Source organism: Coloeus monedula, assembly GCF_965178545.1.
Source record: "Coloeus monedula genome assembly, chromosome: 24".
NCBI classification, from domain to species: Eukaryota; Metazoa; Chordata; class Aves; order Passeriformes; family Corvidae; genus Coloeus; species Coloeus monedula.
Genome location: NC_138804.1, coordinates 3941155 through 4083084, shown reverse-complemented (window position 1 = coordinate 4083084; position 141930 = coordinate 3941155). Strand labels below are relative to the sequence as shown.

The window sequence follows — 141930 nt, the reverse complement described above, 5'->3', positions numbered from 1 at the left end:
AAAAAATACGCTGTCTCCCTTTTCTTGCCTTGAGTAGCAGCGGCGAAGGCTCTAGGGGAATTGGGTACCTTAAGAGTGTTGGGTGGCTAAGCAAGCCAACCTTACATCAACTGCGCTAAGTGACCTCCTCGAAGACAAAGAAATCACGAGGAAAGCCACTGTACAGAATCGTGCCACCATAGATTTCCTACTCTTAGCACATGGTCATGGGTGTCAAAAGTTTGAGGGGATGTGTTGCTTCAACTTATCTTTGCACAGTGAAAGCATCCAGGCCACCATCCAGGGAATCAAGAAGGTGGTGTCTGACATCAAGATGGAATCAGAGGACTGGCTAGATTACATTTTCAAAAACTGGGGGCTGTCAGGATGGATTTCCCCAATTTTAAAGACTGTCTTATGGGTTTTTGTCATTATTTTTCTCGTATTTTTACTCTTTGGGTGCATCAAAGGACTCTTGCTCACGGCCATAGAAAAGGCTTTTTTGTTAAAGCGTACTGATGAGTCCAACTCCACCCGTATAGCCACAGCTGTGGCTCCAGGAAAAACATCTTGGTGCGATGATACCCAAAGCACCCCAGTTTAGAGTTGATTGAGTTTAAGTTTCCTTTGCCTTTTTCTAAACAAAAATGGGGGAGATGTTGCAGTGTGCCTTTTCCCACCTGTACTTGGTATGTCCCAGTTCATTTCATTGTCAATCAGTTTGTAGTTTCCCCTCCCCTTGCTGCATTATATATGCCCTGCCTTAGCTGCCAATCCTTGATGTACACCACCCCTTTCTCCTCCCCGTCCTAGAAAGTTCTTCTCCCCTCGATACCCCATTGGTCCCTTTGAATTTCTCCCCTCCCCTTGTTTCCCCTTACTGGTTGATCATATGTCACCCACCTATGAATCCTCCCCCTTTTTCCTTCCTGATTGGCCCTGAGATTGTTACCGCCCCTTGTCCAACCCTCCTTTAAAAGGTTGTGTAACCCCTCCTGCGGGGTCTTTGGTCTCTGGTTCCCTTGGGGACAGTAAAGCCTTGGATACTACACCGGAGTCCCCTCCTTCCTTCTTGCCTCTGCCTGCGAGTGCAGACCATTCAGCACCCTGAGAGCTTTGCCTCTTGTGGCGAGACCAGCCTCATCTTGGTCTTTGGACCATCGTGGACCTGTCACTTTGGCAATGGGTTCCAGTGCTGTTTTCCTGTGGTCAGTGATGAGCTCTGCCTGTAAGAAGACTGTGCGTTGTAGTCATTTGCTGCTTTGTGCTCAGCTGAAGCCAGTCCCTGTCGTGTGATTTCACAGGCAGCTGGCAGTGCTACTGCAGGTAGCTTGGGACTTCAGACAGCTGAGGACACAACCCTCTGAGGAGCAAACAGTTTTTTTTACTTTTGTGTACCAACAGTGGCATGCACAGTGAAGATGAATACAAAAGAGAGTTCTCAGAGGAAGTCCTGGCACCTGGCATTTTGCAGGGTCATTGGTGGCTTTGTGATCTCTTTTTTAAATTTATAAATCATCAATTAAATGTCTGTTTGACAGGCTGCACCACCCTGGACATGTCTGGAGATGCCCCAAAAGAGGAGGTGGGAAAGGGGGAGAGTTGCCTGAAGCCTGGGATAGTTATCTGTTTGCTTTGAACAGAGCCACCAGTCTACCTCGGGGGTTTTGCTTTCACACAAGTTCATCCAGTTCACCTACTTAACACTGCTCATTATTAATAGAATTGTTAGCAGGTTCACTCCACAGCTGGTAGGGAAGGTGTGCACATGGGTGGCACCTGAAGACAGAAAGTATCTGATTATATCTAACACTATTTGGCTCATCTTCCCAGGTGTTCTGTTTTGCAGATAATAAACCAGACAACTTCACAGAGGGAGGTACAGGCACACCCTAGCTGTGGGCTCCAGCTGTATTCCAGCATCAGCTCACAAGTGGGGTACCTGTGCTGGTGAGGAGTTACGACTCTGCCTGCATATACAATGGAACACAAACATGGATGCTATGACCTGTGCAAATGCCACACTTGAACAGACTTGTCAGTGATCAGTAGGTTTTCAGAGACACCTGTGCTCTCAGCCAGTCACTGACACTGAGATGCTCCATTGTCTATGGACACATCCTTCCCCTTGTGCATCCTTTTCATCTCTGATTTGTGGACATTTATACATAAGCTCATCTTGGCATGATAAGCTTTCCACAGGTGTAATGCAGCAAGCTATGTTTGCAGCATGGGCTGTACCTGCTCAGGGTACAACAGCTGCATAGATGTGACCTGTGTGTTGGAGCAAAATATCATGTAACTGAACTCAGGTCTGATGTGTGCACAGGAGGAATGGATCATGCACACTGTTCCTGATGAGAGGTTGCTCTGTGTCTTGGTACAAACAAGGAGAAGGAGGTCTGCCATAAACCTGAGGCTGAGTACTCTGTCATACAATCTGCGTCATCTGTGGTCTTCCTCTGGCTATGAGGCTGTGTACTGATACTGAGAGGTCAGGTGCAAGATTTTCAGCTAGAGGAAGCTGACGATCAGGAAACAGAATAAAGAAAGTCTCCCCAAACAATCACAGTTCCCCACCTCTCCCAGTGTTATGTACAGTGGTACATACAACCTGCTACACTACATCTGAGCATGTAAGGGTGAGCAGTTCATTGGTATTGAATGCTCCATCCTGCCGTCACATGCAGATAGTGATCTTGATTTAGCTTTTCAGCCATGGATGCCTTTGAACTCAGACCTAGCAGAGAGGGATGAATCTTTTCCATCTGATTCATATCCAGAGCTTCTGCTATTTACCCAAGCCTCTTGGGTGGAGATATTGGGCTGGAGAGCTTGTGGGAACAACTCCCTTCAAGTTCTAGCTGCAATTTGAAAGCTGTGGTGTAGGAAGAAAAACAGGGTAACCAGTCTGTCTTCAAAAGTAAGCCTTTCTACTCCCCAGAGCAAATGTAGCTCTGACCCCATTTAACACCAGCTCTCTCACAGAGGTTGGTACATGCAGTGTTTCAGGCTCAGAGAAGAACTTCTCTGCCTGAGTGGACCAGGTTCATGTGTTGAGTAAGCTCTTCAGTACCATTACAGTAAGTGTGAAAGTAAAATTTTTTTTTCTTTTGCATCTGGACTGCAAAATTTTTATGGCCGTCAACATTTTTTGCAATGCTAGCTTTAGCAGGAAAACATGCTGTGCGCATTGAGTGACCCTTCAACAAGTTGATATTTTCACATCTACCTCAGAGTGAGCTAGAAACCTCTGGCCAGAGCAGCACTGCTTTAGCTTGTCAAGATGGGTTCATTAGAATTTTCATCACAAATTCAGTGCATGAAATAAGGTTGGCTTCCAGCCTGGTGACTTGTCTCAGTCACCTATGTTTGCAGTCTGTGTTCAGGATGCACAAGAATGTCTTACTCAGTGGTAATCATGTCATCTTGGATTTTTAAAGCTCACCTTTATTCCTCACAAACCAACACATAATTAGTTTGATAATATTAAATACACTGGATATTTATGTTATCAGTTATTAATGTACATTGCTGATACGTGATTCTACTTGACTTGAACAAAGCACCTTTTATGCTCTAGATGAAACAGGCACTACTTTGCATTGGGCAGATGGTAGCCTGATAGTTGTTCACCTGCCCCTAGAAAGTGTTGCACTAGTGGACCAGTTTCTTGGGCTGTGTCTCTGTGCCTGGTTGTCAAGAGCTGCGAGCTGTTGGAATATCATTCTTACACATCTTTGGACATAAGTTTAAAAGGTATCATGGAGCTTTTCAGACTAACTGTAAGGTGTAGTTTTGAGAGCTATGATTGGAATACCCATCGTCAGGAAAAAAGAGAATACACAGATTAACACACCTCTCGTGTGGTCCAAAAAAGCCACTCAGAGTAGATGCAGCACAATGGCTATTTTCTAAACATTCACAGGTAATTGACTCAGTGGAGCTTTGCCTCAGGGCTGCAGAACACTCCATAAACAGTGGTTCAGGCATTCTTCTTGCACAAAGAAAGTCCCTTTTCCAAAGAATTTTTAATGCACCTGAATACATAACAAATAGGAGCAACCTGCAAAGGGCAGGAGCTTGACCAGATAAACTTTACAATAACACAGATATTAAAACTTATTTATAATATCATGCTCTTCTTTCTATTTATGAAACCTCAGCATATTTATCTTTATTTAGAAATTATTAGTCCCAAATTGGGCTCAGATGCTTCATCTCCTGTTTGAATTATGAGCAAGAAAAAATAGTAGAGCAACAATACTCCAAGAGTGAGGGCTTTATGTATTTAATCTAATTAATTTATGAGCATTTCCAGGGACTCCCTACTACTGCACCTGAATGCCTGGAAATCCTGCATTTTAAGAGTTTTCTATTTCATATTTTTTTCTTCATGATAGTTTGGGCCTCAAATCTCCAACCCTGAAGTGTTCAATACATAAAAAAGCAGTATTAATGCCTTAGTGCTTATTATGTCAACTACAATTGAATTAATTTCTCCTGAATTTTTTGTTGGTTATGCCTGTCTTGTTCTAGTAAGATGCTCAATGATAGCAGGGTAAGAGGTCCTTGTGAGCAGCTTCTCCTGTTCTGTGTGAGGCCTCACTTTTGCTTTGTTCTCTGAAACAGCAGTAACCAAAACCTGATGTGCTTTCTTTAAAGCATGTATCACAGTCTCTTTTGAGCTAGTTTTCGTAGGCTTCCAGGAAGCAGTGGTAGATGTGGTATCATGTGACATGTCAGGGGTATCCAAATCCAGTGTCTTTCAAATCTGAATCATGCTCCTGCTTCCCTCTTTGGCAGGTGTGAAAGAAATGAAAAACTCCTGAATTAGCATTTGCCGTTTGTCAGTGCCACGCTCCCTGACAGAATGAGACTCGTATTGGCGCTTTCTCCCACCCTCTTAATTAATTTTGCTGTGCTGAGCAAGCGGGCTCCAGCAGGCTTGCTGCTGCGGACTGATCTCCTCATCTGCCTTTGATGTGTCTCCTGGGAGGGGGAGGGTGCACTGGAGAAACTCATAAGAGAGACCTGCTATTGCTTATTTTCATGCTGCCTTGGGCAGAGCTCTTCTCTGTCCTCTACTCTTACATGACTTCTTTTTTAACAGCAACTATATTGTCATAATACAGCAGAGGCTTCTAAGGCCTGGGAGCTGTGGGGGCCTGGGGCCCACATGCACTATGCACTGTCACTGCAGCAGGAGTTGGTGCACACAGACCCTGTCCACATGTGGCCAGGGAGTGTGTTGAAAACTGCAGGGCTGGGCCTGGCTCTCGGGGTGCCTGCCACTTTTGTCTCCAGAGACTTCACCTCTCCAAGTCCACAGCTGAGGGCTGGTGCCAGATGGCAGCTGCTCCAGTGCAAGCCAGCAGGCCCTCTGCCCACCCCTCAGCTCCCAGTGAGGACGTTTCCTTCACTCCCTTGGTGCAGATGGCTGCAGTGCTGCCCTTAGGCCGCTCTCCTTCCCATGCCTCCTCTCTAGCCCAGAAAGTCTGTGTCCAGCAGCGGCTGGGCAAGGGCCACTTTCCCCTGTGGGGTGCAGGAGCTGATTGTGGCTGACAGGACAGGGTGCAAGAGAGGTGGCACCTTGACCAGGAGAGCACAGGGCCACTCAGAGCAGGCAGGTTGCCTGCATTTGTGCTGGGATCGGTGAGGGCTGCTGAGTTGAAACCTGGTTTTCCATGCTGCTATCTGGGAATCTGCTGAGAACTGGCTGCTGATATATGGAACGAATGAGCTTTGGAAAATGCTGGTGCCTGCCCCTACGTGTATGGCTGCATGTGTGCAAAGCAGGCGCCAATTGGCAGTGGTGTGCGTCAGACTGGAGTCAGAGCCATGGGGCACTTGTTTTCACTGCACCAAAACAAGTAATCACAGCTGTTCATTTTTTTTTTTGCTCTATTTTCTCTCTGTCTCATTCTTTTCTTTCTTTCTTTTGTTTGGTTTTTTTTTTTTTTTTTTTTTTGTTTTGTTTTGGGGGTTTTTTGGTTTTGGTTTGGTTTGGTTTTTTGTTGTTGTGGTTGGTTTGGTTTAGTTTTTTGTTGTTGTTGGTTTGGTTGATTGGTTGGTTCTGGGGTTTTTTTTCTAAAATTGCCAAGTATTGCAATGGATTGAACCTGGTTGGATGCCAGGAACCCATCAAAGCCACTCCATCACTCCCCTCCTCAGCTGGATAGGAGAGAGAATATAATGAAGAGCTTGTGGGTCAAGATAAGGATGGGGAGAGACTGCTCGGCAATTACTGTCATAGGTAAAACAGACTCCACTTGGGACATTGAGTTTCATTTATTACCAATCAAATCAGAGAGGAATAATGAGAAACAAACTCAAATCTTAATGTCTCACCATGATCTTGGTCATGTATTGGTCAAGTATGTCTCTTCTGAAATGAATGCTTCTGTTCTTGCTAAAAGAATACTGTGTATTAATGGGATTTAGGTCTTTCCCTGCCTGTTTAGTTTGCCAGAAGCTGCAAAGCTGCTTAGATGGCCATGCAAAAAGCCTAGAAGTACAATCTTGGTCTGTTGGTTTTTTTTTTTTTTTTTATAAATTGCTTGAGAAAACAATTTATAAAAGTTAGTTTCTGGACTACATTGAGTTGAAATCTCTCAGTGAAAGATTTGACTACTCAATTACTGTTCCCATTTTCTGCCCTCAGACTAGTCCTTGTGTGAGTTTCTGATACTTGGGTTGCAAGCATGTCATACTTCGGTTCAGTTCAGGACTTCCAGATTAAGCTTAGACATTGTCCAGTTTTCATTTTAAAATGAAAGAGAACTCAGAATATTCTGTGATTCTGTGAGAATATTATTTGCACATCACATATAACATTCTGCACAGCTTGGGTAATAGGGAAGGGAAAGAAAGGGCAACAAGTCTGCCTGGTTCACATTGCTTTGTTGCAGTGGCTAAGTCCACTTTACACCTCCCAAGTTGCCTTAAAAGTGGTCTCTCCTTACAACACTGTGCTAGAAAGTTCTCCCTTTGTCTAGATTCTGCTGGTCACTGGCCCTCTGCCTCCTCCCATGCCTTTTCCCATTGGCCCCTGTTATGCCATTCAACCTTGCCTCTGCCCCCTAGCCCTCAGACTATTGGTTTTGGATGCTCTGCCCACCTTTGGGAGTTTTCGGGATAAAACAGGCATGGGCTTTTGGTTGTTGTTCTTTCTTGCCTCTGTTCCCTTCAGGGTGTTGCTATTAAACACCTCAGAATTGCATGCAGTGAACCCCTCTTGCCTCTTTGTCTCCGGTTCGTGCATAGACTGCGTTTGTGAGTGGCTGTTCGCGACCACATGCGAAGGTGAGATCGTGTGCATGTGTAGGTGCTAGGAGAGTGCTGCCTGAGCAATCCACGAGAGACCCAGTAGGGACAGATGCAGCATCGACCTGCCAAAGCCCTCACTTCTTTAACTGGCGCATCGAACAGGGACTTCGGCTGAAGTCTTTGGAAGAGTGTCCCCCGGGGAGCGAAAGCCCCGAGGAGCCACCATTCCAAGATGCCACGAACCCGACAGGAGATCTAAATTCTATTACACTGGCCTGGAAGGACAGCCAATAACTCTCTCAGCGTGAGAGAGCTGGCTGATGAACGGAGAACCATTCACAGAGATTTTTTCTTTTACGGGGGAGCTGGGAGCCAGAGGGCTTGGCGCGGCTCGGTGCTGGACGCACAGCACGAGCAGGGACGCCAGAGCAGGGCTCAGCAGAGCAGCTTTGGAGTCCGAGAAAGCCAGTGAAACTCGGGGTGAGTGAAGCTGAGGAAAGCTCGTTCGGGTCCCTTTTCACCTTGTTATAAACATATATTATAATATTGGCTTCTCGCAAAGAATTAAGATAGATATTATATAATGTTAGAAATGCTGTTTGCTGTGTGGATGTAGTTTTCTCTCTTTTTAGCAAGAATGTTAGCAAGTGTGAGCAAGTAAGATAACCTCCAAGCGAGCAGAGGATGAGGCCCGAGAAGCTGCTAATCAACACTTTGTCCAGAGAACAAAAGGGCCCAAAGGCTGCTCCGCCCGGAGAACGGGCGGCCAGGAGAGTCCAAGAGCCGTTATCACCACTCTGCCCTGGAAGCAAAGAGGCCCAAAGCTGCAATCAGCCCTGACTGTCTGGAGAATTAAGAGGTCCACCCTACCATCGACTCTTACCTAGTGGGCCCAACCCCAAGAATCAAAAGAAATAAAACCGCAAGGCAGAAGACTACGCATGCTCTAAAAAGGCGGAACCAAGGAGTGGCCATGCAGAACAGCTCCGGGAAAAGTTTTAATATGAATAGAGAACAGACAGTAAAAATGGTATAAAAAGGACTCACCTCTAGCATCAGGTGTGCTCTTGGCAGAGCGTCAAGGCACCCGGCCATTACCCCTTTGCTTTGTTTTATGTGTCTCTTATTGTCTTTATATTAAACCCTTTAAATTCTCACAGGAGAGTGAACCTCATTTTTCACAACCTTTTATTAGCTTTTTTTCTCTCTGTGCCTGGGTGAGGTTTTTGGGGAAAAATGGGTGCGAAATTCTCAATTCCCCAACAAGAGCCTTTTATCCAAGTCAAAAATACCCTGAAAGGAAGGAAAATCTGTTTTTCGAAGTGACGTTTAGAACGCTTTTTGTAGTGGGTTTTTTATCATTTCCCTAATGTTACAATAGAATGTTTTAAGAACCCCACGTTCTGGGACTGGGTGATCGAGAGGCTGGATTTCCTGAGGCAAGGTGGGGACGAGTTGGTTAAGAAGTTTTTCCCGTTAGCAGTTTTAGTTTATAAAGCGGTCTCGGAATCAGAACAGGAGGCTGCGATGCCTGAGAATGCCGATTCCCAGGCGGGAAGATGCTCCTTCCGGCAGCACAGGGTTCCTTGCCTGCGGATGGCGCGGCCGCTCGCGGCTGCTGCCGTGCCGGGGCGCGTCCCCCTACCAAGCCCACCGAGTAGTGGCGGCAGCCTAGCCTGCCCTGCCACAGCGCCTTCTCCACTTCCAAGTTCGTGTGCCGCAGACCCAGCCCTGGCCCCGTGCCACAAACATCGCTTGGGCCGGCTCCGGCGCCTCACCCTCCCCCCGCTACGGGGTGTCCCGCCCCTGCCCCGAACAATGGGGGCCACGTGTCAGCGGCAGCTCTTTAAAATGGCGCAGACCACGCGGCAGGCATTTCGCAGTCGCGCAGTCCCCATCCCCCGCCTGTTCCCGAATGCATCACGGCGCTGGGCCCCTCCCCTAGGTCGATGGGTGTTACTGCGCCGGGACCCTCCTACATCACAGGGAATCCCTTCCCTGAGGCAGACGCCAAGCCCACGGGGAATCCCTTTTTCGTCACGGGCTCCACCCACACCCCGCCCCCTCCTTTGGTGGCCCCTCCCCTAACTCCACCTCCCCCTTCGGTTCCCACGGTCCCGAAAACCCGGAAGTAACGTGAGACTGAGAGGTGATGGCTGCCCCTGTTACGTACAGTAGACAGGAACAGAATCCCTGGTGGGAACCATTCCCATTTGCCAGTTTAAAGGAACTGTGTAAGGCTGCAAATGATTTCGGGTGGGAATCCCCTTATTTCAAAAGCCTAGTTCAGGCTACTTTTGCTGCAAGCATTTTAGTGCCGCAGGATATTAAAAAGATCATGTCCTGCCTGCTCTCCCCGACTGAATGTCTATTGTGGGAGAGGACGTGGAAAAGGCAGCCCTGGGACCTCCACACGTGTTACCAGAGTGATCCCAACAGGTCAGATTTAACCCTAGAGCAGCTATGAGGCAAAGGCAACCTAGAAAAGCCTCTAGATCAGGCCCGGACACTCCCAGAGCTGGTCCTGGGTGACTTAAAGTGGGCTGCAGAGAGGGTGTTGTCCCTTACCCCCACCAGCTCTACCCCTCCTGCCAGCTACTCCAGTATAAAGCAGGAACAAGGGGAGAGCTTCATCAAATTTGTAGACTGGTTAAAAGGGGCAATAGAGATCCAGGTCGAAAGCATAGCAGCTCAGAGAGAGCCGCTTAGAACTTTGGCGAGAGATAATGCAATTGCAAGATGCCAAAGTGTCCTAAGAGCCCTCCCCCTGGATCCCGCCCCCACCCTCGTCCAAATGGTGGAAGTGTGCACCAAACTAGTGGGGGAAGAATCCACCGTTAACCGAAACTTCCAACAAGGGGTGGTGGGTGCATTAACAGCAGGAAAAGACAATAATGAAAGGCCCTGGTGTTACAATTGTGGAAGTTTTCAACGCTTCGTAGAACACTGCCCTAACCCCAAGATATCTAATGGGAATAGAAAGCCAGTTGTTACGGATTGTCCTACCTGCAACCACCAGTCGGGAAAAGGGCAATGAAGCGCGGCCTGGCCTCCTCACACTTCGAGACCAAATCAGCAGCTGTCTCTCCCTGCCCTGCCACCCATGCCATGGACAGTGACTCCTTGCCGCAGTGGGAAGCAGGTGAAAGACTTTTGCTTGTGAGTAGTGGTGCACACCTTTTCCACAACAAAACTCAGCAACCCATACACGAAGGTTTTGAAAAGCTTCTGGATAAAACACTAGACATTTTAGTAATTGGAGTCACCGTGTGGGGTTCACCCCAGCTCTCTGTTTCACCTGAGGTGCACACAGTAGACCCCAGTGGACAAATACAGATTGCTGTCTCCTGTGCTGACACCCCTTGGTTTCTACAAATGGGTCAAGTGGTAGCACAGGCGATCATCCTGCCCAAGGACTTCCCCAGGGTGCTACAGGATGCCGTCCATATGGTGGGCACAAGTAGTGGGATGGGACAAACCAACCCTTCATTGTAAACTATGCAATGGGAAAGCCACAGCCACACTGGGGGGAGATGGTCAATACAGGGGCTGATATCACCATCATATCTGAAGCAGAGTGGCCACAACAGTGGGGACTTAAGCCAGCTGCTGGGGTGGTTACGGGGATTGGGGGTTCTGCAGCATCTATGAGGAGTACAAATAACACCATTATCGAGGGCCCAGATGAGCACTATGCCTCCAACAGGCCATCTGTTATCCCATCAGGATTCACCTGATGGGGCAGGGACCTCCTTAGCCAATGGGGAACTCAGCTGGTAATCCCACCTCCATCTCAGGATTTTTTAGTTGGGGCCATGGTAAAGTGTGCCACTCCAGCTCTTACATGGAAGACAGGCAAAGCTATCTGGAGTGAGCAGTGGTCTCTATCGGCTGAAAAGCTGCGTGCGCTGGAGTCCCTTGTAGAGGAACAGCTGGCCAAAGGCTACCTTGTTCCCTCCAACAGCCCTTGGAACTCCCCTGTCTTTGTTCTAAAAAAGCCAGGCAAAGACAGATGGAGGCTTCTGCAGGACTTCCGGAGAATTAATGAGATAATTGAAGACATGGGTCCCCTGCAGCCCAGTCTGCCCTCACCCTCAATGCTCCCCCAACAGTGGAAGCTTGCTGTCATAGACATTAAAGATTGCTTCTTTGCCATCCGCTTACACCCATGCAATGCCCCTCAGTTTGCCTTCTCCATGCCATCCCTGAACCGACAGGCCCCCTTGCACAGATACCATTGGCAGGTTCTAGCCCAGGGTATGAAAAATTCCCCGACAATCTGCCAGTGGTACGTCGGACACGTCCTGTCCCCTATCAGGAAAGAGTTCCCCAGGGCTATCCTACTCCACTATATGAATGACATCTTGATCTGTGCACCTGACGACAATTACCTGGACTTGACCCTCAAAGAGACTCTCCGAGCCATCGAGAAAGCAGGGTTTGAGATTCAAACCGAGAAGATCCAGCGTACCTGCCCATGGACTTACCTTGGACTCTGCATTGGTGAACAGACCATTGTACCCCAGCAGCTCACCATCCAAGACGACCCAAAGACCCTTTGGGACTTGCATCAGCTTTGTGGGTCCATCAACTGGGTACGTCCTCTGCTGGGCATTACGACGGAAGACCTCTCGCCCCTGTTCGACCTTCTCAAGGGTTGTGAGGACCTGGACTCACCATATGCCATCGCTGCGGAGGCCCAAGAAGCCATCAGTAAGGTGCAGCTCGCCCTGTCTTTTCAACAGGCCCACCAGACCCTTCCACACCTGCCTTTCAGTTTTATTGCTCCAAGTAATGCACCCAGATTTCATGGCCTGATCTTTCAGTTGGACACAGCACAGAAAGACCCTCTAATCATTATAAAGTGGATCTTTCTGTCACATCAGTTACCCAAAAGCATCACACCACACAGGAACGGATGGCCCAATTAATCATGAGGGCCAGGGCTCACCTCCGAAATCTCGCTGGGTGTGATTTTGCATGCATACATTTGCCATTAACAGTTGGTAACTTGGAGCATTTGCTCTGGACAAACGAACATCTCCAGTATGCTCTGGACAGCTACACAGGCCAAATTTCAGTCCACAAACCCAAACATCAGCTGTTTAACACAGCATTCAATCTGGTGCCAAAATCACTGCTAAGTCAAACCCCTCTCAAGGCTCTGACGGTCTTTACAGATAGTTCAAGCTCACACAAATCTGTGATGACTTGGAGGGACCCCAGGACACAGATGTGGGAATCTGATGTCCAGGTGGTAGAGGGATCCCCACAAATTGCTGAATTGACTGCTGTGGTTAGACCATTTGAAAGATTTCAAGAAGCATTCAATTTAGTCAAAGATTCGGCCTATGTAGCATGACCACCAGAGCAGAACATGCCCTGTTAAAAGAAGTAGCAAATCCCCAATTACACCAACTGCTCTCAGAACTGGTCTACCTTCTCTCTCACCGAGAGCAGCCTTATGTGATGCATGTAAGGTCACACACAGATCTGCCAGGACCCATAGCAGAGGGAAACCGGAGAGCTGATGCCCTGGCCATGGCTGTGCACAGTCCCAACTTACCTGACACTTTTGCACAAGCCAAGTTAAGCCATCAGTTTTTCCACCAAAATGTTCCTGCCCTCATTAGAATGTTTAACATTTGCAGAGATGAATCAAGGGCAATTAGAGCCACGTGCCCTAGCTGTCAACAGTATCAGGTACCATCTTTTGGCACAGGGGTAAATCCCCGCAGCCTCAGCAGCTGCCAGTTGTGGCAGATGGATGTCACCCATGTCCCCCACTTTGAAAGACTGAAATATGTCCACATGTCAGTAGACACTTTCTCTGGAGCTGTCTTTGCATCTGCCCGTGCAGGAGAAAAGGCAACAGACATAATTAAACACTTTCTCTTTGCCTTTTCCACCCTGGGAGTGCCCAAGGAAGTAAAAATAGACAATGGTCCTGCCTATGTTTCTAATAAATGGCAAGATTTCTTTAGTCAGTGGGCCATCCAGCACTCCACCAGCATACTCCACTCCCCCACAGGACAGTCTATTGTTGAAAGGACACACCAAACTCTCAAGAGGGTCCTTGGCCAACAACGCGGAGGTGCAGAGGTTAATTCTCCTGTTGTGAGACTCTGCAAGGCTCTCTTTACCACCAATTTCTTAAACAACTCCTTCTCAGAACCCACCCCCCCTGTATTCCAACACTTTACCAATCCAGAGAGCTGTCAAATTCAGGGACCCTTTCCACTCATCACCTGGGGAAGGGGATATGCTTGTGTTTCCACTCCAGCAGGTTTGAAGTGGGTGCTGGGAAAGAATATCAAGCCCTACCTTGGACCACCGACAACAGCTCCTGAGAACATGAGAAAAAACACAGATAACCCTGACGCTGAATCAGCCAAAGATGAGACTAGTGCTGCTTGGAGGCGACGTCAACGCAAAGTGACAAGCCACGTGAACATCTAATTTGTGCCCCCTCCAGACTGTTTCAGTTTAAAATCCTCCTGAACCCCTCTGACCTTCCCTCATGGTTTCCCCACCTGAATAATCCCTTACCCTTCCTATACCCCATACCTACCCTCTTTTTTTTGAGAAGGGGGGATGGAAAAGGGAAATTGATAAAGGGAGAACGAACATTTCCAGTTTCAGGTATTCTTGAGTGATTTGACCTTTCAATAATCTTGCCATGATCCTTAACAACTTTGTTTGAGACCCTTACAGAGACACCAGCCCCAGCTCCCCCACGGAACCCGGCACCTGTCACCCTGCCGTCTCCCAGATGTCCCTAACCTGAGCAAGTACAAAGAGACAGTCCTGTGGCTATGGTTGCTGTGGCTGATAAAAGCATGGAAATAGCAGTCTCGGTAGCCCAGAAAGGTCCACCGCACCGAGCACCGTCAAAGGAACTCGGGACTTGTTGGGACATTGGGAACTCGGGGGAGGGGTTGCCTCCCTCCAGAGGCTTTGCGGCTGTTTCTGGTTGTTCTGCCATCCATTCATTGTTTGAAATACTGCCACAACCCTGGACCCTCACTGTTAAAATCAGAATACACTTTCCCCACTCATAGAAAGGGGAAGAACAATTTCCACCTTGGTTAGGCCCAAGTAAATGGAGGAGGCCTTCTTTTAAGGTAAATTAGGGGGAGATGTTGCAGTGGCTAAGTCCACTTTACAACCCTCAAGTTGCCTTAAAAATGGTCTCTCCTTACAACACTGTGCTAGAAAGTTCTCCCTTTGTCTAGATTCTGCTGGTCACTGGCCCTCTCCCCCTCCCATGCCTTTTCCCATTGGCCCCTGTTATGTCACTCAACCTTGCCTCTGCCCCCTAGCCCTCAGACTATTGGTTTTGGATGCTCTGCCCACCTTTGGGAGTTTTCGGGATAAAACAGGCATGGGCTTTTGGTTGTTGTTCTTTCTTGCCTCTGTTCCCTTCAGGGTGTTGCTATTAAACGCCTCAGAATTGCATGCAGTGAACCCCTCTTGCCTCTTTGTCTCCGGTTCGTGCATAGACTGCATTTGTGAATGGCTGTTCGCGACCACCTGCGAAGGTGAGATCGTGTGCACACTTAGGTGCTAGGAGAGTGGCACTTTAACGGTCCCCAAGGGACCCAGTAGGGACAAAAGCAGCATTGATCCACCGAAGCCCTCTTCCATGTTGCTTGAGTCATGAATATTCATAACCTAAATGAAAAGATCTGGAGTTTTCATAGGAACTCCCCCCACCAAACTGAAATAACTGTTCCAGCCTTTGCCAATAAAATGCCAAATGGATAAAACAATGAAGCAACATAGATTGTACGAAGCAACTGTTTTAAATCCTGAGTTTGGTGGTCAGGAACAAGAGGTCTCCAGCAACAAAACAGAGTTCCATGTCTTGTGATCAAATATCTTTTAGGAAACACTGAATGTGGGGAGTGTGCATGGTCTGGACTTTGATTGCCACTGCCTGCACACATCCGTGTCTTCATGAGCACCTTGTGGGCCCTTTAGCAAAGGCTCTTCCTGGGTTTTTGTGTTGTTTTATATGACTGTAGTAATCCACTGCTGCTAACTCTGCTTGCTTTCTATGTCAATTCTCTTGTATTAAAATATCTAAAAGTCCTTCACTGCTGGTTTTAATCACAAGTGTGTTAGCCGGTTCTCTACATGTAATTACTAGAATGAATGGAGGAAGCAGAACTGAGAGAGTGTAAATGCTCTTCACACAGAAACACAATTACATCTGCAGGCATCTTTCCAACTACTCCATATGTTATATAAAATTTGGTCTATGTACATATGAAATAATGAAAATATTTGTTTTCCCTTCTCACTTTCACTGTGGATTAATTTCAGACATATTTTATAAGGTATTTCTGATTGTTAGGTAGACAGATGAGTATCTCCTCCAGTACTGTCATATCCACCTCAAAAACCAAAGAGAATACATGATTATTCCAGTGCACGTGCACTATAAGTAAACACCTGATGTGTGCTCACTGCATTGCTGACCTTCTGAAGTCAGTCTAAGTTCAGGGAGCCTTTGAACAGCCTCCTGGAAGGGGTGACATAAGGGAAACACCTGCACCTGGGCATCATTTTGGTGAAGACTTGCCTTCACCATGAAATTAAGACAAGTCTGCACCTGAATTTCTTCTCCCCAGTTGGTCTCAATGAAATAAAAGCAACTGCATTTAGCAGCCTTATTTGTCCTGAGACTGGCTAAGGTGTGTTGTGAGGTGCTGTTAACTCCTTCTAGCTCTTTTGGGATGCGTGATAGGATTCAGAAGAAAACCTCAGACTAAAGCGGCAGGCAAGTCGGCCCAGCCTGTGTGTGGCAGAGTGGTTGCAACAATCTCTGGCAGACTGTGCTTAGTCAAGCTTTGTCCCATGTCCAAGCTGAAGAGGTTCTGCCTATGGGGAGCACTTAATAAGGAATGGGTTTGTGGCTTCGTTCATTTATATCAGTGTCATAGGATCTGCTGCTCCCTGCGCTCTCCCCAGTCCCTGAAGAGGGTCAGTGAGGTGGTTGCTGCCTCCCCTGTTTTCAAGAGGGTCTTGGCATCAGTCACTGCTCAGCACCTTGTGACAGACAGAAGCATGGGCTTGCTGTGAGGAGCTTCTGCCCTGGTTGTTCCTGCTGGGAAAGTCGGAAGAAATTAATCCTAGAATGCTCTCATACATTCCTCAAAGGTAGCAGCTGCAGCAGTGACCTGGTCTGAATACAAGAGTGAATGAATTGTAGAATTAACTAAACAAAAAAAAATTTTTTTTTGAGGTTTTTCACCAAAAAATGGAAAATTGAATAAATGCTGCTGGGGGAAAAAATCACGGATACCTGTTAACAAAACAAAACAAAAAAAAGGTTTTCTTTGATGTATTTGACTTACTAACATTTACAAAATTTTTGCAATCCTTTTGTGAGTATGAGTTTTTACATGAAAAAACTTTAGTCCATGTTTAGTCCATGTTCAATACTTGCAAAAGTGAAGCTAAAATGCCTTTTCCGGAAGGATTTGGACCTGGAGTCCTTTGATGTCTAGTAACTTACAGAGAACTGGGATCAGGAATGATGACATGTGAGATGTGAGGCAAATGGCTGCTTTACTTGAGGACCAGAGAGTAAATATAATCCACGGAGGGTGTTGTAACATCATTAAAAACATGGAACAACTTGTAGATAGTTGTGTCTCTCTGTCTAAATCCTACACAGATGAAGAAAAGTTTATTCATCAGATACATTATTGTTCCAAGTAATTTTGTTTTTAAAGAAACAATAACAGTCCTTTTACTGAGTTGTTTCAAATATCCTTACACAGGCAGTGCTGAAATAAATGCAAGATATAGTTAAACTTTGGGGACCATAAAATCACAGATCATTTGTATCACTCAAGATAGAATCCAAAATCTGACATCAGTGAAGCCGGTAGCAAATTTCTTTTGCTATGCCACTCTTAGAAGGAGGTTCTTAAATAGAAAAGATATTTGATTGTGCACATAGGGAACATTCTAGTGGTATTGTACTTACTAAAATATTCTAGACTGTTATGTAGTAACATTCTTTTTGAAGAGTGTAATATTTGAAGAATATTCCATTTGAGTGGAAATCACTCAAATTAAAACTGACTTAATTTTTTAAAAATACACTGTAAGATGCATGATAATATATAAAAAATGGGAAAAATATACTTCATAAAATACAAAAAATTGCTACCATAAAGCAAATAAGATTTTTTGGCCCAATGTGCTGTTTGTGCTGCCTCTGTTTTCCATGCTAAAAATCTTTATTTCTCATTTTCAACCAAATTTTTGGTTAATGTCATGACTCCTCAGGAGTATCTAGAGGAAGTTTTTATGCAAGACAGTGGTTTCTGAGATTTATATGACAAGCCTGGGTAAAATTCAAATTACTCTGATTTAATCCCTTTGGAGCTGCTGCACTAAATCACTGTAGCTGTTGCTGACATACCAGCCCACAGAAACCTGGAAGCCGATGATATAAGTTTATCTGCGTATCTACAGGTGAAAACTCAGGCAGCCTTGAGTTGCAGCAAGAGGTGTTTGCCTCTGTTCTGAATATATTTGGGGAATGAGCAGGGGCTGCTTCTTTGAGCACTCTGTGAGAAGTCTTACTGTGCTTTTCCTCTTGAAATAAATTGTCCTCAAGGTCATGCTTTCAGAATATACAGTAGGAACTTTCCCTTCCCCCTTTTTTTTCCCACTGACACAGGCCACAACGTTATTTATTCAAGAAATACACATCGGGGAGTCAAATATTCATAAATTACCTACTGCTGCTGTAAGCATCCACTTGACAAGCCTGCAGCTGGCCTCAGCCTCCTGACAGGAGGTTCCAGTTGGGAACCTGGAATTCCTGTGGTCACCCTATCTGTGCTCTCTCCTGTTTGAGGGAACCTCCAACTTTCTAGGCCAGGATTTGGCTTACAGGTAAAAGGAAATAGAAAATGAAGACGTCTTTAGGCAGCTGTATAAATCCTTTTGACATGGCTTTGAGCAAATGAGCAACAGCAGCATCCACCTCTTACCATTCTGATGCAAATTTAGCATCTGCTGATATTTATAAATAAACTTTGAGGTCTCAGCCATTCCACTTTAAGCTGATTGTGTTACAGAACAATTGCAAGATCAACACTGTCTAGAATTGCAATTAAGGGTGTGAATTTTGAGAAATAGTTCATAGAAGCTACTTGCCCTGTGGGCAAAGAGACAACTGTGGATCCTGAGTTGTCAGGCTGGCACCCGATGCACCTTTCAGCATCCATTACAGGGACTTAAAAATTTATATAAAGAAGCAAAGAAAAAAAGCTGTGCTTCATTCAGATCAACTGCCAAGTGATACTGTGAACAAGCAGGGTTTAGATCCCATTTCTCTCTGGGTTATCCTCTGAGGTTATGTTGTATGGATGTTGTGAATAGGAAATGAAAGTTTGTGGGGGCACTCTGTAAGTCACCAGATACAGACTCAGGAACTTGACTTGCAGCATTTACCTGCCAAGCAGGATTATGTACAGAAAGCTTTTGGTTGGAAGAAGTACGGTGAAATGTTAAGGTTTAGTTCTATTCTTGAGTATATCCTTTCTGGCAGCTGCACTGAAGTACAGCTATTGAGCCTCCCACAGTGTGCCAGAATCACAGCCCTTTCCTTCCAGTACAGAGAAGAGGGCTGCAGAGACAGACACATTAAACGTATTTTTCTCTTCAAAACCATTTTCATAATTTTGTTTTTGGATGAACCAATAAATAAAGAACTCTATTAGGATAAACAGACTACTTACAGCAGCTATAATGCACACATTAAAGTTGGAACAGGAGGTTTGAAATGTTTCCATATTTCACAATAGAGCTTTAGTCAGTTCTGTCATCACTGGGCTGAGCCAGATAATGTCTGGGAAGGAATACATAAGAGCTTCCCTGTCCTGTTTTGGGATAGAAGAGGCGAGGGTGCCAAGTTCGAGCAGGTGGAGGGAAGTTGTTGCTGTTAGAACATTCCTGAGCCTGAGTGCATGTGAGGTGAAGGCAGCCCAGGTGTAGTGCTCTGAGAGGCTCTGGACACAGTTACAGTGCATATGCAGTGGCCATTACATCATGGAGAGGGCAGCTGGGGAATGAAACTGGTGTTTGGACTGGGAGTGTTTCCAAAACAATACCAAGTTCTTTTTTTCTGTCCTCTCAGTTATACCACCTGTGTGCCTGGGAAAAGCAAAGCCTGTTGAACAACTCCAGTAAATTGTAGGTGTGGAGTGAAATGCCTGGAGAGTAGAGAATAGGTAGTGCCAACCCTAGCCACTACCTTATTAAATTTAAGATGAAAGGCCTCAACCCCTTCAGTCTCTCTTCAGACAGCCCAAGATTAAAACTTTTGGAATCCTGCTTTGCTTAGGAAAGTTAATAACAATTTCAGATACCTGCCTTGTGGTGGAGGAACCCCTGACAAAAGTAGGTGGTTGGAACAGATGCCAGATCAGGAGTAAATCAATTTCAGGATGGCATAACTTCTTCCAATTGTGAAGTGTCTTGATCTTGATCTCTCTTACATGCCCTGCAGGACTGGCAAGTAAAGGGAAAAGCCAACCTCCAACTTTTCTTTGTATCTCTGGATATCCTGCTCAAATTTGTGTAATTTTTTCTTTCTTTCCTGCATGGGGTTCATCAGCTGCAATTCAAAAACATCTCCTACTCAAGGATCTCCACTGTGTAACTCCCCTAAATATTGCCATATTATCACACTACTGTATGAGTCTGTTGTAATTCTCAACTTGGACAACCACTGCTGAAACAGGTCCAGAGTCAGAACAGAAAGATCTTTTTCCTTTTTTAAGGAGGACAACTTCTTAGTACCTTGGAGAAGTAAGGAAGAAGGTGAATTTTGTTTTGTTTTCCTCCCACCCCTTTTCAGCCATCCACCCCAAAGGAGAGCCCAGGGAAGAACAGCCTCCAGTGTATTGTATCCTCTAAAGGGTCTGTCCTGTCACCTCTCCCTGCTCTGGTCAGCATCAAAGCTAATGTGTGTTTGCAGTTCTGTGTGGTCAAGGCTGAGACTTTGGCTCAGAGAGTAATTGCTGATGCGGGGCAATTCCTGATGCTTGCTAATGAGCAAGCTGATCAGTCAACTTTTCAGAAACACTTCTTAAGCTAATTGTAGAGCTCAGAGGTAATGGTTAATTTTTGCCAGACAAAATAATCTTCTCTCTGGCACTGAGATGGGAGGGCCAGGAGATGTGAGATGTATTTCTACCCAAGAGTTGCTGTAAGGGGCCTGAGCAGTGCTTGTACCCTCTCAGCAGCATGGGCACTAGTTCTCTTCTAGAGTACCTTGTCCCGAGTTCAGGGCAGATGCTGCCCTCCAAAATGTTACCTCTCCTGGAACAACATTTGAAAGGGGGAAAAAACAATCTGTCACCCTTTACCAAGGGAGTATTAGAAGATCCTCTCCCATGTGTCAGTTGCGTAAGTTGTTAAAAAAGTGTTAGTCTTTTCTAGAAAAATATAAATGTCTGAGCTCTTAGATTGTGAAGACTGTGTCATGGCCATGCTCCCATTTCTGAGTTCTCCTACTCTGGCTTTATATGTGCAAGGGAAGTTCTTTCAGAAAATATCTAAATATCTCAGCTGCTCTTGTTGCAAGGTGATTCAATTTTGAAAATAATTTTAATCAAAAATTGAATAAACTAGATAGAAGAAACCTAGTGCCTCCCTTACCTGCTGTGCTTCCCAAACCTGAGATCATTTTCATCTGAGTGTCTGGTTGGGTATTTCTGCTCCCCATTGGCAAAGGGCATTTTCTCTTCTGCTCGGTCTGATGAGGTATTTGCATCTTGTGCTAAACAAGTGAAACAAAGCCCTCTTTGAAGTGCATAAAGACATTTATTTCAAAGGGGAACCATGGAGTGTGGCATGTTGGCAGTGCACTTGGCTTGAATATATCTTGAAATGTTGAGATGTCTTTTTTGTGTTTTTATAATGACATCATTAGCACCTCTAAAATCAAATTCACTATCTTCCAGGTAGAAATTCAGATGGAGAGGAGTATCTGAGAGAATGGAAGACAGTCAGGTACACTGCACAAGCTAATTTTCCTGACCCAGTAGACCAGCAGTAGCACCCAGCCCCTGGGAGGACAGAGCTGCCTACTAGTCTGCTTCACCCACAAGCACCACATGCTTTACCCACAGGCTATTTCTTATACATACGTAAGGGAAACTCCCTGAAAACAGTCACTTCCTTAACTTTCATTTAGGCCCTATGTAGACTCATCTTTGATGCTTGCAGATCCCTGCCAGCTGGCAATGCGTGGCTGTTGCTGAGCAGAGAGTTCTTCATGTGTAATGCTGCTTGCCTTTCCACTTCCTCCTCCTCCCTCCCCGCAAGTCAGTCTCCTCCACCTGCTGCATCTTGTTCTAATCTGGTTTGTGAGTACTTTGGGTCAGGGACTGTCTAATTTACAGCATGTCTGCATGCCCCCTAGCACCAGGTAAAAGCTATTAATTCACATCACCCTATACTTAGAGAAAGTTTTATGGGATCAATAGAGCTGTGCTATTAATAATACAGCTAAAGTGTAGTAACTTCATACTGTGCATCACCTCAGAATAGCCCCATAACCTATTACAGAAAGAGAGTAATTTCCTCAAAGCTGTGGCTGTAAGGAGACCTGGGGTTTAGTTCTCCACTGAAGTATTTGTTGAACCTGAGAACCCTTGTCACAAAGACAAACCAGGCTGGGCGTGGTGCTGGCAAAACTGATTTGAACTTGAAGAATTTCAGAAATGCTAGAAGTGTGAAGCAAACTTTCTCCTCAAATTACTGTAAGATTGCATCACAACTTAAAGTTTTCTTAATTTCTGCTTTGAAGTTGTGACTCATATTTAGCATTTCTGTAGCATCTTTCAGTTTAAAATTGATTAGCAATGTTTGCTCAAATGTTTCACTTGGGGTTTTTTTTGAAAATTCCTACATAGGTGTTGACTGGGGAGAAGCAGTAAGAGTGAGTAGAGTGGCAGCTGCTTATTGACAGTCTTGCTCTGCTGCTTTAGACCATAAGGTTGCATGTGGCTGGCAGTGTGACACTGTTCCTTGGTGTGCGCCAATATGAGTCCTGCTCTAGAGATGGGTGTGACCTATGAATGCTCCAGGCTACAGCAGGGCCTTTGGCTAGTGGTCACACTGGTGGTCAGAGCAGAGGGGTAGTCCCTGGGCATGAGCTGGGAGCTTTCACTGTCACTTGGCTACAAAGAGCAGAAGCAGCAGCCTTGAGATGGGGGAAGTTCTTACCATCCACCCACCAAGAGAACTACCATTGTACCTCTGTGGTTTCAGGCTACTTGTCATATTGACTGGTACTGTGCAGTTGTGGCTCATTATCATCTCATCTTGGGTTATTTTTTGCAGCCTGCCAAAGGCAGTGTCTTGTGACATTATATCAATGTTATTAAACATATGTACCCTGAGACGGTATCACAAAATGACATCTTGTCTTGGGGTGATTTGATGATGATTAGTCTATTCCCTGATCATCTACTTTATGCCCCAATAGGGTTGCTGTAGCTTTCAGGTGGGTCCGGGAGGAGGGGGGAGCCTTCGGGCTCTTCAGCAGGCTTTTTCAAAGCCTCACTCCCCAGGTGTCCAGCATGCCGTGTGGTCAGGGTTTTTTTTTACTTGGCTAGCTTGGCTTTTTGTTAATTTAAGCAAGAAGGGGTTTTTTTTTCCTTTCCCTGGCCTTGGAGAGGCTGCAGCAGCAATCCTTCGGCAGCTTTTTCAAAGTGAACTGGATGGCTTGGTTTTGGTCTGAGATCAGACACCAGCAGGAAAGGAAAGGGGCTGCTTCCTTTTGGCCCCACACCTCGGAAAAGCCGAGCCAGCGAGAGAAAAGCACACCAAACCCACCTGCTTCATCTGCTGTGAAGAGGGGACCAACACTAGAGATTCGCCAAGTTCCCATCTGTTTGCCCAAGCTGCTGCGTGAATCTTTTGGTTTGGGGGGGTTTTTTTCTCCCTGAGACAGGAGCCAGCACCATCTTTCTCCCCACAATCATGGCCAGCCGTTGTGGGTCTTTTTCTTTCCCTGGCATTTTGGGTTTTTCTTCCGGGGTGGGGGGAGGTAAGGCCTGACAGTTCAGTATCTAGCATTTATTTACCTTTTTTTTTCCTGTGCTGTGTGGGGCACTCTGTCAATAAACGGTTGGGTTTTTTTCACTTTCATCCACTAGTATTCATTTCTTACTGGTGGAAAGGGGTTGTTGGAACCCTTTTTTTTAAGAGGAAACACTCATTCCAGAGTGTTTTTGTCCTAAACTTGTCTCCAAACCGAGACACATCCTCTGAGCAGTGAATTCTAAGACAGCCCAGACAAATACGTGAAAACACAATGCTGTAGAGCTTTTTAAGGTCATGTTAGATCCCAGACCTTGGGCAATGCTCCCAGACTGTCACACTTAAAACCAGGAAGGGATGATGCATGCAATTATACCAATGCATTGCTGTAAATCCAGTGGGTGCTGATGAGCTATCTGTGCAAGAAGCTACCTTAAAGCACTCTAATAAGAAGGCATTTGTCCTTTGCTTTGCCTCCCTTAAGTAAGTCCCATAAAGCTTTAGCAACATCTGTCTGAGCTTTTCAGCTCTGCCAGCGGCCCTTAGGGAGTTTGTGGTTGCTGGAAGGATACCTGCTCCCCTGCAAGGCATTGTGCACACACAGGGGTCTGAGAAGTCCATGCATATTTGTGCACAACTGCCTTTCTGCCAGGTGATTTTCATGTCAGAAAATTCCATCTTGCTTAACTGTAACCTCATCACGATGGGGAAGTAGAAACACATGCTTGGTTTGATGTTCCTACAAATACAATATGATTTACTGTCTTGGAGAAACTAGCTAGGACTTATTTTCCTGCTGTGACTTCCTTCTTCCAGGGCTTCACAAGCTCTTGGCGCAGCTTTGAAATCAAACCTGGAGAGTCAGGGCGCCTTTGAGAAAGGCAAAAACAATGGCAGAGCCCTTGAGCTTGCTCTTCCTTCTGATGCTAGACAGCCAAATAAAAAGGAAAAGAAAGCTGGGAGGAGTTCCTTTATGTCCTGACTTCAGAGATCACGAGAATGGTTTTGCTTCGGCATTGTTTACAATAGAACTGGGAATATCTTGGCAGTTGACTATTGATTTTGAAGGTGTAGTATAAACAAATGAGCCTTTAAAAATCAAGGGGACATTTATCCTGTGACCATTGCTGCTACGTTTTCCTCAGGCATCATCATCTGAAACAAGTTCATTGTGTGAAACACTGTCTGCTGCCTGGGATATGTTACACATCAGCTGCAGCTGATGCCTGTAAGTAGCTATGCATAGCAGCTGCATGTGTAATTCATCTTTAATAGTATATTTATGATTCAAACTGGGTCTTTCTGTCTTTTTTTTTTTCTCAGGCTATTTTTAAATTGCTCAAATGTCAGGGCATTATTTCCACTAGATGACTACATTGTTTTGTTCCCTAGTAGATGTTTCAAAAAGGAGTGTAGTGGTTTACTGTCTACTGAAAGTGGCTAATTAAGAATTATATTTCTCAAATTAGTACTTGGAGCAGTTTCCCTGGACTGTCATGTGAAGAAAATTATTTTAGTAATTTTCCCAAAAGGTGAGAAAGCTGTAACATAATGCAAACTTTCCCTGTAGTTTCCTATAGGTGAAGGTTGTTGGTAGATAAGCCTTGACTTGTGATCTAATTAGTCTGTGCTTCAGGAGTGTCTTTTTGAAAGTCTGTGTGTCTCTGTGTGTGTGTATTATATGTAAAATATATAGTTTTATCTTTAAAGGTGAACACACTGTATGCCAGCTGAAGAACATACATTCCACTTAATGTTATGGAAATCTGTTGTGAACAAACTTGTTCAGAAGAAAAACATGGTGTGCTGGTGACTGAATAATGATTAATGTGTTGGCAAAATCACTGTTCTTGTATAAAATCACTCAGCAAAGAACTACCGTGTTTAAGAACAGTCTTTACAATGGAATAGATAGATCATACTTTGACTTGCATTATCAATATGCTAACAACTGCTTTTCTTCTCACATTTTGTGATAAGAAAGCCACTGTGACCTAACCTCTGAAGTGTCCGCACTGTCTTTTAAAATATGAACTAAGACCCATAATTACACAGAAATTCAGTAAGTTTTTACAGCAAGTTTTCATGTCATTCCACACTTTATTAGTTATCATGAAAAACCCCTTCTCTCTCATCTGTACGTTTTCAGACATTGAGTGACAGCCTTCACTTGAAAGCAAATTATTTCCTCTGTCAAATAAAGGGAGAGTCCTGTGGGGAACTTTCCAGGATAAGCAGGACTCATCCCCAGCTGTGCCCTTCTTTTTTTGAAAAACAAACTTTGTTTCTTCAAACAAAATGGTAACACTTATGCTCCCAATTCTGCTTACCTCCTGGCCCAGGCTTTGTAAATGTAAGTGTAGATTATGAATGCATGTGCAGTGTCTGATATTTCTAGGAAGAATACTTTATAACTGAAATCTTTCTTCTCCTGGGGTTGAAAGCAAAACAAATTTAAGGATTAAATCACACAGAGGCATAATCCTCAAGGGAAACTTACTTTAGTTATTATGATTATATTACAATGTACACTTCAGTACAGCAGAAGCTGTGTGAATACCATTTCAGTGGGGAATAATTTTTAGTCTTACAGCCTATAGTACATTATAATGCATTTCTGGAAGCTTGATGAATCATAACTGCAATTCTCAGACATCTTTGCTTTCTGATATTCCTAACCTTCTCTTCTAAAAGAGAAAGGAAAAGAGCATGAGATTCTGTTGTGGTTTGACACTGGGCAAACACCAGGCACCCAAGAAAGCTGTTTGCTCACCCTCTCTTGCTCTCAGCTGGGCAGAGGAGGAGGAAAAAATATTAATGAAGGGCTCATGAGTTGAGATGAGAACTGGAAGAAAACAATCCAAGAACAAAACAGGTTCAAATTAAAAAGTATAAAGTAAATTTATTATTAACAGAGTCAGAGGAGGATAATGAGAAGTAAAAGAAGCCTTTAAAACACCTTTTTTTTTCCCCCAGCCCCTCCTTCCTTCCCACCAACAGCACAGGGAGACAGGGTGTGGGGGTTTTGGTCAGTTTGTCACTTGAGATCTTCCGTTCGCTCAGGGAGAGGAGTCTTTCCTTTGCTATGCTGTGGGGTCTCTCCCACGGAAGACAGTTCTCCATGAACTTCTCCAGTGTGGCTCTAATCTCATGAGCAGCAGTCCTGCCAAAACTGCTGCAACATGAGTCCCTCCCACGGGCGAACAGTCTTCCCATAATTGTTGTGGTGTGGGTCACTTGTCCATGGGGTGCAGTCCTTTAAGGATCATGGCTCTCCCTGGTATCCACCTGCTCCGGTGTGAGCACTTCTTCCACAGGCTGCCGGTGGATCTCTGCGTCCCCCGTGGACTTCATGGGCTGCAGGGGGACAGCTTGCTTCACCATGGTACTTACCATGGCTTGCAGAGGAATCTCGGCTGTGGCGCTTGGAGCACCTCCTCCCCCTCTTTCTCCACTGACCTTGGTGCTGCCATGTTCTTCTTCACATGTTCTCACTTCCTCCTCTTCTCTGACTAGAAGAAAAACTGCTGCCTGTAGGTATCATTGCCAACAAGTTCCACCAATTCAAAGATTCTTGCAAGATCCCACAGCACTGAGAGGTTGATCTCGTCTAGGTGCTGCGAGGGAGTCGCTTGTTATGTTTCCACTGCTGGCCAGGCCACCCCAGCAGCACTGCGCAGGTGCTATTTAACACCTCTCTTTCATGGGTGTCATGGGTTAGCAAGGAGAGTCCCGGAAGGGATGTCCTTGCTAAGGGGTGCTTACAGTTTCCTCTGGGACCTGACAGAACCTATCAGCTGGCCAGTTTGAATATGGACAATTCTCTAAGCCACTTAAAGTTGTGACCGCCTCTGTGATCCACACTTAAGAATAGGCAAACTCCCCCCCAAGCTCTCTCTCGTTTCCGGCGCTGGGACAGGTGGCTGCAGGCCCCGTGTGGGGGCCAGCGGGCCCGGCCAGGCCCTGCTCGGGCCAGGCTGGGCCGGGCCATGGCTCCAGGATGACCCCCCCAGCAGGGCTGTGGGCAGCCAGAGCGGCTCGGAACCACCCCCCTCTCCACTGCGGCCAAGATTTCAGCGAAAGCCGCACCTCTGTCCGGCAGAGGTCAGGTGACCAACAGCGATAAGGGACATTCCAGCTGCAAGGCCGAGGTGAGATTAACCCTTTTATTGCTGTGAAGAGCTGAAAACCTGAGGGAAGAGAGAGAGGAGATGCTTAAAGCTGAAAGTCTGTTGTGAAGCTATGATATATCAGAGTATCCCGTTGTAATTTCATGAAGATATGGGGGGTGGAGTGTTCAACTCGTAAGCAAAAGCACCTGTGCCGAGATAGGCAGATGCTGACACAGCTGTAATTTCATGAGAATTTTGGACAGGGAGAGATGGAAACGATGAGGACTTTGGCTCCAAATGGAAAAGGAGAAAACCTCAGTCCCTAGAGATGCTCCCAGAGATAGTCCTAACGATGAAGATGATGAAGACCCTTTGCTCCCAGGGAAGGAGAAGGGCCTCTGGTTTTGTTTCTGAATGGCTTAACCTTAAAGTTGTACCCCAAAAAACTTCAAGAGTGGACCCTCGAAAGCAGTTGCGGGAAAAGCTGCAAGTCGGAGGAAGGGACTTACATGCAGGCAGAGAGACTCCTCTTCCTAAATGGACTGAACAATATTTGGAAGTGGGCGGCTGTCTCGTTGTGATAATGTTTTCATAGCACGAGCAAGAAGAGACTTCTCTTTCTAAATGGACTGAACAAGGTTATTATGGAAGTGGTAAACAGACTGAACATCTTAAGGGTTGTCTTTTTACATTGTCAGTGGGAGAAGGGAGGAAGGTGGGGGGAGGAGGAGAGCTCTGAAGGTGTTATAATTTTTTTTTTCCCTCTTTTAGGTCTGTTAATAAACTTCTTTATAGTCTTTCAAGTTTGGTGCCTGCTTTGCATTTCTCCTAATTCTTATCTCACAGAAGATAAACAGTAATGAGTATTTTGGACCAAACCACTACAATGGGGGACGCCGGGAAGGAGAAGCTGCTGCTGCCACCCCTGCCCTTCTGCCCGTGGCGCAGCTAGCTAGGGGCAGCCAGGCAGGCAAGGCTCGCCGCGGGCCGCACCGAGATGGCAGCGGCCATGGCGCATCGCCGTGCGCTGCTCCGAGATGGCCCTGGCGGCGGGGCCTCACCACCCCCGGAAAAAACCTGCCCCTGTGCTGTTTTGATTTTCTTCTTAAATATGTCATCCCAGAGGTGTTACCAACCTCTCTAACTAGGCCAGCAGCATGTCCACCCTCAGAGCTATCAGAGACTGGCTCTGTCGGACATGGTGGAAGCTTCTAGCAGCTTCTCACAGAAGCTACTTCTGTGGCCCTCCCCTGCTACCAAAAAACCAGGCTGTGCCAAATGAACACAGATTTGTAAAAGAAAAGCTTAAAACAATTTAGTTAGACAAGTTTTAATCATACATTAATTCATGATGCTTCACGGTATGCAGTGTTTATGCAGTTTATGGAAAAATACCAGGGTGAAGCATTTCAGAGAGTCTAGTGCTGCTATTTACTGGTGTAAGACCTGAGCGATCAATGCAGGTCAGCTTCTGTGCTTATGCTGGGGAAGTTGCTTGTGCAAGGTGTGAGACGTGGGAAATTAGGTCCTCCTGCACACAGTGGGTGAATGCTTTTGCATGCTATTGCGCATGTGGTGTGCCTTGAGGCAGCAGATCAACCCCCAGAGTCTACTCTAGACCCAGTACTGGGGTACAGGACTGTACTCATAGCTGTGTTAAGACTCTGTTTTGCATCCCACTGTGCCAAATAAAAGAAATATGCAACTAAACTGTTGGAGAACAGAAGTTCACAGATTTCAAATTACTTTATTTTTTTTGGAAGGTGCAATAGAAACTGGTCCTGATGTTTGAGTGAATATGCAATAAATGGGACTAGCTAAAAGTAAAACAAAATTATATGGTCACAATATAACAAATGCTACAAGTCCCATGTACAATAACTGGCAAGCCAGTGCTGTCTGGTGGTGTTTAACAGCACTGTAGCAAGGAACAGCTACATGTCCTTCCATATCAATAGTGAATGAACTACACTAGAAGACTGCTATTTGGTTAAGTATTAGGGTTTCCTGTCTACACAGCCAGATCCTTATTCTGCCACACATACCATCTAATTTCACTGTTTGTGTGTACCAAACAATACATTGTTTATAGATGCTTAACTAAGGAAGAGACTAAATTACTAGCCCAAGGTCACACAAAGAGTCCCTCAGAGTAAGAACATGAACCCAGGTCTTCAAAACCCTAGTCTGGTGCCCTTACCATAAGATCAACCTTCCTGTGAAGACTGAAAATCCATATTGGTTGCATTGTTGCACTGTATACAGCTGCCTCTAGAATACTGTGCTCTTTACAGAGCACTTCATTACCAAGAAGGTATTGATTGACACATTGAAGGGAGTTCAGAGAACAGCAAGAAAAATAATTAGAGAGTGAAGAGATTGACTGGAAAGATTGATTTAAGAGAGAAGATTAAGTGAGATAAATATGTATAGCTTGGCTTACCTGCAGCATGGTGCATAAGTCCACAAATATTTAAAGGATATAAACAATCAGGAGGAAGAACTACCAATAGTGGTCCAGTCTATTTGTAATTTGGTGATGCCACATGCTGTTGTTGTACAGAGCTTTCTCAGAGCATGACTGGATCACAAAGCCTGCCTCTCAACATCCTCAGGGGGAAAATGGCTATTGGAGCTATGGGACCAGTGTGACAATACAGTAGGATTCTCTTCTGGGCAATGGCAGGCACTGGGGAGGGGGCCGAGGTGTCACTTGACAGTCATGGACACTGTCGTGCCTAAGTTTGGAGGGTGTTTCTTGATCTAGAACAGCAGGACTCATACCAAATGTGTGATACACTGTAGAAGGAGACATTGTAGTTAATACCTTTGTATCCGTTAATGTCAGTTGCCTTAGTAACTATGATACTTGATTACTGTGGAATAGCACAGCAAGAAGCCAGGTAAAGATTGTGGAAGTTCTTAGTAAGTCTGGATTGGACCATCCCAGCTTTGATCAAATATAGAATGAGTTGGAAACAAGCTACTTCAAATAAATCCTAAAATAACATTTGGGATTCAAATTTTCTTCAAGGAGAAAGTGGATTTCCTAAGAATAATAAACCCTCCATGACCCTGTAGCTTTAATAGTTTCAGGTGGCATTCAGTGGCTGCCATTAAATAATCATGGTACAGAGTTTACTGGATGTCATTGCTTATCCAAGAAAGTTTCTACATCATTCTACAAATATAACGGGCATGTTGTCCTGTTGTCCTTGTAGCAGGACAGGGATGATGTTCCCATGTTCTGAGGCAACCCACACCCAGTTGTGCCCATTGGTGTTGGTGCACAATAAATAGATCAAGATGGGGATGGGGGAGGATGTTGTGTGAGATGCGGTTTTTTCAACAGCATATCGTTTTGCAAAGACAGAATGTGTTGATCTGTGAATTTATGCCTGGGAATTAAACATATCTACGACAGGATCACATTGATGTGTGCAGCTGTGAGAAGATGCTAATGCATAGTTGCATGTACAGAACTTTTCGGATGAGCTTCCCTGCCCTCCTTTTCTTCCTATGCAAGTAAAAGAAAAGACACAGTTTGTTCTCCCATTACAACCACTGGCTTGTACATTCCCTTTTTCTTTTCTTTGCAGGCTCTGTTTGTAGTTATACAGTCAGGTCTCCACAGAGTAATTTACTGGCTGAATCTCTCCCAGAATCCAGCTTGAAACCAAGCTGTAAAAACAGCTGAGAGTGTAAATAATTCATGCAGACAATATGACTTTTTTATGTAAATTCGGTGCATTAACCCTCTATTATAATGATGGACGACAGATATGGGCGACGTTGCCTTGGTAAGAGCTAATGGATGGCCGCCATAAATTCACTGCACATTTTATTGTGTTGCTGGAAATTGTGCCTTCAGGCAATGCTGTTTACTTTTATGTAAAACTCAGGGTTCCCTAAATATTACAAATATTTTACATCCGACTCCTCAGCATTTGGGTGCAGCACACAAATCAAGCCTTCTTCATCTGAGCTGTAATTAAAGGTTTGGGTTTTTTTCAGGAACAATTATCTAAAACTATAAAGAGAAATATGTTTTCCCCTTTAGATGTTCAGTCATTGATGTATTAACAAAACCTTTGAAGAAAGATACTAAATAGCTGCAACATAAAACTTTGCATTAGGCTATATGCTGTATGCATACATAACATATTTGGAAATAGTTTCTTGTTACTGGGTTTTATTTTTTACTATTTCTTGTGCTTAGTTATACATAAAAGATTCTTTTTTCCCCACACATATGCTTCTCTCTATAATTCATATCTGTTTTATCAGTGTAATTCTCTGAACAGTGTCCTTGAGGAATTCTCTCAGTAAACATGGCAACTTCAGTTCATTTCAGGGAATGTTAAATAAAGAATTCCTGGTTACTTTTTGTTTCTACATGTTACTGTTTTGTACAGACCTTAAGCAAATTGGCATGACACAGGTAATTCTTCTCACAAAAAATTATCTCAGCAAAACAGAAACTTACTGTATACACTTAAGTATAATGTTTTCTTTATAAGATTTTAATACATAATTATTAATATAAGTATACAACTAATGCAGCTTAATCAAATGTTCAATTTAGTCTCATAGTACACTGTGGCTTTGGAAGATGGAAACAAGCAAAAAAGCAGTCATATGTAGAAAAGGATCCTACTGCTTCTGAGAGTGTGAACAGGATCTCATTCACAAAGGTAATGCCAAGAACAATGGCATGCTTGTCCCTCGGCATGTTGGCTAAAAACCAGTTGGCCAGAGGACCCTGATGACTAGAGCAGTCTCTGGGAAAGGACCTTTGTGAGAGTTCATTGAAATCTCTTTTGGAATTTTTGAGGGAAATCATGTAGATTAGCAGTGATAAAAGCATGTTCACACAGTCTTCGTCTTTCAATGGAGTGTGCCAGTTTGGGCAGTTTTGTTTTGATATCTCTAGGAAAAAAATGCTGCACAAAGTTGACTGGGAGTGACCACAATTGAGCTAGCTCCAATAGAAATGCATTACACCTTCCAAAACACCCCAGTTCCCTGAGGACTAAATAGAAGGCACACTGTAAGAGAGGTAAAAACCACTGAATAGAAGGGGAATGCAACAACTGTGCAGGGGAAAAAGGGCTAACAAAATTAATCACATGTAGTATTAAGTAAAGTCTAGCAGTTTAATTGTACATAAACCTATTTAATAATTGGGTTTATTTTGTATCCTGGCTATGCATGCTCCATTCAACTATATTAGGAATGTCATAAGATAAAAGGACAAGACCTGTTACCAAGGGCATTTACATATTCTTGGTCTTCAGTATTGACTGAGACTCCTAAATTTGGACTTTCAGATTTTGCACTTTATTCTTCTGACAGGCTCTGACGTGCTCTACTGCCCTGAAGCCACTTTGCAAAATTCATAGCAGCTTTCACATGCTCTGATGCTTCTTGGGACCAATTCAATCTTGAACAATAGATGTGTGTGCAGTTGAGCCAGGAAATGTTACACAGGAGATCATAGGCTTATTCCCCAATAACATTTTGATTTGTAAAGTATTCCACTACACAAAACACACACAGGAGACAGCATTAAAAAGCATTAGAGACCATAGCCAGCAAGACAGAAAGGTGTCTTAAAATACAGATTGACAGCAAGGCCTGGGATATGAGCAGGACACACTAATGAATCAGTGGAAATGTTATATAAAGAGTTTTCAATATTTTTCATTATTCAGCCATTTAAAAAATCTCTCCTGGGACAGAATTTGGCCTTCAAAAAAAAAAAAAAAAAAAAAAAAACAAACCAAAAAAAAAAAAAAAAAAAAAAAAACAAAACACCCCCAAACAAACAAAACAACAAAACCCAAAAAAACCCACAAAAAAACCCAACAAAAAAAACCCCAACCAACCAACCAAACCCTGAAAACAAAAACAAAACCCCTGACTTTTGACTTTTTTTCCCTACTGTTTAAAATAAAGGTGTTTTTGTAATTCATATATCAAGAGAAGGCCAGTTTTCCAGTCTTGTTCCTTGTCCAGTGCATTTCCATGCAGAGCAGACACAGACATGGATTGCTGGGAGGAGTTATAGGGCAGGTTTGATCTGTTTGAAGGAAGTATTGTCTGTGACACAGGACATAACATTGTCCAGTGTGATCCCGCTTTCTCTTCCTTATGTACAGCAGAGTTAGTTAATGACATGTAGACCATAAGGCATCATACTGTCCAGGTATGCAGTTTAAATGTCAAATGTTCTGAACTCTTAAATAGTAATTTATGGCTGTCACCCTGTCTTGGATGGTTTGCTTCTATGGAAATTGTTGCAAGGATTATAGGACTTTGGTTGCACAAAAGTTTGGGGAAACAGTACTTTCTTTCCTGTGCTGTGGTACCAGCTGTGTCACTGTGTATCTCACAGGTGATAAAATGAAAGGGAAGTGTATTTTGAGATGGAAGCAGAGCTTGAAAGCATATGGGCTGCCTTGTAGAATTATGAAGAGAACATTTCTCTTCCTCATGGTGAACACATCCCTGGGTCAGTCCAAATACAGTCTGCAATTACAGATTGCTACAAATTGGAGTCCATAACGAGCTTCCTTAATTTCCTCTAGAATAGTAATGTTCTTATATTCTTCATAGAACCATGGTTTGTGTTGGAAGGGACTTCATCTAATCAGGGAGGAATTCGTCTAATCAGACACTGCTGCCATGGGCAGGAACGCCTTTCACTTGACAGTGGAATAGGTTTCACAGAGAAGTTGTGGATGCCCCATTCCTGGAAGTGTTCAAGGCCAGGTTTCAAGCAACCTGGTCTGGTAGAATGTTGGAACTGGGAGTTGGAATTGGATGATCTTTAAGGTTGTTTCTAACCCAAACCATTTCTGGATTCTATGAAGAGAATGCTCCACATACTCTGTGGAGCAGGTTTCACTTTGGTTAATTTAGGGCTCATGAAAAGAATGAGGCCCAGATTGCCCACCCATTTCTCATGTCTAAATGCAGCATTGTCAATACAAAGATTTTTGTTAGCCCCCTTCTTCTGTTTAATACATTTAAGTACTGCACTCTGCATATGAAGAATAGTGATGTTATCAGAAAGCATTCAAAAACATATGTTTTAATGAAATGTGTTGACAACTGCTGAAGTAAAGTTTTTGTTAAGTCTCAAGAGTTTATCCATGACAAGCAGTATTAATAAATTGAATTAATTAAAAAGCATTTCAAGATGAAACAGGACCTGTTCTATGTAAAATGCTCTATACATTAGACAAGCATTATGGAAATCACTGCTTTGTACTACACTGTAATGCAGCCATTTATAAAAGCTTCTCAAGATCCATGGATAGCAGTAATTTGGGTTTAGCATGTCTTTGAAATTCATTGAATACAGCATGTGCTATTTAAAAGCATGAAATCTGGATGGTTACACTGCTATCAACGTTTATTTGGCTTGGAGAGGGAAACAAGAGCTCAACATTACTGGAATGAGTGAGTGGGCATGGGAACAGGGTGAAACGATGGAGGACCTGGCAAGCCCTGGCAGAGGCTGGTGCTGACATTTTTAAGGAGCAGACTTGTCTGGCAATAACTCAGGGTCCTGAGCTTGTTTGAAATGGGAGTTATTTTACTAAAAGAGTAATTTCTCATCTCTGCTGTTCCTCTGCCGTAAACTCCTCTCCTTTACGGACCAGGCTTGTTCTTCACCATGTCTTCTCCTTTTTACGTTGTCTTTGTGCCCTCTCTAAGAGTAATATCATCAGCAGTGACCACTGGCATTACAAAATAATCTGTATTCTACATCATGAATTGCTACAATGGGCAAAATAGCCTTATGAGTGTGTGCAGTGTGGTTTGTATGAGCTTCTGGCCATGACCCTGAGAAGCCAAGCATGAGCAAGGATAGTGCAGTCCTACAACAGGACCACAGAGATGGGTGTGCACTGGCAGTCAGGAGTAAAGGGCAATTCTGCCTCACTGGGCCAAAATCAATCATAAAATGAGAGTTCTAGGCAGGAAGCTTATCTCAGAGGGAAATGTCTATCTGTTTGCACACAGGGAGAATTCTTACTTAGGTTGAGTTAGGATTGTGTCTTGGATTTGGATGAGTAAGTACCCACACACAGCACATTAAAACAATATATCTTTAAAATATAATTATGTAACATATTCGTAAATAAAAATATAAAGGGTGAAAGATGAAAAACAGTATGATTTCATACATGCATGGTGAAGTTTGTTTCACTTTATGTGTCTCAAGATTCGACTTGTAGGAGATTATTTCCAATGCATCCACCTTTAGCTATCTGTTTTGTAATTCCTCCAGATCTTAATAAAGGAAATTACATCCTTCAAGGAGAACTAGCCAAAAAACTGTTGGTACATTTGAAATATTGTAATATATTAATACTCACAATTCAATCAAGAATATGGCTGTGCAGTAGAGAAGAAAAAAAATCCTAAATACAAAATGAAGGTCAGGTTCCTCAAGCAATGTACACAGGTATTTAAAGGATGGTAATGTTTGCTACTTAGCTACTGCACATGCTTGTAAAAATTCATTTGAGACATTGCTTGGAATATCAGTAAATCTGACAGGCAGTCTCATTGGTTAGAAAAAGGGATAATTCATTTGGCCCTTAGTGTATTAGGAAAAGAGCAGCTAAAATTGCATCCCAAAATGCTTTGGGAGATTCATCCTATAAGCAGGTATGAATCTGCTCTGTAAAAAAAATAAGAGAGCTTGTTCTGCTACTTCACTATAACATGAGCAATATGTTTGCACTTGTCACAGGTAACATTTGCATTTATTATCTGCATGTAGAGAACTTCTAAGCTTTCTTATACCTGCTAAACCGGCCTAGGTAGCATTTGGGCCTGACCAAAAGAAGTCTCTCCCCACCGGCTAGATGCTGTGCTACCTGTAGAGCAGTATCTGCTAAAATGAAGTCTTGCATTTCCTCTTTCCCTTCAGACTTTTCTTGCCAAGTAGATTCCAGGAAGGACCAAAAAGTCTTTTCTGTGCAATCATTTTTGAGGGCTGAAATAGCCTGGCTCCTCCTTAGTCTGTCTAGAGTGCCTGGCACACTCTCTGTCAGGCTGAGTGACCAGACAAGACCACAATATGCAGCACAGATGGGGTGATGGAAGTAAAAGTCTAAGATGCTGGGAAAAAACTGGTTACTGCTGACTGATGGTTTACATTGAAGTGTCTTATGGAGGTGGTGGTTGTGGAAGACCTGTGTTTGTAAGAGCCATACATTGTAAAATTCTGTCCATGAGCTCAACCATGAGCCTGGGCTCCCAGAAGACAGATTTTTTAACCAGCTACTTGCATAGCCAAATGGTCATCTCTGGGGTTACTTAACCAGCTGATCCTAGAAATTACTTGAAGATATAAAGATCAAGACAAATTCTGTCTGTTTCCATTACCAGGAATATTTGCTTATTTTTAAATGATCAGTCTGTCTGCATATAGGTGCATGTTTCTTCTCTGTTGTTTTTCCACTTAGTAAACTGTTTTTGTTGTGATTCAGCTCAGTTCTGTGCTGTTGGACCAGCATGTTTAAGTCAAAATATCCAAATTTTTCCTAATCAAATTTTTACAGCATTTTAAAATCCAAATTGTGACTTGCTCTGTGCACAGGTGAGAAGGTAAATAAAATTGAAGAGGGAGACTTTTGTGGAAGAAACAGCAATAAGAAGGGCAAATAGATATGGTGGTAATGGAATAAGAAATATTGCTTGTGCCATTTCATTATAGAGGAAAATAAACATATTTAAACTAGACAAGATATGCTGTAATGAGAAGGAAGGAAAGAAAATTGGTGTTTGACTTCTTCTTATTGCCAGAAGTTCAAGATGGTATTGCAGCAGCCCTGAGACGCTTGGTCAGACATGATGCCTTGTATTTTCATTTACTTCTAAGAGTAGCAGAATGATTCTTGTTATTGGAAAATTATTTTCTCTGACTCTTGGGAAGGATGGCTGGCTTTGAAATAGTTTCTAAAATACAAATTGGGGAACAGTCTCATGCACTTGAGTTTTTTTTTTGTTACAGCTGAGAATAGAATCTGTAGTAGTTAAATGAATATGACTATTCACTTCAAATGATGCAACTTACCCAGACTATGTAAAAACTACTGTTTGAATTATGTTTTGCAAGTAGTGATATTGTTGGACTTCACCCTGAAATTGTCTGGAACCTATATCTAGTTCCAGGTGGAGTAATTTTGTATTCTCCGTTCTACATGAAGTAGAATGGTAATCAGAATTGTGATGTCATGACTGAACTGCTTATAAGGCACTGGAATTTAATGAGTATTAAATAGAAACAAAATAAATCATTGTAGTCTTCTCCAAGGAGAAATTGCTCTATATAACAAGGCAGAAAGTAACACTTCAAATCCCAGGGCACCACCCAACCTGGCATGTTTGAGATGGGGCAAGTGGGTTCTCTAGACAGACACAGTCTCTCTCCTACACATGCAATGTACTCCTGAGAAGAAGGAAGGCTGATTCCTTGCTGAAATACTGGCAGGGAGGGTCATCTTAGGGGCTCTTTCTTCAAAGGAGCTAATAAACAGCCTTGCCACACAAACTTGAAGGTAAACCACAGTAGAGTTACCAGTTCTAAATAGTCCACAGCCTCACAATAATACAACAAAAGTCTAGTCAACAGCCTTCAAAAGAGGGTGAAGATATTCATCAAACCTGATGAAGCTCCTATTTATTAGTGTTGTTAAGTGTTGTTACACTTTTTTTACTATTACTGAGATTTAACTAAGAAACCTAATGGGGCTACTTCTGCACAATGTTAATTAGATATGGCAATTCCACTTACTCATACAGCCTCGGCACAGAACCATCACATATCAATATTTAATTTCATTACTGATGTTGTGGTGCAAGTCACATCCAATTGAAGAGATAAATATGCTTAATTAATAATGAGATAAAATACATACAGTATGTCACCTTTTGTCATTTGAGCTTTATTAGGTATAGTAAAAAAAGACACACATGGACATTGGAGAGGCCATGACATGGTGCTCTGAGCCTCTGCATTATCTTTGTCCTTGGATTTACCTGAGCTCACACTGCACTGTAAATATGACAAAGACATCTGCAAGTGTCAAGGGCACCAGCCTACATAAAGACACACTCATGTCTTGAGTAATTCATCATTTGCTTCCATTTTTCTGCATAATTAAAAAACTGAACTTTCATCTTGGATTATACATAGCATCTATAGAAATTCATTTTATCAGGTTTGATCACAGTATTCTCATCTGTGTTGAATGTGGCCTGGTACAGAGGCTGGGTGTGCAAGAATTCATTCTGCATCAGCATCCTTTGGAAGTGAGCCTTCTTCCCATTGGCACTGGACATCCTCTACTCAGAGCTTTCTGCAAGACCCTGTTGGGAATAGTATATATGACTGTTGTACCACAAGGTAGAGTTCTGGATAGGTATATGCAGAAAGATTGCTTACCACTTTGTAAAGCCTGGGGGGAGAAGAGGACAGACAGCCAGGCCTTGAGGCTGTTTATGATGATGAACCATATTAAAGCAGCTTCCAGGCAGAACTAGGTCCCCATTTCATAAAGGGCTTTGTAACAAGTCTTAGTCTCAAAGACTTACAGCGAAATTCAAAACAGATGGATAAACAGGTACCACACAACCAGTGCACCAGATCTGCTGAAGTAAAGGAAACTACTTCTGTTCATTTTCGATAGAAGATCAAAGCCTTAGCGGGTCCCCCTCTGTTTGCAGTGTCCTTTGTAGGCCTGTGTTTCCAGGGGTTCACAAGCTAGCACTAGAAGTTTGTGTGGGCTGAAACTTGCTATGCAAGATCTTTAACCTGGGGGCCATTTGGTTTGATGTTTTTGACAAAATTTTAAGAGCTCCTAAGTTAACTGTGCCAAACAAATGGTTTCCTAGAGGCTGAGAAGGTTTTTGAAACTTCCTTCAGGGAAAATTCCCAGTTGGCAGAAAACCTATGAAAGCAAAAGCAACTCACAACATTTTAACCTACTGAAACACATACTGCTCTCAGATCTGTTTGTGGTCCTTTCCTCTATGTTATATATAACTATTCTTATATTAGTATTGATAGTAACTAGTACAATGGGAACCTGCTGGGCTATCACGAATGATTAGGGAAGGAGATGATCTCAGTATGGTCTGAAAGCTTCCCTTAAAAACAAAAAGAGCCAACCAAAAAATCACGAGTGGGAAAGCCTTCCACTGTCCAAGCCTGCCTTAAAACCCACTCATCCAAAAGAAAACACTAGAGAGGGGAAGACTAATGCACAAAACATCAGTGGTTTACTGCTAATAGGCAGGGAGAAATGGAAATGCCAGTGACTGCAAGTGAGGGAGACTCTTCTTTGAGGATAATAAAATAGGACTGCTGTTCTTTTCAGCACCATGACCAGTATTGTAGGTGGTCACCATGCCTGGCACTGTGATCTATTGGTATGATGGATGTACTGCAGAGTTTCCAAAGGGTGTGACTGAGGTGTGGAATTCAGCTGTGCTGAACTCACACCTTCTGTCAGCTGCCAGAAGTGGGAGAGGCATCCTGGGACCTGTTCCCTCTAATTAGATTCCCTGGTCTTGACAAGTAAATACATTCAGAATAGGAGAATGGAGGATGGAGGAATTTGTGGAACCCATAGTTCCATCAGCCAAACGGAACAGTGAGAAGTGGTGTGTTAGGAACATTTTCCCCATGAGACCAGCAGCCTGGATGAGTACCTAAGAAATATTTGGGAAATGAGAATTAATCCTCTTTGAGAAGAATCTTCCTCCAGAAGAGAAAGTGTGCTACAGCTGGAAGGGCAGGTAAGAGCAGCACTGCCTCCAGCTCTGTCTGAGCATACTGCTTGCACAGTAACACTGTGGCCAAACATCACCATAATGTATACGATAGTGTGTTCTTATCTGAAGAGAGAATGGCGGAGATAACGCAGCATCTCTAACAGTGATTGGCTTCCAGAGAATATGGAACACAGGTTATACCAATACCATGGGTATACCCTGGGTAGAGACAGGATGTGGTAGTTCTACCAGGATCAGTAGCTAAAATGAAAGTGTAGCATAAAATTAAGTTCTTGTAATGGAGATACACAGGTTGAGGCTTTCTCCTACTATGTGCTTAGCGGTTGTACTGATATGTGAGGCACAAGCTTCCCATTCCATCTTCCTTACAGGGTGCTTTGGTAAACATTCATTTCTTCCAGGTTTATATTGTCATGGGAAAGTTTTCTAAGTTCTCTTGTGGCAGTGTGGATTCTGCGTGCTATGAATTACACCCATGAGCTGAGCGGATTAGAAAATTGGCTGCCCCTTCACAGAGCCAAAGGCATGCAGGAAAGTATTAATATTCTTAGTCTCTTCTTTCCTCTTCTTCCTTCCGAATTCATACCTGTCCTCACTGAGGAGCAGCTGAGAACAGTCTGGCCCAGACCAATGATTCCAGTAAGTACATGTAATGCCACTAGCACCTACCACAGCACTCTCCCTCTTTCTGCAGAGCACTCCTCCTGCACAGGGCCTATGACTCTGTTACGGTGTAGCAGCAGCAGCCACTTAGCACGGGCAATTGAAGTATTTCTCACCTGCCCAGCCTGCCTAAGTGTCCTAGGCTTGCCTGTGGGATATGAACTCGTGTCTCCAGATCTCCTTGTCATTCACATGCTTCCTTAAGGCTTGCTTTTGTATTAAAGTGCCTGAATCTGGTCTCAGGATTCATAAAGGCAGCATGTCACTGGTGATTACTAATAGCAATTACTGCAAATTAGGATATACACCCACATGACATCCAGCAATATAGGCTGAAGCAGATTAACTATTAAAACAGTAATTTGACAAGGAAATAACAGTCACCCCATCCTTTCAGTACATAACTGTGTCTGGTTGCTGCACTTCAGAACACCTGCCCAAAAATCTCCCTGTTTTGGTCATTTATACTTGGACATGGTTTTGAGAAGCCACAACTTATTTAGCCCCCCTTTTCTGTGAATGAGTAGTTAAAAATTGTTTCTTCCGATGTTCATTATTTTGCACTTGTCTATACTAGTAGGTAATGGAATTGTGTTGCAGAAGACTCACAGCTGGATATGACAGCCAGAACCAGATGTTCACACAACAGGCCAGACACAGCTGGTTCTCTGTAGCTGGCAAGGGATGTAGAACAAGTAAGTGCAGAGACAGCAAGCCTGAAAAAAATCTAAGGTAATCAAGCTGAATATGCCTGGAGTTTTAGGCCATCTGGAAGATTTCCAGAAGGCTATTTATTCTGATGTCTACACCTGCTGAATGGGAATGCTTTGTATGAACTCAGAGCTTGAAGTAATAGTGTCTCTCTCCCTTTTTCAGCACTCCACTCCCTCTAGGCAGTGTTTCTTGCTTGATAAATTGTGCTTTACAACTTAGGTTTGATTTAAAAAAAAAAAAAAAAAACAACCAAACCTTAAACTTATTTCCTGGCTATTGATGAGCATAGAAGGAAAGTAATGCAACACTGGAGAACAGAAAGGGAGCACAGTGTCACAGATTGCCCCTTGGAGAGTTAAAGTCTATAGGGAGTGCAATCTGCTAGATAGTTTGAGAGCCACTGGAAAGATTTTCTTTGTCCATTTATAGTGAACTGGGAGAGAAATTCCCACAAGCGCTTTTACTTATGGTTGTATGCACACTCACCTTTCTGTGCTCAGTGAAACAGATTGATCCAACAATGCCCCATCTGGCTCAGCCCTGCTGGCAGCAGTCTTCTCTTCACAGCCAAGCAGCACCTGCTTTGCTGTCAACATGAAAGCTCTTGGGACTTCCATTTTACAAAAAATTTTGGTGTTGATAGTGGTGATGAGCATGTTCCTACGGTGATGAACATTTGACTATGATGATTTCTCAGTGTCAAGGGAGGATTTTTGGATAAACAAGACCAGGAAGATCAGGCATAGAAAGACCACTATTTTTAAGTTGCTGACAGGGTAGAGGTCTCTTTGAAGACACTGGTTTCCCCAAGCCTCTGTGCCTCTGTAAGGAAATGAGAGCACCTCACATGTGAGACACCAGTTACCTTAAGGAATGATGTCCACTGCTGCAATAGTAAGCTCTTATAAACACACAAAAATCTGTCTTTTCTTGTATTTGGTTTTTATCAATATTTTCCTGATCATTGTACTGATGCATTCAGTATAATTCAGTATAATTCTCTGAGAAACCTCGGGCTCTCACACTCTCCTCAGCAAGCAGCAACACAGATTTTGCCACCTCCCCACCTCAGTGTGTGCTGAGCAGTAACCATGCTACAGCTGACATGCAGCATATGCAGCTGCAGTGGTGATGATTGTGCCCATTCCTGGTTCTCAGATGCAGAAAATGAGCATTTCTTTTTTTTGTTCATGCATGTGATAGTTCTTCCAGTGCTATTACTGTTCTGAACCAGTTTTGGTGGGACTAGAGTTAATTTTCTTCATTGTAGCTCATATGGTGCTGCGTTTTGCAGTTGAGATGAAAAGAGTGCTGATAACACGCTGATGTTTTAGTTATTGCCAAACATTGCTTACACAGCATCAAGGCCTTTTCTGCCTCTCAAGCTGCTCCTTCCCTGTGAGGAGGCTGGAGGTGAAGGAGAAGCTGAGAAGGACACAGCTGACTCTGACTGATCAAAGAGATATTCTACAATATATGACATCATGCTCTGCAGTAAAAGCTGTGGGGAGGAAGGAAGAAGGGGGGACATTCAGAGAAATGGTGTTTGTGTTCCCAAGTCACTATTAGGTGTGCCAGAGCACTGCTGTCCTGGCGATTGCAAATACCTGCCTGCCCATGGGAAGTGGGGAATGAATTCCTTGTTTTGTTTTGTTTGCATGTACACTTCTTGCTTTACCTCTTAAACTATCGTTATCTCAACACATGAGTTTTCACATTTTTCCTCTTCTGGATTGTTTCCCCCATCTCACTGTGGCAAAGTGAGTAAGCTGCAGCATGATGCTGAGCCGCCTGCCAAGGCTGAACCACAACATGTCCCAAAGGCATGATCAGTTCAGCAGGTTCTCTGTAAATGCACCATAGTTCTCTTTCAATTTCCCCGCCTTTGCTGAAGGATACACTGGACTTCCTAAAATTCTTATGGAATATTTGTTCCTTAACCTGACCCAGATAACTAATGTGTTATGCTATGATGCTTTGCCAGAAAGAAGTTACAGTTTTTCTTTGATTATTTGTTTGGTTTCCATTAGCAGAGAGGTGAACTACAGAGAGTACTCAAGCTGATACCTTTGAAGGACATGAGATTTAAAAACAAATAAAAGATTTACTGTATGTTATAAGCAATAATCAATAATTTAAACCTTGTTAAAACATTGTTGAAGAGTATTTCAGAAGGAAAGTAGTTATACTGCATTTCATGCTTAATTCAATGTCAATTAGCTGATTGTTAACTTCCCTCCAGCTAAATCTTGTTCAGCACAGAGAAGAGAAATCAAAAGCATTCTAGCTTTAACAAGCCTAGTGTTTCAATCATTCATCTCTGCCCGCAGGCTCAAAATCAATGTCAACAGACGTTTCATTGCAATTTTATCAGCCATTTCTTCATGTCACTGTTTTCTTGATTGCCCTGATTGTCCCTAAAAACCGTTTGTGGGAATCACAATTCATCTTGAGCAAAAAACCAAACAGACCACACTTACTCTTACCTAACCCATGGTAGGGCTCGCTTTCACCGAGATAGTACGAGGGCTGCTGTACTCCCGAACTCCCTAAACGGTTCAGTGCATTCGGTTGACCTGGAAGGGCAGCCGGGCGTCGGGGCCGGCCCTTCAGCACCGCGGACAGCGCCAGTAGCGACTCTGCCCGACCCGGCGCTGAGCGGCCCTTCCATAAGCCCTCCCCCTCCTCAGCCCTCCTCCTCCTCAGCCCTTTCTTTCCTCAGCCTTTCTCCTCCTCAACCCTTCTGCTCCTCAGTCTTCCTCCTCCTCAGCCTTCCTCCACAGCTCTCCTCTTCCTCCACCCTGCTCCTTCTCAGACTTCCTCCTCCTCAGCCCTCCTCTGCCTCGGGTACCAGTCGAATTCACACACACCAGAATAGCTTTACGTGTGTGAACAACTCTTAAAAGACAAAGAAATTGAGGAGCTCTCAGGCACAGAAGTTTTTCTGCCTACATATGCTTGAATTGGCTGTAGAAAAATGTGTCAAAAAATAGCAGGTGACTGCGTAAAATTTATAAAGCATCACAGGAATTCCTATTTGCTTCACAATGATATCACATCAATAAATTGTGAGATGCAGTTCTGTGAAAAGCATCAAGAACAAGAGCTAGGCTGAAGGCTGAATTCAGATGCCAGTGGTGTTTCGGTCTCGTCAAGCTCTTACAGAAATTGAATTGATAAAACCAGGGTGTCTGATTGCTGCACTTACACCGCAAGCAGTGTAGTAAGGTATGTTACACTCAGGAATGACACAGGAGTGGTATTTCATACTTCTTGCTGTTTCCAGACCTGGTCCATGGTGCTTTGGCTTCAGCTCACACTTTTGAAAGAACTGATTCGCTTTTGGTATCTGTGGTTTTCTGCCTACTTGCTTCAGGAACAGGGTGCACTAGCCCAGCACCCGGTGAGAAGAGTAGATCCACCATCATTACCCTTAACACCCAAATTGGTTCTTCAGCCATTATCCTCATTCACCTTGGACAAATAACTTAGTTAAATGATGTGATCTAAATGTCTTCACCAAGACTAAGAGAAACTTGGTATCTGTCCAGGCAGCATTTGATCAATGCTGTTTCTGAGGTAAATGGGAGACAAGCCAAAAAAATTAAAGTTATTTCCATGGCTCAGAGATGTTTGCAAACACTGACACAATGCCCATGGATCAGATAGAAATTATAGAAGTTCATTCATTTAAATAATGATCAGGAGCTTCACTCTGTTCCTCCAGTTCGTGTCATGTTGTTGTGGAGGCATCTACAGACAGGCAGAATAAAGTACAGGTTGTGACAAGCCCACGCTGTTTACCACATGTGGCTGAAGACCTGAATTCTACAGCTGATCTTCTGATAGTTTCAAGCATATTTGCCTTATGAGTTAATACTAAATTTCTGTTTCTGTTTTCCCAATTTTACTGAAGGTTTGATGACTACTTTTGTGACACTTCTGTTTCAACAGATGTGTTTTTTCTCTTCATGAAACAATGATATTCACTAGGTAATTTTACAAACATTCCTTCACTGGAATGGTATTACACCATAGCTTGTTCCTGGGAGCATGTGAATCCTCTTTTGGTTTTTCTCATTTTTGTTTTCCAGTGCAGCATCTCATTTCAAACTGTGACTGCATGTTCTTTGTCAGGAGCTGCTTCTGGTGTTGACAGAATCATGTAGAATCTAGCAGGATGGGAAATGGATGGCTGAGGCTGACAAGTGCCACCAGAACACCAACAATACCAGTGATGTTACACAAGGTTGATTGTCAGAGTTCCAGTTCTCCTTGATTCTGTCTCAGAAACAGCTAAAATCAAGGCTTTTTGTAAGAAGTTGTGTTAAGAGAAAGCTGAAAGTGCAACACTAACTACTAACAAAACTACTCCAAAATTCAAAAATGTTTTTCTTCAGGAAGATCCCAATCTTGCTGTCACCAGTGGAACCAGCAGTTTACTCTGAACTTGATACTGCGTCGATCTCTCTGTAGGCACATATCTGTGCCCTCATGCAGAGACATCAAAATGAGTATTTGTTTTTCTAGTATAAACTTTTAAAAGAAAGAACCAGTCCCCTGTGAAGAGGCATTCATATGAGCTGGCAAGAGCCATCCTCTCTTTTCAGGTTCCAGGAAGTGGTGATTACAGTGCAAGAAGGTGAGCCTTGTTTCCAAGACCTTTTTCTCTTGGGGCTGCAGAAACAACAGCCAACTTTTTTTTTTTAGTTTAAATTAGCTGAGGATAAAGGAAAAGAAACACTCTGGGGAAAATTCTGAGAGAAACATAAAGGGGGAGAGAAAAAGTCTTCATCTGAAAAAACCAAACTTTTTAGAATAGAATAGATTTTTCAATTTCTGAAACTTTTAGGCTTTAAAAAAAGTGTCTTTTCCTATTCAGAAAATTGGTTTCACTTTCATGCAATGAACAGAGTTCTGTTTCTAACGATGGAAGAACTTGAGTGTAGCTGCTGAGTAGCTGAACTGGGGATCCAACTACCAATGTGTCACCAGCTAAATGCGATCTGAGATGCAGTTTGCTTTTCTGTATCTCAGATCTCAGGGCTAAACCACAAACTGTACATGACACAACTAAATTAATATTTAAAAATAATTACTTGCTGCCTGAAGGTAAACAGAAAAAGGATAAATAATTGATAGCACTGGGACTGCCACACTGTAACTCTGCTGAGCGTTTATGATGTGCTGTGAAGGTTCAAAGGGATTGCTCGTCTGATGCCTCTGAAGAAGGGTTTTTGCTAATCATTCCAGGGCTTGTTTTGTCAGCCAGCAATGTTTTCAGAGTTTGAAGCCCCAGAATAGAACGCCAGCTTAATTTAGGTGAATCTCTAGTTTAATTTACTAACTTTCATGCCAAGATTTGCATTGTAAATGATAAGGTGATTTTCATATAATTTTTTTTTAATTTTTTTTTTTAGCCCATCAACATCTGAAGGGAAATTTTATGTGGTCTCCTGCCAAGAATGTAGAGTAGTTTGCATTTAAGGAGTTCTTAAATAACATGCCACCCTATGACAATACCTGTCTGCAGAGCCTGGTGATGCCTTGAGAGTTGGTAGCTCTTCTCTTTTCAGTGGTAAATATCCGTCCTCTTACAGCCCAACATGAGAATAATCAGTATTCAAAGTGGCAGATGACTGTTAAGAAAGGTCAGTGATTTCAAACTGATCAATTTTCTCCCTCAGTCAGAAAACTTCTCACACTGATTATTATGATTAGTTTTATTATTATTATATGTGCTGTTTCCACAAAGGACATCATTAGGTGAAACTTCAAAAAGAGAACAAAACTGTGATCAATGCCAGCTGGGTTGGGTGAGCCAACCACTCACAAAGTTTTATTTGCAATAGATATCTTTGTGTTAGGGGTGGGAATGTGCGTTCTTGTCTTTGTATCCAGTCAGACCTTCAGTAATGGCAGCTTCTCTAATGCTTTGCTCTGCCTAACACTTTAGTTTCATTGCTTGAAAATTCAACCTAAGCTTTTGCTTAGATTTTTGAAAAATAAAAAAAAATCACATTCTGTACTCAGGTGCCCAAGCATGAGGGTCATGTGAAGGCACAAAGTAATTAATACACTCCACTGAACAGTAGCCAGTATTTCAGTGAAATCTGGGAGACTTTTTCCAGCTGCTGTGCATCTGGAAATGATCAGTAAGGATGACTAAATAGAAAACATGAAAACATATGGAATCTCTGTCACTGGAGATTGGCAACATGTTAAAAAAAAAAAATTGTCTGTTGTTTAAGAATACCTCAGTCCTCTCTCACTTTCAGCCCCAGAAGCCCAGGTCTATATAATTGAGACACATAAAAATTGAGCACTGAGTCTCAAGTGGGACATACGGGTTTGTGTATATTAGGTCCAAGCTCAGTGTTTATAGCCAGAAAATCAGGTTGCCAGTTTTCATATTTTAAAACTATTATTGCAGCCTTTGAATAGTCCTGTATGTCCTAGCTCCACAGGTCCTCACTTACATGAGGACCCCCATTCTTGTTGAAAAAAATAATACTATATCTAGTCCTCATGGTTTCAGAGGAAGGCCTAAAAGTGTGGCTGTCTACAGCCAGGGGGCTCATAAAGCAGAAGGTGACACATTGCCAGTATGCTTTCATTCCATTACTGCTAGGACAGGGAACTCCTGCATTTTCATGCTTGGGGTTCCCATTGCAAGGAAAGGCAAAACAAAAACAAAAACAAAAAAACACAAAAAGGAAACAAAAAAAAGTCTGTTCTGAACTCCATTCCAACATTCAGGTCACCACCCTTCTCCTTTCTTCCCCACACCCAAGACCACACACTTGCACTTGCACCTCCAGGCACACGTCTGCCTGCCAACACAGTGGAGGTTACAATCTCATTGCAGTTCTGGTTATCTTTCAAAGAAAAATGTCCTAAAACAAACCCCAGGAGCTCAGTGGTGCAGCCCCACCCCCTGCCACTGAGCATGACCACACTGGCAGCTCACAGGCTGTGGAGAGAAGGGCTTTCTTCTTGCTGGGAAAGTGGCCAATGGGTGTTATAGGAAGCAGCTGTTTGGAGGCAAGTCATTGCTGTTAAAGCATTTGCTGCTGTGAGGGAATAAGAAGCATTGAGACAGACTGGGGCATCTCTGTCCAGTACAAGAATCACTGGGGAATTTCAGTTTTCTTCTCTGAATTTATGTTAACTGTAGGAGTGTTTCATGAGACCAAGGCCTTTGTTGTATTATCAGCTTGAGAAATAGGAAAAGTGGGATTCTTTCTTGAACACTGATGTCTTCATTCTGCAGGACTAGTAACATTAGTTTTAGTTTTAAAATCTCTGTGAATATCTACTGGGCTGACTGCTGTGTTGGTTTGGCTTAATGGGGGATAAATTGGCATGTCTAGAAACAGAGAATGGTATTGCTAATGTGAATTTTGTTTGATGAGGAGATTTCTGCCAGGGTAGTAATTTGGTGTATTATGAGGTTAGCTCTGTAGAAAGGACAGAAGTGAAAATAACTACTGAGCACTGACTGAACTAAAACCTAAAAGCTTTCACCTTTAAGAGAACTTGCCTTGAAAACATTCTTTCAGAGGTATATGCCAGCAGCAGAGAAGCTGTCCCAGTGAAGCTTCCTGAAGAATGCAGTAATACGTGCAATAAAGAGATTTTGCTAGTGAAATATCCACTTGTGAACTGTTCATGAATATAAGAAAAATGGATCTGAGGTCTTGCCACCTGAGTTCCCTTCCTCTCCCTCAGTAGGTTATCAGCATGAAAACAGGAAATGAATTGGACACCATTAATAAAACATGAAGCCTTCGTGTTCAGGTTCTGTGCTCTGTCGTTCAAGTGTAGAAGACACTGTGTGAGAAGGAAACAGAGGAGTCACATCCACAAGTTCATTTACTCTTTGTAACTACACAGCAAACTTCAGCATAGACTTGGAACTAAACCATTCCTTTCTTCCCCTGAATTTATTGAAAAGTTTTTAAGCCCTCATAGAGAAAACCTGAGGGATTGTTACTGAACTGTGAGTAGCCTTTCAGAACATAAAATGTTTTCCTAATAGATTTCACCAATAAGTAGATATTGGCAATATTGTTTTTTTACTCAGAAGCGTCTTTCACTGTGATATAACATTTTAGACCTTGTTTTCCTGCATTTGTTTTTGGAGCTGTTTGCGTGGCACATATTTCTTTCACTGTGATAGATGTCCTTTATTTGCCAGTTGCTTGTTTGTGGTTTTAGCAACATCCCAAGATATGTACCTTGCTCTCTTTTGGCGGCTCATTTTGCTAGAGGAAAATGTATGATTCACCCATCTCATAAAATTGTTGTTTTTCACCAAAGAACAAATTATTAACCTCAAAGAATAGAGGCCTATATGAAGTAGACTGAAACACCCCCCCACCACCAGCACTACCACCTTTTCTGTCTGTACTTTAAAAACAGCTCATGAAAGCTTATGGTCCCAGCAACAATCTAGGGATGAGAGCTTGCAAACTTGCTAGGAAAAAGTCATGGGAACAGAAGTAGAAGACCCGGTTCAGCCAGACAAAGAAGCCTTCTGCAGCTGTAATAAAGGCTTGGTTTGCTCTATGGGGGAGTTTAATTGCAAAATACTTAACATAGGTGAATCATAAGAAGCCTAACTATAGGAAGAGGTTAACCACAGTTATAGGAAAGATTCAGCTGAGGCTACAATAAACAAGTTTTTTGGTGGGAAGGAACCAGAAGACTCTCCTCAGCTGTGGACAGGCCCACTCCCAAAACTCAGAGGTTGAGTTGTGAGTCCAATGCAGATCCTCCTGAATTTAGACAGTTCTTTTAGGAAGTTAGCTAAGTACAAGGTCAGGTGGAAAGATAAGATATTTCTTGTTGGTGGGAATTATTATCAGGTTGCTGTGGCTGGAACCACTAGTTCATCTCCCATGGGAGACAGTGCTTCTCATTAAAGCCTACCACAACTATAAGTGTAACCTTGAGATTATTAGAACTTCCATATTTTTGAACAAACTGACATGTTCTCACTGTTAAATAAATATGGAAGCACTGCTTCCTGGATCCTGTCAGGAAAGGGAGGCCCCAGTCTCAGAGACTTTAAGCCAGGCCCAAATTCCTTCAATTATTTCTGTGTAGTCTTCTTCAAAATGACCCGTTTGCTAGATGTGCCTCTTGCTTAATTCCTGAAATGCAGAAGTAAGACCTCAAACTAGGGGAGAAACCTGGACAGTGAAACAATCCACAATCAGCAAACTTAAAAATTCAGTGTTATAGTTCAACTCAGTTAAACATTTTTCTTTGCGGCCATCTACAAATTTGATGATAGGAAATTGGATTTGACTCATTACATGCAAAGGGACAGTCTGGTAAATGTACATTCTCAGCCGAAACCATTAGTTCACTAACAGAGTAGGATTATGTTTTCACTGAAATTTATGTTACCATTTGGTTTACTTATTTTTGTTGTCTGGCTCCATCCACAACAAGTGCAGCCAAGCTCTAATTCTCAACTGTTTGAAGTTAGTCTCATGAGAGGCCAGACAATTCACTGGAAAATATTCAAAGTATTAGTAAGGTTGCTCCTAATTGCGCAAAAGGTTCTATATTAAGATTTTTATTTTAGCATATCTTTTGTTGCTTGGGGTTTGGGTCATACTATTTGTTTTTCTACATTATTTCATCCATCGTAACTAGGAGCCACCTTCTGTTTGCAGTCAATGGTTATTGGAAACAAAAATTGTAAACATCTCTGGACACTGAAGAATAATGCAGTTGAAGGCTGGCTGTCTGGGATCAGCTGAGTGGAAGTCCGAGCGAACACGATCAGTTGAGTGGCTGTCTAACTGGATGTGCTCATGGAGAGGTGCCTTGATATGATGGAGGGGATGTGAGACTGAGCATGATTTATGGCGAGTAATCAGTACTGGAGCTTGAACAGGAGTCCTTAGATTAAAACACAGCAGCACCTGGTGCTTGCTGCAAATACATTTTTCCCAGAAAAAGAGAGTGTTACCCTTCTTTCTAAAGAACACATCTCTGTTCTTTTTTAAATATTAGTATGTTAAATGTCCAAAGAATTCTTGCTGAAAATGATGCTTTGGTTACATGATCAAAGCCCACTCATTTTCGCAGTAGAGGCACTGAGTACCCAGGGCTGTTTGGAAGCCACTAGCAATGACTAACTAGGGTGGACTGGGATGGACAACTGGGTCCTGCCAGAACTCTGAGCCAGGCCCTTTGCTGAATCATTCATGGAAACTTCCCTGCTCAAACTGCATCTGACTTTTATGTAAATATTTCCTGTGACTACATTTTTAGCCCCCTGCCTGTAGGAATGTCTTACACCAGTCATTTTTAAGGCCTTTTTTTTCCACTTGCATCTAGCCTGAACTTTCCCTTCCCTAGTTCCACGTCGGTGCTTCTCATGCTCGTGTCTCCTGCCCCTCCCTGTCTTCATCCTCCTGCATATTCACATTAACTGCAAGGTAATTAGGGACTGATCCTGTCCTCTGAGTCTTTGCTTTGCCAGACTATGACTTAAATTCCACCCTCCTGCAGCAAACTCCACTGAGATCTTCAGGACTGGTCCTTTTGGGGCTGCACTTGCTGTTGTATCTAGTTCTCAACAGAAAGTTCTTTGATATTGTAATGTTGTAATGGCAGGAGACCCTGGTTAAGCTAAACCAGAACTGGCTGTCCCTCCCTCCCTTGGGGGTTTCAGGTTATTAACAGGGCTTTGCTCAGCTGAGCTACAGGGATCCGTCAGGTCTCTGCCCACATTCCTGTCTTGCAGCTTCACAATTCTTGTATTATTTTAAAAAGCAGGAACAAGGCAGCTTGTATGATCCCAGCAGATTCTCCACCTATCATAACCTTTGAAGTTAGAGGCTCACAAAATCCTGCTGTCCATCTCTGCCCCACAAGAGGAATGTGTCTGTGAACTAGATCCTCTGTGGGTTCAGTTTGCACCCCGCTAGTGGCTTGGCAATGCCAGCTCCAAGGGTAGGCAGACCCTGATGATGAACCTGGATGCCTGCCTGCTCACCAGCCCCTGCTGCTCTGCCCCCTGGGAACTGTGTGCTGAGTTCCCTGCTTTAAGCTCATTATGCAGCATTACATCAACCATTTTATTGCAATAAAAATCAATTCTAACAAAGTCGTTGTCCTGGGTGAAACAGTCTTTTGGAATTGCTTGGCACAACCTAATTTTAGTAAGCCCCTGTTACACAGGTGTTTCACACTGTTTACTCCACTGTGTAATGTGGAACTGATACCAGCATGAATGGTTTGCAATATCTTGCTTCTCCCTTTCCTGAGCATCCTCACAAGCAGCAAAGTTGCTTCATGTGCTCACTGAAAACCCTCCAAAACTTGTGTTGGAGCATTCCCTTTTCTGGAAATCTTACCAGACCTCCATTCCCATTCTGTGCTCTTCTTTTCAGTGTGCACACTGCTCTTTAAGTCACATCAACAAAAGCTAGCAGATCTATAATACTTCTCAGCCCTGTAGCAGGGAAAAGAAGTGGTGTTGGAGCCAGAAAAAGAGTTTGGTTCTTTAGAATCACGTCTTGGTTTGGGATCTTTTCATTTGCCTCTGGCACTTTATGAGCCCTCCCCTGAGTTTTTCATCCTCTTTCAAGGTGCTGTTAAAAACCTCCTTTTCAGCTGGCTCAGCTTGTACTCTGTGGTGGGTCTCTTGCACTGTGCACAGGTGTGCCCTGAGACTGGAACAAGCATCACCTGGCACACATGGCTGAGAGGCTGCTGGCCTATGCTGTGCTGCAGCACTGAGTGGATCTGGCAGCAGCATCTTAATGACTGAAAGCTTCGTGTCCCAGATGCCACCCGCCACGCTCCTGCTCTGCTGGAGTTGTGCAGCACCAAGCCTTTGTAAGCAGACTGGGTGGTGACGCTCAGGAGTACATAAACTGGGTGCAGTCCAAGACTTCGACATCTGCAGCTGTAGCATAACCAAGAGAGGAAATTCAGGTGGCTGCATCTCCCTGCTCCACTTATAGCCTGGCCTCATATGCCAGGCTGGAGCCAGGGCCACAGGGCAGCACTCGTCCAGCACCAGGGAGAGGGCTGGGATCTGTTTTTCCAGTGTGCCTCAGGATTAGTCCACCACAGCCAAACATGCCCAGATCCTACTCAGTGGCATCTGTGCCCAGCACCATTCTGTGCTGAAGATAGTCTCTGCTGGGTGGCTCTTCAAGCTGGGGCTCAGCAGGGTTCCCAAGCCCTGGGCAGAGTCTGGAGTGGAGCAGTGATCAGAGCTATTTAAAAAGTCTCCTTGGAGAGCTTCTATGATATCGTTGCTTGTGTCTTGGTGTACCATATCTAGGACAGTGGCCTGCCAGGCACTGGGCATAATTTCTGGTGTAAACTTGAGATATCTGGAAAGGAGAGTCAGACTTCAGCATCTTCCAGACAATCCCAGTGGCAGAAAGTATCTGAGGAATCCCACAGACTCACACCCAATTTTCAAGGCCAGCATTTCTCCCAGCATCCACAGCCCTGCCCAGGAGGCTAGCCAGGCTACATTATCTGGAGTTTGAATCTGGACATGAGGAGGCAGGTGCTAGGAAAAACAGGCAGGCACATGAGTAGTCAAAGGCAAGAGCAAGTGTTTCAGGTCTGCACACTCAGCACATTGTACCCCATCCAAACTGGGCTGGGGATGTTGAAGCAGGGAAACAGGGAACAATAAGGAATGTTGCAGGGCTTCTGCCAGACTGAGTACAAGGCAGCACTAATGCTCTGTGAGATGGGAAAGGGAATTTGTAACAGTAAGATTCAAAGATCAAGAGGAAAATTATAGGGAAAAAGCCAAACACATTGGGCTGAAATTCCTGAGGGCTGTGATGAGAGACCCTCTGCCCCTTCAGTGGCAGGCCAAGGGGTCAGCATTCCGCACCAGAAGAGGTGTCACTATGGGATGCCCGGCTGCAGCCAGTGCCTGGAGAGCTGGACTGGGACTTGGCACCCTTTGAGGCCTCTGTGAGTGAGTGTTCATCTTCCACATAGAGCCTCATCAAGGAGAAAAGTTGATAGAATTTTAATTGGAGGAGCTAAGGGCTGATCTGTGCTGAGAAGGGTCTCAGGCCATGGCCAGGAAACATCAGGTGCGTGGCAGGGGAGTTGGTTCCTGTGCTGGAAGGTGCCGCCAGCACAAATCTCTTAATAGTTTTTTAGTCTCAGCAAGGCCTTAAAATCAATCAGAGGATTAACTAAGCAAATCTGGTTTTGTGGTACATGATCCAGCTTTGTGCAATTGGATCTAGCATTGCTCAGACTCTCCGTGGTGACAGGGCTTGCTCCTCTGCCACCCGCAGCTGCAGAGCTGTGGAGGAACAGCTGCAGCTGGCAGGGAGCAGGGAGAGCCCTGGCCAGGGCAGCTGGAGGAGTGGGGTCCCACCACTGGCATAATGTGCTCAGGAGCTGGAATGCCAGAGCACAGCAGCACAGCATGGCTTGTGCCAGTCCATCAATCCCCTCCCACCAGTGTGTTCTCTTAACTCTGTGTTTCTTCCTGCAGAAGCTCTCAGAAGGTAACATGAGCCACTGACCCCTTCCCATAAGCTACTAGCTTCATGTGGCTTCTGTAACACTTTATTCTCAGGGACATTGTGATCCCTTTTCTCTTACAGTGGTGCCTCCCTGGCTTCAGAGCTGAGCTGTAGACAGGGAACAGATAGACCCTTCTACCACATGCACTGGTAAGCCTCATCCCCAGAGGACCATTTTTGAGCTGCCACCAGTGAGGGAAACGACAAGTCTCCCTTGACATTCTGGCTCCTGGCAGATCAATACTTTAATTCATTTGATGACAACAGCAGCAATCCACCCAGCTGACACCTGGCAGCATCTGTTTCCAGTCTGGTATAGGAGTGTTTGTGTAGCTTCTGACAAAGCAGTTTGCTTTCTCTCAAGCTGAAAGTTACTCCAGGTGACAACATGAGACCTCAGCCCCCTGAATCCCCCAAATACACTGTGGCTGCACAGCACTGGCAGATCTGGATGTGGTCACTGGACTTGCTAAGCAGTCATAATGGCAAAGTGATGTGAGGAATCATGACATATCGCCTCCAGAACTCAGCAGTCTCAGTTTTCTGTCAAAATTTTCCACTGCCCCTTTTTTCCAGACTCTTCCACAATCTGTGGCCAGGTTGGTTCAGCCTTGGTGCAACATAACACAAAGTGATGCCCGGATTATCCCACTCCCTGTAACCGTGCTGACTCGCAAGCCTCACAGCTCTGGCCTGTCATCTACTGGGAACTCATCTATGCAAATTTGCTACAAGAAAATGAGGTCTATAAATAATGGATACCTTGGGCCTGCATGTCGGTACAAGGTAATCCATTGCCTTGCTTGAAATATATCCAGCTATATTCCATGCTTCCATGTGAAAATTACAAGGAATAAAAAGTACCCAGGACAAAATCCAACCTGTACTCACCTTCTGACCTAAAAAATAGAAGCAAAAAGTTCCTCAGTGCAAACTGGAACTGGTGGGCCAGGAGGCCAGTCCTTGGACTCTCTGCTGAGGGGGGCAGTGATGAACACTCCTGCTGCTTCTGCAGTGCCTGCCCACCTCCCCACTGATTTATTCAGAAGGAATGTGAGAAAGCTTATTGACACCATTTGCCCAGCAGAGGGGTAGTTTAGATGCTAAAAAACCCCACACTGTTCAGTTTTGTTGCCTTTAAATATTTTCAAATGAAATGTATTTGCCCCACAGCAGCCTTGACTCCTGAGAGGCACTTCTCTCCTGACTGCTGCTTTGGGTGGCCCAGCGGTCTTGGAAATACAGGTCACAGAAATTCAGTTAAATTGTTCAATTCTTTCTCTCTCCTAGTTGACAAAGAATTTATATACACTGAAAATATTCAGAAATGTGCACCAAGGTTGATGTGGGATGTAGAACAGCATCCACAGGAGGCACAGCTCCACAGACTGTGATTCCTCAGCGTGAGAAGATGTGACTGCAGGACAAAATGTGAGCAGTCTCTGGAATTGTGAGTAGCATGAAGAAGTCACCCAGAGGTGACTTGTTCACTGGCTCTGGTTCTTCAAACAGAAGAAGGTGGCTCTTTGCACAGTGTGTCATTTATCTGCAGAAATCTTTGCTGCAGAATGTTGTGCATGCTGAAGGCTTATATAAACAGAAAACAAAATAAACTGGACAAAGTTGTGGAAGGATTAAAAAAAGCTAGTGGCTATTGAATAACAAACCTCACTTCTGTCATGGGAGATCTCTGCAAGCTGTCAGGCCCTGGGACTATTCTGGAGAGGCATTGGTGTGAGCTTTGTGCTGTCCTGACAGTCCTACCTACGCCTCTGCTGCTGGACAGAGTATCTTTCCTCTGACTTCATATAGGTATTTGATGTTATGTTCCTGTGCCTCTCCTCACCCATGATTTCCACCCCGATTACCTTTTTCTAAAACTCACAGATTTAGTATTGCAATTCTGCACTGAATATATTTTTTACTTTGAAAAGTGTCCGGACAATTCTTTCCGAAAGCACCTTCTGGCTACCCGTAGAGCATTCTGAAAAGGATGAGCCTTTAGATAGGCTGGCAAGTCATATAAATAGTAAATACTATTGCTTCTGAGAATTGAATTTTCCCTGGGAAGTCTGAATCTCTAGTTCTATAATGGTTTGGTTATCAAATAGATGATTTATATCTTATTAGGTATTTCCATCTGTGGATGGAAAAATGTTCTATTGCATAATGTTCCTTATGCTCCTGCTTCATCTCTCATCATTGCCAGAAGTGCTTTTGGGCCCCCACATCAGCCTATTTAAATAATCAGCTCAGAGCCAGTAGTGGCAGTTTGGGGTGCTCAGTCTGGTGGGTGTGCAGGGAGGGCCTTGGCAGGACCACCCGCTCTGGGCCACTGTCATCAGGTACCGTCTGCACACCCCAAGGACAGCATCTGCCAGCCACTCAGTCCCAGAGCTCCTGCCTCTTCTCAGAATGTTTTTTCCAAGTTTGGATACAAATCTCAGTTGCCTCTTTTTCAGCATATGTTTGTTCACTTTTGATCAAGTTTGACCAAAGGACAGAATCTGGGTTTCTTGCAGTTGCGGGAGAGTTTTGCAGTGCAGTTGCCCGCAGATGTTCAACCTTGCAGGCGCCAGAGGAAAAGGATGGTATCTGCAAACCCAAGTGCATTCCCACATTGCTCTCCCCATGTTCCACGTTGTCTGTCTGCATGGGGACTGCTCTGCTTCTGGAGAGTGAACTGGAAAACACCAGTGCACTGCAGTGGTAGTCATTTGTTGAGAGAAATTCACATTGCTAAAGAACCCTCAGAATTTTAATTACTCACAACTACCACAGGATGCATTGCTTTGAGCAGTCACTGGGAATAGACTATCCTTACATGTACAACGAAGAACCTGGAAACTGTATTCACAGGCAGGTAAAACAGGCAATATTTAAAGAGTAAAATGAGGGAGAGTGTTGACATGAGTGAAAAGAGGAGGGAAATACTGGGCTTAGTGCCTGATTCCTAATCCCTAAATTGTCTTACTATAATATTGTGAAAGCAAGGAGGAATAAACCCAATACCACAGTTCTTTGCCATCAAGAAACTATGTATTAATACAGTACTGCTAAGGTAATTAACCAAATCAGGCTTAGTCCAGTGCTGAAAGGGATTTCTTCCCCCAGGGATAAGCAGATGTCTCAATCTAATTATACAAGTTATTTAATCAGAACCAGAGGTCGGGTATCTAATGAAAATACTACTTAGTGTTGGGGGGAGCTGTTGCAGCTCTGAAGCAGTGCAAGCAAAGGGGGTATATAAGCTTCCACACCAGTGCAGCTTCTAATGTTTTACCTTTAAGTTACTGTATGTAACTTCAGGATCTCAGAATAGGAATTTGAAAGAGAAAAGAACCCATTCTAGCAAAAGTCAGTTTCACTGCCTGGTATGGAAAGAAAATTCTTCTAATAATGTCACTGGTGCTCCACCCACCCACAGTGCTGACACAGGAACAAACAACTGTTTTGTTTGAGGCAGCTGATAGGTCTGTAGTACCATTTTGTGAGCCTTGCCTCACCCAGATAAGAACTGTAACAGGTGTCTAAACCTGCCCATAGTCCAATCTAGCCAACAGTGGGGGTGCAGTTGTTAACAGCACAGGCTAACAGGAAAGTACTCACTGTGTTCTCGGGAACAGGCAGAGCCCCGAACCCATGATTCCCAGGATATACAGGTGTCTGAAAAGCAAGTGGAGTATCATTCCCACTGGGAAGGCTGTATTGCTATCATCAGCACCAGTGTATAGGCTTACTGACAATCACAGAGTGGGACACATCCAAGCTGCAAACTATAGCAAGTAGAAAACAAGTCTTCAGTGTTGCTGCTGAGAATTTTGTTGAGAAGGTTGTAGGAAATGTTGACTCAAATAAATGGGACTTGGAAGTAAAGAATTCAGAACAGTAGTCAGAGTGAAGTGATGACACATCATTGCACCATGACTGGAGAGAAAGACCAGATCCTGAGGGCCTGTTGACTGCAGTGGGAGTTTGATGGCCCACAATACAGTTAAACAAAATACAAGAAATACAAGTTGTGGCACTAGCTTGGATGAGACAGTCCTGTAACGAGTCTGAGAAGTACTGGGTCCATGCCAGTAAGCTACTTGCAACACACAGGAACAAAGAGAAATTTGACTTTGAACTCTGCTGTTCTATATCCACAATTACAGAATCACAGAATAAACTGAGCTGTAAGGGACCCACAAGGACCATGGAGTCCAACTCCTGGCCCCACACAGGACCATCCCCAAGAGTCACAGTATCTGCCTGAGAATGTTGTCCAAATGCTTCTTGAACTCTGTCAGGTTTGGTGCTGTAACCAGTGCCCTGGGGAGCCTGTGCCAGTGCCCAGCCACTCTCTGGGTGAAGAACCTTTTCCTAATATCCAACCAAAACCTCCCCTGACACAACTTCAGGCCATTCCCTCAGGTCCTGTCACTGGTCACCAGAGAGAAGAGATCAGTGCCTGCCTCCCCTGTTCCCTTCCCAAGCAAGTTGTAACTGTGAAGATTCTCCCCTCAGTCTCCTCCCATGGAACAGACCAAGTGACTTTAGTTGCTTCTCATACAGCTTCCCCTCAAGGCCCTTTACCTTCTTCGTTGCCCTCCTTTGGACACTCTTTAATAGCTTAATATCTTTCTTATATTGTGGTGACCAAAACTGCACACAGACCAGTTGCATTTTCATATGCTGTATAAATAATATCACTTCTTCCATCACCTTGTACCTATTCCACACCAAAAACTAGCAGCTTATGCAGAGTACATATGGCTTCAGAACCCATGCAAAGACGTCTGTAGTGTTGTTGCACTAGGTGATGAACAACTTAAGTTGTTCTTGTAACACAGCAGGAACCACTCCTGTCTCATCAACAACGTAGTCCAGTGGGACACAGACAACCTACATTCAGTCCTCTGCCTTCTTTGAGGCACAAGTAGTTTGTGAAAAGGAGATTGAAGAACAGTTCTTTTCTAAGATTTGCCCACCTGCCAGCTTTGTGGAGCTGTAACAGTCTCTGCTTCTGAAGATTTCTCTTCTAGAAGCAAAACTGTAAGTGTGATATCTGTCATTTCAGATATCATGATCAATTAACTAAAAAATTCAATTAACTGAAGTCAGTTCAGTTGGAAAGGTGAACAGCTCAGGGTTTGTCTTTACGGGGAGCAGCAGAATGGAAGTTTGAGATCAGGCAGGGGAGCAAGGTTTTGATAGTAACTACAGTGTACGGCCACTTAGTGCATTGTCACTGGAACCAGCAGAAATCTTTCTCTGAAGGCAATGCATCTCCCTAAGGCAGGTGCTGATTTGGAAGAGGGGCTACATTCAGAGGCACAGCCCTCTTGGCAGTGCCATGCTCCAGGCTGAAAGCAAACATGGAATTAATGTCTCTTCCCATCCAAGTCTGTGGAGAGATTTTACAGGCGTCAGTGGCAACAGGATCAGAGTAGAATCTTAAGGCTCTTCCCCTTAAGCTTAGAGGAGTTTAATGGAATAAAGTCTAAGTTGTAATTAATTGGCTTCTATGTCTCCTACAGGAAAGAGTTAATGAAGGCAAATCTTGTCTGGGCAAGGGGCTGGTGCAGCTTCTGTAGAGCTGTGACTCACAGATAGAACATCCTGTCAAAGCACTAAGCAGGCTCCTCATCCTCAGCTCCTCCTGTCCCAACAGCAGTAGTGTGAATTTGTCCAGTATCATGGCTGGAAAGGTTTATCCCTTACAGCACCTGCTCTTCCCACTCAGTTCAATGCTGTTTCCACAAGAAAACACTGTCTTCCCAGCAAGACCCTACACATCCAGCTATGTTTTGATGTTTCCATGGTGCTGACCACCTGTAAGTACTCTCTATGGGACTGAAGGAAGTACAAGTTAATAGAAATATTTAAATGATTAAGGAAATGGCCAAAGGGAGGGCAGAAATCTGTAGGTTGCTGAGAAGCAACACACAAAGAGAAGTTACTGGATGAGTTGGTCAAAGATGAACCTCAGAACTGGCTAGGTTTGATATTTCCATCTTTGAGCTTTGCTCAAAAAGAGATGAAAAAATGAAATTTGTTGGTGGCATCATCATTACAAAAGAGCACTTACTTAATGGGATGCTGTCTCAGACATTATCTTCTACCCCAGTTGCTCACTACTTCCCTTTCTCTGAAGAGAATGGGACCAGTGAAGAGCCACCAGCAGCATCAGCTCTCTACAGCTGAATTCCAGGTCCCTGTTCTCAGTGTGAGAAGAGCCAGATACATGGGGTACTCGGTGTGCCGGGGTACAGGCAGGAAGAAGCAGAGTAGTCGTGAAAGCTGGTGCCCAATTCCTGTTCTCCAGAAGCACATAATCACCCGAGAAGTTAATTTCATTAAAAATTTATGTTTTCCTTCCTTCTGAACTCACCTTCTGCCTCAGTTATCACAAAAGGACTGATGACAAGTCACCAAAAGTGCAAGAATTATGACACAGTGATAGTGCAGGCAGAAGATAGGAAGGACTCTTGGTCTTGACAATGAGCTGAATTATACCGCTTTAAATCCATACTAGCAAAGCATAAATATATGGATTAGCACAACTATAGCAGATCAAAGCCTGAGGTGGAGAGTTTAAACGGGGCATAATTTGTAGTAACAACAAAATTACAGGGATTCATCCCTTCATCTCCCAATACTTGCACCTCAGCCTTGCCACAAACAAAATTTCTGCCTCCCTGTTTTTCTGTATCTGTACATTTCTCAAAACATCTCAGTTTGGGAAGCCAACCTGGGAAGCGTGGCCTGTCAGTATGGACAGATCAGCTCTGGAACAGTGCATCATTAGAGGAATCAATGTGGAGTGGGGTGAATAAAGGAACACTCATATCCTACACCAAATCTGATTGGGAAATGTAAAAATGAAGCATTCTCTGTACAATTTCCCTTCCTCAGCAACTCGTCTTTGCAGATGCTGTGCTGGCTGCAGAGGGACAAGGACAAGAAAATTCCTGAGTCTGACCAGATGCAGGTGTGGTGATTCCCAAGATCCTGTTACTGCTCTGCAGTAAAATAACAGCTGCTTCTGCTCCATGTTCGAGTTGATACTAGATTGACAAGATCAAGTGATGCCACTTGACCCATAGACACCTTTTACTGCTGAATGCATAATCTTTCTTGCTGAACCCCCACCAAACACACCTCCAGGTCTTATCTGTTCTAAACTGAGTATTTATTCATGTGGTTGCTTTATGTAAAGTGCAAAGATCCTCATTAAATGGAAACCAAAAAGCTTCATTATTAAGGTGGAACTGAGCTGGGAACACACAGAGTGAAATTACCAACCTTCTGTGTTATTTTGGAAAGAAACACTTAGTGCCTCAGGCAGCTGGTGCAGTGTGGTGCTAAGGCCTCCTGTTACCCCTGACCTCACTCGGGGAATGACTCTGGGTTTAAGGTGCAGATTTTTTCTGGCCGTTATGCAGAGATAGAAGAGATGCCCCAGGCTGAGGGGAGCAGAGCTCTCCGGGAGTGGCGGGCAGGGACACCAGCAGCAGCAAAGGAGCAGAGAAGACACCAGACCCAGCAAACCAGAAAAATACCATTTGGCTTTTGGAGAAGGTCTAGGCCAGATGGGAAGAGGCTAGGGCATGCAGCTGCACACTGGCTATCACTCTTGTTTCTGCCTGCAGCACCACCACAGCTGGATGACCACACGGGAGTTCTGGGCAGGGATGAGTTTTGTGCACACAAAACTCCACAGCACTTGAATGCTGGCATTCACTGCAGGTAAATACAAATATTCCTGTGCTTCTATGTTCTCATTTATATTATAAATGCTACTCAAAGAGTTTGATGCAAAAGACATACAGAGAATTCAGAATGTACAGGCAGCAAAGGTATTTGTCTAAAGGTGGAAATTAACTCTGTTTTCCCTTTCTTATATTCACTGAATCCAATAGAGATTTTACCCAACCACAGGACTACAAATCTCAGACTACACCAGACAAGACTCATAACATTTTGTTCCTAAGTAATAGGTGGTTGCAAAGACAAGGTAAAATTACAGAGGGTAAGAAATCAGTTTCCAAAATTCACACTTCTGAATAATCAGCTTTTCAGAAGCAGCTTGTTTTCAGTAAGAAGCTTGTGTTCAGTAAAGAACAGCTCTTTTTTTATTTCAAACCCTTCAGGAACATTAACATGCTTGGTACAGATCAGTACCCTGACAGGTATGACGTACCTCTTATCTCAAGGACAGCACCTCAAAGGCAAAATGCCACATCTGTCACATGGGAATATCAACAATTGTCCAGTCATCTTGAGTACGAATAAAGTACACAACCCACCAGTTCCATGTCCGATCAGCTGCTTTCTAAAGCTGCTACATACAGCTGCTTTCTAAAGCTGCTAAATACACCTCAAAACATGCCTTAAGACTGTTTGTTTCATTATGGTACTTACTGGGCATACAGGATGGACCAAGATTGTATTTGTGAAGGAAGACCAGGAAAGCCAGGAGAGACATAATGCAGAGAGACACTGCGGTACCATGCACATGCTCGAAGTCATGCAGAGCCACTTGTAGAGATGGGCATGTGCAGGTATTCATGTCTGTGCACATGCACAAATCCTGCTGGAGGTGGAGTGGGGTGAGGAGAGCTGGTGGGTTATCCCTGCCTCCTCCTGCGTGTGATAATTCTAAAGGCTGTGGTGCATGTTGGTGGATGTGTGTATATCTTTTTCCCTTTGTTTTGTTTATTACTTTTAATCCCCTGGGGCATATCTCTGAGCTGAAGAACTCTAGAGCTGATACAGCTTTTTAAAGTGGGGATTATGTAAATGCGTATTATGGGGCTTTCATAAATAGGGATTATTTTTTGACTACATTTGAGCGCTTCCTTTGGAGCCATTAAGGTCTGTTGTGTAAACAGGAATTTAGTGACTGCCTAATCTAAATTTCATTGATTCAATAAAAGATCACAACATCATTTTTTGCATTCATTTTGGTCTCATGAGAACACATTTCTGGACAATTTTCAAATAATTACAGGACTGCATATGACTACAGCTAATCACAGTGAGCGTACCTCGCACATTTATATTAACTGTTCTCTCTGATTCATTCTCTAGTTCTCTTCCTCTCTAGTTTTATGGCTAAATTCAGTTGTACCAGCCATTAACTTTTCTAACTGTCACTCACCAAATTAAGAATTTTGCAAGTTTAAATGAGCAAAGCAAAAATAAATTTTTGCCAAAAGGTATAGCCACCCAAAAAGTTGTAAAAATTTCTTATCTGTGCTCCTAGATGTCCTAGATGAAAGACATTTAGGCATCATGCTAAAAATTCTGAGAAATGCTGCCTCTTCTCAGGGCAGTTTCACACTTACAGACAGATTCTACTTTGACTCTTGGCCTCCTCTCAACTGACAGGTAATGCTGGTGTCCTTCCTTGATACAGAAATGGTGCGGAGCCCCTGTTCCAATGGTCAATCCAGTTATTTCAACTGGTGTCTGAGATGGGCCCAGACAGGAGCAGCAGCTGTTCACTGAGTGCAGGAGGCCCAGATGTTTCTGCCCAGAGGCAGTTTCCCAGTGACTAGATGTCCTGACACAACACAGCTGCTCATCGCAGACCATTCCCAAGCAATCCTGAGCCTCCCTGTTCCCTGGGCCTGGTCAAGGGAGCAGAGCATGCGCTGCACTGCCAGCAGGTCCCTCGCTGTGCACAGCAGTCCCAGCTCTGCTCCCTCCATGCCGAGCCTCCTCGTTATTTCAGTCCTCCCACTGGCCTCAGATCCAGCTGCATTCAGCAGGTTCTGATGCTGCCACAGTCACACAGAGAATGAATAATATCGAACATTGCCCATGGGGTTGTTTATTCCTTGAAGAGGGAATGGACTGCATGCCAATATCCCTGGCAAGGCTTAATGAAGGAGCTAGCTTTTGCTAGGAAACCTGGATGCCCTCCTACAGGGATTTGCTGGATGATATGGCTCTGAAAAGCTATGTAAAAATAAGAACAGATATAATAAAAATTATTTTTCTAAAAATGGGAAGACACTTTCAACATAATGAAATCTTGGCAGGGTCTTTCAAGCGGCACAACTCCGCAGTCCCAGACCTCAGTGGAGACAGGGATACCAGAAACACAAATATGCAGGTCTGGCTCTTGAAATTAGTGCTTATGTTATTTAATAAAAGACAGAACTTTGCCACCTGGCTCTCACTTCTGGAGTTGGGAATCACTGAGGGAGGAGTTAAATGGGAATTTCTCATCTTCCTCTGCTGTTTGCTCTTCCCAGTCTTTAAGTTCTATTAAGCAGAACAAGCCAAAAGCATAATCTAAGCACAATGCCTTGGTTTACAAAGATCATTTGATCAGACATAAACCAGCACTACTGTGTAAACAGTCCATGATGGGGACCTCAGTTATCACACATGATGTGTTTTCCCCTTTGGTAATTTCTGAAATATATAAAACAAATGAAAGTTTGAAATGCAATCCAGTCTTCAGCCTTTGGAAATGATTTATTCTATTAATGATTTACTGATTTATATACAGCTTGTTTTGCATAAAGTTAGAGCTGGGCACATTTATTCATTGTGATTCCCTTAAAAATGGATATAAATATCAAAAGCAATTGGCTACCAAAAATTTGAATATTACAGCACTGCATCATGGAGAGTTGACATGAATATGAGTCTTGGTCAGAAAAAATATACAGAAAAAGCTTAACCAAGTATGATATTTTGCAGCATGTCACTGAATAATTTGAAAGGCTTCTATTCATTACAAAAGTATGCAGTGTGTGCAAAGGATTCCTCAGGAAAGTAAGAAAGATGGCATTATTCTCCTAATGACATATGCTCCATGATCTATTGGAACCCATCTCTCCTACAAAGTCCAGCTTTTCTCTAGGGCTGTATACCTGAAAAGAGACACTGGGTTCAGTGAAAGAACTAATTACACATAATTCCACAGCCAAAAATGCACATGTTCAGTCCCAAACTTGTCCCTAAGGACAGTGGATAGCTGAGACTGCCAGCAGCAAGGTGTGTCACTCTTGTAGCTGGTCTTTCCATTATTCAGCGAAACAAAGCCCATCAGCTACCCAGGCTCCTGATGAGATGCTGAGCTCTCGGCATGGACCAGCATCAATCCTGAGGCTGCAGTTTTGGCCCTTGGCTGCTCAAAGGCAGGAGCAGTTCCTGTGGGGCCAGGTGTTGCTACCATCCCACTGCAAGCCTGGAGGAGGAGACAGACCTTTCCAGCCCTGTGTAATCCCACCCAACTAGCTAGAAGCTGGGTAAACCAGGACAAGGGTCAGTGTGCACCAAATCAGAGTGATCACAGGGTGGTTGTGGGCAGCACTTTCATCTTGTGGCACCAGGGGCTTGATGCATCACAGCCCACAGGTCCACCGCTGCACTGGGATGAGGTGGGCAGTGCAGGCAGAGGTGGGCACTGTGCTGTGCACTGAGCTGCACATGTGCTGATGTGGGGTGTTGCAGCAGCTGTGCTTGGTCCCCCCAAGCCCAGAAGCCAAAACTAGTTCTTCTGTCTGCTGGCTCCAATAGTCCCAGCGTGGAGGGCTGGAGTACCCAAGTCCAAATCAGTGCTTTGGTGCACAGAAATGACCAAGTGCCTCCAATGCAGAGGGAAGGGATGTGGGCCACCTCACGAAAAGCCTTTCAGGAGGCTGCAGTTAATGTCCTTAACAGCAGCGAGCCACCCTGCCCAGATCAGGAGATCTGTGTGTGGCCATTGACATGTTGTACTCGTACACATATTGATCCGACGGTTCATTGTTCACCCAAGCCCTTGGCAAAGGTCACTGTCTCTGCTCCCATTTTACAAATGGAGCACAGAGACAAAGATTAATTTTTAGAAGTGATTAATTTCCTGGTGCCCACCCTGATTCACTTTGGGCCTCAAGCCCCAGATGAAGTCTGGAGCTGGCTTAATTAAGACATCCCTTGCCCCTCTCCCAGCATTGCCAGACATGTCTGTTTCTTGTTGTCCTTGTCTTTTCCCACAAATTCCTCCACCCTTTATCCTGTGCCAACCCTCAAACCGGCTCAGAGACTTGCCTCTGAGGCAGCATCCAAGACCCACACTTCCCATGACGCCCAAACAATCTCAGATCCTCATTTTTTTGGCCCTTGGTGCTCTAAACTGTGGAGTGCTTAGGAAGGAGGTCCCCCCTTTGCAGGGTCCAAGTTTACCATAAAGGTCATTTTTAATGTCCCAGGTTGGTCTTGATTACCACGCAGTCCAGTGGCTAAGGACTAACTGGCCACCTCCGCACACCAGCTGCAGGAGCCAACGTCCCCCACCTGCCTTACAGCAGCCAAAACCCAACGGGGAGAGGGGCCGAACCGCCCCCGCGCCCGGCCCATGTGGCCGGGGGCAGCTCGGCATGAATGAACCGCCCTCCTCCAATCGGCGGCCGCTCCGCCGCGGGCTGCCCCGCCGAGCGCCTCCGCCGGCCAATCCCGTCGGCAGCGGCCGCCCGCCGCCGGCCAATGGCGACGGGGAGCGCGGGGCGGCGCCCCCCGCCGGCGGCGCCCTATGGCGGAGCGGCGCGGGCCACCCGCGGCAGCGGGCGGGCCAATGGGGCGCGGGGGCGGGGCCGGCGCGCGGCGGCCCCGCGCCCCGGCGCGCGGCTCTAAAGCGCAGCGCACACGGCACGGCGCACACGCGATGGCCGCCGCCGCGCAGTACCTGCCGCGCTCCGCCGCGCTCATGCACCCCGACGGGGACCGGCTGCACCAGGGCACCACGTACCGCGAAGTGCAGAAGATGATGCACCACGAGTACCTGCAGGGACTGGCCCCCGCCGCCGGGCACGCCGTCGGGCTGGCGCACCACCAGTGGCTGCCCAGCGCCGGCACGGACTGGGGCAGCGGTGGGGGCGGTGGGGGCGCGCACCTTCCGCCCGCTGAGCACGCCAAGGGTGGCCCGCCGGGGCCCCGCGAGGACCTGTCCGCCGCCGCCTTCCACCACCGCCCGCACCTAGTGCACCAGCCGGCGGCGGGCAGCGCGGCGGGTGGCTGGGCGCAGGGCGGTGCGCACCACCTGCCGCCCATGTCACCGCCGTCGGGGCAGCCGCTGCTCTATGCGCAACCCTATGCGGGCCTCAACGGAATGCTGGGCCCGCCGGCGCCAGCGCTGCACCACGGGTTGCGCGACCCGCTGGGCGCCGAGGAGGCGGGCGGCCACGAGCTGGCGGCCTCGCCGCCGCCGCTGGGGCCGCCCGAGCCGTCGGACGAGGACGCGCCCAGCTCCGACGACCTAGAGCAATTCGCCAAGCAGTTCAAGCAGCGGCGCATCAAGCTGGGCTTCACGCAGGCCGATGTGGGGCTGGCGCTGGGCACTCTCTACGGGAACGTCTTCTCGCAAACCACGATCTGCCGGTTCGAGGCGCTGCAGCTGAGCTTCAAGAACATGTGCAAGCTGAAGCCGCTGCTCAACAAGTGGCTGGAGGAGACGGACTCCAGCACGGGCAGCCCCACCAACCTGGACAAGATTGCGGCACAGGGCCGGAAGCGCAAGAAGCGGACGTCCATCGAGGTGGGCGTCAAGGGCGCCCTGGAGAACCACTTCCTCAAGTGCCCCAAGCCCTCGGCGCACGAGATCACCTCCCTGGCGGACTCCCTGCAGCTGGAGAAAGAGGTGGTGCGGGTCTGGTTCTGCAACCGGCGGCAGAAGGAGAAGCGGATGACGCCGGCCGGGGTCCCGCATCCCCCCATGGAGGACGTTTACGCACAGGCGGACACGTCGCCGCTGCACCACGCGCTGCCCGGCGCCGTGCAGTGACTGCCCGGCCCCCCGCGGCCCCGACGGCGGCGCAGCGGGCGCGGGCAGCGGGGGACGCGCTTTAATTTATTCTCAGACTGGCCCGGCCGCCCGCTCCGCGCCCCGCGCTCTATTTATTCGCCCGCCGGAGCCGCAGCGGCCGCCGCAGCAGTAGCCAAAGGTTTGCGATCTCTAATTTATTCCCTTCCTCGCGCAGCCGGGGGGCGGCGGCGTCCCCGGCTCGGCCCCTCCCGCTCTGCCCGGCCTGCCCGGGGGGACACTTCCAAACCATTTCCCGGCCCGTCTCTATTTATTTCTAACCGTGCGCGGAGCTCGCACCCTCCCGTTGGTGGGTTCAGTCCGGTCCATTCCCTTGGGTTTCGGTTTTTGTTTGTATCTCTATTGCAAAACCAATGTAGACTGCGAGGGTACGTTTCTATTTATGTTATAGTAAATATTTTATTACTTACATAAACCATTTACCCAGGAACCGGTCTCGTGTCGTCTTTGCAGGCTCAGCGCCCGGCCGGGAGCGGTGCTGCCGGGGGAGGCCGGCCGTCGGGGCCGGTGGCGGCGCCGCTGCCTTGGCGGGGCCCCGCCGAGCTCCCCTGCGGCGGCCGCCGAGCTCCCCCGAGGAGCCCCATCCCGGGCACGGGCGGTGCGGTGCGGTTCGCACCAGCGGTGCTCGGCGGGATTTGCCCGCTCGGTAACACGCTTTGGCGAGCCGCTTCCCTACGTGGATGCTCTTGTGCCCTGCCGTGTCCCCGCACCTTCTGCAGTGTTTTACTGATCCGAGCGTAACTCTCCGCAGTGTGAGCAGAAAACAGCCCGCACGTAACTTTTCTCCCACATATCGCAGCGGTAATACGTGCACACTGGTGTTGCTAAGTAGAGTCCTTCTACTCAAACCACGCTCTCGGGTTTTCTGATGTCACCAGCTTTCCTTTTCGTGGTTTCATGCCCGAATATTTTGTGGTTATGCCAAGAAAGGCTGAAAGTACAGGGTTTTCATTCTCATTTCTTGGGGGGAATGGTCCTGCACCTTTACTTTAAACCTCTTGCAGCACCAAGAAAAGTTGCATGTGAGGGTTGTTTGCCTTTGCAGGTCCTTGGATTCCTGCGGTGTTTTGTGTGTTGGGAGAACTTTTGAAATATGTTCCCATACAGAGGTCTTGCACTGATTAAATACTTCATTGAAATCTCATAGTAAAGAACCAAATTCTTTCTTTTTAGTTGGCAAAGAATTTACTAATGTTCTCGGACATCTGGCACTGGATAGTTTCCCCACTTTACTCAGTACAAATTATGTGCTGTGAAAATAGAAGCTTTAAAAGGGATTATTTTATCAAAAACGCTGCTTTGTGCATTGCAATTTGTGTATAATTCTTTTTAATATACATAAAAATTTCTAACATTCCAAATGTAATTTACTCTTGAAAATTTATACTTGAAAATTCTTGTCTTCGCAGCAGTTTGATTTTGTTGCATTTTGTGCCTTTGGTGGGGGTGTATATTACTTGTCTAAGCAATGTCACATTTGCCATTGATAATGTTATAATTTATTTCATTTTCAGTGTTTCTTATAATGTAGCTATTCTGCATCAGCTAATATAAGACTATCAAGTTCTCATTCAAAATTCTAGTAAACTGATTTTTGAGATTTTAAAATAAAGTCACTTTGAGCAGTTATTTCATCAAATACCCTGTAAAGAAGTGGTTCACTTTGTGATACAAACAAGATAGTAAATGCTGTGGGTTAGGGTATTAATAACTTCCCTTGGCATGAAGAGCATAATATGAAATCTCGCTTAAAGGGTTTCGTGTGTGGTGTGTGTTCTGTCAGCTTTTGCTACAGCATTAGTTTCCTTTTTTTGTAATGGGACTGGTTTTTATGGAAGAGCAGAGGATGGTAGGGCTGTTGTAAAGATCCTAAATTCGAAAAGTTTTGCCGTTTTTACGGAATATTTACTAATTTCTAAATAGCTAAGCAGATGTAGTAGCTTAGATGATACACTCCAGTAAAAAAGTAAGAGGATGATGATTCAAGGGTTTGAGTCAATGTATCGTGACAGCATTTAAATTAATTTCCAGCTCTGAGAATCTGTCCTTAGCTGTTACCTCATGTGTTCCCCACACATGTACCATTGTTTTTAGTGTTTGATCGTGCTGTAACTGGAGCCTTTGCTTCAGAATTTCTGTGTGACAGCCAGCCTTTAAGGGCAGAAGAAACAAAATCAAAAATGAACAAAAGACGGGGGGGTTTTTTTGTTTTTTTAAAGAAAACAAACTTGTTTGCATTGAATGTTTAATTGTGCTGATTTTCTATAGTAGGAGACATTTCAGTAACCTCTTCATTCTGAAGTAACCTGGATGGCAAACAGGATTTATATTGATACTCAGAAGGGAAGGGTCAGTTTTCACATTGCGTTCTCCTAATGGATGAGATGTGCTGTGAGTGCTGGGGAGGATGAGCACCCTTGGGTTGTTCGGTGTGTCAGATTGTATAAGGTGCTGGCAGCCCCACTGCATTAGCTCTTTTTATGCTGTTGAGCAGCAAAAATAAAATACTCTTTGTAGCTCTCATTTCTGCAGTGCTGCAGTGCTCAGCTGTTCTAAAAATCAAATGCCCCAAAGGTTTGCCTATCTTAGAATAACTTGTTAGTTTTCCTGGTCAGGGATTAAATAGCAATTACTAGAGGGAGACTTTTTTTTGTTGTTGTTGGTTGTTTCTCACTAAGGTAAAAGCATTACCTCATACTACTACATCAATAGTAAAGCAGGAGTAAGGTAGGACTGTGCTATTGGTACATTAAAGAAAAGCAGATGTACAAATACTTATTTAACAATGCTCCAACAAAGTAAATATACAAAGTAGGAAGTGTAGATAAGGAACGGGAGCACTGCCAGTGTGAGAGGGGTTTAGGTCTGTGCTGATGGGAAATCCTTGCTCTAACCCAGGAGCACTCCGCTGCTGAGCAGTGCCTGGCCCCAGCAGATGCTCTTCAGAGCATTCGGGCTCTGGTCAGTCCTATGGTCGCACCGGGCTGTGTTTGTCATTCTTGGGGCAGGTGTCATCCATCACCAGGGACTGGGATGATCTGCTTGCCTTGCCCACAGTCCAGAGGGGCTGGTGATCCAGAGCTTACATCATAGACTGTTGAGGAGAGCTGAGGTAGTGACCAAGGAGTCTTTGGCCAGATGGCGAAGTTGGTACCTGGCAAATGCAGCCCTGGTGTGGGCTCTGCGCTTCTCACGCTCACAGAAGGGCATGAGCTGTGCTGTGCCACCCTTTGCCTGGGCAGAGAGACTGCCCGTGTGCTCCAGGTACATGGGGAGGGCAGCTGTGCTTCCCAAATGCTATTGCTAAAATTACCAATAACCCAAATGCTGTCATCTTATAAACTGGTTATTGGTAATTTTAGGACACTGCTGTTTTCTGTAAGGCAGACAACATTCAGTAGGGTATCACTTTTCCCCTTTTACTTGTAGAAAGGTGAACAGTTGCCAATTAGCTTTCCTGCATGCTTAGGAAAAGTCGTAGTATTCCAGTATCCATTTTCTTCCAGATTTCTTGTACTAGACTATTATTGCTGCCACTTGCAAGAGCAGGGAGTGCTTGCTGTATAACAACTGTAGAAGTGACTACAGCACAGCAGTTTGCCTAGTGAAGCACAGTCACTCGTAATTAGTAATGCCATATTCATCTTATGCTTTCCACTGAAGCTGGTCTCTTCTGACTGCTGCCCAGCCAGAGCCATGCCTGATCCCAGCACAGTGCTGCGATGCAACTGGCCCCTAATGAGCTAAGGCAGCAGCTGAAACACTATAATCTCTTTACATGAAGATTCAGAGCATCAGCATTAGCGCCATAGTCTTGTTCCCAATTTTGCCCACTCCTGCTTGCTCTCTTCCCTAGAAGGAGAGATTTCAGTACCATTGGGTTAAGCAAATCTTGTAATTCTGTGATAATGTTGTTTGCATATATTTTAATTTTATGCTAATTATACCGTTGGTTGTTTGGAGCTGGATCAGCCCCAGGACAGCTCAGAGTTATCATTTCACAGGTACCAGAAGCAGACTTGGGTCCTGCCCCAGGGCAGAACTCCACAGTTCTGGAATTACTTCTCCTTAGCTGCCTCATATTTTTCTTACAGTTGGGTTGTTTGAAATGAGCACATCCTGGCTGGTGACTTGGAGCTGATGTTTGCTGCTTGTCATGTGCTGAGGATGGGTGCTCAGTGGCTGTGGCTCCCATGGGTGCTCTGTCTACTGCCAGCGGCTGCTGCCCTCTTGTCCTCCAGAGTAGATCAGCCCCAGCAAGGGCAGGAGCAAGCGGAGGTGGTGTGGGGGGTGTTCTAGTTTTATTTTAAAGTGCTAAATGTCCGTAGATGACAGTGTCTAGTCTCATTAAGAGTAATATTGCTGCTCAGCAGGACCAAGACCAATGTACCTTCCTGAAATGGGCAGCTCCAAAAAAAACAGGCTTTCTGTAGGCTTACACCAGCAAGTACAATGTGGGCTCTGAGCAGCATCATCCCTGTTTTGTGTGTATGTGCACATATAGGAAACACACAGAGGAGGAACTCGTTAAAATCTCTCATGGGAACTGCCACTGCGCTTTGCCAAGCTGATTTATGGGCATTCAGCATTCCTCCCACTTGTGATTTGTTGCAAGTGTAGTTGTACACGCAGCTCTCACCTGGGCACAGCAGTAGAGATATGGCCAACTGCACTTTCTCAGGTGTTTTCCTCTGTCACTGAAGGAAGCTCTGCCAATGGAAGTTCCCCCTGGTTTCAGTTTGAACTAACACAACCCGGTGTCTTGTGCCATGTGTGGGGATTACAAGATTGCAAAGGCTGTGTTAAAGCACATGATGCTGTACACATGATATAATGTGCATGTTAGATCAGACCTTATGAATATTTCATATTCCTTGATATTACATTATTTTTGGTGTTGGGCAAATTGAGTGTTATTTCTTGTAAGCCTTGCAAAGGTGTTCTGGTTACATTGTTTCCCTGGCTCATAAACTGCTGAGAGCACTCACTGCAACGAAGAATGCTTTTCATGCCAAACTTTAAAGACATTTCTTTATTTTCCTTTCTCCCACCTTTCTTCAGGAGCATTCTGCCTGATCAAGGCATTTGTGTAGTACCACCAGCATCCAGGACCTGTTTCTTTGTGGGCATTGGCTTCTCTCAGCTCCACAGGGGCAATCTGCTTTCTATCACTGTACCAGATTCTCTAGGGCCAAAACTCTTAGCAGTTACCACAGTCACAGAACAATGTTTCCCACAGAATGTCTCCAAGCTGGCTACTCTGTCAGCATGTTTAAGGAAGGTGGATGGCTCACTGAAGCTGCTCAGCTCTGTCTCAGGAGCTGCACCCCTACAGCTGTGTCCTTCAAAGTAAATCAATGAACAAGTGAACAAAAGTCTTCTTCCAGATATCATATATATGCACAAGAGGTGTTGGATGCTCCATAGAAATACCAGCTTTGCAGTCAGGGATCAGTAGAAGGTATCAGAGAGCCAACAGGCAAATGGAGATCTTTAAATTTTACTGTACTTTTGTGGGTTTGTTTGGTTTAGGTTTTTGGGGGTTTTTTTGAGAAAATCTGTTCTGTAATTTTTATTACCTGGACTCGCTGTGTATTAGTACCTCTCAATCACACTAAAGGCTATGCAACTGAGATTATGCTGGATCATAAATTTGTAGCCAGACAAAACTCTAGGAAATGAATTTACACATTTGCATCTTTTGCAGTCATTTGCAGAATAAAGAGTCAGACTATTGCGTTAGATGTCTTTATGTTTGGGGATTTTTAAAATATATAATTAATTTTAAATTGGAGATGGTTTTTTCAGTCACGTTTGAGACTAACCTGGTTACAGACAAACCAGCAGAAGGACAGGCAATGAGGGAAACGTAGTACATGAGGGCGATTAGGAGAAGTGCTACAACGCAGGCTTTCCTCTAAAATGCTATCAGAGCTCCTGAATTTTACTCCCAGATCCCCTGTTCACTTTCTTAAGGATTATGAGAAATGTTTAGGATTTTTTTCCCCAGTGTTCTTACTTCTCATGAAGTGATATCATAAGATACGACATTAAGTTGCAAGATTTAATTTACATGGATTGCTGAGGCACCTCAGCAAAAAGAGCTGCAGCAGTGTGAGATGCTTCCTGTGCGCACAGTGAGGGATGCAGAGGGATTTTTCAGTCACTCTAGTGGGAAGAGCATTCCTGTGTGCTGGGCTCAGTGGTGCGGTGCGGGCAGAGCTGTGCTGTGGGGACCAAACATCGCTGCCCTGCTTCCCACTCTCACTGGTATGGGTATGTTCCTGATCTGGGAAAAGTGCTCTTAACCCTGCTGCCCAGGGCTGTGAAAAGCAGGATAGGCTGCTTTGGGCATTGAGGATAAGTGCTGTGGAAGGGCATCACCTACTGCTGGAACACTCCCCATCAGCTGGGAGCCACATGGAGCTCCAGCTCATGCTGACAAGTGCAGTCTAGTATTGTGTCTTCAGCTCCTGGCTGACTTGCAGCAGCATGGGGTTATTTTTATGCACATGGCATGTGGTATGAATCTGGCAGAGCTGTCTGGAGGAGCAATGACATGCCGCGGTGTTGGACATTGTCCCCTGCCCTCATTCCTGCCAGGTGGGGGTTAGAGTGCAACTCTGAATTTCTCTTCTTCAGGATTAAGGTCCATGTCCCTTATGCCTTTGTGTCCTCTGCAGAGTGCCAGGAGCTTGAGAATACTCAGTGTTCAGGACAGTTTTCATCATGTTTTTTCCATGCCATGACATGGGCTGAGGTGTCAAAGCATTTGGGAGCAAAGGGATGAGAAGTGTTGTCAAACGTGACCTGACGTCTTGCCTCCCTTGTACTCCCCCCATGGTGCTCCTCTTACTGAGTCCAGGTCTGTGTGACAGGCTCACAGGATGGGCCAAGTAGTGAGGCTCAGAGAGTGACTTGGACCTGACAGCTAAATATTGCCTGTCCCAGAACACTGTGCAGTTCTCCATCTGCCCAGGGCAGGGCTGGTTCTGCTGCCAGGAGGGCTCTCGCTTCCCCAACCCTGGCTGCTGGGAGCAACCTTGCAGGCTGGCCCAGCCTTGCTGGTGCTGGGGACAGGTGCAGGTCAACATCATTAAGAGGGAGAGAATTTAATCAATATTTGGAGTGTTTGATATTCATCCTAGTGGAACACTTGTTATGTCTTTAATTACTATTTCTAAAAGCACCATGGAATGGAAAGCAAAAGGCAGAAATAAATAGTGAGAGGTGATCAATTGGGCATGAAACCCTTGTTATTGATCACCTTTAACCTCTGCTTAAACTAATGACAGAGCTACCATTTAACTGTCCCCAGGCACAAAGCGCATCAATTGTACAAGTGCCACATAAATCATGGTGGGCTGCAGTGCGTTGTGAATGGCCCCTGGGGCTAGCCAGCCCATGGGGAGGGCAGGGTCCCCCAGGAGATGTAGGGGGGCACTCCCAGGGGAGTGCCACTGGAGCACTCGCTGCAGGTGTGTTTAGGTGAGGTGCTGCTCTGATGTTTTGCACAAAAAAGCTCCTGAGAGCAAAGCCACATCACAGCCCTGAGGGCAGTGCAGAGCTGAAGAAATGACAGTATTTCTCTTCCACACCTCTTGCCCCATGGAGCTAAAAGAAGATTTATGCTGTTGAGGATCCCCTTGATGCCTGCTCCTAACTTCCATGTGCCATGGCTGGGCCAGCGCTACTGAGGCTGGGTAAGTTTGCAGGAAGAAGGACAGACAGGACTCAAGTAAAACAACGATCCTGTGTCAGCAAGTGTTTGAAGCAGCAGAGTTCGGGGAGGCAGTGACATAGGCACAGAAAGAATCACCTTTTCCCATGTGTCTTCACCTGGCTTCCTGACTTCCAGCTGTGCTGGAATTGCCTATGCTGCTTGTTATGGGGGTAAAAAAAGTAAAAATCAAGATGTGCAATGGGCAGCAGAGTGAAGTCACCACAGCCTTGCAAGATAACAACAGTAATATTTATTAACATTCAATCTACAAATTATCCCTTGAAACTCCAGCCTGGAGATTTGCCAATTTTCAATACATGACAATGTTGTCTAATATGTTTCCAGCACAATGGCATTTCCAAGACTGTGCTGGATATGTGGCATCACAAAACCATCAGCTGTATGTCCTGCCACGCACAGGGCAAGGGCTGTGCCTGCCTTTTGAGGGGAATGTTTGTGTATGTTTAAGACAGGATGCCTGTTCTGCAAATTCAGTTCCCCAAAGAATTAGGAGGTGATTTTTTTCTTGATGTTCCCTACTCTTCATGTTAGTGAAAGCAGAGGGCTTTAAGGGCAGCTTTCAGAAAGCTGCTTGTTTCCAGAGCTGTTTAGGAAGCATTTGCACTGAGCCCTGGGAAGGAAAAGGGTGGCAGGAGTCCCATTGAGCAGTGTGTCTGTCTGTTCATCCGTCTTGGAACGCTCTCAGGATCACTCCTGTCTCTGCAGGAACAAGGAAGAGATCCTGTCTCATCTGCTGTTAAATGGGCTACATGATGTTGAGCACACATTTGGTGCATGCCTGGCATGGCTGCACACATCCCTGGAGGATTTTCTCAGGAGAGCCTAGGTTAATACACATTTTGCCTTTGTGCTGCCATTTGGAGGGTTTCTACTGAAATCTTAAAAATCATTTGGGTGTCCTCATCCATCAGCAACTGGAAACATTATTGATAATACAATCATTCCTTCTTTGGTCACTCTGTTTCACTTTTTTTTCTGCTGAGGATCCTGTAATTTGCCACTGCTGAAATTGAGAGATGATTGGAATCTGCCAGGTGCAGCACGGGAGCCTTGCAGAGGCAGTCCAAGGAGGGGAGGCCTCTTGCATCCCTCTTACAGCGAGGGCTGTGGTGTGCCTGCCCACAGCTGAGGGACAGTCTGACACAGCCCTGGGGAGACTGAGCAGGCTTGACATCTCAAGCTCTGCACTGGCCAGACTGGGGTTCTGGTCTGTACCAGGCAGTCTCCCTCTGGGGTGTCACCAGTTTGGGTCTCTGAAGCACCTTGTCCCATCAGCTGTGGGTATTTCACAGTGACCTGAATATGTGGTTTCCCAGGCATGTCTGCTGACCCCAGTGACAGGGCTGCGGTGGGGGAAGCGTGAGCCAGCAGAACACCAGCTGCATTGCCCCCACAGCCTTCAGGGATGGTGACTCCACTGCTGCACTGAGCAGCCTGTGCCAGAACTTGTATTGATACAGGCAATGCTGCTGCTCCTCCATGAAGGAATAAGCCATGGGTGCCATTAGCTTCAAGGTGGTAGCTAGCTTCCACTCTAGGGTCTTCTAAGACCTGGGAATCTTAGAGCACAGGGACAGTGAGTGTCATCCCACAGAACCTGTACTGGACCTTGCTTTTGCTATGGAGGATTCATCTGGATGTTTGTGGCCATGGAGGACACCAGAGGCTGCAGTCCCTGTGCAGTGAGTGGCTGCTGGTCTGGCAGGGAGAGCGTCTCAGTGCGCAATAAAATCTTCTTCCATGTCAGTCCAGAGGGGCAGAGCTCCCCACTGACAGCAGCTGCACTGAGAGCTTGGCATGGATTTGCATAGATGAAATTTCTCCTGCCATTCATGCAGTCTTTCTATCTGCCAGCTTCCCTGCTCCTCTCTGGAATCTGAAGTCCACACAGGGAGCATTCAGCTGGCCACGAGCTCTTTACTGAGCGTTTCTTTGCACAGATGTCCCCAAGCAATTCCATGAATTGTTTCTCTATAGTCACTAAGCTGTTTGGGAAAACATTTCAGATAACTGTCCTACGCATTGGGGTGACTGAATTAATGGCATTTGAATGGTCAAAAAGATAGTGTGAATTGAAAACAATGCTGTCCCTGTCACAGGCAGCAGGAGAATTCCAGCTGGTATTTTCATTGTTAATGAGCAAACCCAGGGCACTGTGTGGCCTTAATACCTTAGAGGGGGGCTGGAGAAATGCACAAACCAGCCTGTCACTTCCCCTTCTGGATTTTCCAAATGCCAGGGAAGGAATGCTTTTAAAATTGTCTTTCAAAGCTCCACAAGCGACACTGTAGCTTGGCTGTGGGGAGGGAAGGAAAGGGATGACAGTTGTGGTAGTTGCCCAAATGTGTGTTTGCCAGAGAACTGTGATGTACACCAAGTTTGGGAGTTCCCCCACCCTTGGGTGGCAAGGTAGCACCTCTGCCTGAGGATGCCCAGAAAGGTGGGAGCAAGTAGCCAGTGCATCCCAGGAAGTGGCAGACAGCACTCCCAGAGGTGCTTGGCAGTCAGAAGAGCTTTGCTGCATCTGGGCTTGGCGGAGCACAGCCATCCTAACCATACATCATCCGGAGGAATGGGCACTTGGGTAACACATTAGAATAATACATCATTAGAGCACTGTTGCTATGGTGATGTATTAGGGCAATACATCATTAGATACCTTCCATTGATGATGTATTACTCCAAACATGGCTCCTGCCAGCACCAGCACAAGGGCCACAGAGGAAGTCTTGTCTTTTTGCAGAAACTCTACCCTTTCCCTAAGGAAAAAATCTGAGAGTAGTGGCTTCACTGAGGAGACACAGGGCAGGGGCTGGCCCATCTCTCCTGAGCCTCTTTACTATGTGACTTGCTCCATGTTGAGCCTTATGCTGTTTTCTGAGGACCCAGTACCTGCATTTTAGTGCATTGTGGGCAAACGGATTTGCCAGTGCTGCTGGGCAGAGGGACAGGGTCTGTCCAGGCCCTGCCTGAGCTAGAGGGTCTGAGACATTTGTGGGTGCATCCTGCAGTGCTGCTGGAGGGCTGGCAGTGCCTGCTGAGACCCTCCTGTGAGGGGGCTGCTCTGGGCTTGTGCCCTCCGTGTCCTTCACGCTGTGCCCTCATGCAGGGACTGGATCACTCTGAGGAAACTCATCCTCTTCTGTTCCCCAGGCAGACAAACATGCTGGTGTCATGTGCTGGTGCCCAAGCCTATGGCAGAGGAGACAGATGGACCCAAAATGGAGCCCAGGGCAAGGGTGACTGCTGCTGCTCACCTTCCCATGAGCCTCTGTCAGGGTTTGATGCTAGCTAAGTGCCAGGCACTCACAAAAAAACCCCATTTACTTATTTTCCTCTGCTATAGCTAAGCAGAGGAGGGGAAATTAAAACTTCATTTTCATGAGTTAAGGATTATTGAAGAAAAAAAAAACAAAACACTTTAAGGCAAAACAGGTTTAAAACTTAAACCTTATAAAGAAGATTTATTATTAACAGAATTAAAATTTAAATTAAAATGAGAACCAAATCGAACTTCCAGAACACTTTCTTTCCCAGTCTCTCCCTCTTTCTACCAACTGCACATGGAAACAAAACATGGGGGTTTGGTCAGTATTTCACTTCTTAAAAACCTTTCTTCAGTATGCTTAAGAAAAAGAGTTTCTTCTGCTGTGCTGTGGGATCCTTCCCATGGGAGATAGTTCTTTGTGAACTTTTCTATCATGATTTTAATTTCCACAAGCAGCAGTCCCGCCCAAACCTGCTGCAATGTGAGTCCTTTCCACAGGCCAAGCAGTCTTCCCACAACTGCCTAGCGTGGGTCATTTTAGTTCATGGGGTTTAATCTTTTAAGGATGAGCTGTTCCAGTTTGGAAGCGAAGGCTCTCTTCCTCTATCTCTAAAAGCAAGGGTCATCTCTCTCTGTTCAAGTTCCTCACTAGATTACAGCTTTTCAGCACCCACGCACTCCAGCGTGAGTACTCTTCTTCACAGGCTGCACGTGGATCTCTGCACCTCCCCATGCACCTCATGAATTACAGGGAAACAGTTTGTTGTATTATAGTCCTCACCACGGCTCACAGGAGAATCTCAGCTCTGGTGCTTGGAGCACCTCCTCCCTCTCCTTTTTTTTTTCATTGACCTCGGTGCCGCCATGTTGGTTTTCCTCACATGTCCTCACTTTTGTTTTTCCTCTGACTTGGAAGAAAGTTGGTGTCTGTAAATTGTAGTTGAGAGGTTGATCTCGTCCAGGCTCCACATCGGGGAATTGCTCGCCATGTCTCTCACTGCTGGCGATGTGGTCCCTGCTGGCACTGCACGGGCGGCTCCGCCCTTGGGAGGGCCCTGGCCGTGAAGTCCTGGCCTCGGGAGGGCTTTGGCTGTGTGGTCCTGGCCTCAGGAGGGCTCCGGCCTCGCGGTCCTGGCCTCAGGAAGGCTTCCGCCGGCCCCCACCGGGATGGGTCCCAGCGGCTGCCTCACGCCCCCTCGGAAGAAGAAAGAGTTTCCCGTGGTTTTTCCTTTCTTAAACATGTCATCACAGAGGCGTTACCAACTTGTCTAATTAGGCTAGTAACCTGCCCATTGTCAGAGCCTTCAGCGATTGGCTCTGTGCCGGACATAGAAGTTTCGAGCAGCTTTTCTCCTGCCCACTAATACCAGGCTGTGTAAAACCAACACAGCCTCATTGTGTGCTATCAGCTGGGCTCAGTTCCCTTGGGATCACTTTTTCCTTGCTCTTCCCCTCAGTCATGGGCAACCCTGGCCCTAGCCTGGAATGAAACCAAAAAGTTGAGCCCAGGAGAATTTCCAGCCAGCTGGGTCCTCAGCATCCCTGGGGTCTTTGCAGGGCTGCACTTTTTTCAGCTCAGCGGGCTAAATAAATTGCTTCAGAGAGCAGACTGGGAAAGCAGGTTTCTTTCACTGCAAAGTATGCTGTGTGCATCAGATGTAATTTGATTTTAATTAGTGGACAAGAAAGCAGCATAGTTAATAAAGTATGCACTGCCTTTTGCAGGAATGTCAGTCTTGAATTTTTGGAAAATTCAATCAAATCAGAAAGATCAGTGCAAGGTGAGCCAAGGCTGAGAATGTCTGGGCAGGAGCATTGTAAACAGAGTCCTAGGAGAGATCTCTGACCCCTGTAATATCCCATGGTCAGGATCACAGCAGAAAAGCAGTTTGTGGAGCTCATGCTGTTATCTGGTGTGGAGATGCCCCAGTAGCCTCAGGCAGTGTGCCAGCTGCATCCCGGACTTTTCAGCTGACTCCCCTGCCTGCTCTCAGCTCAGGCATGGGCAAAGGTGGAGCTGCCCATTGCTTCCCTCCCTGTTTTTTCCTGCATCTGGAGGGACCTCAGTGCCTGTCCCACTTCCCTCATAGGGGACAGCTGTGACAGGGCTGCTCCTGGGTCTTTCCATCTCTAGCACTGCTTGGGGGATGCAGGATCACAAGCAGCCCTGCATGCAGCTGCTCGTACACAGAAGCTTGTGTTTGGGCAGCAGGTCTTCTGGGCTCCATTCCCAGCAGTGTGGGCTCGTGGTTAGGCCACTTAAGAGCCAGGCTGCCCCCACATCGCCCTGCAGATGCACACTTCCTTCCCCTGAAATCTCTGTGGGAGCAGAGTCTGCCCACTGAGGGCAGAAGGGCAAGAATAAGAGGCTGGTTGTGCAGACTTGAAGTGTGATAAATAATATCCCCTGGAAGTGCCCTGCTGCTGGTTACTGATCATCATAAAGTATGAGACACTTTAGGAGAGCAAGCCTGTGTCTGCCCTTGATGCCAATGCTTTTAAGGGTTCAGGATGCTGCCCTGCTCCCAGGCACCATCTGCAGTACTGTAAGCCAAGGCTGCTTTTAGCTTCTCAATCAATTGGATTCAATTAAGTGATAACATGAACCTATGGGTAGAGCAGTGATTGCTTATCCCTGTATCAGCAAATTATCCCCAGGTAGTGCAGAGAGGTTTGTGTGCCCTGGGCAGGAGTTGGGGTGTGAGGCCCTGGTGAACCCTCTGCCATTGGGGTTCCTGGGAGAGGGGACCTGCAGCAGGAGCCAAGGTGGGGCTGCCCAGCACTCCCTGACAGGAGCAGCCCCCCAGGAAGCCAAGGTACGGTTATTTAAAACACTGTTTTCACTCTGTCCTCAGCTCAGTGTTCCCACCAGGAGACACAGCTAGCACGCACCCTGACATGTCTGGAAGCAAATGTTTTTGGGAGGCTGTGGGCATCTTAAAGAAGCAGAGCTGCCTCTGCCACTCTCCCCCTGCACTATGGCCATGGGGTGTGCAGGGCACCACAGCTCTCTGAGGCCAGACCTGGCTGTGAGGGATGTCAGACATCAATAAACATCACTGTCAAAAAGGACAGGAAAAGGTTATTTATCAGAAAACAGGCCAAAAAGTAGGACTGCAGCTGTGGTGACATGTGCTGCGGCCACGCTGCCAGGGCTGCATCCTGTGGTGGCTCGGAGGGGTCAGAGCCACCGCTGCAGTGCCACTCACATCCCCACACCACTGATTACCATGGCTCAGCTCAGCAGCCCCATGCTGTGCCTGTGGCCAGCCTGGTGCCACCAGCCATGAGAGCAGCCCAATATTTCTCTCACTTCCCCTGGTGCAATTAGGACTGTGTAGGAGTGACGGTCTCCTTGGAGAAAGCCAGGCTTGTAAGGGGCTGAGATTTCGGACCAAGCACAGATGCCCTGTAGTGTTCTCCGGACTGCTGAGCTCCTGGGCTTGAGGAGCTTCTGTCTCTGTGCAGAGACAGGCAGCTCTTCATCTGCTGGGGCTGCAGGAAACTGTGTGTGTGCATGGGACTGTGCTTCTGTGTGACGTGCTGGGGATTTGAGAACAATGTTTTGCAAAACAAAACCAGACAAGGTTATTAATTTTCAAGATAACACAAACAAGAACAGTGAGTTGCTGTTGAGTTGGTGATCACTTGCTGGTGACTGCAGTGAAGACATCTGTGTGCCATGTTCACATGTGGCCTCATCTACCTGCTCTGCCTCCACAGGTGATGCACAGGTGGTGCTGGAGCTGTGTGGGGCTGGGGCTGGTGAGAGCTGGTCTGAGCCTGGTGGGGCAAGAAGACCCAGTACCACAGACCTGGGCTCAGGAGCAGTGCCAGGGACAGGCACAGGACATCTGGTGGTAGTCCTGATGCCAGGGCTGTTCCCAGAGGAGTACTAAGGCCTCAGGGATGCCCTCAGCACATCCCTGGCACAGCTGGGAGGTTTTGCATCCTTCAAACCTGTCCTGACGTTGCAGTTCAAGGTACAGCCCCGGTGCTGTACCCTCCCTCTCCCCATCGCCTACCTCTGATTAGAGCCCTCAGAACAAACCTGCTAATGCCTTTCCCAAGCTCTCGCCCCCACACTTTTGCCATATAAATCACTATAATTAAAGTGTTTGGAAAATGCTTTGGGAGCCCAGACAAGCATCCCCACATGCTACACACCCAGCTTGGCAAGTCCAACTTCCTGCTGCACCCACCCTGCTGCCCCGGGCGCTGCATCCCTTCCCTCCCAAAACACCCAGCAGGACAGAAGAGAGTACCGTTCCCAGGCTGTGCTCGCCACAGGCTGCGAACATGCCTTCAGCTCAGCGTCTGGCCAAGGCAGTGCATTGAGCAGCCTCCCAGACAGAGAGAGGCCAGAGAGATGGGACAGGACCCCTGCCAGCCCCTGGCACCACAAGCAAAACCTGGGCAAGGCTGTCTGTGAGGGGAGACAAGGGTGCTCGTGGTGCTGGGGGAATCACTGCTGTTCACACCTCTCTGTCACCAGCTCAGAGAAACAGTGCTTTCTGCTGACTGCTGGAACCTGGGTGTAGAGAAACCTGGGGAGAAAGCCACTTCAAGAGAGCATGGAGGGCACAGCACACTCCACCCGGCACTGGCCCTTCTGCTAATCTCAGGGGAATAAGCCCACAGGCCTGTCCACAGCCCCGTTCTCACTAATGCAGAGGAGGCAGCGGAGGTGAGCCCTGGTGGAGCAGGCGGGGCTGGTGGGGCCCAGGCAGGAGGACAGGGCTGCTCTGGGGACTGGCAGAGACTGCTGAGATGGCCTGGCACCATGATGTGGTGCCAGCTTTCCCCTCCAGCACAGCTCTACTGGGCAGGAGCAGGTCCCATCCTGCCCTAAACCAAGGCATGAGGAACCCAAGAGGTTTTGGCCTGTCTTTTTAACTTGGAGCAGAACAGACCTTCAGGAGCTGGTGTGAGCCACCACCTGTGGGAAAAAAAAGCCATTTTTCAAGCCATGGGCAGCAACATCCATGAAACATTAATTTTTAACAGTGAACCCCTGGAGTGCAGATCAAAGCAACTGTGTGAACAGGCAAAGGCAAAGGGAAGGAACAGAGCAGCAGGTGAGGAGACAGAGCTGCCTGAATGGGAGTGGTGCAAGCATGCAGCGACTCTCAGGAGCCCTGTGGACGCGGCCAAGCAGGCACAGTGGCCCAAGCAGAGCAGCTCCTGACAGGGAGTGAGTCTCTCAGGATACCGGTGTCCACGCAGAGTGTGGCTCCTCGTGTCACCGTTTCTGGACCCACCACCACCTGGTGCCCTGGCCCCCTCCTGGCCTTCCTCCAGTGACTCCCCGTGACCACTTTTGGTGGTGGCCCCTCATTCCCACTCTTGAGCTCCACAGTTCTCTGCCTAGACTCCTTCAGTGGGTCGCTGCCTGTTTGTCGTCCTCTCTCCCACTGTGCTCAGCTGGGACCCGCTGTGCCCTGTGACAGGAATATTTGAGTCATCTGGACTTTCCTGTTCTATTCCCAACAGCCATGCTGCTCCCTGGTGCCAGCACTGCTGGCCCTGCCACAGTAGCCCAGGTGCCAGCCCGCAGCAAGGGCACCTTCCCACCCAGCACACTGGCCACTGCAGCTGTTCGAGGCTGGGGAACTGAACACCCCAGTTTCTTCCCAGGGTTCGGCTCCAGAGCTGGGTCCCAGTTCCACTCCAGCCCTGTGCTGACTGGCAGGAGCTGGTGGCTCTGCTGCAGGCAGCACCTTCTGGCAAGTGGCTGCTGTCCCAGGGGTGCGGTGCCAGATGATCACTCCAGCCCCTGCCCACCTGCACCAGGATATCTGTGCAGGGGCATTGCTGCATCTCCTGCACCTTGATGCTCTCCCTCTGCTTTCCCAGTCACCCAACAAGACCAAGATCCACATGCAAGGATCTGCAACTGTCCTTGAACAGTGGCCATTGTGGGGATTTCACAGGCTGACAGAGCCTGTGACCATGGGAAGGTCTGTTGTTTCCTGCCACTTATTCTTCCTCAGCAGGGAGGGTTTGGCAGCCCTGCTCTCTGTGCAGACAGAGCTCAGTCCTGCTCCCAGCTCCTGCTCAGCATGTATTTTTACCTTTTAATGAAAGCAACTGATCTGCCTGAAATTGCCTCTCAACTCTTCTCTGGGGCTTGGAGTGCCAAGAAATGATTGACGCATTTAATAGAGGCAGTGGGTGCAGAGGAATTTGGCAGGAGCCCAGGCTCATGATACACAAAGGATACTGCCGTTCCTGCTTAGGTTTTCTGAGCCCCTGCTCTCAGAACACACTGTCCTGTGGGGGGCAACTGCACTCCGGCTGAGTGAGCTCAGGAGCCCTAGGAACAGGGCAGGGGCTGAGCCATGGGGACGGGGAGAAGGTTTTGGGGCAGGGAGGGCTGTGTAGGGGCTGCAATGCATACCCCTGAGTGCAGGCTGGAGAAGCCAAACCTCTGTCAGTGCCTATTTGGTTTTTCTACTGCTTTGAGCTGTACGGGGTTTGTCCCCACAATGTGGGTGAATGTGTACAGCAGATACTTGCCTGGTTTTGCATATACACGCTCGTGAACCTGCATGTGAAAGGGGCTTTTTCTTACATTTCCTGGAGAGAAACCCCCCTGCCATGCGTAGACTAGTTTGGTAACGGCCCACACAGATTGCATTTAGCACACATTCCTGTGCATGAGTGCTCCTAAACACTCACGTGCACACATATGAGCTCACCTGCACCTGCAGGTGTTCACCCTGCTCCCTGTCCCACACCTGAACACTGGCATATGCCATGTGACACCCACATGCGAGACAGGTGTCAGTCGAAACAAACCCATCACTTGGCACTAAGTAACAGTTGCTACAGCCTCCCCTTCACACTGGAACACTGTATCAGCCATCTCCAAGGTTTAGACCAGTACAGTCTGAAGGCTTTTGCCTCTGCAGCCTTCTGGGAGGTATCAGAGAGTGACCCTTGGCCGTTTCCTAAGCTCAGGAGTGGGGTTAGAGGAACAAAGCCGCCTGTCAGTCCCTGATCATGGGGTCTGACCTCAGCTTAGCTTTGTCCCATTTGAAAGGCACTGTGAAGCCACCACTGAAGTTACTAATACCTCTCCCTTGGGTGTCTTCAGAGGGACACCCATTCCAGATAACTCTAGAGAGTGATTTCCAGGAGCAGGCTAGGTTCCTTGTATATTCAATGTATACATTGCTCATCCCCTGGAGCTTCCCTTGTCCTGCTGATATAAAGGGCAATTTGTAGAGCTTACAAAGTCTTATTAAAGTATCATTGTGAAAGGGTACCTGAACAGAAAAGAATAGAATATATTTGTCTCATTAACCAGAAACTTAAAAGTCGTGTTTCCTGTTCCTTGCATTTTCTTCCCATAGGAGGGTAACAGTCATTTATTATCATGCGTGGAGAGAAAAGCCTCACTCCTTGGAGGATGTGCTGATTTCTGCGAAGCCTCTGCACCTGGCTTGTGCTCTGGGGCGGGCAGGCTGGGAGTGAGCATGCCCGGTGCTCAGAGGCCTGGCACATTCTTTCAAATAATGCCAAAAGAGCAGCATTATCTGAAAGCAGCGCAGCCTGAGTCCTGTTTGTGTGGCCACAGCCAGTGTGGGCTGGAACACAGCACAGGCTATTAGCATGTAATGAACACAACAATTACTCTGTAAGGGGGAGAAAGGGTTAGGGCCAGACAGAGTTTTAAGAATAAAGGCTTGTTTAGGAGAACTATTCACTGGGTCCCTGCTGTAGGTGGACGGCAGCAGATTAGAAGGAAACATTATCTCTCAGGGCAAGTTCAGAAGGACAAATGAAGCCAAACTGGCACGGGCTGAGAGTCTCAATACATTATTCTCTTTGCTCTACAAATCTGTGAGAACAAAGTGCTCAGTGTAAGTGCTCACCAGGGCCATTTTTACCCCTGTAGGACCACAAAAGTTCAGCATGAGATGAAGGGACATGTGTTGGCTATTAGTCCACTAAAAGAGCATTTGAGTTTAGAATTTAGAGTCTCATAAAAACATTATTGTCTGTATCCCAGGACATTTGTTTGTTAGGGCAACATGGACTGAAAAAATGTGGCCCTCTGTACAGCTGTGTGCCTCACCAGCCTCACCATGGCTAGCCCACCTCAGGGACTACCTCAGGCCAGCCTCCCAGCCCAGCATCACCCTCAGGACAGCCCCTGAGCCTCAGCCTCAACACCAGTCTTGTCATCTCTGCAGGTGAAGAAGGATCGTTGCTCCAAAGAACACTTGGCCTGATGTGTTTTGTTGCGGCAGGAGGTTGTATCTTGCTCACCCAACATGCAGTACTGTGCAGGTTCCCTGAAGCCTCCATTGACATTTCTGGCTCTGCTCTGCTCACATGTGTGTGTAGTTTATATGTTCACCTCACCAGGTCCGAGGCAAGGAAGAAGTTTATGTCCAAGTGAAAATGCCAAGGACCATAGAATTCTTGCCTTCCTCTGCCCCAGAGATCACAGTTTGGCTCTGGAGAATACCGAGGCATCTTTCCCCTCAGCACTTCTCTGCCATCAGGAAGCCCTCTGTCATCTGACAGGAGCCCTCCTTCCTGAGGCTGATGTGGCTCAGCCTGCTCAGGACCAAAACCCAGCTGGAGCTGCTGGACTTGGTCTTGGCTCTCTGAGTGAAGTGCAGTGGGTGGCAGCATAGAGACGATCAGAGCACAGGATCTGACAGCCCCTCCTGGACTTGCAGACTGGAATAAACAAAATTATGGACAAGCCATCACGAGTGCGTCTATGACAATTCTGGGTTGTGAGCTGCTTGCTGCCTTCCTGGTTTAGAATGATTTTGACAAAAAGCATCCATATGATTTTGATATATTTAAGCCCATGGCCAGGCTTTATAAGATGCTTGGCAATCTATGGGACAGGTTTTAGAAGCATTTTGTTTTGCATTTGGATTGTCTTCCAGCTACCAAGATGATCAGCTTTGGGCTTTGTCAGTAGTGGGAGGAAGGTTCTAAGGACTTCTGCAGTAGGAGACGTGGGACTCGGCAGGGCCACCCCAGGTCTGCAGCTGCCCCAGGACACTGCTAGGAGCTGTGGGCAGGCAGTGAGCACGGCTCAGAGCAATCTCCATCTCCCCCAGATGTTTGTTCTCCCAACCCTCAAAGGCAGCTGGCACACATCCACTGCTTCCTCCGACTGCACAAGGAGCATGTGCTTTTAAAAGGCTAAAAAAAAGGTGGAATGTATTATCTGTTTACAAAGTCATTGTAAATATTAAAGAGCCAATGAGGGGAAATGTCCCTGATGATGTCTTTTCAGGAGTGTGGGAGAAAAATCCATGCAAAGCCACTATTGAGGGGTATGGCCAAAAGGCAAGTGATGCTTTGAACCTGTTCAAAGCCACAGGGATTGGCCATCTTCCTGGCACTGCAGTGGGAAGGAGCTACCCATCTCTCCTCAGAGTCAGCTGAAAGGTCACTTCAGCAAATCCACAATTTAAATAAAAGATAGTAAGTCCCAGAGAGAGTTACTTGAAAATAAAAGGCATCAAAAGCAAGATAGATGCATCTATCTGAGCGGCAGAAGTCCTGGAGAGCTTTGGTTTAGTACCAGAGTGTCTGTGCAGTGCAGGGAAAGGACAGATACCCCAGGTGCTTCTGAGGGGTGCACCTGCAAGCACCTGCCACAGCAGGGATGAAAAGGCAGCCTCCATCCCCCTGTCTCCATCCCCCCTCAAACCCCCTCTGCTGCACAGAGCAGCCTGGGCCCTGGGAGCCCCTCCTGCCCTGCCCCACCAGTACACCTGGGCTGGAGAACCGTGTCCCTGCTGCCACAGTGGGTGTCATGGCCAGGAGGAAAGAAGCATCTCTGGAGAGGCCAAGACCTGGGAGAGAGTTGTGGCTTTGGAGGACTTGTCTCCTGTGCTTCTGAGATGTCCCAGAAAAGAACAGGAAATCATTAAAAACTCTGAGGAGACTCTTTGATTGGAAAGGCAAGCAAAGCAAAGCAGTCCATGGTGTTATGTAATGGAGCTCTGTTGAAACAGTGCAGGAAAGTTGCCTTGTGCCAATAAATCAGGCGGCCATGGAGGAGCAGATGTGAATCACACCTTGCTTCATATGCCCTGCAGTGTTTTCACTTATTGTTCCAGTTTCAAAGATTAATGGCACTCAGAGATGAGTATTATCTACACTTCCATTTCATACTCATTATCAGAAGAGCTTTTTTCAGCATAATTAGCATGGATCAAATTTTCCAAATGGCTCGGCAGACTTGCTGCTGTTCCTTGGCTGCTAAGAATGCATGGGACGTCCCACTGCTGCTGCTGGGTGCACTGGACACTCAACTCCCCATAGCACCATGTAGCCTTTAAATGTGGAGAGAAGGGGCACTACTGAGATGACAGCTGCTGCGACCCAGAAACAGGGGTTCCCTGACCTGGCCTGCCAGGAACGCCCATGTTCTGACACAGCTGGTGGGGGTTGAGGGGCTGAGGGGCTGGCAGCCTCTCTGTCACTAAACAGGAGGGTAGGAGGCTCTGGCTGCAGTGGGTAAGCCAGGGGCAGGTGTTGGTGCTCACCAGCCCAGGCAGCAGCAGCCCTGAAGCCCCAGTGCTGGGGCATGGGCCAATCTCTGCTCCAGGCTGCTTTATATTATCTGGGCACTTGTGCCTGGTGCCCAGCATATCAGGGCATTAAGTATTTGATACCTGGGAAGTAATGGAGGTGGGTTACCTGCACCAGGAGCCAAGCCTGGCTGTGAGGCAGGAGGTCTGGGAGAGAGTGAAGGTGGCGTGGAAAGGCTGAAGGAAGTGGTGGCTGGAGATGGGAAAACTTGCTGGCATCTTTCAGGGCTTATCTGGGACTGCCAGTGCATGTGTGGGGCTGGTGCACGCTGTCCATGCTGTGTCCCCCGCAGGGCTGTGTGTGAAGGGCGAGCTGTGGGTGCTGTGCCCACAAGGGAAGGCATTGGCAGTGTTGGGGGGAGATCAGTGGCAAGCAAGTAAGCTGTGGGTGCTTGTGTGGGCCTGCCAGTGGTCTGGAGAAAGCCAGGGAGCACAGTGCTGAGCTCCCTGCTACATCTAATCAATCTGTGATCGTTTCTATCATGAAGATAAACTGGCCATTGTTGCCAAAAATAAATGTTAGCATTCCAAATCCACACTTCAATAGCACCAGCTCATTAGAGATGCATATCATTTGGCTCCGGTCCCACACCTTCTAGCTCGTTATAAATATGCAGTTGCTGCTGGCTCTACCCCAATCATCTCTGCAATCAGAGCTTTTAATTAGGTTAATTAAATTGTATCAAACCTCGCAGGGACGCTGTTCACTGATGCTGATGAGGCAGCCAAAACAGACCTTAACTCTAGCTCTAATGAAGGCCCTGCTGCAGCTAATAACAATGCATAATAAATTAGTGCTTCCCTAGAAAGGTGCATCAGGGCTTGCATTTCAGTAAATGATGATCTATATGCACTAATTCACTATTGCAGTCTTTAGGTCTGCCAAGCCAGGGACATCCTGGGAATAGGTTCTCACTAAATAATGGGCTCCTGACTGCTTAAAGCAATGCTGCTCACCTGGGTTCTCTCAAGGCACTAACGGCTTCAGGTACAGAACTGGGAGATGGCAAAGCAATTATTTGCTGCTTTCACCTTGCCCAGCCCTGGGTCCACTCTTGATGCCTGGCATCTCCCAACAGAAGCAGTAGCAGGTATTTATTTACCTTTTGTACCTTCTGTAATGGAATTTGGAGAGGAACATTTTGTTTGGAGGGAAATGGGTGGCTGTGTCCAAATGTGGCAGCATGAACAGGGATGGTACCCTGTGCCCAGGCTCTTCCTAGACACTAGCAGCCCCGTGTTGCTCCTAATCAGATGGGGAAAGGTCCGGGTGGCCAAGGAGCTGTGGAACAGAGAGGTTTAGGGCAGCCATGCTGAGCAGCAATTAGTCATTCCTGATTTACATTCTGCTCTTTCAACTCCCTGCTGTGAAGCTGCTCAGGCTTGAGTGGAGGAACTTCACCACCCTTTTCTCCTTGGCACCCTTGGGCAAGACACCTCAGCTGAACCTGGCTGTAGGGTCCTAGGGAACAGCAGGGCCAGGGCAGCCAGTCCTGCAGCTGGAGACACCTGCAACCCTGCACCAGTCCACAGTCCCACTGGGGACCCTGGAATGGCAGCATCTGGAGGGTGAGTGGTGGGAGGGCTCATGGTGAGCAGACAGTAAAAAGCAGGGCAGCACCTGTGAGCAGTGGGATGGGTGGGATCAAGCCTCCCTGCTCTTCTCTGTTGAAAGAACACAGCCAGGGGGGCCTCCAGAGGCTCTGGGGGATCCCTCTGGCTGCCACAGCACATGGCCACTGATGGAGACCCCACAGTGGCTGTCCTGAGGGGGGGTCCAGAGCCTCCCCAAGCAAGTCAGCTTCTGTTGCCATGCCCCAGGCACCCCACTGTGGTCTCCAGTCTGGTTCAGACTTGGAAAATGGGGCCTACAGGAAGGCAGCTGAGAAGCCTAAGGGCTAGTGATGGTTCTTCTGCTAGTAAAATATATTGTTGCAGCTGCCTAGAGATAATCCTGCAAGTGTAGTCTGCTATTAATGTTTACAGACAATCATTATCAATTGAGTTGTTCAGGACTTGAACAAGGAATTACATGAAATTATTATACAGCACGATATTATTGAATCGCCTAAAACCTGAGCTGTGAATCTGCGGAGTATTTTGATATCTGTATCTTTCAAGCTGCAGGGAATCTCCTTGCTAAAGAACCTGTTGGTTCAGCTTTTGATGCTATAATTATCACAAACAAAAAATAGCTGTGGGCATTTTCTCGCTGTCCCTCCCCACAAGGGCCCAGCTAGAGGATGGCGATCCCACCCATGTCTCACTTTAAATCCTGTGCTGTGGCCAAGTGGGCTGGGGTTTTGATTCAGTTGTAAGGTATTGGCTCTTTCCAGACCCTTGCAGAAACATTTCAGTGCTTTAGGATGAGGATACCAAGCTAAAGGCTTTGGGAGTCAAAGAGCAAGGTCTTTGAGGTGTGGATTTTTTTCCTGGATACCATTGGGAACTCTGCAGGTGTAAGTCAGTCCTATCTGCTAAGGTAGAAGTTCAGAGATCAGCACCCACCAAATCCTTCACACCATTGCAGGCAGGAATAGGTGAAAAAAGTTTGTGGACAAGAGCTGGCACCTCCTTTTAGTCTGTTATGGCCACAAGATCATAAACCACTCCACAGGCTATGGGATTTGTACCCAGACTTTGGAGGTCAGGGTCAAACAAGAAGCCCAATCAATGTGACCACTACAGATGTAACAATGCTCTGGTTTTCCTTTGTTCAGACCTTCATGGTTTCCCAGGGAAAAGTAAGTCAGAACAGGCACAACTTTTGCTACCCAGACCCTATATTGTGATCACGAGACTGTGTGTCCTGGCTGGTACCTCAGCTCCCAGCGGACACCACCACCCCCAGGACAAACACTGTGGCCCTCAACCAGTGACTGCTCAAAGAAAGACTTGCAGCTGCCTACTGCGTCCCATAATACCTCACTCCATACCGGGAAGAGATGCCTTTCTTCCAGGGAATAGGTCACTTGTGCCCATGCCAGCACTCACTCTGCAGTGGCACAGAGGTGGACAAGGCAAATGCTGGGCCTGGCCAGGTTGTTGCTTTTCAATTCCTACCACAGGATTCCTTGAGGGTCTCCCAGCAGAATCGCTGCTTTTCTTTCCCATCCTTTTCAGTAATGTTCCCGATGCAGGTAAAATTAATCAAGGGCAAGGATTAAATATTTACCTATCTAAATCTCAGTCTAAAAGAGATTTCCCTTCACAGACACTGGCCGTTGCGCGGGGACGCCGAGGTGCGCCGTGAAACCATTGAAGGGTCCCGAACACCCAGGGCGGGCACGGGGACGCGGCCCCGCTCCCGGCCCCGCCGCGCGGCGCTGCTGCCCCCTGCCGGCCGGGCCCGGCACTGCGGCTGCTCCACTGCCACGAGAAAAAGGCTGCGCGCCTTTCTCTCGAGCGAACCGAACCGTTCTCACACACGGGGCTTTGTTTTCCCTCCTGCTCACCCGGCGGTTTACAGCCGTTACAGAATCTGCAGACTCCGGGTTCTGCAGACTCCGTGGATGCTCCCCTGAAAAATTTACCCCACGTTTATCTTTGCAATGGCAAGAACAACCTCTGAAGCTGCATTTAAGCATGTAAAATCGTCGTGTTTCATCACCAAGATGCTGGAAAAGCTCCAAAGTAGGTAGGGCCTGAGAACAGCATTTTTTTTTTCTTACCTCCTTGCAGACCATGTGCTTATTGCTGGCAGCGACAGGACGATGGAGAGAGATAAGAAAAGGAATGTTTACACGGAGGCTTCTCTGAACATGCCTGTGCCGCTCCAGGACACTCAGGATACGTCTGCACATCCCCCATCCCTGGCAATGCAACCGGCCCAAGGAAAACCCAGAAGACAAAACTCTTGTCTCACACTTGGTTGCTGCATTGTCCCTCCCTACAGAGAATTTTGGCACTGCCTCAATTTGAACTGAAGCAACTCTGGAGGAAAAGCACACAATGGAATAGTGCAAATAGGAAAATGAGAGGGATTTGGGGATGCTGGGGTAACAACTAGAGAGTAATTTACCTTCAACCTGCCTGAAAAGACAGCTGAAAAAGCTGACCTCCACTCCTGTGGACTTGGACAGGCCCTGCTCAGCCCCAGAGCTGACAATCCCCAATTATCTTCCCTGTCCCTGGGCTGTGCTCAACCCACCTCCCTAGCATTCCACTACAACCTTGACTGCTCATGGATTGCTTATGGTGCATCTTACCAGGACACTCAAGCAAATCTCATGGCTTCCCACTGTAAATATTAAGAGAACAAACTCTGATTGATTAATCAATTAATTAGATGAAACACACTGATGGCTGCCACAGGCCCACAGTAATTTGTTATAACAAAGTGCTGAGGTTCAGTCAAAAGCAGGCTGGCACCAGCCCTCCAAGGGAGATGCCTTCTCCTTTCTGAGCAAAGACTGTAACAATTATTCAATGAAATGGCTAACGTTTCCGCTGAAACTTGAATTTGTAAATAGCTGGACCAGTTGTTGTTTCTTTCTTCACCTTTACTTTATGAGTTTTGTCCTGGAAAAAAGAACAAGTACAAATATTTGCTGCCATGCAAGAAGGAGAAAAAACCCCACCCATGTAAATAAGAGTCCCTGTCTGGGTCTGACCATAAAAGAAAAACGGTCACTTTGCACTGTTTAGGTAGGGATTTTCATTTTATCTGCTCTTTTCCCCTTCAGGCTGTCAGGCATAATCTGCTTTGCTCACAAGCACCAAAGAACAGGAGTCCCATTCAGAGAAGTAATTACAGATTTTTAAGACGTTCTCATAACTTAGAGAAATGGTTCCCTGCTTCTGACTCCTAGTGACACTGTTTTGGAGAAGACTTGTGACCACCACTTCACAGCTGAGTCTTAGTCCTTGCTTACAAGGTGACACTTGGAATAGCAGATATCATTTACTGAAATGCTTAATTTCCTTATTTTTTCCATACTAAAAGAGGATTACTTATCTTCAGGCGTTATCTGGAGGTGTCATTATAAAACCAGAATGAAGAAACAAATACAACATATACAACACATACAATACCAGACCTAATGACTTAACAGAACAGACTTGGAGAACCAGAACCAAGTCCCTCACCAGAAGATCTTTCCGTGTCTGGATTTTCTGTGTGATGACAAACATGGCCTTCTCTCTCTCAATGCGCTGCCTCAGGAGGTCATACTGGTTCTTCCTCTGCTGGGCTAATTTCTGGAAACAACAAAAAAAAAAAAAAGCTGTATTAAGACAGAGATGAGTAAGACACTATGGTCTAAATCCTCTGAATTTCAATGTCGAATGCAAGAGAACATTTAACTCCCTAATGAAAATCCACTTTATAAAGAGGAGGGAAAACAAAAAAAGGGACAGACCGGAGATCAATTCCTGAAGTGCTCAGAGCCTGCAGAGGCCTCTCAAAATGCAACTTGTTGGGTCAAGTTTGCCTAATGAGAGTGGATAGCTTTCCCAGCACAGAAACAGTATTATTGCAGGTGTGATTTAAGTAATTAAATTAAGGAGAACAGATCCCAACATGCTTAAAATATGACTCAGACATTTAGGAGAAAACTAGTCAGTCTACGACTCGTCCAACTGCTTTACTGACAAGTCAAGCTGAGACAGCTGGCAGGAGGAAAAGGACCACAGGGTGTTTATTATCTGACATCTGAGTCAGAAAAAACAGGTTACAAATTTACCAGTCGGCAATTTTAAGACAGCTATTTTTACCTTACACACAACCGACTCATACTCCGAAGACTGTTCAACAGATCTGAATTACCCGAGCAGAATCTACAGCCATAAAGCTAAGTGTAGTTACTTCTAGGACAAAAGTGCTGTGATACTAAAACATCAGAATCAAAGCTGATGGCATAAGCAATTCACGCTGAAGAATCATGAATCAACTCAAATGAGAAAAGCCAGGAAGTGAGACTACAGCGTAAATGGCTTTAAGAAGGAAAGCGAGGAGACAAATCTCAAGCCACTTTGGGCTCAGAACCGAACTGAAGAATACTGTAAGATCAGGAATACAGCAACAGAAACATCTGTGTTAGAGTAAGCTTCTTCCTATATACCTAATTCAGGGGTGCAAGCGGTTTTGGGGAAGTGTAAGGGGAGACTTAACAGTGGGTGCTGAAAAAAATTACACTTGAAACTATAGCAGTCTAATGAAACAATAGTCCCATAGGTATATGTTCCTTTATAGAGGAGAAATATCTCCGTTTTGCAGGGACACTGCCTAATCAGATCCACATCACTCTTTTCTGGCCTGTACATCACAACTTATGGTGGTCTGCCCACAGTGGACTGGTATGCACTGAAAGAATACTCTGTGTTAGTCCAGGAAAGGATGTGACTGCAGGCTCACCAGGCACTTGGTGATTAAGTGCCTTCCACTACTACCTTTAAAAGTTTTAAGAAAACAATTTTGTTCACCTCCACAATGGTGCAATTAATCCTTTTTAGTGCTTGTCATATAAAAGATGTAAAACAAGAAGAACGCTGTAAGACAAACAGCAGCAGTACCTTTAGGTGGGCAGGATCAGTAGGTCCCTTCACCGTCTCTCTCTGCAACATTGCAATGGTAGGTCGGTTGTACACTCTATCTACAAGCTCAGGAACGGTGTCCAGGTGAGTGGCAATATCAAACTCCTGAACTATACATAAAAAAAAAGTTAGGAATAAACTCCCATTGACTCCTTTGATAAGCAAACCTTTCAAACATGTTGCTACAGTCAGCAACAGGAGCCCCAGCAGCACAGCTCCTGCAGAAGTGATGTCTCAGTTAGTAACCAATAGGGATTTCTAGAGCACCTGAATTCCTGGGGAAAAAAAGTGTCCTTCTTTTATGACACTCCACATTAACACGTGACAGAACAAGTTCTGTCACCCGGTTCAAGCCTCACCTTCCCGCTCCGTATCCACGAAGAAGACATGCCGGCCCCGGCCGCTCCCCGCCGCGTCCAGCAGGTGGAGCTCTGCCTTCAAGCGCTCGATTTTCTGTGGAAAGTCCCAAGTTTGGCCAAATTCGGACCGAGTAAAATCAAGTCTCCCCCGAGGACATTTCTGTCTGTTCCTCGAGGTTACATATAGCTGAACTCCTTCCTTTTTTCATCTCTGAAAACACATCTAGTCTATATTTATGACATGCCTTCACAACTTTTCCAGACAAGAGGGTCACGGTGACTGTTGCTGTTACCCAGACAAAGTGCACACATCCACCTGCAAAACTGAGTTCCCTGTATGGCAAAGGGGAATGATTGCCATGGAACCACCAGCAAAAGCATGAAGGAAAGTTTAAAGCTGGCTTTGATTTTTTTATCTGCAGTGATGATTCTGCTTTGTGAATCAACATCAGAGCATACAACATCTTCAGAAAAGGATCGTATTTCTGTGGATTGCCTGCCTACCATACTCCAACAACCCACTTCAGATTATTCTCCTCAACTGGGAGACCTTCTCATACTCCATAACTCCCTGACAGGAGAGTGTAGCCAGGTGGCAGTTAGTCACTTCTCTCAAGTAACAAGTGTTTTCCCCTGTGCTCAGCACTGGTTAGGCCACACCCTGAGTGATGCACCCAGTTCTGGGCCCCTCAGTTTAGGAAGGATGTTGAAATGCTCTAATGTGTCCAGAGAAGGGCAACAAGCCTGGTGAAAGAGTCTGGAACACAAGCCCTATGAAGAATGGCTGAGGGAGCTGGGGTTGTTTAGCCTGGGAAAAAGGAGGCTCAGGCGAGACCTGATCACACTCTACATCTCCCTGAAAGAAAGCTGTAGCCAGGTGGGGACCAGTCTCTTCTCCCAGGCAACCACTGACAGAACGAGAGGACACAGCCTTAAGCTGTGCCAGGGGAAGTTTAGGATGGACACTAGGAAAAAATTCTCTGGGCACTGGAATGAGCTGCTCAGGGAGGTGGTGGAGTCACTGTCCCTGGAGGTGTTTAAAAAAAGTACTGGATGTGATGCTCAGTGCCATGGTCTGGTTGAGAAGGTGGTGTTAGATCATAGGTTGAACTTGATGATCTCAAAGATCTTTTCCAACCTAGTTAATTCTGTGATTCTGTGACAGGACAAGAGGAAACAGCCTCAAGCTATGCTGGGGGAGGTTCAGGTTTGGTATTAGGAAAAATTTCTTCCCTGAAAGGGTAGTCAAGCATTGGAACAGGCTGCCCAGAGAAATGGTAGAATCGCCATCCTTGGAAGTGCTCAAAAGGCATGTGTCTGTGGCACCTGGGAACACACAAGGTAGTGGTGACCATGATGGTGGCTGGGTGAACAGCTGGACTTCATGAGAGTGCTCTTCCAACCTCAGTGATTTCATGACTTCTCTATAAACATGCTAAGCAGAAATACATGTTTAATGTCTTGAAATTTACATAAAAATCACTGCATTTTATAACAATACACAGTGTAATTTTTGATAGTCATCACACCTTTAGGCTCTATATCCAGCACTCCACTGACACTTCCATTGTCCTTTCCAGCATTGTACAAATCAGATTTCACTGAATGAACACAACAGCCAGCAGCAACAATAAGAACAACACAAATAACTATTCTGAGCAAACTAGAAAACACTAAAAGTGTGAATTATTACCTTGGCTTCTGCAACTCTTTTCATTTCTACATATTTAATATCCTGTGTCCTCATCAACTTCATCTGCTCCGGGGTCACTTCGTCCTTTGGCTGCTTTATTACATGGACTCCATCCTACAACCAGATGAACACGGCACTTACAGACAGCCCATCCCACCTGGAGAGCACTGTGGGGCCTGCTAACAGCAGAAGAACTTTGTTCCTTGTCCCTCATTTTCTTCAAAGCCTTCTACAGGCACCAAACCAATTTTTCTCATTTATCTAAAAATTCATAAATTTAAATAAAAATAAGGTAGGGGAAAAAAAATGTTACTTAGAGCAACAGAGTGTAATCCTGCTTGAAGGCAATGGAGGTTCTCACCTTGACCTCTGCACGTATCATTTTAAAGTAGAACTCATCGGGGTTCTTGTCCAGAGCTTTCTTCTGCAGCGCTCTGAGAGCATTCTGCTTCTTGTGGTAGTCACTGGGGAGGATAAAGCCAACAATCACGAGTTGTTCAGCAGCTTCTCCGTATTCACCTCTACTGAGGTGCCGAGTCTTTTCCAGCGATGCTCAGCGCTCGAAGATAGCCCAAGGAAACCCTCTGGACGCGGGGAGACCCACCCAGCGCTGCCCGCCCCTCGCGGCCGCACTCACTGGGCACGGAGCCGGTAGTCCTTCTTCTTCTCCAGCAAGCCCAGCTTCGTCCGGGCGGCGGGCTACGGGAGAGACGGGGCGCGTGAGCGGGAGAGAATGCGGGGAGGGAGCGGGGAGGGAGCGCGCAGGGCCCCGCGAGGGGCCGGGGCCGGGGCCGGGGCCGGGGCCGGGGCCGGGGCCGGGGCCGGGGCCGGCGGGACCCAGCCCGACGCACTGACCTGGGCCCGCTCACGGTGCGGACGCTGCCGCGCCTTGGCGGCTTTCCTGAAGGCGGCCGACATGGCTGCGATGGCGGCTCCGAGCGCCGCTCCCGGGGCCGCGCGGCGACACGCGGGGAGCGCGCCGGAAGAGGCGGGGCCCGGGATCAGAGGTCAGAGGACGCACGCACCCCCGCCAGGCGGCGCCGTGTCCATAGCGACGGCGGGAACGCGCGCGCGGCCCCAGCACAGCCCCGCCCGACCCCGCGGGGACCCCGGGCATGGGCGGGTCCGGCCGCCGCCGCCGGGACAGCCCCACGGGGCGGGCGCTGCCGGTCCCTCCGCCGCTTCCCGGAGCCCTCCCGCGGAGCTCCCGTCCTCGACCTCGGGAGGCGAAGCGCCGGAGCCGCCGCCTCGAGACAGGGCTCATCCCGCTGCCGGACGCACGGGGAGCATCGCGGGCGGGACCGTCCCGCTCCCCCGGTGGTGGCGGCGGCGCAGCGCCTCCCGGCGCCCGAGCGCTGTGCTGGGCGGGCACTGGCCGAGCCGGCCCCGAGCCACCTCCGGGCCGCCCCCGGCCCCGCCCCGGGCCGGGCTCCGCGCTCCTGGCTGGGGAGCACTGCCGAGCTAAGCCGAATCTGCCCATCGCCGGGGCACTGAGGGCGGCAGCGCGGCCCCGGGACGCCGACCAGGTGAGTCGGGCCGGGCCGGGCCAGGCCGGGCCGGGCCGCGGGAGCCGGGCAGGGACTGGGAACCGCCGCCCGCTGTGTCCCCGCAGCCCTGGGCGAGTCGGGCGGTGGCGGGGGTGCCCTGGGGGGCTGAAGGGAGGGCGCCGTATCCTCGGTGCCGTCTGGGGTCGGGGCATCCGCCGGGACCCTACCGGGGTCACGGTGGCGGTACCGGGACGTCTCTAGCCGGAGAGCTCTGCTCCGGGAGCACGGCGCACACCGCTTTTCAAAAGGAGAAAGCCACAATCTTTGGGCCGTGCCCCTTTCCCAGACTCTGAAGTTGAGAGTTTGAGCAATGCTTTATGAAGAGACTAATGAGACTTTACCCAACCAACAGACCCGGGAGTAAACTATAATCAAATGCTCAAATGTAGCACAAGAAAATTTTCAACACCTCCGGACTGGTTGCTGTTTTTCCAGACAATCTCAGGGTAGCTATGGGAAAAGGCTCTAAGCCTTGCTTTGTGTGTGTGTTAGACAAAGACTCGGAAGTCACAGTTTGAATCTCACATTAAAAAATAGCTCAAGATCCTTGCAATTTTCTTTCCTCCACACAGTTATGTTTCAGATTTTGTTTTCTTACAGGTAACTTCTTACTGTTTTCTTTATCTGTTTCCAGTTCTGTACCTGTGGTTATGCTAACCACTGACACTTTCATGAGAACTCATGGAGATGTTGGATATACTTTCCAGTTAGCCTGGGTGAAGCATGGTGGTAGGAATTTCTCTCCACAGACTTGCAACACAAACAGATGGTGTGTGCCAAGGTTATGTATCTTCACAGGGCGGTATTTGATACTGAGGTCTCTTTACTTAATTCCGAACTTGCTATGTTCAGTGTTTCCCAGTTTTGAAAATGATAAAGGAATCTTTCCAGAGTAGAAAACCTATTCCTAGGAGCAGAGGGAAGGGCGAAGCTCTGGTGGATGCAGCATCCTGATGGCAGCACAGGCCTCTAGGGAAGAGTGTAGGGACATTCCTTTTACTTTTCTGACTCCTTTACCAAGCATTAGAAATCTGTGGCTCCCCTAGCTGCCCAGGCGTTGAACCGCCTTATTTCCCTAACTTGCTTTGTCAATATGTGGTTTAACTTCTTGGTAGGCAAGACAGCAGAAAGAGGAAGTCTACATTTCTCCTGTCTTATTTTTGTGCCATCCTCTTTCCTTTTCCTGACATGGAGACTGTATTGTTCCCTTGCTTTTCTTGCTGACCACTTCCTTTGAGGCATGGAATTGTCAGCAGTAGTTTCATTCTTACCCAGCCTGGTCTGTAATTTTGTACACTTTTAAAAATGGTGGCATAGCACAGGAGACAAAAATATAGGTGATATGGTTAGTTGTGGGCACTAATTATAACAGATGCTCTACAGCAAAAGGTATGTTTTGGAATATGAACTCCATAAACCTGTGCATAGGGAGTGGTGGGACACACTTAAGGCAGGGCATTGTTTAGAAACAGCCAGAATTCCCTAGCAGGAGGCCCTTGAACTGTTCCATGATCTCAGCTTCTGGAGCATCCCTGTGTCTCTGTGTTGGATTTTTTGAGATGCCTCTTGGAGTAAAATCTGTCCTTTTCCCCTGCCTGCAGAACAGCATCTGAAGAGCTGAGTGGTGAGTAGATTGCTGAAAGTCACTGTGGTTCCCCAGTCTTTGGGAGGACAGTAGGTCACTGCTGTTCCTGCAGCACATCTGCCCTCGGCTCAGCTCCTGGTTTGCGCTGTGGTTCCTTTTAGAGCAGGTGCTGGAACAGCCATGCTGTCCAAGAACACAGCTGGCAGCAACATAGCTCAGCTTTCCCAGGTCATCCTGGGGAGGAAAAGCAGGAGTCTCTTTCCTGGCTGGTGTCATCATGGTGTCCATGATGACACATGGTTTTTTGTCTGTGGTGTGCCTTGTATGACTGTAGGCAGTATTCACTGGTTGTCAATTTATTTCTGAGGGGTATGAGTTCAGCTATGTTATTTTCTGGTTTTGGACATAGCAACTTCAAGACTGAGGTTAACCCTTAACTGATGGAGCCAGAAGAAACTTCCCTGCAGGCAGGTTACCAAAATTCCCAGTGCACCAACTTTGGAAGCACTGAGTTCTGTTCCCAGCCAGGACTTGCTTGCTCTATTGCTTGCCTGATGAGGTAAAGTGCTTTCTGCTGTGTTCCTAATTGCAACTGAGTTGGTACTGTTACACGGCTGGCTGGTGTTTGAAATGCCAGCAGAAAGATGGAAAAAACTGACTACTCTTAGTGCTCCAAGTGTTACCAATGCCCTCTCCCTTAAAAAGGACTTTTATGGTAATTGCAGCACTGATGCACAAGATTTTCTTGGTGGTCCACCAGGATACTCATTGATGTCTGCAGGATTTTTGCTGCCTGTAGCTTGCATGAGGCTATGCTTGAAGAGCTGCAGGTGCAGCAGTAACCTCAGGAGAGAGGAATTAAACCTTGTTGCTCTGCGACACCTTTTGCGTGATAAAGAAGGTACCCAGAAAACTGGGGTGTGGCTGCTCTGAATAAAAACCAAACCTCTTACCTGGACAAACAGCTCCATAATTCCTTTTAATTGCTCAAGTAAGAAATCATTTCTCCTCTGGCATTCAGTGCTCAGTAACTAACCTTGGTTGACATGGGCTGTTCTCAGATTGCCTGTGCCCATCATGGTGCCCACGTGCTCTGGCAGGAAGGTGCCGCCAATGATGTTTGCAGTTTTGCTCAGAGTGCAAGTGGCTACGCCTCATTCCTTAGGGGACTTTGGCTGCTTCTGCTGAAATAGGTGCAATTTTTATGGCCAGAATGGACAAATTCAGGGAGAACTTTGTAGTGTTTTGCCTTGGTAATGTCATCAAAATCAATTTAAGCATTTTACTCAGGTGGGTTTTTTTTTCCAAAAGGAATGGATAGCTATAATCCTAGATGCCAGCTGTATCTAGAAAAGGGAGAAGACCAGTTGTTAGGGGGCAGAAAAGCTTTACGAGTAGTATTTAATCTTCAGATTACTACTACCAAGAGCTTTAGGGTCACTTTTAAAGTGAGTGTGAGGGCTGGGAGGTTGCGGGCAGAAGGGCCAAACTGCATGGGCTGTGTTAGTTTCATGGCTGCTCTCTGAGAAGCTGCAGACACTTGCCAGTGAGGACAGGGCATTTTCCACAAAGGCTGAGGTGTGTTTACTGAACTCTGTCTGCTCTGAAGTGGGGAAGGGAAAATACTTCATTCTGTGGAGATGTAGTTGCTGAGAAAAATCCTTAGTCTTTGTTTCTTCTCTTCCTTCCGTTTTGCTCTGGTTTTACCAGGTGTAAAATACAATTGTCAGCAGTTTACATGGAGGCGGAGTGTCAGTTTTCCTGTTGAAGAAAATATCAAGGGTCTGATTGTGAAAGGAAGGGGGAAATTGAAGAATGCCACATGGCTTGCACCTTCCTGTATTTCACCCCAGCAGAAGTGCCTGTGCTGAGTAACCACTTTGTGTCTGTTGATATTTGCTAAATGGAGAACAATTTTAACAAATGATTCTGCCCTTACTCACAGGGGCCCGTCAAGAGGATAATATTACTCTGGGAGGAATCAGAAGGACACATCCATTAGGGCTAAATGAATAGTTAATCAAGAGTTATTTAGAAATGTCTTAACACAGAATCCAAAGAGCAGTGGAATAAAAATCCTGAAATTTACATTCTTGTTCTTAGTGTAGTCTCACTTTGACTTGATTTGGCCTGTGGTCATCTGATTGTTAATATTAATACATTTTATTTTTTTTTGCCTCTGAATATGTTACTGTAGATTGTCTCATACTTGCAAACTGCAGAGTTATTTTATGTGAAGTATTTTGAACTTCTCAAATACAAAAAAAAAAATACTAAATCAGCAGCATAGATAGATATTAATTCTGGACCCTTCTGATTGGTATCATGGCTGCAACAACAGTTTGTTGATGTTTATGGCCAATCTGCCCAGTGCCAGTTCTGCTCAGGAATATAAATTATCTTCCAGCACCAATGTGGTGCTGATGCCAAGGACATGATCTTGACTGCTTCCTAACTTAGCTTTGAACATCTGAGCTGCGAAGAATGAGGAATGTGCTGCATCTAACCTGGAGCTGTTGGCAGCCACCAATGTCATTAATCCAGTGAGTGGAGAAGCCAGCGCAGGTGACTGGACAGCTGGAGCTGTTTTCTCTACACAGGAGGGGCAAAGAGACCTCTGAATAGCTCAAGGAAGTGCTTGGTGGTGTTGGAACAGTCAGAGATCTGCTTCCCTAGTGCTTCCTTCAGTACATGTTACACTTGACCCTGCCAGCACTACACGCCAATAGGAGTCGAGTCATTGTCCCCAGTGGCAGATTAAACTGCTTGGCCATTGTTGAGAGACCAAGATTTTCCTCTCTCACCGTGTTTAAGTGACTGCTTGGATGTGCAGCCAAAGTAAATACGAGCTAATAAAAACTAGAGATAACACATGCAGACTAGTTGTTATGGACTAACTGTAGCACAAAGATGCACAAGTTTTGCTGGCAGCTTTTCTGCTTAAGTTTTGGAGCTCAATTACCTAAGGTAACACTGAGATCCGTAGTCTGCTAGAGTTTGGAAGGATAGGAGATATCTATGTGTCTCTTGGAAGTGCCCCAGCTTACAGTAAAGGGAAGAATGAGATTGAGAGAGTATCACTGTGGAGTAACGGGGATGGGATTGCCCCTGTATTCCTGTGATGCAGTGCTGTTGGACACCAGAGTTACAGATGGTGCTGCAGTGAAGAGTTGGAGAGGTCTGTAACTGTCTGGGAATAAAGCTGGTTTAAGTGCCTAACAGCACACATACTCACTGTGTGTCTGGAGAGGGCTGACCTACTGAAGTCCTTTTACAGCGGCTTTCTTCGCTTTTCCCTTCCTGAGGCCTTTGGCTCTGGAGGGACAGTGTGGTCCTGCACCCTGTCCTTCAGTCCCTTCTGCAGTGGAATGGTCTGTGGTGACCAAAAGGTTAGAGAGAGCTGAGGGCTGAGAGTGTGATATGGCATTAAAGAATTAATGTCTACTGAGCAATAATTACCATAAATTATGCAGACTAAGTCCAGATCTAGGAACAGTTTTACCTCTTTCGTTCCAAGCCAGTCATGGCTTATGCTGACAGCACACCTGGAAATGAGGTAACTGAGTTAATCTGCCTGCATTGTTCAGATCTGCTGGGGCTTGGGCACAGACGTAGTATATGTTTTCCCTGCTCCTGGGCAACCTTTGTTCTCCTGCAGCCAGGAAGTCTCACTGATGGGATAAGACAGGGTGCTTCTGTTCCTTTCTTGAGAAGGATGCTGTTAATGGAAGTGGTGTGACTTCCCTGAGAGACTCCCTTTCCAGATGCGAAGATCTCACTGTTACTGCAGTATGAGATGGAAACACTTCCCGTGCTGCCTGAACATGTTATTTAGGTCAGTTGCAAGAAAGATGGCAACGTGAATCAGAGGAGTTGGAAGAGAAAGAAAGTCATTAGACAGCACCTTGACAGCCCCTGCTAAGGCGGGGATTTTCTCTGCTGATGTGGAAGCCCGGCTGGAGCATGCATTCGTTGTCTTGTGCTTTTGGTACAGTCCTATGGCTGGGAGACTGGCAATGAACAAGTGGGCTGCAAAGACAGACCTTGCTTTGCCACTCTGTATCAGCACCTAGATCCCGGTGGGTATATGAACTAATCTCTGAAAGAGAGAGAACAAGGTCTTCTCCTTATCTCTCTGGAAAACAATATATATCTGGAAAACAGTTATATAAACTGACTGCATCCAGTTTGGGTGAATGAGCCTCCAGAAGATGGTTTTACAAAGGCACATTCATCGTGTTGTTGTTGTAACGTTGACCAGAGCAGCTTGGGGGATGTTCCCACCCCAGTAATCAGCGTGTGGTGCCCAGTGCACTACAGCAGCTCTGAGGGGCCCTGCGGGTGCACGGGGAATACAGCAGAGCCAATGGCCTTAGTGTGCTGGAGGGCTGTCAGTGATGGTGGGAAACCCCTGAAAATATCCCGTTGGGCAGGGCTCTGCCAGATGCTCCATTTCCCTTCCCAAAGGAAGTAGCCTGAATTTACCCAGTGCTCTGTAGAGACCTGTAGGCTAAAACAAATTATTTTTACACAGTAGAAAACGTTGAGACCAACCTTAACTGATGAAGCAATTTGCCAGCTCTTAGCCTCAAGGTCCCTAGTTCCTCAGGGCTTTTCAGCGTAATGGCTTGGGTCGGTTTCCCAGAAAGATTCTCTTGGATATGTGCTGTTGGCAATACTCTGGCTCATTACTAGCTGTTTTATTTTTCCAAGACCCAGCTCTCGTTAGCTTCGTTCTCACAGTATTGTTTTCTTTCTAGAAGAAGCTTTTGCTGGCTCTCCTAAACTATCGCATGGGAATTGCTTACTAGCTTAGATTTTTTTTGTTTGTTTTGACCCAAAGCTGTGCTTTGCTCCCCTCTGTAACACTGCCAACATAATTTCCAGTCTCTTTTAAGCATATGTTTTGCAATAATATCCAAAGTCTTGGCTCCAAGTAACTGCCTTAAAGAGAGATTAGTATCTTCTAACGAAGGAATTGAGAAGCAAATAGTGAGAACAAAAGCAGTATCTTGAGAGCCTGTAAGACTATCCTGACCTTTCCCAAAGGCCTCAGCCTGGCCCTCGGTGTTTAGCAGATGGCAGAAATCAGGGTGGACTTTGATTTGCAGAGGCCTCTGCCTCTCCGTTGTGTTTGCGGGAAATGTGCTCAGCACATTGTGGCCATCTGGGCTTGACTGTACTATTCTGATAATCCCTAGGGAGCCTTCTCCAGCAAAGCTCATCCCTGATGGAAGTCCTCTCTGGCTGACCTTGTAGAAGGCTAGTATTAGCAGTGTGGATTTTTGAGATTTGACAGCAGCATTCCTTAGAGGAAGAAAATGGGTTTGGGACATGCTTTGTCCTGCCCAGGAAGGAAGGTGCCGCTCACCAGGTATCCACCTGGGCACACAGCTGGAATTACACAAGAGAGTGAGGAGGTTAGTGTTAACGTTTTCTTAACTTCAGGACAAAGTGTTACAGGAATGCAAAGGCCATCAGAAAACCAACTGGAAAATTGCCTTGCTTTAGATGGGAGAACCAGATGTGGGGGAGGTTGAACCTGGAGCCGAGAGTCTCAAAATTGCAAGGGGGCTGAGTAACTGGCCACTCACAGGGAGGCAAGAGTCAGATGAGGGGGTCCTGACAGGAGCTGGAATCTTCATCTGGATCTAAATGAAGGTCTGCTTTTCAGAAGAACTGAGCTGGCTTTGTGTGAAATCAAAAGAATGATTGGGTGCTCAGCATACCTGGAAGTGAGAGGGAAAAATACAGGCTGCCAAATTCAAGAAACAAGGCAAGAACAAAACCAAACAGTCTCCCAGGCTGTGTTCTGAGGCTGTAACTGCTCTGCCTCAGATAGTTAGCATTTCAGGTGTGGGAGGGTGTATCGCAGCTTGAGTGGCCAGTCCCACGGGCTGTGCTGTCCTCAGGGAGCAGGATGTCTGCATTGCACTGCGCATCTCGCAGTGTGTCTGCAGGCTTGTGTTCGCTTCTAAATCACACACACTCTGCTCGTCCCACTCATGATGGGCTGTTGGACCTGTGGCACCCATTTGTATTCTGCTCCCTCCTGCCTGTCCCTGGCCATCCATAGTGACAAGTCTCAACCCTTTTCTGGGCCTTTTGCCTCCTCAGCTGGGCAGTGTGTGGAGCTTGCTCCAGGCTGCTTGTGAATCAAACTCCCAGGAGAGTTTGTGTGATGGTACCACAGAGGCTCCTTTCCACATCTGTCCCATTGCAGTTTGTCCCTGTGTTGCCCAGGCAAAAGGGACTCTCGTGCCTCTCATGCCATGCCGGCTCTGCTGGCCAGCCCTCATCAGCCACACTCTTGAGAAATCTTAGTGGAGATGTCGACCTGGCAGATGGAGGCTGTTACCTCATTCCACAAAAATGCTTTGTTATTGAGAAAATGGAAACTGTCTGAGGTTTGGGAGCTGAACAGAGTCATTGGTGTCTGTTTTAACCGCAGTTTGGTGGTGACTGCTCAAAAGTTCCCCTCTCTGAGCATTCCCTTTTCCTACACCCGTAATCTTCAAGCCATTGGAGAGCTGCAATGACTTAACTCATTAGCTGAGCAGATGTTGAATGCTGTTACATGCTCTGCAGAAACTTCACTAAAACTTCAGCATCTTCCAGCAAAACAAAAATGATGAGCCAAGAAATAACCCTTCGCAAGCTGTTGGCCAGAGAAGTGATCCCTGTGGATACTAAGCTAAATTCAACCCTTTTTTACAGTTTCAGCTGTGCCTCTTGTTTACTTGACTTTGAAAAGCTCTATGAAGATTATGCAGGAACTTCTTGGAGAGAAAAGACATGCTTGGAGACTTAGGTCTTGTAATTCTTAAACACAGGTGTCTGAACCCGAGTCCTGAAGACAAATTTCTTTTCATCAATTTTTAAAAGCAGATTTCAGCATTGTGTATTTGAGAGCATAGGAAAAAGACTAAAAATAGGGATGGAAGTGTTTGCAAGCTGGTTTTCATATTGCTGTGAATAATGAGTTGGGTTAGTCCAGAAGACCATTAACTTAAACACAGGCCTTGTTTTACTTAACAGATATTTGTGAAACTGGCATCTGATGCCTCTTTTTGAGAACCTTCCATAAGCATTAATCACCAGCACCCTAAGAGAACCAAGAACAGCAGCTTTTTGGAAATAAAATGAACACTTTATTTATGTATTTTTAATTAATCTTGGCAGGCCAAATGAATGTCTTCCAGCTGCTACAGATGGTTTCACATGACTAAATATTTTGATGTGTAGAAAAATCTAGAATAGTGGAACCATAAGATATTAAGTATTTAATTATTACCCTGGAATGTAAATATGACCTTGGTATTTTAAATTTGTTTGCCCAAATTTCAAGTGTTCTCTTAGAAATCCATCAAGTAATACAGTTCTGATCTTGTCATCTGTGAAGCAGAGTGACTACTCAGCATCTTCTCCAAATTTATTTAAATATCAGAGTGGGTTTTAGTAATAGGAATTTGCTTAACTGGAGAAATAATCCCAGCTGCTTGAGGCAGAACCCAGGATCAAGGTTTGAGATGTAATGTAGTTCTGTTCTAGATCCCTGCTTTCGGGTTTACAGCGTAACCATAAAAATCCTTTCTAGGCTCAGCTCTGCCTCCTAATGTCTTAAGGAGGTTTTTTAATATAAAATACAAATTGTAAAGACAATCAGCAGTTGATTTTCAGCCTGTATCTTACCTGTTTAGAACTAATTCTGGCCATGTGTTGTTCCTGTGGCTGTAAAGCAACCTTATTTCTTGAATGATCCAAGCCCACAAGATTTCCCTCATGTGAGTGTTGTCAGAGGTAATTTCTGTTGTGATTCAGGTCTGTGTGGCAGCAGATCGTACACAACCAGCATGTACACTCAGACTTCTTGTAAAAAATGTCTTTTTGTAGTTCTTCTAATGACACAAAAGAAAGGGAATCATATAAAATACGTACCTGAAAGGCCTAACCTTCAGCATGGTTGAAGACAAAAATTCCTCTCTGAGGTCCACGCCTGATGGCACTGTTCCTGGATATTGCTCAGGATGGGAAGACAACAAAAAAAAGAATAGCAACAAAAAACATGGGTCCTTAGCTGTCCCTGAGCTCAAGGACTGCTTTTGTCAGCATCATGAGCCCCAGTACCAGCCTAAACTCCTGACTTTTGCCAGACTTTTGACCTCACCTTGGAATTCCACTACCCTCATTTAAGGAAAACATGGCTTTTTCCTTTTTTAAAAACTAACCCATTTTGAACTGGTGCATAACTTCCTTGTGCTGTCCTATTCCAGTTCTGCCTGCCAGCTCAGCCTGCTCACTGCTAAACCCCCAAGTTTAAATAGCAGGAGCGGCTAGCAGAGGCATGGTGTTGGTTGAGAGTCTGGATTAGCTGTGCTTTGTAACAGTACAGCACTGTGTCTGTCTGTTACAGGGTTGGAAGGGACCTTAAAGATCATGTCCCTCACTTCTTTCTCCTCCTCCCTTTTCTCTGCCTTCTCACAGAGTTAGGGTTGTGTAATCAATAGATGCAGGTCTGTAAAACCTGGGTGTCACAGTTTCCACTGACGGGGATATGTGCTGCATCTCAGAAGGAGAAGAAAGATGGAACTTGGATCTTGGTTCCATTTTTAGTTCTACAGGCCTTGCCTTGTGCCAGAACCCTCTGAGGTGCAAATCCCAGGAGGGAGATAACGTTACTCCCTGACCTGCAGGTATTACAAGGATAAATAATGTTTTTGCTGCTGACAGCTGTTAGGGAATTGAGAAAGCCACAATCCAATGAGAAGTGTGGGATGTCAGCTCTGTAGAAACTGAGGACTTTCATCTTGATGGTCTTGCTCTCGATCATCACATATGTTTGTGTTACTGGCAGTAGAGTGTCAGGGAGCTGAACTGCTTCCCAGGTAAATCTTTAGTTTGTGTCCTTAAATTTGGATTATTTATTCTCATCTACCTCTTTCCATGGCACATGGATATTTTCAAAAAGAAAAGTCAGCATTAAATATAAAGGCATTTCAGTGGCTCCTTTTAGCTTGGTGAACAGTTCACATCAAGAAAATTGCTGTGTGCCTAACTCAGATCAGTCTGGGATACCTAGACTACAGTGGTACTCACCAAGAGTCACTAAAAGCAAAAAGTGCACAGCATGTTGCATGTACCTCATCCAAGAGAAGTTTTATTTCTACTATTTCTCAACTCTATGCAAACACCATATAATGCACAGAAGGATTAAATCTGGTCCAATGTGCATATGTAGAAGTCTTGGATGTGTTGCTTTTGGAGAGCCCAGAGCTGAGTGTGGGAAATCATAACTGCATGTCAGGTTGGTGAAGGTGCACAGATTGTGTTGTGCTTCATGCTGTGTGATACAGCAACAACTACAGGTTGATGAAATAATGCTTTCAGGTCCTTGATAGCTTTGAGTTTTAATTTTAGAAGAAGATGTAGAAGAGAACTTTAAATAAGAATGGAAGAGGGCAATGCAGAGACCTGGAATAAGGGGTCCCGAGTAGATCACACTGTTGGAGCCACGCTGATCCTTTCAAGTGACAATCCAGAGTTCTGCTGCTCACCTTGTTAGCACCTGACTTGGTAAGTCAGGCTAATAATGGTGTTCATGCGTTTTTCACTTTATGTTAGGAGTTTTGCTTATTCTCTTTTGGTTTTTTCTGTCATCATGACATTGAGCAACAGAAAGGCTTTGGAAATGAAATATGTCTACATGAAACTGGAATTATGTCCCTTGTGAAAATTTAGAGTAACTTTTATTGCAAGTGTCCGATTTCTAGTCACAAGTAATGACATTTAAACCTCTGTAGGAAATACAATCCCCATGCTGATGTCACCCTTGGTTTATGATGTGACTGCTTTTGTTCCTGGACAAGCACTTGAGTGTTTGCTAGTGAAGTGATGATTTACTTGTGAGAGTCTCTGGCTGGTGGCACCTGCTGTAGCTGACTTGAAGTGGGGGGCTAGAGGAGCACCCTGGCAGAGCTGGGTTCACGCTGCTCCATTGCTTTCAGCAATGCAAGGTAACAGAACTGGGCTGAGCTTTTATTTCCAGTTTGGGAAAAATAGCTTGTAAATGGAGCACTTATGTTCTGATCAGTTCGAGAACAGAGGGAGGGTCGTTGGCACTGATGGTGTCTCCTTGCAGTGAGGCTCCTGACCCTCGGGCTGCCTGAGCATGTGAACAGCTTTAGGAAATTTTTCCTGCTAGTCAGAGTGCAGGTTGCTGCTGCTTCCATCAGCATGAATGAGTGTGGAAATGAGGCATTGCTTCACATCTGCTGCTTCAAGGGCTGAGACAGCAGCTCTTCTTGGTTTTTAGCTGAAAGTTGCCAAGAGAGGAGCCTCTGTCAGTGAAAATTCTGGTCTTTCTGACCCTTTTTAACTTGTGGGAGATGTGTTTCATGTAGGTTTCCTTGTAAATCTCAGACTGGAATGAGAGAATGAGGTTCTGTAAAGGAGCCACAGACCTGGATCAGGGACTCTTGATATTGTTCCTTCTTTTCTGTTCATGTGGGATTTTTTTCTGTAAAGGAACAACTTTTCCTCACTTTCTGAGTTTTTAGGCACAGTCAGTCCACGTGTTTACTGAGCTGCTTGCCAGCAGCAGCTCCAGTTCTGAGATAGGCATGTCCAGTGGGCAGGGGCATGGGGGTGGAAACTCCATGTTTCTTTCAGGATGCTAAATCATTGCTGCCCTAGGGAAGGCAGCCCAAAGGAGCTGCCGTGATATAAAGGCATTGATACATTTTGTGAGTATTTGTGTCCTTTAAAACAGCTGTTTCCACATAGTCTTTTGGATGTGGCAGTTTTCCCCTTCATGGTTGCTACCAAAGATTATCTCTGCACAGCAGAAACAGGAGCACATCTTGCATCTTGCAAATTTCTTTTTAGTACTTGCAAGGACTTATTTTGTAGAGATTTTGTGTGAAATATGTGACAGTTGCAACTGATGGCTTCTATTATTTAAATTTGCAGTACTAATGAGTAATTTTTAAAGGTGTCAGTGAGAATGGTTTGAAGATAACCAGTTCTGTATCATGAAGGTTAAGACACCTGCTGACCTGATCACCTGGCAGAGAAGTCTTCAGCTACAGAAGGGAACTTGTTTCACTTCTACGCTGGCAAAGCAGTGACTGGATGTTCTCTTCCCCTCTCAGCGATCCCATCTGTCCCCATTCTGCACTTTACTTGGCTGTGCTGCCCTTGAGAGCACTGCCTTGTTTCGGGAGGGTTGCAGCTGGCACATACAGCATCTCCCGGGCAACAAATGATCCTAGTTTTTGTTTAGGAGAACTGTCAAGCTGTTCCCGGGGTGGTAACATGAGACAATTTGTCTTTGCCAGGATTCAGTCCTCCCCCAGAATTAGAAGCTGCTCGCATGCTTTGTGCTGCAGGGCTGGCATTGCCTTTGCTTGCAAGGGACACCAGCAGCTGTAAAAAGCGCTTTATAGGGAGACTGTCCATATTCCTTGGGCAAAGAGCCAGCGCAGGTGGAGAGGCCCTCAGTGATCGGACTGTGGGAGAGGGGGTGTGCACAAGTGTCACTGCAGCATCTCCTCTCACCTTCCTGGCTTTCTCTTCCCTCTGCAGATTTCAGAGAGCCCCAAAAGGCACAAAACTGCCAGGGCTCAGGTACACGTTACCTCTCTCCATCAATGGATCTGCTTATATGAAAGAAACCAACTGCAAATACTTGTGTTTGGGAGACAAAGAATCAAAGCGGAAGAGGGAGTATTTTGACTAAATTTGGTGAAAAAATTTGCTTTGCCCTTTAAGTAATAGGCATGCATTAAATAAAGCATGTCTGGCATATGGGTCTTTTCCTGCTACTGGAAGTCAAAGTTGCTTTGTTTATTGAAAAGAAACATGAAGTTGAGCAGAGCCTTAATCAGCAAAAGAGCTTTCAGGCTTGCTGGGGAGACAGGGAGTAGGGGACTGGGCTCAAATTGTACAGGTTGGTTTTCAGCATGAGCACAAAACACGTTCCCTAGGGCTGCCTCCGATGATTGAGGCAGTCCCTTGATTGCCTTTTTGGGCAAAACAGAGGTATAATCTCATAAGTATATATTTTTAAGGACTGCAAAAAGCTTTGGAAACACTAACTTAAATTATGTATCAGCTCAGAAATAAGAATGGCTTCATCCTCAATTTAAAATGCAGCTGGCTCTAAGGGAAGGCAAAGTGCAAACTACAGTGTAAGGATTCAGTTGTGAGAGAATTTCAGGGAAATAGAGCGGAATTACATTATTTTGCAGTAATATCTACGCTGAGATACACAGGCCCCAAGAACTGGCAACTAGAGCAGTCAGATTATTTTTTCTGCATATAGGCTGTGATGTCTGTTTGAGTTGCAAGATTCTTGTTTGCTGGCTGATACAAGATGAAGGTACGTTGGCCTCAGTGTGCAGTTAGTCATTTCCTGTCACGCTATCATGTTTGAATTCTGTTGTACTGCATATGACCTTTATTTTGTGGGGCAAAGAGATTTTGAAAGCATTATGGCCAGAAGTCCTCGGATTGTTAAATTGGATAAGCAGTGAGGCATTTATATGGCTGTGGGTTACATGGGCATAAACCAATTCAGTTCAAAATTAAACTTTCAGTGCTAGATTGTAACATGCTCACAACATGCTTATTGAGGGTAATTTCAGACCTTGTTCCTTGCTCCTTTTTAAGAACTGACAGATGCAGTCCTTTCCCTGGATTGCAGCTCTTACTCCTCTGATCATACTGAAGCTCCTGTGATCAGTCACATTCCCTGAAACTTGGCTTCAGCATCTTTCTTCCTCTTATGGCCACCGTGACCATGTGTGCAGCTGCTGCCCTCAGCCAGTCACCCGCCTCAGTGGTAGCTGTGCCTGGCTGCCAGCATCCTCTGCTTGTCACTGGCATGTGGCAGGAAAGGTACCTGTCATGTAGAGTTTTGGCCAGGCTGTCTCTCTTTTCTCTGAAGCCTCCTCAGAGACAAGCCAGAATCTCTCCTGGCATGTTTTTAAGCCATGGGTTTCTTAACTTCCTGACAGAAGGGTCTGTGTTGAGCTGGGCAGAAGTTTCTGGTGTGTTCCTATCTTGCTCCTCTGCTCTCAGACTTCCTCCATCAATTAATGGTCTGTTGGAATGTGATGGGTCCAAACTGCCCAAATTATTTCAATTCCTGATTTCCTGTTGAGTGCACAGAATTGGCTTACTTTGTGCTCATTTTGAATAAGATTAACAGTTGATCTCTTGAGCAAACATTCCAGTTTAATGTCAGCAGAGTGACATAGGCTGCCTGCTTTGTGTGTTCCCAAACAGTTTTACTGCTGTTAGCTATACCTCTGAAGGGCCAGGATTTTGTTCAGAACCTAAAATAGTTAGTTAACCCCTGCAGATGTTTAGTGATAGATTTTTAACTGTGAAACCATTCCCTCCTTTTATTACTAGGCAGAGTTTTTCATTTTATGGTTGCATAGTAGGGACTCTTCAGCTTCTTTCTCAGGCCCTGGTAGAATTAGCTTTCCTTAAAGAAGGCAAGTCCAGAGTAAGGGCTGAATTGTCTCTTCTGCCTCTGCCTGTGCTGCTGGTACTTCACAAGTCCAGCGCAGCAGTGGTGGTGGGTTGCCGTTGTTCACCTTGGACCAGGTGTGATGTCTCCATCACAGCTGTGCAAACAGCACAATGTTTCCTGCAGGCACCTCCAGGCAGGTTGGGGGCTGGAAGCAGGTGTGATTTTCTTACTGATTGTACTCTGTTTAAGAGTACAATCAGACATTTGTGGGATAGGTGTGTTTTTGGCACTGTCCTTTATCTATATGCAGAGCTGTCAGGAGCAGTCTGTGATACGGCTTTGTTCTTTGGATGGGGCACCTCAGAGATCCCTTCTGAACAACGGGAAACCCTTATTTTGTCATTCTAAGACTGCATTCAAATCATGCAACAGTTTACATCTTGTGGCTTGTGAGATGCTTTAACAGATTCTGCTACTTCTCCCTCACAAAGTTGTGGGCATTTCCAGGAAGCTGCTTACCTTGCTGACAGCAAGTTATTTTATTTGACATGCAAGGTGTTTCTTTACAATGCTGCCAGGTGTTTCACTCAATCTGTTGCAGAGCCTGGAGCAACCCGTGACTGCTCTGGGCAGGAGGGTGTCCTGCCCGTGCTTGGGGAAAAGGCTGATGTACAGCTTGCTCAGCAGAGCTCAGTGTATGGACATGCATAAGCACAACACCCCAGTGGTGCAGGGAGGCTGATCTGCTTATCTGCTGATCTGTACACCCAGCTGATCCGCTTATCTCCTGCCTCTGAGGCTGACTGTGAGAACCAAAGTTTCCCTGTGTGTTGGAGAAATGACCTGCAGCATCCTCTGGTTGTGCTGGTGATGGGGAAGCTGCTGTGTGAGGCCTGTGGCTGCCCTGATGGTCCCTGCAAGGAATCTACTCCATGCCATGCTGGAGCACCCCTTCCTACGTAAGATTTCAGAGCTGTCCCATGGAAGGCTGAGGCTGGAAGGCAGCTTGGAGGCGAGAACTGAGGGCAGGAAGTGACTCACTGGTGCTGCAAGCTGGCGGGTGAAGGCTTGATGCAACACAGCTCCCAAGGGTGCCCCATGCAGGCTGGGTCACCCTGAAGGAGCAGTGGGACCGCTACCCAGCTGCCTCAAGCCCTCTTCTAACAGCCCCAGGGATGCTCTTCCTGCTGCACTGGGTCTGCAGCAGTGTTTGTGGGTTTGGGAGCAGAGCGACAGGGTACAGGTAGGCAGCAGCATGAGGAAGTATGGAGGAACCCCCATCCCACAGCACCCCAGGGAGCTGGACCCCCACTCCCGAAGAACCTGGGCTGGCAGGGCCAGCCTGGGGTCAGGGTGCACAGTGACCCTGTGCAGATCCACAGAAGTGGTGTCAGGAAATGTGGAATAAAAGCACTCCCAGCATAATGGAGGGGCTGGAGCTGCTCCTCAGAGCAAGCAGCTGGTTTGCCTTTTAGGGTCGGCAGCAGGCAGAAACAATTTCATGCAGATTCCAGGACCCATAATGGTTCTGGAAAGCTAGCAGGAACAAAAAGCGTTCTTCTCCCCTGCTGACCTTGGAGTGCTTTGAGGACCGTCTTTCAAAGCCACGTCCCTGAATGGTTTCATCCTTACATGGGGAATACTTGCCTGCCCCTGTGCTTTCTCTTCTGCGTGTCTGTTTAGGTGTAAACTGCAACTGCTTATATTTATGCTCAGGCAACCCTGGGGAGGTGAGAATAGGCAGGGACCTGACAGGCAGTCAGAAGCAGATCTCTTCCTGTGTCCTGGAAAGATGAAGTGTTCCCGTAGGAACAGCCCCCTGGGTTACTCTGGGATGACTCTGTGGAGCAGCTGATTGTGACCTGACAACAAACAAGAAACTGGTGTGAAGTTAGATGAGGTTACAGGTTCACCACACACACAACACTACGCACCAAAGGAGTTCATTGTAGGAGGAACAGTCTCAAAAGGCCAGTTAAACTCTTCAGTGATTGTGTGGATTGGGCCCTGGTCTGTCTGTATTGCCTCCTTTGCATAACAAATCCCCTGTTTATTGGTGCTAAAATTTATGTAATAATCTCCTGGGGCTGTTGCTAAGCCATTGACTTCGGACAATGACACCAGGCTGGTGTTGGGTGCATGTTACTCTCTAATTAGAAAGTGGACTTTGCTGTGCGTCCTTGACAAATTGCTGACCTTTCCCATATGTGGGGCTATTCTGAGCTCTGCTCCAGACTGATCAGATTTGCATCCTGGAGCACTTTAAATGTTGTTTGTGAGTGGAGCTCTTGTTCCTAAAGCTGTTTGTTCATGGGCACAGGAGAGAAACTGAACTTCCTTTGCTCCGTGAGCACAACTACATCTGTCAGAGGGAAAGAGTAGGCAGCTGGCAGGCATATATCTGTGTTTATTTTTGCCCTCCAACAGCTAGTGAGACAGCTGAGCAATATCCCACATCCAGCTCCACCATCACCCTGTACAAGGGACCTGCTTCAGCAAGCCTTGTCCCTCCGGACCTGAGCCATCTGGCAATGGGCAAACACTATTTGCAGTTGCAATCCCATCATTATAGGGCAACACCTTGGTTAGCATTTGAGGTGTTCCTGACATCAGCCCAGCACACCCAACACACAGCTGATGTTTACTGGGTGGTGCAGACTGCAAAGGATGAGCACATGCTCATTAGCACAAGAGCAATGGCCTGTATTGTACCCTCTATATCTGAGCTTCAATTAAAGGGATTTTTAATGCATTTTAAAACTCTACCTCTTTCCTTCATAAGGAAGGGAATTTCCAGGTTCATCATTACAATCACAGTAAGAATTGTGGGCTTTTCTACTATTTTTTTTTACTCCATTTCTTTTGTCCCACCTTCTTCTTCCTGGTGTGCTTGGTCTCACAGTGCCACATCTTAGGATCAAAGAAGCTGCGTTTGCTTTGGTGCTGCCCAGGCTTTAATGCCCCTGCCCAGCTCTGCATGTGAGACCAGAACAAAGGGAGCAAACAGCTTATCTAACACAAATAACTCCGAGCAAACTTCCTGGGCCTGTTCTTGTTCTGTTGAAAAGACAGCTCAAAGTCTGCTCCCATGTGTGCTGACTGCAGCCTTGGCCACGTGAGGCTCCCGGGCCTGGCTCTGCTGCACCCACAGCCGGGGGAGCAGCACTCAGCTCGCAGTGTGCAGCAGGCATACAGAGACTTTGGGGAGGAACTACTCGAAGTGGAGGCAAGCCTGCCCCACCACTTTAGGGTCCTCCTTGGTATATCATTTCTGGAGGGTTTGTTTTTCACTTCCTCTTCTGACAGCATCAGGGACAGGGTAGTGGTGCTCAGGAGGCTTATTCCTTGTCATTTGTAAAACCCCAGCCTTCTTCATTCAAGTAATTTTTTCTTCCTTTGTGTTTTCTGATGTCCTCTGAGCCTGTATTACTGGACCACAGAGCTAAAGTGCAGCCCACTGGGAAACATGGAAGTTCCCTGCTCTGGCGGTGCCTTAGCTCCCAGGCCAGGAGTGCTCATTAGAGGTCCTTTTATTACAGACACACCTTGGAAAGTTCCCTTCACCAGGGCTGGGAGGAGGTGGAGGAGAGTTGGAAATTTCATTTAATTATTTGCCAGAGAGAAAGGTCCCAGGTGGCTTCAGGGAGAGAAGGCAAGTGGGGTGGCAGAGAAGGCAGCAGTGGGTGAGAAGCAGCCAGGAGCTGTGTGGGGATCAGGGGAGCTGCTGCCCAGTCACGGGAGCGCCTTGGGGTGCCCCAGAGGAGAGGGACACTGGGGGGGCCCAGCACAAGCTGGAACAAAACTGAGGCAAGTCCAGTTCAACACCTTGCAGCAAACCACCATGTGCCTGCCTTGCATCCAGTAACAGACTGGACATTGCCTTGTTCTGCAGACAGCACACAGAGCTGCTGGTTGGAGCTTTGGGGGAGGCCTAGTGGAGCATTGGCCCCAGCCCACGTTGCTCGCAGGGGCATGCTGTGGAGCTGCTCCCGTGGCCGCAGCCACACACGCTGGCCTGACACGCTGGAGGGCATGGAGCGGGCAGTGGCCTGGGTGGCAGCTGGTAACAAGTGTCTGAAAAGGGACTTTGTTCCCCCTCGGTTGGTCACGTAGCCATGTGGGAACACTGGATTTATTCTCTGTCAGTCCTATCGGCACATACCAGGCTTGACAACAGCTGGGAGCTGTGTGGCTTGGCCAAGAATAGCCCTGGGGAGCTCTGGGCTGTGAGTCAGAGCTGTCTGGATCAGCTCCTGGCCTGAAGGCTGCCTCCCAACCTACAGCCGGCCATGGGGAGGGGTGCAGGGGCTGGTAGGGAGCTCCCTGATCATTAAATGCTTAACAGCAGATTGAGCTGTAATTGCTGTCTGAAGTGGGTGGGTTCGTGAAGAACACCGAAGTGGGGGTGCTCTGCAGCTGACAGCTCCGATGTAACTCAGTGGGCTGTAACTCAGTGGGCACATCTACACTTGACAGCAACCTGGGTTAAAGAAAGGTGTGATTTTGCCAGTGAAAAACTCCATGTTTAGGAATAACCAAGCTAAACTAAACAAGAGGAAGATACTCTTGTTCTGGAGTTAGTGCTCCAAAGCAAAATAGTTCCACAAACCTGTTGTCTGTGACGGAGATAAGGGGCAAGGAGAGATGTCAGGTCTCCTTCATGCCAAGCCTCAACAGGTGCTTGTGGAACACACACCTACCCCTATAGCTTCTCCTTGGAGAGTGTTTGTAGTTGGAGCAACACATGCAGAACAGTTTGCTGGGACGAGGCTCCACAGCCTAGGCACAGTGCAAATTGCCTGATTCCTGCTTCCCTATGGAGCAGCTGCTTTAAACCTCTGGAGAAGTTCCAGGGCTTGAGCTGCTAGCAGCCCCTCAGGCAGAGCTTTCAGCCATCAGGAGGAATCCTGCTATGGACCGTTCTGAGGACTGAGAGTGGGTCTCTGAAATGCAGCTGGGCAGACAGAGCTCCCTTAGGGTGCCTGGCTCTCAGATATAACAGTGGACACAACAACCACATGTCCAAAACAAAACTTTTCATGCAGGAAATTTCTCACTTTTGGTCTTACTTATGCTTCACTTCCCAGGAAGGTAGCAAAGAGTGAGGAGCTTAGCGGCATGCTGACATGTCCAGGTTTTCTGAGGGGTGCCAAAGTGCTCCAGCTGTGAACTGGAGTATAAGCCTGAAGCAAGGTTCATTGCAGGCCTTAATGTGTGCAGGCTCATTGGGAAGAGCATGCAGCCCCAGGGCAGGAGCACACTCCTGACAGCAGCCATTGGCTCAGTGCAGGGACTCTGGTCCTTGGCCTCTGAAGGTGGCAGGGTTGTGCAGGGACATCTTGGACACCGTAAGCTGACACTGACCCACACCTGCCCTGATCTCAGCAGGTGAAAGAGGGCCTCAGACCAGCACCATGACAGAGTGCTTTGACTGTGACAACTGCAAGGAGTCCTTATATGGGCGCAAGTACATCCAGATGGACAGTGGCCCATACTGCATCCCCTGCTATGACGCACACTTTGCCAACACCTGCGATGAGTGCAAGGAGCTGATCGGCCATGACTGCAGGGTGAGTAGGGGCCCTGCAGACAAGCAGGTTGGTTCCCAGGGCCATTGGTCCCCTCCTCATCCTGGCTGTACTCCCAGGAGCTGTACTACGAGGATCGCCATTACCATGAGCATTGCTTCCGTTGCTTCCGCTGCGACCGCTCTCTGGCTGATGAGCCGTTCACCTGCCAGGGCGAGGAGCTGCTGTGCAATGACTGCTACTGCAGCGAGTTCTCCTCCAAATGTATCGCCTGTGAGAAGACCGTCATGCCAGGTAGGAGCAGGCAGACTTGAGCATTGCAGTTTGTTCCTGGTCCCTTGGTGTCAATTGGGGCTGCAGGTCCAGCATGAGAACAGCATGAAAGAGAGTTGGATCTCTGTTCTCCTGCCCTCCTGTCACTGCATGGAGAGTGCTAGGTCCTTTGCTTGTCCAGCAAGACAGCATGATCCCAAGCTGTGATCACCACAGCAGCCCCATCTGTCTGTTCCCTTTTTTCATGGGGAAGTGAATGAGGGTGGAGATAACAAAGGGTTTCCTGGGCATTTTCTGCTGTGTGCTGACAAGAAGAGACAGAATGACTGAAGGTGTATGAGTGTCTCTGGAGACAGCCTGAGGCAAAGGTGTGTCTTTGCTTGGCTACTTTGGCACCATCTTCAGATGTAGGTTACGTCAGGCATCTCTGCCGTCAGGCATCTGTGCCATGGCCTTTGTGCCAGTGCTGGGGACATGTTCCTGCAGCCCTCCCCTTGTGGCTGTGGTATGGGCCTGAGGCCCCCTCTCCAGCTGCCCATGGTCCTGAACTGCCATGGGGAGGGGAAACATAGAGCCAGGTGTGCAGGACCACAGTTCATCCTGCTCAGCCCCCCACGTCCCTGTGTGCACATGTGCTGCTCCCTTCTGTCACTGCAGGGCTCTCTTTGCAGGCTCCCGTAAGCTGGAGTACAATGGACAGACCTGGCATGAGCATTGCTTCATATGCAGCAGCTGCCAGCAGCCCATTGGGTCACGGTCCTTCATCCCAGACAAGAAGGATTATTACTGTGTCCCCTGTTATGAGAGCAAGTTTGCTCCTCGCTGCACTAGATGCAAAAAGGTAAGTGTGGCCTGACAGCCCAGAGCCCCCAGCTCTGATCCAGGGATAGGGAACTCCCTGCTCCTGCCTGAGCCCTATCTAAGGAGGGTTCAGGTGCCAGCACCCCGGCTATGCTGTTTCCCTTCACTTGTATGTCACCAGCATATGCTCTCTTTCTGCAGACCCTCACCAAGGGAGGAGTGACCTACCGGGATGAGCCCTGGCACAAGGAGTGCTTTGTCTGCACAGGCTGCAAGACCCCCTTGGCTGGGCAGCAGTTCACCTCCCAGGATGACAACCCGTACTGCATCAAGTGCTTTGGGAACCTCTATGCCAAGAAGTGCAGTGCCTGCACAAAGCCCATCACAGGTGAGCAGAACAGCTCTCTGAGGAACCCCATGAGGGAGGAGCTCTTTGATGCAGCAGTCCTGGGGCTACTTCCGTCCCTTTGTCTGCATCTTTCAAACTGGTGAACTGTGTCCTGTGGGAGGAATTCCCTCTACCCACAGGTAAAGGCTCCAAAGTGATCCCTGAAAGCATGATCTCATGTCTCTAGCTTGCCTTTTTTGATACTGATTGCCATGTCCTGTGAAAAGGTTGTTCACAGATAGGGAAAGCCTAGAGCAGCGCCTGGTGCAGGGGAGTCTGGATCTGCTGTACCTGCCTAAGGCAGGGGAAGTAAGGGATCCTCTTCTGCAGAACCCCCAAGAGAGTCTGGCTTCCTTCCTGCCATTCCCCACTTGACCTTCCCCCTTGCAACTCCCAGGTTCTTGCTGCTGGAAAGGCAGGAGAAGCCCTCCATCAGCTGGTGACTCAGAGGATGATTCTGGCTGCGGACAGCTCCCGGACACCCACTTCCCCTCTGCTCCTTATCAGTTTGTTGCAGTCCTGGGGAGAAGAGGGTCACAGCTCACCAGTCCAACAACTGCCAGCAGAGGAAGGAAACTCCTGTGGAGCCTCTGCAGGAGCCTGGGCCTGAGCTGATGGCAGAATGGCTCTTCTCAGGATTCCAGTAGCTCTGTCTGCCTTCATCCATGGGATGGTTCAGCTCGTCTCCCTGCTCCTCCCAGGGGAGAAAATCGTGATTCTGGTCCAAATACGTCAACCCTGCAAAGTCTGTTCTGAAGCAATTCTAGTGCTTTTCCCCCACAAGAGTGGAGATTTGCATTTCAGATGTATTTGATCCTGGGGGGTGTTTTGGGTGCCACCACCAGTGCCATGTGTGAAGACCTGACCTGGAGATGAGCAGGCCAGGACTCGGTCTGTGCAGGAAGCTCAGCCCAGTTTCCCCAGAGACTCTGACATTGCCCTCTGTCCCTCCCACAGGCTTTGGCGGTGGCAAATACGTCTCCTTTGAGGACCGCCACTGGCACCACAACTGCTTCAACTGCGCTCGCTGCAGCACTTCGCTGGTGGGGAAAGGCTTCATCCCCGACAACGATGAGATCCTGTGCCGCGACTGCAGCAGCGACCTATGAGCCCCCGAGGACACCGTGGGGCAGGGGCTTCCTCTATTCTTCAGGGCCTTTGTGTCAGATTCCCCAGCAGCATTTCAGGGGCGGAACACAAGGCGCAGGAGATGAGGGCTGAGCCCAAACCGCAGTGTGTTTAGGGGGTCCCTGTGCCCCCTCCCTGAAGGCTAGAATACGCTGTGCTATGGCTCTGAGCAGTCAAAGCTAAACAAAGCTGAAAAAGGAGCTTCAAGACCCCCCATTATTTACTCTTTCTTTTTGCTTCCAGTCTAACCAGGCACAAGCCCAGGGCCCCAGCTGAGCAAAGGGCAGGAGCGGGTTCAGCACTGGGCTGCTGGACCTGCACACTGGCAGCATGTATTCACTCCTCAGCACAGCGCTGACTTCTCTTTTTTTCTCCATGTGCTTCCCTCGCTCTGTGTGACCCAAGGCAGTAGCTCAGGGCCGTGCAGCTTGGCTGTGCTGGCCTGTGTTGCAGCTGGCTTTGCACAGCCTTCCCATATGCACAGCTGACCCCCAGGCATGAAGGGCACTCTCTTCTGGTTTGGAGACACCAGGCTGGAATGTAGCCAGGAGAAGAGCATATGTCCTGTCAGATGGGATCCACCTCTGGAATTCTATAGCATCTCGCTCTTTGCAGGCCAGAGGTGCTCTCTTAGCTGTGAATGAGGAGTTCAAGTCACTTGTAGGTATGGGGCATTCTGCCTACCCACACCTACCCCATTCCCATCCACCTGTGCCATGACCTTCCCTGGCTGGGGTGGCTGAGCTGAAGCTGGGAGCGTTGGCCTGCTGATGCTCAGATGCATCTGGCTGAGCCCTAGAGAAGGGCATGCTGAAGGCTGAGAGCACTCGGGGCTTTATTCCTGCTCCATCCCTCTCATGAGGATCCATGGGATGGGCACTGCTATACAGAGCCCAGCTGCCAGCAGCACTGGAAACACCAGAGACCTCCATTAATTCAGGTGAGGGAGCATTGCCCACAGACTGTGCCTGCAATTGGTAGCTGCTAGGAGCACTGAGAGGGTCTGCAGGAGCACAGCATAGAGAGCAGCTGAGGGGGCAGCAGGATGTCCACAACCTGCTGCTCCTCCAGGGCTGCCTGTGTCCCCCAGTGGTAGACAGGGAGTGGTGGCTCCCTCCAGCCACACTCATCCTTCACTGTGTCCCAAACAAGAACCAAAGCAAAGGTGGCACCTGTAGGGGGGGGGGGGACTTTGCATTGCCCAGGTCCCAGTTGGCCCTAACTGCAAAATAGGATATCTTGAGCCATCTCAGACTCACATGAGGCCTTGACCAATCCTTGCCCAAAGGCTGAGCTGGCCCTGGGCTAAGGCCCCTCTGCTCATGCCTGCCTTGTCTCTACATCCTTCTGCTTCTGTCTCGCTGGGGCACTTTTGCCAAGCCTGCTTTCCTGCTTAGTCAGCCACATGCTTTTCTGAAAACTTGTTCTTGTAGGCTTTTTCCCTTTTGTACTCATTTGTCATGAATATCCATCATTTTGTACGCAACTACAGGATGAAGGGGCTAGCCCCCTGCCCGGGCTTCATTTAGGAACAGAAAATGTTATGCATGTTGAGGTGTTACTACTCTGTGTTCAGATCCTTGTTGAATCCTTGTTTGGAAGCTTTGATGACAGCAAATCAGTTTGTGTGTTTGCTATTATGAGGATCTTGGAGCCATCTCCAGAACGAATTGTCCTAAACCTCAGCGTCCTCTGTATTTCTTACTGCTTTATACAATAAACCGTTTTCGTGACACTTGCTCTTCTGTGTCTCTTGAACAGCAGGCACAGGGCAGAGCACTGAGTTGGTGCTGGGCTCTGCTCAACCCTGTTGCACCCCTAATATCATTCTGGGGACAGCCAACCTCTGCAGTGCTCATGCTTGCTTTCCCAAACCACAGCCCAACATCAGCTGTGCCGGTCCTGTGGTTGTGGCAGAGGAACAGCATCTCCCTCCTCTCCTCCTGCTGGGTGGCTGCAGTGGGTTCCTGGGGCTGGGGGTGCCCATCTATCCATGCCTGCTGTCTGTACAGGCAGGCAGTTGTGCAGGAGAGGCCCCAGCAGCACTCGAGGTGCTGGTCCTGAGTGGGCATCTCTCCGTGCTTCCAGGCTGGCTGCGGGACTGTCCGGATCGCTGCAGTACCGAGCCATTCCTGCTGTGCAGACCAGCCTCCCTGCCCCGAGTGTGCACTGCCTGGCCATGCCACAACATTCCAAGGGAGCTCGGGTAGATGTTGCTGTAGCCTCCAGCCCGGGTATCCGTGGTCTCTCTTGGCAGCCTTCCTTGAAGTGCTGCGTGCTCATTACTCATGTTTATCAGCCAGGGAGCCATTTATTCCCTAACATATGAAACTATTTTCCGCAGATCCTTTACATGTACTAACAGCTGCCATGATTTCCTCTGGACTTGCCCGCTACAGCTCCAGCAGCTGGCTCCGGGCCCCGCCCTCGGCGCAGTTGCTGGGCTCCCGTGGGTGCTGGTCCAGTGGCAGGATAGGCACAACGCAGGGGGTGCCTCTGTGTAGGACCATGGCAGTGGCTCAGCATGCACACATTCCTGGCTGCTTCAAAGGCTCCTGCTCTGGTGGCTGATGGAGTTCTAGCACAATTTTTGTTGCTATTGCTGCCCTGTGACCTGGACTGGGCTCTGCTGCTGTGCTGGGCCTTGGAGGGTGAGTGAGCAGCTCCAGCCCAGAGGTTCCCAGCTGAGCCTGTCCTCCAGTGGCAGCACCACAACCTGGGCTTTCTGCAGTGCTGTTTCCAGGGATTAACCACGAAAGGTTTCTGTACAAAGGGCCCCCGGGCTCCTCTTTCAGTCAGCCTCCAGAGCCTCACGTTTTTAGCCAAAAAAGGAAATGATCCAGCTGCACGTAGCACTGGAACATCTGGATTTTATCCCTGTCATGAATGGGTCATGGCTGTACATGGCCCAGTGCCTGATTTACAGGAGGGGGAGGGTGATGTCATCCACAAACATCCCCCGAGACTCTGGAGTGTGGGTCTGAAATAGTCATGGAAATTTTATAAAGCACAAGGAGCAGTGTGAGGGGGGTCAGGCCAGGGCTGTTGTCCTGGTGAGGTGGGAGTGGGGAAGCTGCTAAGGACATGGGGTAGCACTGCAGGGGTAGAAAGAGACCCTGGCATTGACCAAATCTGCCCAAGCTTTGCTCTCCCGCACCACTGTGGATCAGGGACAGCATTTGCAGCCCCGATGGGCATAGGCAGGTCCAAATCACTGACTGGGGAGTCCTGTGCAGGGCCAGGAGTTGGATTTTGATGATCCTCATGAGTCCCTTCCAGTTCAGGATATTCTGTGATTCTATGAATTTCAGCTCCCAGCCCCTGACAGGCTGTGCTGCTGCCCTGGAATGAAACGGCATCTCTTGGACCAACCGTCTCCTACTTTCTCCCATCTCCTCCTATGTACACTGCCATTTGTGGGGTGAGGAGGAGGAAGGTCATACAAGGGCTGGTCTTGTCCCACCTCGATCCTCCTGATGCCAGCAGCCCAAAATAAGGAGGCCATGTGGCTGGATGGGACATTGTTGGATTTCAACTCTTTTCCTTCCCAGAGATGAAGTTTCACGCAAAGAGAAATGGAAGAACACTAAGTTCAGAATCTTATCTCTGTTTTTATTTTTAGACAGGCATTCCTGAAGAAAGGTGATGTACTCCCTATAGTGCAAGGGAGTAATTAAAGACAGTATTCTTACTGCTGCATCATCCTCTCCTCAGTGAAGGATCATCTTTGTCTGCCATTAATTAAGATAAATTTTCTTCTTGCTTTTGGCTTAGAGTAATTTATCATGCATGGCAGAAAAAACCGAATAATTTATTAGTGACTTAAAATTTAATTACAGCTTTGCATTTGGCAATGTGGGGGCAAGGCACGGGTATGATCCGTCCTTGGATTTAAGGTGGATCTGAAGAAGGCAGTTGAAACGCAAGTGGAATGTTGCAGCCGGGGTGTCTGCGGGAGGACTTGCACCGCGATCGTGTCGCTCGGGCGCACCCGTATTGCTGAAAGCAAAGTCTGAGCTGCCGCCGCACCGAGGCACCGGACCCGGGGAGCTGCGGGCGCGTCCCACACGGTACGTCCCAGCTCGGCCGGGGCTCGGCACCGGGTAACGCTGCTGCAGACGGGCAACCCCAGAGAAGCCGTTGTGCCTCCAGGCTGGGGCAGCCCTGGCCCCAAATCCAAACCGGCATCTCGGGCCACTCAGTGCCACCAAGCACCGCGCTCGGACACCGCGCTCCGACACGGCCCCGCGCTCGGACACGGCCCCGCGCTCGGACACGGCCCCGCGCTCGGACACCGCCCCGCGCGCAGCGGTGCCAGACGAGGCCGCGCCGCAGCGGTCGCTGAAAGGGCCCGGCCGGGCCGCAGCCGCCGCCTGCCGGCCGCCCCGGGGCACCGCGCACTGCACCGGAACTGCCGCGCGGGGCGCGGGCGGGTCCGGAACCTAACCGCCGGCACACCCGGGCTGTGCCGCGGCCTTCCGGCGGTGGTGGAAGCGGTGCGCGAGGCAGGCGCGGGATGGAGACGATCCTGGAGCAGCAGCGGCGGTACCACGAGGAGCGGGAGCGGCTTATGGACGTGATGGTGAAGGAGATGCTCACCAAGAAGTCCACGGTGCGCCCGGGGCCTTGGGGGGTAGGGGAGGCCGCCTCCCGGGCCCGCGCTCACCCCCTCGCCTCTCCCCGCAGCTCCGCGACCAGATCAACTCGGACCACCGGACTCGTGCCATGCAGGACGTGAGTGCGCCAGGGCCGGGGCCGGGGCCGCGAGCGGGGCTGGGGGCGGGCCGGGCTCCCGGGAGCGAACGGGGCCCGTCCCAGTAACGGGCTCTGCGGCGCTCGGGCCTTTCCTTTGTTCCGCAGAGGTACATGGAAGTGAGCGGCAACCTGCGGGACTTGTACGACGACAAGGACGGGTGAGTGTGCCTGGGGCCCTCGTGTGCCTGAGCGTGTACTGCTGGTGAGGAGCTTGGGGCTGTTTTAAGTCGGTGTAAATGTCTAAAGAATAACACACGAATAGAGATGTGGTGACTAAATGCAGGGCAGGACCCGAGTGCACATGGGAAGTGTCTGTCTTGGATGGACATTTTGTTATGCATGTGGTTCGAGTTGTGGGGATGCCCTGAGCCAGCTGGGCTGCGAGGTCCCCCATGACCCGTAGGTCTGCAGTTAGACACTGCAGCATAGACCTGGACTAAGGCTGTGTCAGCATCACCTTGTTTTCCCTTCTCTTCATAATCTGTTGCTGCCCATGAACTCGTAGCCTACGTAAGGAAGAACTCAGTGCCATTTCCGGGCCAAATGAATTTGCGGAGTTTTACAACAGACTGAAGCAAATTAAGGAATTTCACCGGAAGCACCCAAATGAGGTGAGTAGTTACCTGCTCCATAGGAACAGGTGAGATGTGCTCTGTTGGATCTCATTCCTACATATAACAGAGCTTTTGTTTCCCCAGTTTAATAGCTTTAACACACAAGTACTGAGAACACTCAGCAGTCATTTAAGCACAGCTGCTCAGGGTCAGGCAACATGTGAGGGAGCAGTGCAGGACACTTGCCCTGTTCCTTGCATGGGAATGTTCAGCTGAGCTGGGGTCAGATCTCACCTTTCTCATGTTGGTTAAAGCCACACTTTTGCCTTTGTGTGGAAAAAAAGGTGACAAAGCTTTGAGTCTCCTTTCTGTTTGCAGTTTCATTATTTGCCACCTCGTTTGATTTTATGTTAGTTATTCTGGGACAGGAGCTGAAGTAAATCACTGTGTGGCTTGTATCTGCCTATGCAGATCTGTGTTCCTATGTCAGTGGAGTTTGAGGAGCTGCTGAAGGCCAGAGACAACCCAAGTGAAGAAGCTCAGAGTAAGTTTGTAGTTTGCTTGAGCTCTGACATTATTTAATAGGTTGTTTGATCTGGCTTGCATGTTTCAGGGCTTCACCTCCCCTTTTACTAAAAGAATTCTGAAAACTCTTCTGTCATCTAAATTCTTCTGAACTGCAGTCCCTGGATTGTTCCCCAGTGAGGCTGCTGTTCCTGAGGAATGTTGTGGACAGAGCAGCAGTTGGGGCTGTTCAATGAGTATCGAAGGCATTGTAGCACTTTCCTTAAGCATAAATGACTTTACAGCTAATCCTTTTCCAGTTCAAAAACAGTTGTATAATAAGCAGGGAATACTAAGCTCATAATAAAGGTTTTCATGATCTTTCCTACAGATCTGGTGGAGTTCACAGATGAGGAAGGGTATGGACGATACTTGGATTTGCATGATTGTTACCTCAAGTACATTAACCTGAAATCATCAGAGGTGAGTGGCTGCTGTGTGTGGGCACCTCCAGTACTTGGTACGTCAGGGCCCAGGGATCCCCAGGCCCTGCAGAGGCTGAGGCTTCTCTTTTCTGGGAACTGGATGTTAATTTGGCTGTATATGAACTCTGACTCAGACCTTCTGTTCTTAGAAATTGGATTATATCACTTACTTATCCACATTTGACCAACTCTTCGATATTCCCAAGGAGAGAAAAAATGCTGAATATAAGAGGTGAGCCTGTGTGCCTGCCTGCTTCCTTCATGGCACTTGGTGAGAAGGAATTTGCTTCTGAAGTGTTCAGCTGCTAAGATTATAATTAACAGCCAAACTTAACTCACATAAATTGGGTGCCTGAGCTCAGTCATGTGTCTGAGCCCCAAGAAAACTTGCAGCGCAGCAGAGATGTGGAGAGCCACATTTGGCTCTGAGGAAGAGATTTAATGTACCCTTGGAACTGCTGTGTCAAGAAATCCTGTGTGGAAAAACTGGCCTGACCTTGGTCACGTCCCTCTGCAGTACTGGAGGGTAGTGACTGTCCAAAGATGTGGTTAGAGGGTGATAGTGAATTACTTGTGCTCATGATTCCCCTGCCAGGTATCTTGAAATGCTCCTTGAGTACCTGCAGGATTACACAGATCGAGTGAAACCATTACTGGACCAGAATGAACTTTTTGGGAAAATTCAGACGGAGTTTGAGAAGAAGTGGGAGAACGGCACATTCCCGGGCTGGCCAGTGAGTAGCCTGAGCCCGGGTGATGCTCCTGTGTTTGTGAGGGGGTTGTGTGAGTCATTTGTGTAGTCACTGTTGATCATGACAGTGAGGGCTGCAGCTCTGTGTCACCAGGGTGCAGGGTGATACTGACCTGAATTTAAAACCCAGCATAACAGTTTAAAGCGTGCATTGTTTCAGGTTGGCTTATTTTGCATCTTTACTATTGTTCCATTTTCAGTTTAGTAAGAGGATTTTTCTCTGTGAAATGATCTGCTTTTCTTGAGGTTAAAATGTTCTATGGCCAGAAGTGTTGTAGTATATCATGCAGCTCTTTCATGTGTTTTTTTTTGGCAGAAAGAGACCAGCAGTGCCCTCACCCATGCTGGTGCCCACCTGGACCTCTCAGCCTTCTCCTCCTGGGAGGTACATTTCCAGTGCTCTGCACTTATTGCCACATTTTGAACAGGTGGAAGTTCAGTCATTTGGGTTTTTTGTGTAATTTTAGTGCTCTGTTTTCGTCTTTGTGTCTGTGCTTTCTGAGTAAAACTTTGGTGGTGCTGATGGTGTCATTTCTCCCACTGGGGGATGTAACTTGAAAGACCTGGTTAGATTTGTCACATCCCTCATTTTCCAGGGAGGAGGGGTACACTGTTGACAGTCCTTTCTTGAATACTGTTCACCAGGGTTTTTTCTTCATTAATAAGCTAAAGTGGACTATATCCATAGTGTATGTGTTGAACAGCTTGTCTCTTACAGTAGTTTATTTAATTGAACAGGAGTTGGCCTCCCTGGGACTGGACAGGTTAAAATCAGCTTTGCTGGCTCTTGGGCTGAAGTGCGGTGGGTAAGGTGCAGTCTTTGTAGAGTTCCTTTCAGTTTCTGAGGTCTTCCTGTATCACATTTCTTTCTGGGATACTTGTGTGGTTCTCTGTTGTACTAGAATTACCTTAGTGCTGTTTGAAAGCTAGAACTTTAAGAACCAAGCAGTGGGATCTGGTGCTCTGAACCGGTCCTGTATGGGAGTCTCTGGTACAGTAGACTTCGACTTGAGGAATGAAGACAAAGATAAAGGGAATCTCATGATTTCCTAAAAGCTACATTTAGAATTTTGTTGCATGAATTCAAATAGTTCTCAGGAAATGTAAAACTGTGGTCTAGACTAATCCACTCCCTACTTCTCTGCAGGACTCTGGAGGAGCGTGCTCAGAGGCTTTTTAGCACTAAAGGCAAATCCCTGGAAGCACTTGATCCTTCCTTGTTTGCTAAGAATCCAAAGACAAAAGGAAGCAAAAGGTGAGTTCTTAGAGGTCATTCTGAGGCTGGCAGTGTTCTCTCCTCTTGGATGAGGAGTGTTCTGTAGTCACCACTCTTGTGTAGTTAGGACAGAGATTCTGGAGTATTAGAAGCTTTACATGTTGGACCAAATAGTGCTGAACCAAATGGAAGGTATCAGAGCTGAACTTGTGCGTTTAATGAAGATACCTCATCTGTTTCAGAGACACTGAAAGAAATAAAGATCTTGCATTCCTGGAAGCTCAGATTTATGAGTATGTGGAAGTTCTCGGGGTAAGGATTTTATGTTGGTTTTGAGCTTTTTATTTCAGAGCTGTCAAATAGTGACTGGAAGGTTGTCCTAATCTTTAACTAGTGCTTTCATAGACAGCAGCACATCAGTGTGCTGCACCACATCTGTTTTGTGCGTAAGTCACACAGTATTGCAAACCGTTACTTGATCTGCCTTGCTCCTTGCCTTCAGTTTTGGGGGATTGCTTTCAGGAGGATGGCTGCTGCTGTAGTAACATTGGAAGTGCTAATAGGTCATACAAGGTTTCATTCTTTGCAAATAAGAAATGTCAGGATACTAAAAACTGAAATTGTTTGGCTGAGTAAGGTGGGAATTCTCTGCTTCACACTCGTCTTCTGTTTCCTCCCTCTGTACACTGAGGAAGTTTTTCGCGACAAGAGTTTGACCTGACTTTTGCTGTCATAGTGATGCCTTTTCCTGGTTTTAAAATCAAGAGTCAAACACGGTTAGAAGGGGAAAAGGGATTTTACCTTAGTATTTATTTTAAGGATCCTTAGGAGCACACGTCCAGGTGGAATGCACCGAAATGCACCCTGCAATGCACCCACACAATAGATCGGGTATAACATTCTAGGTGTTACTAATTAGCAGAGCTATCAAAGATTCCCCAATGAGAGGCTCAAGTGAGCCCCCCTCCCCAGGGAGCCTTCCCCTGGATGGTTCTATCTGAGTTTACAGAATGTGTTCTGGAGAGGACCTTGGGGTCTGGGACACACTGATCCCTAGTCACGAAGCTTCTAAAATGTTGAGTCTCTCAGCATGACAAACAAGTCCAAGAATGTAGGCAAAAGCACTGGGAATACAGAAGTTGCAAAAAGGTATAACGGGTATAAAAGAAAAGGCAAAAAATCTTCATGGCATCAATGGTATGTGGACAATTCCGTCTCTTCTCTCACTCCAGGAACAAAGACACCTCACCCACGAGAACGTGCAGCGTAAGCAGGCACGGACAGGGGAGGAGAGAGAGGAGGAGGAGGAAGAGCAGATCAGTGAGAGTGAGAGTGAAGATGAAGAAAATGAAATCATTTATAATCCTAAAAATCTGCCTCTTGGTTGGGATGGGAAGGTAACTGAGACTATCAGGCCTGAAGAAGTGGGAGAGGTCACTGACTCCACACTGCTCCTCTGTTTGAGCTGCTTTGCTATGCGACCTAATCCTCATGTCTCCTTGCTTGCAGCCCATCCCGTACTGGCTGTATAAACTCCATGGTTTGAACATCAACTACAATTGTGAGATTTGTGGTAACTACACCTACCGAGGGCCCAAGGCATTCCAGCGGCACTTTGCAGTAAGTGACATTCACTGCAGGAACAGCCCTGCTGGGTTCAGACAGTCATTGTAATGAGTCACTGGTGAGTCCCTGGGGTCCCCGAGCAGCACTTTTGCGGTGTGGGTCTGAGCTGGTGCTGCAGGACTATGCAGCAGGACCCAGAGATTGTGTTGGGCATACAGCTGATGCTGTACCATCCCTGCCCATTTGATCACCCATTCCAGTGCTCAGGTCTGATGGGTACAGGGTGCCTATTGATGGCTGGTATGGTGTTAACTGTCTACAGGACAAAAAAATAATATTTTTGTAGAGGACTGGTAGATTTGAACTTTGATAGTATGTGTTGCACCCTGTTCAGATGTTAATGTCTTTTGTGCTCTTTGGCATTGTGGAGGATGTGGTGTTCCCTCTCACACTGATTCTCATCTCTTTCCCCAAGGAGTGGAGGCATGCCCATGGAATGCGGTGCCTGGGCATTCCCAACACAGCACACTTTGCCAACGTCACACAGATTGAGGATGCAGTCTCGTGTAAGTGGTGATGGCAGAACAGGAAACATGTTAAAGAACACTACCTTTCCTGAAGGAGTGGCTTTGGACCTTGGTCTCATGTCCCATCATGAACAATTCGTTTTAAGTCTTGTTTGCTGCAGTTCAGTGCCTTTCAGTAGCGGCACAGTGGAACGGTAACTTTGTAATGAATGTTAGATACATTCCTGGACTGCTGAAGTGAGGGTGTTTCAAAAGAAGGGAGGGAAAAAAGCTCATGTATATATTTTTTACTGGATTAAAAACAAGTATCTCGAGGGAAGTGGCATAGATCCTGTTTAACTTTGTGTTTGCAGTGTGGGCAAAGCTGAAACAGCAGAAGGCTTCAGAGAGGTGGCAGCCTGATACAGAGGTGAGCAGTGAGAGGCATTCGGTGTCTCCACTCCTGTGTTCATGGATACCCTTTGTTCCTGGGTGTAAGCAGTGTCCTCACGTATGCTGGTGCCTTTTCCTAAACTTCTGTTCCAAAGCCATTTTTCAACAGTGTGCAGGTCAATGGTGGGAAGTAAAATCTGTAGTACAACCTGTAACGACTGGCTCTGGGTGAGCTCTTCCCCCAGAACCTGCTGGCAGATCCACTGCCTGCCTTCCTGCACAGAGGTTCTGGCAGGGTGCTTATGTTCAGTGGCTGCTCTTGGAGCTAAATTTGAGTGCTGTCTCTAAACTCTTGGTTCTGTTCCAGGAGGAATATGAGGATTCCAGCGGGAATGTGGTGAATAAAAAGACCTACGAAGACCTGAAGCGCCAAGGGCTGCTGTAGCTGTCCCTGGGTGAAGGATCACACATCTGCAGAGAGAGTGGATGTGGCAGCAGCTCTGACTTCTTCATTGTCTGGATTTTATATGTGCATGAATACAGATTTCAAGAATACTTTATAGAGTCACTTTCTAGTAAGCCCCTTAGAGTTGTGACATTGTTTTATATTAAAAAATACCTTGAAAAATAAAGTCACTGTAATTTAGGAAGTGCTGAGAGACTTGTCTTCTTTCGTGTGCTGGAAGGATTTGATTACAGTATGTTTAAAATGCTTTTTACACAGCTGTCAGAAACAATTCCTTCTCTCATTTCCACTCGGATGGAAATGTTTATGGTGAGGGTTGACTCTCTGAAACACGTGGACACTGTGCTGATGGCTACTGGTCTTGTTTCTACATCTTGCTGTGAACTTGTGGTTTTCTTTGCACTCCTTTACAAAACAAGCTCACCTGGCTTAGAGGCCTGCTTTTACCTTGGGTCTGTCCCCCTGGGGAGCTTTGGCCATTGTTTTTTTCAGAGAATTACCAAATGAGCTTCGGGCTCGGCTCTGTGGTGATTTCTCTGGCACTGCTGTTGGCTTGAATGACCTGGTAGATAATTTGTGTGCAGATCCTTCTGAGGTGCAGGAGGATGGAGATGGGAACAGATAGTGTGTTTAGAGGTGCCTCTTGTGGCTTCAGGAGCATCCTTGGCCCCTGGTGTCACGCTCGGAGATGTCTGTACATACCCCATGGATTCATGCTGCCTCAAGAATTGCAGGTCCATTGTCCAGAGGCCACTCACATCACGTGTGGCAGTGGCAGTTGTGCCCTCTAGTCCCCTGAGAGCAGTGGTGGCTTGTGTGACATCTCCAGCTTCGCAAGCCCTTTCTCCATTGCTGTACAGGGCCGTTTGTGTCTCTGCTGCTGTGGAGCTGCATGTGACGCTTCCCTGGGGGGGTGGCTGACACGGGTGGGGCTGGGCTGTGAGGCAGGTGCCACAGCAGCTGCTCAGAGGTGCTCCAGTGCTGGCACTGCCTGCAGGTGCGCTGGGGCTTCAGGAATAGGCAGACAGGTGAGTCAATGCTGTGGGCTCTTTCCCTGCCTGGGGGGAAGGTTGTCCTGGGATGAGGCTGTGTCAGGCAGATGTTAGTTCCTTGCCCCACCTGGAGCTGGGCTGGGCTGGTACTGGGCTCAGTAGGATGTCCAGAGCTGTTCTGGGTGGTGGCTGTCCTGGTTTGCAGGGTGAGGTGTCAGCTGGCACTGTCTTTTCTGTCACTCTGAGGGAATGGCCTTGGAGGTCTTTTCGTGAGCTTCAGCCCCTCCGGGTCCTGGGGGAATGGTGACTCAGCCTAAATCATAAAACAGGAGGGTAGTATTGCCATTCTCCTTGGAGAATTTGGCTTTGGAGCCTATTTGGAGTCATATCTCCACCATTTCCTTAGCAAAACAAGTAAATGTTTGGAATGAAAATAGAGAATGGAGAGCCAGGTCGCATCTTCACTTGCAGCAGCAAACTGCTGCATGGTGGCACTTTTTCACTGTGTCGCCCTGACTCCTGCTCCTGGTAGCTGCCTGCAGAGCTTTGGGGAAGGTTGTTGCCACACCAACAGCACACACAGTTCCCCAGGGCTTCTGCTCCCCATCAGCCACCACAGCAGCCTCGGTGGATTTGGGGAGTCTCTCAGGAGGGGGTGACTGGTTGTCCCAGGGCTGAGCACTGGAGGTAGAGCACAGACCTGTACTGGGCTGTCTGCCCTGCACCTTAGGGGAGCCGCTCTGACTGTGCCTCCTTCTGCCAGGTCTGGGTGCAGCTGCTGGTGGATAAGGATGGCTAAACACCAATGGCTCGTCCCCTGCTTTCAAGGTAATGGGGCTCTTGTGCAGCACAGGGAGCAGTGCCTGTCCATCCCCCATCCTGGCTCCATCGCTGCTTCAGTTGTTGGGGGCTGTGCCAGAAGCCTCCCTGGGGTGAAGGGTGGCTGCTGGTCACCTGGGGCTTTGGGAAGGTGGAGGAGTATCCCTGCTTATCTGTTTCAAGGATGAGTTGCCTGTGCTGCTGGGGAGGCTCTTTGGGCTGTGGGTAAAGCAGACAGCAGGTGTGGTGGTCTCAGTCATTCCCACTTGGTTCCAGGCTTGCTGCTCTGCTTCTTGGCTCTGCAACTCTGTCTTCAAGACTCTCTTGCCACAGTAGGTGAGTTCTGTATCCCAAGGGGAAATCTGGGGGCCTGTGGGGAGTGAGGCAAAGGCAGTGTGGTGCACCAGGGACTTTGTGTTTGTCCTCTCCAGGCTGTGCTCTGTAGGACAGAGCTGCTGGACAGGTGAGGAATCTTTCCTCATGGTTTAACCCCCATAAAAGCCTGTTCTTCCCAGGCAATATGGCTGGAAGTGGGAGGAAGAAGCTGTTGTAACATCTGTCCATAGTGCTGCTGTGGTGGGCTGTTGGCTCTGACCTGCTTCTTGGGCTGCCTAGTTGGTGGCTGCAAGTGGACCCTATTGGGGACATTCTGTCACTGACTGCCATTTCACCTCCTAATCACAGTGTGACAGATGATTCCCACAGGTCCTTCTGTACTGTGCCATGGCTCAGAAAGGGATATGGGGGTCACTGAGCACGTTTTTCCTTGGTGTTTCCTTCACCAAGCAGGAGCTTTGTGTTTTTCAGAGCACAGCACAGCTGCCAACACCATGGTGATGGCTACCAAGAACGCCTCGGTGGTGGCCACAGCCAGCAAGAACACCTCAGTGCCCACAAAGAACGCCTTCGTAGGGGCGGTGACCACCAAGATGGCCTCATTGGTGGCTGTGGCCACCAAGAACACTTCAGTGACCACCCAGAATGCTGCAGTCATGGTGGTCATCAGGAATGCCATGGTGATGGCCGCCACCAAGAATGCCGCAGTGGTGGCCACTGCCAGCAACACCTTGGTGGCCACCAAGAACACCTCGGTGGTAGACAAGGCCACCAGCAATGTGTTGGCAGCCACCAAGAACACCTCAGTGGTGGCCACAGCCATGAAGAACACCTCAGTGGCCACCAAGAATGCTATAGTGCTGGCCTCCGCCAACAATGCCTCTTTGGTGGCCACCAACACCTCTATGAAGGGAGCAGAAGAGACAATGGTAAGGGAAGGAATGGAAAGAGGGGTATTGCTGGGCCATTGCAGCCCTATGGACAGTGTCACTTGCCCAGCTGGTCGGTCACAAGATCCAGGAGTGCCATGGGAGCATCTCCTGTGGTGGAAGGGAGCACAGCGGGTGGCCAGGTGGGGGTGGCCCCTCCAGACAGTGAGGCTGTGGTTGGGGACAGCCCTGCAGTGCTGTGCGAGGAGGCTTTGCTGCAAGGTAACACCCTGCTGTCTCTCCAGCAAACCTGCCAGAGCTTTCAGTGCTCCGGAGAGAGGTGTTACCAGGATGAAGCCCATGCCAATGGAACAGTCACCTGCCATAATGAGACTTACTGCGAGGTATGGAGATGCAAGGGGGCTGCAACAGGGAAAGCCTTCCCTTTCTTTATCTCAGGAATCCACAGTGTTCCATTAAGTCTGTGTCCATCTCCATTTCCTATTTCTCTCTGACAGTCTGTCACTTATTTCTGCTCTTTTATGGTGGTACCTCTTCACATTCACTTTATCCTTTGACTCTGCCTATTGCAGCTTTATCGTTTCTCCAGCACAAACTACACAGCCAGGTGCAGCAGCAGATGCGGCGCGGAGCTGTGCAGGACCAACGCCAGCGTGAGCAGGCAGCAGTGTGCCCTGGAGTGCTGCGCTGGCCCGCTCTGCCTGAGGCTCAACGCCAGTGCCTACGGTACCGTCTGAGCTTTGTTCTGCGCCAGAGGTGGGAGATGGGTGGGCAGAACCCATCGTGGAGGGGCTGTGGCTGCACCACTGCATCTCTTCTGCCCTGGGGCTCACTCTGTCCTTGGAGCTGGGTGAGGGGCAGGGTGGCCCTGGCAGCTCCGACCACAGTATGAGCCATGCTGGTGAACCTGGCCCTATGTGACTGTGGAGGGCCCTGTGCAGGCTGTATGCTGGGTGCAGCCTCACAGGGCTCCTCATGTGTTTACAGGTGACCTGCCACCCAGCACCGTGCCACTGACGACCACCAGCACCCCTTGGCCTTCCCCCCAAAACGTAGGTACCGCAGGAGCAGAGGCTGCTGCATCCATGGGTTCTGGGGTCTGTGGCTGCCGGGACAGCTGAGCTCCCACCTGAGCAGGGGACAGGAAAAGGTCTCACCTCCACTTTCTTTATGGCGTAAAAAGCTGACTCTGGAAGGGCAACAAATCCTGAACAAGCACTGGAAGTAAGGAGTCCATAAGGAGCCCTATCCAGTGGGCCTTATCCCTGTCCATCAGGCCTGTTCCCCAGCCCAGCACTTGCATCAGCTCAGGTAGTTTAACCTGACCACGGGGATGAGCCTTCCTGCAGCTGCACGGAGGGTGCAGGACCCACCGGACTCTGCAGCCCTTTTCTGAGCCTAGTGGTGGGGAATGTGCTTATCTTTGCAGAGCCCTGTTAAGAGGAAGAAAGAAGAGGCTTGAAACTTGTGTGCTCTGCTAGTCTTTCAGTAGTTTCTTGCAGTTTTAGAGTACTCCTTTATCTCTGGATCTAAAACTCTTAAGAGAGCACAAATACCAGAAGAAAGGGGAGGGGGGGGGTGGGGAGGAGGAGGGTGGAGAGGAGCCCTCGGGAGTGAAGGGCTGTCTGAAATGCAGTTTTTGTCCTGGGAGTCTGATGGGCATATGGTGTCTCCCTGGTTCTTTCTCTCATAGGGTAAAGTGTGTGCAGTGTTTTCCTGTCATGGGGACAAGTGTTTCAAAGGCAGGAAGACTGTCACTAGATGCATTTTGGGGCAGGACTTCTGTGAGGTATGGCCTGGGCTGCAGAGCACTGTGTTCCTGTAATGCGAATACTAAAGGCTTGGCATGAGCCCCAGGCTAATATCTCTCTCCTTCCAGATGAAGAAGATGGGCTTGAATTACATGGCAGGATGTAGCAAAGCCTGCAAGGCTGCCAAACCAGTCTGTGCTGGTGGGATGAAGGCTGCCTGTTACCAGGAGTGCTGCCTGGCTACCCCAAAAGTCAGCTGTCTGAAACTGGACGGCAAAGTTCACGTCAATAGCGCTGGGCAGGTGACATTGGTCCCACTCCTGAAGGTCATGTCATGTGGGGTGGTCCTTCTCTTGAATTATGGGGTCTCCACTTCCCTCTGGAGTTAGGCAGCAGTTGGGAGGCTCTGCAGCCTCTCCTGCAGCAGAGCTCTGCAGAACTCAGTAGGATCCTGCTGCTCTCTGACTTTGGCCAAGTTTGCTAGCAAATTCCCTCTGTACTGTCCCTGTCCCACAAACAAGGTGTCTGGGGCCCTCTGCGTCTGCTCATGGGCAGCTGCACACCCTTCAGGGTCCTGTGCAGGGTCCCACTGTTGATCCTATACCCCAGCCTTAAGCTGCTCTCTGAATCCTACACCATCCCAGGATGGGTGAGTCCTGGCATTTCAGTAAATTTTAAATACTTGAAAACAAGATTCCCCCTGTGTATCCAGAGGAAAAGCACTTTAATCTATGCACTCAGAAAGTTACGCCAAGGGATTCTGCCCTGTCCAAATCCTGTAGGTCTGAGAGACCTGCCAGCTAATTGTGGATCCTGGGAGTGGTGCAGTGTGTGCTTCTGTGCTGCTGGAATGGGGGACCTCAGGAGATGGAATGAGGGTATTAGTTCTCCTTAAAAAACAGAAAATTCTGCCTTGACTGAGGCACAGGGGCTGCTCTAATCAATGACCTAGTTGTGGCACAGTCTCCCTGCACCCCCTCTGACCTGTTAGTTCCAAAGTGCTCTGGCAACAAAATGCTTCTTGCCTGTGTAGGTAAAATAGTAACTTTATGTTTCATCTCCCAGTCTTAGGCAGGGAAATGAGATTAAACTAAAAGTGTCTCATAATTCTGCTTCGCACCTATGGTTTTCTACTGCTTAAGGCAGAGCCCAGAGGTGACCATTAGCCTGGGGCATGAACCACCCCTGGCGCTCCCCCAGCCTGTTCTTGCAGCACACAGAGCACGGGTGGAGCTGGTCAGGCAGAATTACCTGCAGTCAATGAGCTGCCGCTTGAGCACACACGCACGGTGCTGTTCCCTGCCAGCCCTGTCCTCTGCTGCCACTGGTTCCTTAGAGAAAAGATTGCAAAATATTAAAATCCTTGTGTCAGGCCCCTTTGGTGCTGGTGTTTTGAGTGTGGCTGAGCACAGTGTGACCTGTGGGAGGGAGGGAGAGCTGGGCTGGGCAGGTTTGAGCCCTTGGAGCCTTGCGTACTTTCCCGGCAGGAAGGCTCTGCAGTGCTGGCCCTCATGGAGCACTGCCAGCCCTAACGGGGTGCTGCCGTGCGAGCAGCAGCGGGAGCGGATGTGGGGCTGCATGGAAAACGCGTCATTCTACCACAACCGGCCCTTCCCACGTTGCAGTGTCTGTTCTGGTACAACGAAACCGCAGTTCAGCGTTTGGGGCATGCGTTTAATTGTTTCAGGCCAGTGTCAGCGTATCCATGTCAAGGGTTCCTCTGTCTCAAAAAACACAGCCCAGCACCACTATTCTTGTAAGGTTTGGTGCTTATAGCAGCTATTTCAGACTGTTCCCTTGTCCGTTGGTGAGCAGAGAGGGACTGGGGAAGTGGTGCAGAGCTGTCACTAGCCAAGACCACTCGGATTTTCCCTGTCTTTTGACCTACACCTCCTACATTTGTGGAAGGAGCTGATTTAGGCCAAACTCCGTCTCTGCAGTGCAAAAGGCTCTGGTGATATTTTATAGCACCTACTCCCACACTCCGCATTAATTGATTTGCAGACTAACCCGGCTCCTGTGCTGGGTCGTCTTGAAATTAAAAAAAA

General features: G+C 47.1%; 4 protein-coding genes across 7 annotated transcripts; 3 read left to right on the top strand and 1 right to left on the bottom strand.

Annotated features, from left to right (window-relative positions):
• Positions 1–67838: 67838 nt before the first annotated feature.
• POU3F1 (POU class 3 homeobox 1) lies at positions 67839–68954 on the top strand (the record flags this gene model as incomplete). The annotated part of the gene is made up of 1 exon (XM_082296627.1): positions 67839–68954. One exon carries the CDS (start codon positions 67839–67841, stop codon positions 68952–68954), a length of 1116 nt encoding a protein of 371 aa, XP_082152753.1.
• A 25895-nt stretch (positions 68955–94849) lies between these two features.
• UTP11 (UTP11 small subunit processome component) lies at positions 94850–100213 on the bottom strand. Its single transcript, XM_082296634.1, has 8 exons — positions 100024–100213; positions 99806–99867; positions 99530–99632; positions 99169–99282; positions 97476–97569; positions 97096–97226; positions 95671–95781; positions 94850–95103 (listed from the first exon to the last, which is right to left on the bottom strand). Exons 1-8 carry the CDS (start codon positions 100084–100086, stop codon positions 95020–95022), a joined length of 762 nt encoding a protein of 253 aa, XP_082152760.1. The 5' UTR covers positions 100087–100213; the 3' UTR covers positions 94850–95019.
• A 346-nt stretch (positions 100214–100559) lies between these two features.
• On the top strand, positions 100560–125633 carry FHL3 (four and a half LIM domains 3). 4 transcript variants are annotated; one of them, XM_082296633.1, is made up of 6 exons: positions 100560–100694; positions 121169–121350; positions 121428–121602; positions 122253–122422; positions 122584–122770; positions 123728–125633. In XM_082296633.1, the coding sequence occupies exons 2-6, from the start codon at positions 121195–121197 to the stop codon at positions 123877–123879; spliced, it is 840 nt and encodes a 279-aa protein (XP_082152759.1). In that variant the 5' UTR covers positions 100560–100694; positions 121169–121194; the 3' UTR covers positions 123880–125633. The 4 variants fall into 4 exon arrangements, with proteins under 4 accessions (XP_082152759.1, XP_082152758.1, XP_082152757.1 ...); XM_082296632.1 differs by having other exon boundaries at positions 121166–121350; XM_082296631.1 differs by lacking the exon at positions 100560–100694 and adding an exon at positions 112158–112313.
• A 2649-nt stretch (positions 125634–128282) lies between these two features.
• Positions 128283–135278, top strand: SF3A3 (splicing factor 3a subunit 3). The gene is made up of 17 exons (XM_082296713.1): positions 128283–128510; positions 128585–128632; positions 128759–128811; positions 129159–129264; positions 129679–129751; positions 130103–130194; positions 130346–130428; positions 130792–130930; positions 131264–131332; positions 131686–131753; positions 132095–132202; positions 132406–132475; positions 133396–133560; positions 133673–133783; positions 134205–134295; positions 134610–134665; positions 134996–135278. The coding sequence occupies exons 1-17, from the start codon at positions 128415–128417 to the stop codon at positions 135071–135073; spliced, it is 1506 nt and encodes a 501-aa protein (XP_082152839.1). The 5' UTR covers positions 128283–128414; the 3' UTR covers positions 135074–135278.
• Positions 135279–141930: the final 6652 nt, after the last annotated feature.

What these genes read in the sequence shown, in the direction of transcription:
- FHL3 (XM_082296630.1), top strand. An exon ending in GCTGCACTAGATGCAAAAAG is followed by an intron (nt 122,423 to 122,583) that starts GTAAGTGTGGCC and finishes CTCTTTCTGCAG; the next exon opens with ACCCTCACCAAGGGAGGAGT. An exon ending in CTGCACAAAGCCCATCACAG is followed by an intron (nt 122,771 to 123,727) that starts GTGAGCAGAACA and finishes TCCCTCCCACAG; the next exon opens with GCTTTGGCGGTGGCAAATAC.
- UTP11 (XM_082296634.1), bottom strand. Translation starts at nt 100,086, where the DNA reads ATGTCGGCCGCCTTCAGGAAAGCCGCCAAGGCGCGGCAGCGTCCGCAC. An exon ending in GACTACCGGCTCCGTGCCCA is followed by an intron (nt 99,633 to 99,805) that starts GTGAGTGCGGCC and finishes TATCCTCCCCAG; the next exon opens with TGACTACCACAAGAAGCAGA. An exon ending in TGATACGTGCAGAGGTCAAG is followed by an intron (nt 99,283 to 99,529) that starts GTGAGAACCTCC and finishes ATCTGGTTGTAG; the next exon opens with GATGGAGTCCATGTAATAAA.
- SF3A3 (XM_082296713.1), top strand. Translation starts at nt 128,415, where the DNA reads ATGGAGACGATCCTGGAGCAGCAGCGGCGGTACCACGAGGAGCGGGAG. An exon ending in TTGTACGACGACAAGGACGG is followed by an intron (nt 128,812 to 129,158) that starts GTGAGTGTGCCT and finishes ATGAACTCGTAG; the next exon opens with CCTACGTAAGGAAGAACTCA. An exon ending in CATTCCAGCGGCACTTTGCA is followed by an intron (nt 133,784 to 134,204) that starts GTAAGTGACATT and finishes TCTTTCCCCAAG; the next exon opens with GAGTGGAGGCATGCCCATGG.